This window comes from Conger conger, chromosome 5, assembly GCF_963514075.1.
Source record: "Conger conger chromosome 5, fConCon1.1, whole genome shotgun sequence".
Classification (NCBI taxonomy): Eukaryota; Metazoa; Chordata; class Actinopteri; order Anguilliformes; family Congridae; genus Conger; species Conger conger.
Window position 1 is genome coordinate 41720765 of NC_083764.1, and position 144179 is coordinate 41864943.

General features: G+C 40.1%; 2 protein-coding genes and 1 long non-coding RNA gene across 7 annotated transcripts in view; 1 reads left to right on the forward strand and 2 right to left on the reverse strand.

The window, feature by feature from the left end:
- Positions 1–32341: 32341 nt before the first annotated feature.
- On the forward strand, positions 32342–116712 carry LOC133128013 (nuclear factor 1 C-type-like). Of its 3 annotated transcripts, XM_061241211.1 has the most exons (12): positions 32342–32899; positions 45904–45963; positions 62367–62898; positions 87413–87484; positions 88532–88606; positions 91776–91899; positions 92200–92324; positions 94990–95100; positions 96534–96715; positions 99491–99650; positions 103463–103548; positions 108528–116712. In XM_061241211.1, exons 1-12 carry the CDS (start codon positions 32897–32899, stop codon positions 108546–108548), a joined length of 1551 nt encoding a protein of 516 aa, XP_061097195.1. In that variant the 5' UTR covers positions 32342–32896; the 3' UTR covers positions 108549–116712. The 3 variants fall into 3 exon arrangements, with proteins under 3 accessions (XP_061097195.1, XP_061097197.1, XP_061097196.1); XM_061241213.1 differs by lacking the exon at positions 45904–45963; XM_061241212.1 differs by lacking the exons at positions 32342–32899; positions 45904–45963 and adding an exon at positions 36974–37240.
- On the reverse strand, positions 56536–77684 carry LOC133128014 (uncharacterized). The gene is made up of 3 exons (XR_009708699.1): positions 77578–77684; positions 72237–72313; positions 56536–56866 (listed from the first exon to the last, which is right to left on the reverse strand). It is a non-coding gene; the product is annotated as an uncharacterized LOC133128014 (long non-coding RNA).
- Positions 116713–143312: 26600 nt separating the features above from the next.
- Positions 143313–144179, reverse strand: part of LOC133129635 (uncharacterized) — a 5707-nt gene continuing 4840 nt past the window's right edge. For all 3 annotated transcript variants that reach the window (XM_061243856.1, XM_061243858.1, XM_061243855.1), the window contains one exon: positions 143313–144067. In XM_061243856.1, the coding sequence (XP_061099840.1) occupies positions 143883–144067 (185 nt within the window). In that variant the 3' untranslated portion in view covers positions 143313–143882. The remainder of the gene's footprint in view (positions 144068–144179) is intronic.

Sequence of the window (144179 nt, forward strand, 5' to 3'; positions counted from 1 at the left end):
GAGTCTGAGTCGAGTCTGGAGTCTCCATCACTCTTGCAGAGAACCCTGCCTCACAAAGGTAAGTAGTAGGGAATGGTAGCAATGGCTTTCCAGCTTTGTTTTTATGTTTTTTAATGAATAATAAAAAAAAAGGTAAATTAATTATTAAAATTTTAAATAAAAGTAAAGTTTAAATAAATTACAAAGGAAATGTTTATTTTCTAGACTCGGCAAGTGATGTGTGAAGTGTAGTCTCCTCCCAATACTCTTCTCATTGTTTCCTTCATAACCACTGATCTGAAATGAATTACGTAGGTTAAGCCAACTACACTACCTGCTTTTTCTGATTTATAATTTTATTTTCTCTTTTTGTAATCAAATGATTCATATGTGGTCAAAGGGCAGAGCTTTTATTAAAGGGTTTTTTTTAATATAAATTTTGGTTTCACCATATAGCACTTTTTATATGTATTCCCCCATTTCAATGTTTGAGACAAATCAATATTACATTACATTACATTACATAATATAATGTCAAATAAAAGAGTCATGTTTTGTATTTGGTTGCATATCCTTTGCACACCATGACTTCCTGGTGTCCGTGACCCATCAACATCATTAGAGTCAGGATATCTTATTTTCAGGTTATCCAACAAGTGATATTAAAACTCTTTGCATTTCAATGGATCTCAAAGGGAATTGGCGGATGTGATTAGATTCAGCTGTAAATTATTACATTATTGGCATTTGGCATACGACGTGTTGTACGTCGCATTTATCCAGAGCGATGTACAACAAAGTGCATACCCATAACCAGGGATAAGTGTGCTGAAAGACCCTAGAGGGAAGTACAATTTCAATTGCTACCCGTACAACAAAGAGAGGGACCTATCTTTTTTTTTTTTTTTGCTGTATGCTGATACAGTGTGGAATACATTTGTTGGCTAAATGGCTTTATGTCATCAAGGGTCAAATGTATCAAATGAGCCTCAAACCATCATACTGCTAACAGATATGTAGTAGATACTGCAGGAATTGTTTTTCCCATTTAACTGAATGGAAAAAATATTCAAGAGAAACAATTCTTTTAGCATCTACTGCATGTCTGACAGCAGCAAAGTGGTTAAGTCTAAGTTTGCATAAACTGGTTTAGCACCATGCTTGGTGGATTAATGGAAAAATATTTATTTTTAAGAAATCCAGACGGGTGTTAATTTAGCTTACTTGTATTAAAAAATTAATGATGCAACTTTAAAGGAAATCCCTGTGGGTGAATTTAAAATATTCATGATTTTATCAATAAAAAGGGAACTACTTATGGCTCAACTTCTTTAAATGTTTCTATTTGGGCCATGGACTGTAAATTGATGCACTTTCTATAACACTTATTTAGACTATCCAAATGGTTATACAATATTTTCATGCTTACATTGACTCACTCAAATATCTATGTAGGCCTACTTAATGTCTATCAATATGTGTTCAGTAATTACAACTATACAATGTAGATGCTTATGTGTTGCTCGGTGTGCATATTAATGTACCCAGTTATCTTTATCAGGTGAAGGGTTTTTTAAGAGAGGAATTGATTTGCTTTGTTGCAAAGTCTGCAAATCAGTCTAATGGAATATAAGGTATCCTTGTTTTTCTCTCTTCAAATGATTTAGGACTGTTTTGTGGTTAAGAAAAAAAAATTGTGACAGTGTGAATATCTTATTCAAAACCATAATAAGTATGTAAATATGATTGCACAAATCCATCTTAAATTGCAGGGCTGTTGTACTATTGTCTGAGGAGCAACCTGGAAAATTCCAGAACATCACATAATATCCTTTAAACATCAATACTCCACCACAGAGACACAGAGGGGAAAAAGGGAAAGATGACAAAATAAAAGCCCTGTGAAGATCTCCTCTATGAACATTCAACCTTTATGTGGGCAAGAACTGGATAATTCAAGGCTGGAGGTGGGAGGGACGTTTTAATTTCCACTGACTTGACTGAAAAATAAACAGCCTTTTTAAGATTTTAAAAAGACCGATTAGGAGGATGTAATGTAATGACTCCATGTCTTCTTCATGAACAGGAAGTCCTGGCCATAGGCTTTCTTAACAGACTCCAGCTGCCGGGTGATATTGATGAACTCCTGGAGTTGTTGTTCTACCTGTGTGTTCCCGGAGCATTGGGGGGGGGTTGGTGCTGTGGGCGTAGTGCTGGTAGTGGCGGGAAGTGCACGGAGCGCGTGCGCCTGAAGTCAGGAGTCAGGAGTCCCCGACTCGATCCTGCCCAGTCTGTGAGGCCGCACACATGAAAGCCCTGACTGTCTCCTCCCGGGATGTTGCTCCCAGTGTTTAGTTCTGTCAAAATGGGGTTGAGAGTGTGGGTGGCTGGAAGTTCTCTTTTTTGTGCAGTGTGGTTTTTTTTCTGCGCAATATTCTATCCAAGCCAGAAAATATCCCTGACTTCAATGCGCATTCGGTTAATCCAGAAACCCTGCTTCCCCATTCAACATGTAATGTTAGAGCTAGATAAGCCAATACATGATCTGTGTGTGCTGTGTGCGGGCATCCATATGTGTGTGTGTGTGTGTGTGTGTGTGTGTTTGCGTGTGTGTCCATGTGTGTGCGCGCGTGTGTGTGCCTGCATGTGCACGTGTGTATAGGTGTGCGTGTGTGAACTGTATGTGTGCGTGTGAGTGAGATTATATGTATGTGATCTGCGCTTGTCTCACAGTCTGTGGCAGTGGAGCACACTGCTGGAGGAGCTGCCGTTGCTTCTAGTCCTCCCTGTGTGACCCTGTGCGTCTGCACTGCCCAATCCTGAGGTGAGGATGACACAGAGGGAGATGCCAGGCAGGGCAGGAGGAACTAGCAGGGCAGTAGCAGTGTGACTCCTGCATGTGGCTCTGCAGAGCAGTTCTCCGCTGCCGTTCCCCTCGCTCTCCCCGTTACACCTGGATCCCCATGGCGCACCCCAGCCTCACGCACATGGGCGGCAAGACGGCAGACAGCGCTGTCAAATGGCAGCTCTGCTACGACACGACCGCCAAGACCTGGTGGATGGTGAGTACAACTCGGGACATTTTTCGAAGGCTGCGTTTGTTTTAAGTTTGATAGTGCCATGTCGTGTGTGTGTGAAGCATTTCTTATGTTAAAACTTTGAGTGACTTTTGAGTGTCATCAGTAATGTACATCACAACATTACTTTTTTTTAAACTATCCTTATTCCTTAAGTACAGAATGAAAGAAAAATGTATGACCTGTGCATCACCTTGCATATTTTGTTACTCTAAATATAAGACAACCTTTTTAAAATGATTATTTTCTATTTTCTATATAGCTTATTTTTTGTTTGTTTGATCGTTCCAAAACCGAAGCGCATTTTAATAATGAAGGGAAGGATCTTAATGAGTGACAGCTACAGTTGATTTTTTATAATGTCACTTTGAAAATGTCTTCCTGTATGACCACTGTTGGCAAGTTTTCCCTCTCTGAGATATCCTACCCTGGATAAGGATGGGGTCTCACAAGGACACAGGCTTCTACTGTTTATCATATGCCCACCAGGGAAGCATTTGAGAAAGATATCGTTGATAGAGTATTTCTATATCTGGTTCAACAAAATTCACTTTAGACTCTTAAGTTCAACAGTTAAATTACTGTGTAACTTTCTCTTAATCCCCAATACTATGTAGGTGGCATACACATTCTGCAACATGCAAAAAACATAGAATACAGTTTAAGCTGATAAGGAGCTCTCTCTACCCTGTAAATCAGTTGTATTTGAATTAGTTAAATTCAGTGGTTTAAAGCAGCTTTTCAGTAAAACTAATTTGCTTTTTGCCTTTGTCCCGTAGTGCTTTCTAAGATATCATCACTCATCTGTTTTTCTTTTTCACTTTCTCCTGCCCCTTCATTTTGTCCTCATTGCATTTTTATGGCCACTGAAAAAAGATATGATGTATGAGAAAACCAATTGATTATATCAGTGTGTTTTTGTGTCTTGACTAGGTGAGATTTTCAAGGAGTTAACTAATGAACTAATTTAATTGCCAAGATTATTCAGTGTTGCTATTAGTAGTTGCATTATGTAGTTTTGTTCATTGTAAGTATTGCTCTCCTGCCCAGAAAATGAACACTTGCTTGAAGTAATACATACAGTGGGTTCCAGAATTATTGGCACTATAAACTAAAACAATAATACAGTTATTGATATAACTTTCTTTCTAGCATGTGTGAATTAGTGTGCATTACTATTGATTCAATGGAATCAACTATAGTCTTACATTTTTTAATCAAAATGTATTTCCCAAAATAACTGGTTACACAATTATTGGTGACCTGGTTTAATACTGGTTTAATACCACCCACAAAGATGACAGTCCTGAGCCTTTTCCTGTAATTTGTGATAAGTTTAGAGAACACATTAGAGAGGCATTTCTGACCATTCCTCCAGGCAGAACTTTTCAGAATCATTGATCTCCTTGGGTTTGCAATTATGGATCCACTTCAACCACAGGTTCAGCCACTGCAGAACATGGATGTTGTTTTCACTAATCATTTCTCTGCGGATTTTGATGTATGTTTGGAGTCATTGTCCTGCTGAACAATCTACCTATGCCCAAGTCTCAGCTTCCTAGCAGAGACAACTAGATTTTCTGCTGAAATTTTCCTGGTACTTTGTTGAATTAATTGTGCCTTTAATCTTTAATAGTGCCCCTAGACCACTGGCAGCAAAACTCCAGAATATCAATGACCCACAAGACATATGCTTCTCATTCCTCTTCTGCTGCCAAACAAAATAGTGTGTATGACCAAAACGTTCAGTTTTTGTCTCATTCTGGCAATAGTATTCTCTTCCAGTCATAATTCCAATGGGTTTGGCAAACTCCAGATTCTTGTTTATTGTGCTCAGTAAGGACTGTCTTTGTGCTACCCTTCCAAAGATTCTGTTGGTATGGAGGTTCCATTTCATGGTTCTTTTTGAGACGTTGTAACCCCAAGATACAACCAATTCTTAAATTGGGTTCTTCATCAGAATCAGAATCAGACTTTATTGTCTGACATGACAAATCATCTCCTCCCTCATGGCCTCCCTCACCGACCGTGTGGTCAATGTGCACTTGCATCCTCTTCTTTGCAAATTGCAACCATTCCATATGTTATAATTTTCTGTTTATAATTGCCCTTACAGTGCTAAGTGGTATGTTGTATGTATATTATATTTTTTACCCATTACAAGACATTGATTGTCAATTACCATCTGTATCTTCTGAATTGATGGGTCTTTTGCTTTTCCCATGCTGATGGGTGAAAAGGGGATTTTGCATCCTTGTTATCTAATTTTTATACTCCAGTCAAATGGGAAGTAATGGAATGACACATTATAGTTCCTTTAGACCGAGCTTAACTAAATGAAATTGTACTGGCAATTTCACTTTGTTTGGTTTTATTTACAATAATTGTTTGGGGTGCCAATAACTTTGACACCTATGGTTTGAATAATTAAATTTATTTATTTTAATTACTCAATATAATACATTGAAACATGAGAATAAAGGTATCGAAATAAAAGTATATTGTTTGCCTATATGTTTGATCATAACATAGATTATTATCCATGTTGTTTACTAAATACAGCCTTTTTCATCGTTTTTATCAAGAGTGCCAATATGAAGCCCACTGTGTATACATGATGCTGTATTTCACCACTTTATTAGGTATTTATTAGATTTTTAGGTCCATTCACTTCAAGGTCCAATTTTTTGGGTGTTCAGAGATGCTCTTCTGCATATCAATTTTGCAATGCAAAACTCTCTCCTTAACAAGGTGTTTCTGTCACAGTACTGCTGCTCAGTGGATGTTTTGTCAGTCTTGTGGTGATTTGTGGATTGTGCAACACTCTTTGCTCTTGATCTTTGAATGGTTCTTGCAAATCTTTGAAGCAACATTCATTTGTCAAAAATTCTTCTAAATCCTACAACTTTCTGTTTATTTCCAGGATTACATGAAAAAAAAAAAAAGATTTTCAATCTGGTCTCAGACGTTTAGTCCCAACTGTACGTAACTGTCAACATCCATTCTGTACTTATTGACGGCGAGTGAGTTTTTCACTAGGGAAGGGAACTTGCACTTGTTGACTATCGCCTGACCAAAAGACAGTTGGTCCAGAGCCGACCGTAAGCATAGGCAAACTAGTTTTTTTGCCAAGGGTGGCAAATGGCCGGTGAAGGCGCTGTGGCATGTGTAATAGTTGTTCTTTTTGTTTCGTTTTCTGTTGTCTGTATTGTACAGTACGCTGCGGATGTTTTTACTCATACTGTCTCTACTGCAGTGGAGGATGTACTGTCCACAGCTGTTGGAGTACTGTACATGTAACCATGTACTCCAGAGGCACTGCAAATAAATGAATTGCTCTTGTATATTTTAAGTGCCTGCTACAGTATTTTGGTGTGCAATACTGAGAGAATAAGTAATGTCTTCCACACGTTGCTAAGCGAGGTTCCCTGGCAGAAAGAGGGGAGTGATGTGGTCCTTTGACCGTAAACACGTGGCAAACACTACCGGAGGCTGGCAAGGAAGAAAAGGCCTGGCTGTTTATACTGAGCGGATGAATGAGGTTAAACAGGAGTCAAAGCTAATGCCTATCAATGCCTATTTATTTCTGTCTCAAAGCAGAGTGGTTTAAAAATGTACCATTCTGCGTTTATATGCATGAGACCAGCAACCTTTTAAGCTTTGCTTGGAAAGGAATAATAATGAGCAAAATAAATAACAATAATAAAATTTCAACTTGGTTTCAGCCAGGCATATTGTTCTGTGTCATTCTGTGACTGTCTTATTGGACAGTGAAAGGCTGCAGTTCTCTGTAAGAGAAGGACAGGTCTGCTGTGACTGAACAGGGTGGCTTATTCCCACTCAGTGTCACCCACACACCACAGTGCACACTCCAAGGGCCCCTCTCCTATGTGGGAGCAAAGTGCGTCATAGAATTAGACCTCCAATGCTCGATTATACAGTTGGATGTAATTGAGAAATCTGGTGAGGGAATGGCAGCGAGTGGGCGTTGTTTGGTTTAGTCTTGGTGGGAACAGTAGTTACTCTGTCTACTTGTGTACATCAAAATATGTCAAGCAAAGTATCTCCACTCCACAAAGTATCTCTCTCTCGATCTCCCTCTCTCTCTCTCTCTCTCTCTCTCTCCCTCTCTCTCTCTCTGTATACATGCTCACAGGCTTAATTGATTGCAGTCCCAGTTGTTTCCTAAATACACAGTAAGTAATTTGAAGAACTGAGAGAAAAGAGGACTGAATAATAAGAAAGAATGTACTAATGATTCCCTTCAGTCGTGCTACAGCAATGGCACCACACTGTGGCCAGGTTTCAGCATTTGCTGAAAGCCTCAAAAGATAGGTCATTAAATTGATCAGCCTGCTCACCACCAAAGTACCAGCACAGGTCTCTGACAAAATGTTACAGCCATATACAATATCTACTCTACGCCAAAATCATGAGCTCATCACTAGGCAGATTGTTTAAGATTCAAGTGTATTGGCAATTTTGCATATTAAGGTTAGAGGCAATATACTTATTTAGCACTTTTCTAAAGCATGATTTATTTCCAACATGTACAATGTGTCCTCTTTGGGACCACATATCTTGTATCACACTTTCAACATAGCTTCCCCACAAACTGTTGGTACATAGCACTACTTTTAAACAAGTGTAATTAATTGATAGATCCTATCAAGTGTATATTGTAGAGTAAATAGGTTATATTGCTATGATCTCATTCATGTAGGCCAACTGTATTATCCTTCTGGATAAAAGGGTAGCAGCAGATATATAGCCTACAGTATGTATATGGGCATAAACATAATTATTAACATTTGTCCAAAAGTAATTGACCAATTAAACAAAGTCATGGCTAACTACTGTGCATTCACAGTCACTCAATGAAAGTGTCACCCACAAATCACTTTGATTATCAATGTAGGAATAAATGTTATAATGTTGCATGTAATATATACAATTAATTTTGTATCTGTTGAATTCATCAAAATAATAATATACTGCCATGTTAATGCTGAGCGAATAATTGGGTATAAATGAGAAAGTCTTGTTCTACACAAGCTGAATATAAAATACAGGGCTGTAGCATGTTCTCAAAGATATGTTCTGATGCCTTGATGGAGAGCAGGCTGATGTAAGTGTAAGGGCTGATCAATTTAATTTCCTGTCATATGAGGCTTTCAGCAAAGGCAAAAATGTCACTTAAAATGTAGTCTTTTGTGATTCATTTCCTTTTTTTACAAGTTGGTTGAAGTTGATTGATCATTGCAAATATGCATAAAACCCTTGGCTATGAACTTACATTAAACAGTCTATAGAGTACAAAAGTACTGATGTCAAAGCCACGCCCATAAATACATTTTCCCATTCAAAATTTCAATTTACTTTTTTCAAAATCACTTAATATAAGAACTGCAACAAAAAAGAAAATGAGCCCAGGCATTTTACTCATATGGCTACTAAGAATAAACTGACCACACAAAGTATTAATTTATCCATAGAGGCCGAAAATACAAGCCCGCCTACAAATCGCCTACAATTTCCATGCTTTGAAATTAGCTAATGACTACATATCCCACTTCCTCTGAATTATATCTGTGACATCACTTTAAAAACTGGTTGTCATAACTATTTTGACATACAGTATATTTAAATTGTTGTCACTCATTCATCCATTCACACACCAACAGCGTCTGGCTGCCATGCAAGTCAACAGCCAGTCGGGGGCAATCAGGGGTCTCATTCGACTGCCAGATGACCGCTCTTACCTTCTGAGCTAATATTGTTACTATATTAAGATACCAATATGCCTATGTAGGTGGGTGGCAAACAGAAATACACCCCCCTCTTTGTTACACAAACAGGGGCATACAAATATTATTATCGTGTATATCAAAAAGATGTTATTGTAATGATGAATAAAACGGCCAATTCTGGGATGATGGCTATCCATTAAAGACATCAGACTGATATAATCTCTGATTACACATATATAGCATGTGAATTGTTGTTCAATGGAAAATACACAGTGTAGCCTAATAGAGAAGCGTTTGGAGTACTGAAAATGCACTTCAAATGTTTGGAACCTTACAGTATCGGGCTGAATATTCTATGTGGTGTGTTGTGTTGCCGAAAGCTATAGATATCTGACATAAATGAGGACACATTACAGGATGTTAGAAGGAGTGATGATGAACTACGTCCAGTTAATGATCCAAAATACAGCAGCACTGCCAGGAAGGAATAAGCTGAGAGAAGAGCTGCCTCACCTATAGCCTGGTAAGCACATGGAATGGCTTATTTGATTGAAGTCTAAAACTCTATTAACCCAATCACCTTTGCCCCCTTGTGGTTGAGTCGTTGACGTCTCAAATTATTGTTGACTTCATATTTATATAATACAAGAAACTGCAACACAATAAACCCACCAAATGGCAATGCCAAATTTTCATTAACGAGAACAGCAGTTTAGATGCTCATCAGCCTCTTGCATGAATAAACAAATAGCTTTTTTTCTTAGCTCACTTTTATTGAACATGCGGCCGACATGTGTCTGGTTTGGTAGAAATATACCTTTGTTTTGCTAATTACTCGAGACACACATATTTATGGAACCAAATATACCACCTGGTTATGAAGCTACGACTGTTTTCTGACTAACATTGAAGTTTATTTTATACCTAAGTGAATATCATCTTGAACTACTTCTTATTGTCACATAAATGCATCGCAAGGTCATTTTAGTACTGGGCCAATGTAAAACATGGTAAACGTCTTGTACGGGGTTATATATCCTTTTAAACAAGATATAATGTGTCATATTCAGGCAACGGATAGTTCAAGAATATTGTTGCGTTCACATAACAGAAGGAATATGCAAACATGCGTAATTGCGTAGTTTTTGCTTGCTATAGATAAACCTGTAATTGTACTAGCTAACAGGGCTAACGGGGATCTGGTTAACCTAATTTAGAAATAAAGCTCCATTTTAAATGTGATGCAGGTTGGTTAGAAAGCATTAGAATTAATCATCCTTTGTAGAGAGCTTTTTGGACACTTTGGGAATGCTTTATAAAAACATACTGTTTTATGAGTAAAATACACATGAAGGTCAATTACATTTTTTATTAAAATCTGTTTTAATAGGGAAATGGGCTTTTTGGGACACTTTTGTGAACTTATGTAGAATTTCAATGCCATTCGATATCTTTACCAGATTTTATACACAAGTAGTTCTGACTTGGTTCTTGATTAAAAATTGAGATATTCAGTACTAAACTATAAAAATATGAGGCTTTTTGTAATTTCTCAGTATTTTAGTGTATCTGTTGTCTACAATATATGTACATGCTCCAACATAAATTTGTTCTGTCTCAAATGTCTGAATGTTACAAGCCCCCTTCTTTATAAGCCTCAGCCGTGTGAGCACTAAATAGTTTTTGAGATATTGACACTATTATAGGACTAGTACAAAATAGGTGGAAATTGCCGTCTAGGGGGACAAAGTGGAAAGGGTTCATTAAGCCAATAAGTCCAGCCCACAATGCATCTTACTGTGCACTTTAACTACCTGCTGTGAAACTACTCTGGTCATGGCCAAAATACATTTGTGAATTGTGCTTCAGATCATGCGCTAAGACCATTAAAATGGAGCCGGATGCTTCAAGACAGCAACAACATTTAACTGGGAATTGTCAACATTTAAATACAGTATGTGCTTCAACAATGGTGAAACTTTTCATATTTTTAATTCAAGCCCAGGAGGATATTTATTTGAACTGGCAGGGCTGAATTCTCTGGTCATTTTGATGTGTGCAAAGGCTGACAGTGGGCTGAATGTTAAAGGAAGTGCCAGTGATGCAGTCATTTGAAGAAGTTCAAGTGAGTCCTGTGGTTCCCACCACTATAATATGAGGTAAATGAATCGTGTCAGGATCTCTTCTCAGATCATGGATAGAAAACAGGATGAAAGAAAAATAGTACCAAAAAACCAACATCCAAATGATTTTCTCTCTGTGTTTGTTTTAACAAAGTTTTCATGCAGTTAACTAAACATAAGGGCCAGAGTTTCTCAGGTTACCACAGAATTAAAACCTCCAGATGATGTTCTGGGCAACAACAGGCTTCCTACTGTCATCAGCAAGAGATACACCTTCCTTCAACAAGCAGAAGTACTGTAGCAGGATCGTGCGACATAGAGTGTAAATCTGATTGGAGGAGTGCACACATCCACTAGAATCTCCACTAGAACTTGACTGTCCCGAGTGATACCATACATTTCACTGCCATTCTTATAGCGTGTTGTGGATGATGCCCATCATTCCAGAAGCCATGAAATTCAGCCCATGCTCTCCTTCCTTAGTGTCTCCCTATGGTTCTGGTGCAGTGGGAGGTCCAAGCTCATAGTGCAGTACGGCGGTTTGGTGTAGCATGGTTTTTGCTCAGGGCCTGTGGTGGCTCCTTCACATCTGGAAACTGAGGTGAATCATTTCAGAAACCAGAAGGCTGCAAGTGGGATAAAATTAGGCCACGTGTATGTCCAGTTGTTATTATAAGTCTTTAGATGTTTATATGCAGCGTGTTAGAAGCCCCCTCTTATTTAGGTTGCTTGGACTTTGCCATTTTTTCACTTATTATGTAGACCACCTGCAGTGTATCTAGCACAGAGTGAACTTTGTGTATAAGGACTGTGGATGAAAGGGTGTAAAGGGATGATGATTTATTTACATTTAGATAAAAGTTTTGGTGATTGTAGGTCTTCTCTGTGTGTGATACAAGGAAAGGTGGGAGAAAATTCAAAGTCCAGAGTCGCTGCTGCCTAGAGAATTAGAACTCCTGACATTTTTATTTTATTCATTATGAGATACAAGGCTGGGTGTTTGTGAAAGAACTTTTGGATGATAACTCAACCTTAATGTAGTCTAGAGTGTTGCCAAAGGCTGGGTAAACGGAGTGAAACAAAGTGAAACAATGGGGTAAAGGTATTTGGAATGCACTGGGATCAAGATTTCAGTCATTGTCAGTTGTTACGACCAGATGTATGACAGCCCCTGTCAACAATGTTGGTAACACTCAATGATGTTGGTGACAAGAAGTGTTCCTTCAAAGACCAAAGCTACCTGTGATAACCCAATTTCTCATGACCACACCCCTTTATCCCAAATGACTCAATGAGGACCAATGGGATTATGACAATTGTGTTTCATTATTTGTTTGCTAAGACGGTTTGTCAAACTTTGGTTTGTTTGTCTCTTCAGATTCATCTACAGGGTCCAAGTTCTTTCTAACACTTGGAACTGTACTTCCCTCTAGGGTCTTTCAACGCACTTGTGGTTATGCACTTTGTTAGTATGTTTCTCTGGATAAGTTAAAATAAGTCTGCCAAATGCCTGTAATGTAAAGTAATGTTAAATAAGGACATAAGTTGGACTTCAACTGCCTCACTGCAACTTGGCTATGGAAGTAATAAACCCAAGGGAGTACAGGCATGGCTCTGAAAATGAGGCTAAATTTGTTGCTCATTTGAGCATTCACTCATTTAATTAAACTTATTTTTCTTCATCCTCTCAGGAATAAGCATCAGTATGAAGAGATTTTAGGCCAAACATTTAACAGTAAGCCATTTATTAACTGCAGAAAAAGGCCAGTGAATAAATGAATGAAAATTGAAGCGAGAAATCATCAACAATGAAGAATAATTACAATTTAATGCACAATATATTGTGCATCATTTATTGGTGATTTGTGATACAAAAAAACTATAGTTGTCTAAAACCTAGGACTAGAAGGTGATATTTTTTCATAATGCTCTCCTTTTGTGATGAATCTTAATTACATAAAATAGGCAGTCACAATCATGCCAGAAACATAGGTTTTGTTGAATAAATGCTTGGTAACATATGTTTATTAATTAAATAATGGGTGTGAGCTGTGGAAAAGCTTCAGTGTGGTGTCTTTGTAGATACTTTGTAGTACTCTGTTAACCCTTTCCACTTTGCCCCCCAAGGAGGCAATTTTAGGCTATTTTGTACTAGTCCTATAAAAGTGTTAATATTTCAAAAACTATTAACTGCACACACATGGTTCGAGACTTAAATAAAGAAGAGGCTTGTACCAATCATTAATTTGATATAGAACAAATGTATATCAGAGCATATACATGTAGTGTACACAAAATATACAGAAAAATATCAAAACCTTGCCTTTTTATATTTTAACACTGAATATCTGAAGTCAAGGACCAAACCAGAATTACTTTAAATTTGTCCACAATCTTGATCCCAATGTGTTTTCAAGATTTAGTAAAGATATCCACAGGTGTTCAAATTCCAGGAGTTTTCCCAAAACTGCTCCCAGATGTCCCAAGTGTCCCCAAATCTCTCCAAATACGAACATTTGCATATCTTTTTTCCAGACACATGAATGATCAGAAAAGCCTATTTTTCTCTTATACCTTATTGGAAAGGGTAGGAAACCCCCTACAAGAAGTGTGCCTTGTTCTCCATTAGTTTAGTACTGAAATAACCTAGCAATGCATTTACACAACAATAACAAGTAGTTCAAGATGGCATTTGCTTAGCTGTAGTCCCGGCAAAAACAGTTTTCTCAAAAATGGCTGAACTGATTACAAACAGTCTTCAAAACCAGGTGGTATATTAATTTCCATAAATATGTCTGCATTGAATAATTATCAAAACAAATTGTATTTTATTATGTTGCAGTTTTTTGTAAGGAAAAAATATGAACGCAACAATAATTTGAGCTGTTGATGTCTCAACAACAAGGGGACAGAGTGGATGGGGTTAGCCTGTCATTCAAGTTTGTTATACTTTTAGTGTGATGTTCATGGGAGTGATTTGGGGCAAGTATTACTCAAACAATCTCTAGTTTTGGAACAGTTCATCAATATTTAGCAGTCTAAAGCAAAGTGAAGAGGGATCAATCAGCATAATCTCATAATATACACTGTAAAAATATCTTAGGTTTTAGTATTGTTATGACACTTAAAATCTTGTGTTTTTCTCTCAAGCAGAAAATATTGGCTAGTTTTAAGTTATATTATCAATTTTATGAATGGTATCCCTTAGACAGAGTGTATATACAGTGGCTTCTGAAAGTGGTTAGACCCCTTCACTTTTTGCACACGTTATAGTATTGTAGATTTAATTTTAAATACAGAGAATTGCCTACACTGTTTTCAATATACACTGAATGACCCATAGTGACAAAGTGAAAACATGTTTTTAGAATTATTTTGCTAATTTATAAAAAATCTAAAACTGAAATCTCTAATTTACGTAAGTATTCAGATCCTGTTTGCTTTAATTATCCTTGGGATGTGTCTAGAACTTGATTGGAGTACATCTGTGTCAAATTGAATTGATTGGACAGTTCAGAAAGGCACACATCTCTGTATATACGGTCCCACAATTCCCACTGCACGTCAGGACAAAAATCAAGCCAAGACCTCAGTGCTAAAATTATGGGGAGATCAGGGCAAGGATAAAAAACCATTTCTAAAGCTTTGCGTGTTCCTAAGAACACAGTGGCCTCAATAATTGTGAAATGGAAGAAGTCTGGAACCCCCAGGATTCTTCCTAGAGTTGGTCGTCTGGCCAAACTTATTAAAAAGGGCCTTTGTCACATCAGCAGAGCTTTGGACGTCCTCTGCAGAGATGGGAGAACCTGCCAGAAGGATGACCATCTCACTAGCACTCCATCAATCAGACCTTTATGGTAGAGTGGCTGGACGGAAGCCACTCTTGAGTAAAAGACATATGACACCCCCGTTGGAGTTTACTGAACGGCATTTAAAGGACATGAGGAAAAGGTTTCTCTGGTCTGATGAGACAAAAATGTAACTCTTTGGGCAGAATATAAGTCAAACAATATATCTGGTAAACACCAGGCACTGCTCATCACCTAGCTAATACATCCCTATGGTGTAGCATGGTGGTGGCAGCCTCATAATACAGGGGTGCTTCTCAGTGCCAGTGACAGGGAGACTGGTCAGAATTGAGGGAAGGATGAATGCATCCAAATACAGAGAGGTCCCAGAGTGCACACAACCTCAGGCGACGGTTTGCCTTTCAGCATGACAATGACCCAAAGCATAGAGCCAAGACAATGCTGGAGTGGCTTCAGGACAAGCCCAGACTTAAACCCCATAGAACTGGAGAGACCTGAAGATTTACTGACGCGTCCAATCCAATCTGACGAAGCTTGAGAGGATCTACCAGAAAGAATGGGATAAACTGCCCATATCCAAACTGGGAAAAGCTTGTAGAGACTTACCTAAGAAGACTCAAAGCTAGAATTGCGGTGTTCAAAAAGTTAAGAGGTCTGAATACTTTCTGAAGCCACTGTATAATGAAACAAATACAGGGCCAAGATTAGAACTGTCATGAAAAAACAAGAAAATGTACCCTAGTTCAGAATAGCAATTTGTCTGATCAAATTCAAAACGCTTCCTGTAGTCAGCTAAGAGACTTTCAATCCTTGATTTTTCCCCATTCTTCCTGGCAGAACACCTCTAGCTCCAAAATATTATTCTGCCTCCTTGCATTTATGATATGTTTCAGATAGTGCCACACATTTTCAATAATATTCAAGTCTGGGGACCCTGGTGGCCATTCCAAAACATTCATCTGTCTTCCCAGGAGGTACTTCATGGTTGATTTCGAGATATGCTTTGGATCATTGTCTTGCTGGAATACCCAACCTCTCTTCAACTTCAATGTCTGGACTGACCTTTGAATATTAGCCTCTAGCATTTCTTGATACTTGGTGGAATCCATTCTTCCCTCCACTTGCACAATATTTCCTGTAACCCGAGCTGCCACAGAACCCCAAAGCATAATGGATCCACCTCCATGCTTCGCAATTGCCAAGATGTTCTTCTCTACAAAGGCTTCACCCTTTTTTCTCCAAACATACATTCTTTGGTGGTGGCCAAAAAGTTCAAAAAAAAAAAGTTGGTTTTGTCATTTTGCATACTTCAGACACTTAATTTTGTGTTGAGGTCATCTTTGTTGTTTAAATTATGTTGATTGTTGTCCTGTGAACAGCTAGACCTGTGTCTGCTACTCTTGCAGCTCTTCTGCAGTGATGTGTGGGTTCTTCAAAGCATTTCTCGCCATTCTTCTTGGTGGAAATGAACCATCTTCATTCTGAAATTCTTGGACAACTGTTTAGAGGAACCCATGGTTGCTAACACTAGACAGAACAGTCACTGCCGTTAGATACTTAAGAAGGCATGAAGTTACTTCAGAATAAAAAGTTCAGCCCTGGAATTATACTCAAGTGACTAATTGAAGCCCTAACAAGTAAATCACCTGGGTCTCGTCCTTAGTAATCATCAACAGAAGTAATCCAAAAGGGTTCCCAAACTTTTTCACAGGGCCCTTTTCCTTTTTTTGTATAATTTATAAACAGTAAAAAATGAAAATAAAAGCAATCCATGCTTAACTCAGTTAGTTCAGGTTTGCTTTCGATCACATACATTGTAAAAGACATTTAAACCAGGGGTGCCCAATTTTTTGCACCCACTGTATTTTTTTAAACCTAAAATAGCTTTATAAAATCAAAATAAGGTAAAAAAAAAGACCCCAAAAAAACAGTTTTCTGGAGGGAAAGGGCAACCCCTTTAGAAACTCAATGATATAAAAATGAACAAAAATACAAAAGATGTGAAAAGATCTGCTGCCTATTCATGTCAACGATATGCCTGATCACAGCTTGAACCATGAGCAATTGGCTTTGACAGATTTTAAGAAAGCTAAATCTTTATGCAATCACTGTACATAGAAATAGTTCATATCACCGTGTGAATTTCAGAGCGGTAAGATCAGAAAATCACTCTCTCTATTGTTATGAAGTACTGCTTTACTTCCACAAGGGGGAATAGTTACACCATTTTGCATATAATGCACACAAATAGTTTATTGACCATTTACGAGAGTATGAGAATCATGCCGACTTTGCACTGTCTATTGCCATTATGAGTAAGTCTCTTCTTGATGTATTCTCATCAAACGCATTTTACAAACATTATTTCAGGATTGGTTTGGGAGCAAGCTGCTTAATAGTAAGCATTTTCTTCAAATGTGGGCAAACAAGTAGGCTACCTGTACTATAGTTCAGAAATGAATATTGAATTTTTAACACCCTGAGTTTGATCAAAGTTTATGCCCTGAATTCGGTTCATATTAGTACAGTTGTTTTTTTTGGGGGGGGGGGGTGATATCCTAAGACTTGCATTATGTCATACAATTAAAATGTTTTTTCTGCCAGGTCTCAGGAGGAAATGTGGTAGTGTGATGAATAAGGAGCTCCATTTTGTATTTACTGTAGTGATATCCTAGATTGGGATGTTATATGGAAAACATTTATTTGCTTATACTGTAATGTACAATAATACATTCACTGGGTAATACATTTTTAATTTGTACAAATTATCTATCTGGGTCCAACTTATTCCCTTAAAATGAAAATCCCTGATCTGATTATATATTTTGTTGTAGATTTATTCTTGATGTGGTCAGCATCTCCCTGAACATGTTCACAAAGTTTTGTTGTGGAATTGCTGTCTCACTTCTTGTAGGTGGATATGCCCATTTAACCCAATATTACCAGGATTTGGTTAGCTATACAGAAGAAATGCTTTTGCTGTCTGGCTTTAAGAGTTGGAGGAACCTACAATACTATTACTTTTACATAACAGTAGTTTTATTTTTGGAGAGTGGTGCTGAGAGGTGCTGTGCTCCCAATGGTCTGGGTGTGTCACTGTCATCTGATGTTTTACATTTTTTAATGTGTGGCCTTGACCCTTTGTGGTTACTTGTGCTGTTTAAAATAAAATCAAAAATAAGAACACCCATACCAGTGCCTTAAGGAATAGTTTTACATTTTATTTCCAGCTGAACAACATCAGAATAAACAGATTAAGCACAGTCTAAATTCAAATTTGAGCTGAGATTTTCCATACAAAATCTTAGTCCAGGACTAAGCTTAATCTGTGTCCCTGAAACCAGCCCACAATGTCATGAATTCAAATTAAGCTGTTCTTCTCACATGTTGGCCAATTTAATTTAAAGTCATCTTAATTACAGAACATGTTGAATTATTTCATAATGGGTGATTCACACATGTTGTCAGGACAATAATATCTTTAAACTTAGTTTGAGTATTAGATATTGCTTAAATTATGTCAACCATTTGGTACCATTTTGTGGGTTTACAGATAATAGTGATAAAAGTTAGGTACGTTTAGGCCACCTTCATTGATAGCCATAAGAGTATTATGGTTTTTTGCTTCCCGGAATTTTGAAATCAGGATGAGGGTTGAGCCATATTGACTTGTAAAACTTCATGCCTTCACACCTTCCGAAAATTGTACAGGGAAATAATTATACAGATACCATCCATCCATCCATCCATTATCTGAACCCGCTTATCCTGAACAGGGTCGCAGGGGGGCTGGAGCCTATCCCAGCTTACATTGGGCGAAAGGCAGGAATACACCCTGGACAGGTCGCCAGTCCATCGCAGGGCACACACACCATTCACTCACACATTCATACCTATGGGCAATTTAGACTCTCCAATCAGCCTAACATGCATGTCTTTGGACTGTGGGAGGAAACCAGAGTACCCGGAGGAAACCCACGCAGACACGGGGAGAACATGCAAACTCCGCACAGAGAGGCCCCGGCCGACGGGGATTCAAACCCAGGACCTCCTTGCTGTGAGGCGGCAGTGCTACCCACTGCACCATCCGTGCCGCCTCAGATACCATCAAATCAAATAAAAATTTAAATAAAAAAATTAATTAAGTCTGTTGGGGGCTGTCTGGGCTCGCAAAGAGCCATTTTGACTCTGTACTGTAGCTAATACTTCATGAATCTGCACTGAAAGTTAAAGACCACTGGCTTTGGGAATAACAAAGCAGTTGTTATTGACAAATGAATCTTGAGCTCAGTAGCAATATTTTGCTCTGAGGATACAGTATGTCTATAGCAGCTTCACTATCTGGAGCAGCATAGCCTAAGGCTGAATTAATCAATGTTTTTAACCAGGAAAGCCATTCACTTTCTCAGTCTTTCTCAGGTTCTCAAGTCCAAGATAGGGTCCCTGATCTTCATCACTGCTTGAAAGACTCAATAAATCAGTAAAACATGATGATATAAACAAGCTACACGCTCACTTTTGTTAATTTAACACGCGTGACTTTGTTAATGTAATACAATAGGTTTTTTACAATTAAATAGGCATAGGTTAGTCTGGTCTGGTTATTAGCATAGCCTAAAAGTCTTTATTGATTTAATTAGCATTAGGTTAGCATGAGGTTACGCTCTGGGAGCCTGTGTTCACCTTCTTGAGTTCTCTCATTACAGCTCAGCTGTGAGATAATGCGTTGATGACAATGCGGCAGATTCCAAGGGCGCTCTCCGTTCGCCATTTCTTTTCCTGCCCTGGGTTTGTGACTCCCAGGTTGAGTTTGAGGTCAAAACGACTCAACCGCAGCCATTTCTGTGTCCTGAACAAAGCTGCAGTGTTGGCAGCACTGTCAGTTGTCATAGCAGACAGCTTATTTTCATATAAATATCAGTCTAGGGCCTCATGGAGTGCGTCCGCCATGTTCTCGGTGGTGTGGTTTTCTGGGAAACATCCTCATCTGTAAACACTTTGAATATAGCTTCCAGTCCTGTGCAATAAAATCCACTGGTAATGACATGTGTGGTGCTGTGTCGACGGCTGACCTCATGTCTGTAGTAAAGGAAAAGCTTTCTGCCTCAGACATGCTCTGCCCTGTTCTATGTCGCATGAATCCAGTATGGAGAAATATTTTCTCTTGGGCAGTTCATGCTGAAAATCAAGTGTTTGAATCACGCCTTTGATGTGGGAAGACTTTATTTCCTTAGCTATCTACCTCAGTACCACACACATTTTATATTTTAGACTGTCCCTGTTTCAAAAGGTGAACTTTCCACTTTCCCTGACCTGATTGGGCTCCGAGGAGATACAACCTTTGCATTTATTCATACTTTTAAACAGTAATTTTGTGTAAAACTTAACACCTATAAACAACATATATATGATGCTAACTCATTTTTGTCTGTATAATTGTATACAGCTGTATAATTCTAAGGTCTCATGCCATTGCTATTTGCACTAGCCATGTTTCTATAAGCCAAGGCATAAGATGTCATGTGCAACATCCCAAAAGTTAGGCCAACAGTATATGACTCCCCTCAGAATGTAAAATCTGTGAGCACACTTGCTTGCAGTGGTTCTAGTGCACATTTTGATTGGACAAACAGTCCTTACCATTTGGTTTTGTAAAGCAACAATGAAGTGGATGGTCTATGGTGGTATTGTAAAGTATACCTTTGGAATGAAGAATCCTGCATGATACCACATTACTGAGATACTGCCCAAATCTACAGGCTAAGTAGCTTGTTAATCTAGTTTTTTTGACAGACAGCTTCCCATAATGCAAAAAAAACAAAAAAACATCCAATCCCTTGTCAGCAATTGAACAACTGATTGATCCGCTGATGTGTATGTGAAAATATCACCTGCACAGAGCAACATTTTAAAGTTAATTTTGTAGTATTGGTCATGAGCCAATGATTCTATTCCAAAGAATTCATCCTACCATCATGAATTACATCATCAATAAAAATTAGTGAACCCATTCCAGAAGCAGCTACAGTCAGGTCCATAAATATTGGGACATCGACAACAATTCTCCTCTTTTTGGCTCTATACACCACCACAAATGAAACAAACAAGATATGCTTTAACTGCAGACTTTCAGCTTTAATTTGAGGGTATTTACATCCAAATCAGGTGAACGGTGTAGGAATTACAACAGTTTCTATATGTGCCTCCCACTTTTTAAGGGACCAAAAGTAATGGGACAATTGGATGCTCAGCTGTTCCATGGCCAGGTGTGTGTTATTCCCTCATTATCTCATTTACAAGGAGCAGATAAAAGGTCTAGAGTTCATTTCAAGTGTGCTATTTGCATTTGGAATCTGTTGCTGTCAACTCTCAATATGAGATCCAAAGAGCTGTCATTATCAGTGAAGCAAGCCATCATTAGGGTGAAAAATCAAAACAAACCCATCAGAGAGATAGCAAAAACATTAGGTGTGGCCAAATCAACTGTTTGGAACATTCTTAAAAAGAAAGAACGCACCGGTGAGCTCAGCAACACCAAAAGACCCGGAAGACCACGGAAAACAACTGTGGTGGATGACAGAAGAATTCTTTCCCTGGTGAATAAAAACCCCTTCACAACAGTTGGCCAGATCAAGAACACTCTCCAGGAGGTAGATGTATGTGTGTCAAAGTCAACAATCAAGAGAAGACTTCATCAGTGAATACAGAGGGTTCACCACAAGATGTAAACCATTGGTGAGCCTCAAAAACAGGAAGACCAGATTAGAGTTTGCCAAACAACATCTAAAAAAGCCTTTACAGTTCTGGAACAACATCCTATGGACAGATGAGACAAAGATCAACTTGTACCAGAATGATGGGAAGAGAAGAGTATGGAGAAGGAAAGGAACTGCTCATGATCCAAAACATACCACCTCATCAGGGAAGCATGGTGGTGGTAGTGTCATGGCGTGGGCATGTATGGCTGCCAATGGAACTGGTTCCCTTGTATTTATTGATGATATGACTGCTGACAAAAGCAGCAGGATGAATTCTGAAGTGTTTCGGGCAATATTATCTACTCATATTCAGCCAAATGCTTCAGAACTCATTGGACGGCGCTTCACAGTGCAGATGGACAATGACCCGAAGCATACTGTGAAAGCAACCAAAGAGTGGAATGTTATGCAATGGCCAAGTCAATCACCTGACCTGAATCCGATTGAACATGCATTTCACTTGCTGAAGACAAAACTGAAGGGAAAATGCCCCAAGAACAAGCAGGAACTGAAGACAGTTGCAGTAGAGGCCTGGCAGAGCATCACCAGGGATGAAACCCAGCGTCTGGTGATGTCTATGCGTTCCAGACTTCAGGCTGTAATTGACTGCAAAGGATTTGCAACCAAGTATTAAAAAGTGAAAGTTTGATTTATGATTGTTAGTTTGTCCCATTACTTTTGGTCCCTTAAAAAGTGGGAGGCACTACACAAACTGTTGTAATTCCTACACCGTTCACCTGATTTGGATGTAAATACCCTCAAATTAAAGCTGAAAGTCTGCAGTTAAAGCACATCTTGTCCGTTTCATTTCAAATCCATTGTGGTGGTGTATAGAGCCAAAAAGAGGAGAATTGTGTCGATGTCCCAATATTTATGGACCTGACTGTATATAAGCCCAAGCCATGACACTTCCTCCACTGTGCTTCACAGATGACCTTGTAGGTTTTGGATCATGTGCAGATCACTTCTTTCTCCACAATTTGGCCTTTCCATCACTCTTGGTCTCATCAGTCCATAAAACTGTTCCAGAACATTTGTGGCTCATCTCTGTACTTCTTTGCAAGCTGTAATTTCGCCTTCCAATTCTTACTACTGTTGAGTGGTTTCTTCTTGTGGTATAGCCTCTATATTGCTGCTCTTTAAGTCTTCTTCAAGCAGTTGATTGAGGTACCTTCACCCCTGCCCTGTGGCTGATGTTTTGTTTGTGACTGATGTTTTGGGGTTTTTCTTCACAGCTCTCATAATGTTTCTGTCATCAACTGTCATCAACTTTGGTCAACCTGTTTGATGTCTGTTGCTCAGTTCGCCAGTGGTTTCTTTCTTTTTCAGGACATTCCAAGTTGTTCTACAAGCTATTCCCAATGGATTTCTCTTTTCTCAGCTACAAACAACATGGCTTGCTTTTCTCCCAAAGACAGCTCTCTCGTCTTCATGTTGGTTTATATTTTCTAACACAAATGCAGTCTTCACAGACAAAACCCAAGGCTAAAACCAAGAGTAGACATTCAGAACTATTTATTGTTTAACCAATCAATCTAACAGGACACATCTGGGCAACAAGAGACACCTGTCAGTTACATGTTCCAATACTCACCCAGAAATTGATACAAAAGGTGATATGTTCTAAGTACTTTAACAAATCTAGATAAAAAATACCAGGAAATAAAAGCTGAAATTCGTATCTGTCATCTCGTGTACATATTTCGACCTCAAACTCAATTGTCTTCAGTGTTTAGCAAAAACAGTTGGTGTATCATGGTGTAGTCATGATAAGATCTGTACAGCTGTTGGGCCCGTGAGCAAGGCCCTTAACCCCACATTACTCCAGGGGGGATTGTCCCCTGCTTAGTCTAATCAACTGCTCCCGTGGATAAAAATGCCAGCTAAATAGCATGTAATGTAATGAATGCTTTTGGTTGGTACACATCTCAAAGACCATACTCAGACTAGTTTAATTGCTTTCTTTCAGCTTTTTCCTGAACAGGTTAACTTGGAAAAAATAAATAAAATGCTGTTTGGAAGAAAGTCCTTGATATAAGGCTATGTCTGCATTTCTAATGAGATTCTGCTCTACACAGAATGTACATTAAGGAAGCTGAATACTGCCTGGTAATCATTTAGCCATTCGTTCTATGGGGATATGACTTATGATGTATATGTCCCTATTTTATGCTGATCCCTTCCTACAATGCTTGAAGAAAAAGCTGACTAAGACGTTTCTTGGACATGCTGCACAGCATCTTGTAGAATTTTCTTTTACCTTGTCTCCCTCTGTGTATTTTCGTAAGCTTACTTCTGTTGAGTTTTTCCTTCACATTTGCTGAGCTACAAATAAATACTGTTGGTCTCCAAACTCACGCCTTGCACTTTTCTTAATTATTAATTATTAGTTATGTCCCTCGTGTGTGCGTGTGTGCACATACTAGGCATGCATGTTATTTTCTTGTGAAAAAATCTAAAACATAAAAAATGTTGTGATGTAATAAGTATATTAATCACAAAAAACTAAGTTTGAAGTGAATGTTAATGCCTCAAAAGACAGGAAATTAAATTGATCAGCCCTGGCACTAACATCAGCCTGCTCTCCACCAAGGTATCAGCACAGGTCTCTGACGACATGCTACAGCCACATTTAATGTCTACTGTACATCAAACAACATGTGATGCCCAGTGGGCAGACTGTTTCAGATTCAAACCGAATAATTCATAATCTTATACAAGGGCACTGTACTGGCAATTTTGCATGTTAAAGTTAGAGGCAATATACTTATTTAGCACTTTTTTAAAGCATGCTTTATTTCCAATGTGCCCAAAGTGTCCTATTTGGGACCACGTATCACTCTTTCAACATAGCTTGTCTACAAACCATGTGGCTACATAGGATAACATTTTTAAACTAGAGTGATTAATTGATTGATCCTGAATTAAAATGTATACCGTAGAGTAGAGTGTATTTGTCTATGATCTCATTCCTATAGGCCTACCATATGTCGTTCTGGATAAATGTGTATAAGCAGATATATTGGATATTGAATGTTCTCTCATGTCATGTGTAATGAGAAATATCCCATATCAGCCAGTCAACTAGCTAGCAAGGTAGATTGCTACTACTATTGCTACTACTATTAAAAGCCTAACTATAGGCTAGCTAGCTAAGTCGATAGCTGGCATTAATGAACACTGTCGCTGCGATTTTTCTATCTAGCTGAAGCTAGCTCTCTAGCCTAGTGAACTCACTTTGTTGGTGTTTATGACTAGCCTAATGAACTAACATAGCTGGCGATTTAGCTGTAAGTTTTCTGTTTATGTACGCGGACCTAGCTGGTCTTATTTTGGCCACCCTTGCTTTACTTTATCCAAAACGTTTTCACAACTTGAATTCTTGCTTGCCATATTGGACAGTCATTATGGAATGTCATCTGGCAACTAACGTTACCTGCATGCAATAACGTTGCTGAAAATAATGGTCCGTTTTCAGCTTCATATTAGCATTCACGTTAGCATTGTGTCTCGCCATGTTAAGTCTATGGACAATTCATCATCAAAATTTAGAATTTTGAGGTCTAATTCAAATTAAATTAAATGTACAATCATGAAATTAGTAATATAGAAGTATTTTTCTGACTTTCTGACACATTTAGCAATGTAGCAATACCAAAAGCAGCAGTTGTAGTAGACCTGTAAAATGGCATTGGGATTGAATTGAATGGAAGTGCCAACCAATACAAACATACAGTACTGTGCAAAAGTCTTAGGCACCTGTATAACATTCTGTGCAGATAAGATTCTTTCAAAAATAATTCAATGAAAGGTCCTAAATAAACGCACTATACATTTTACATTACATTTTAGTAATTTGGCAGAATAGTTCAAAACTGAATCAAATCAATATTTTTTGTGACCACCTTTCAGCATTAAAACTGCATCACTTCTCTGAGATAGCCAATGCTGTCCTGCAGTTATACAAGACAATTAGCAGGGAGGTTGTCTGCAGACTTTGTTTGGCTCCTTGCTTCTGATCTCACAGAGCCTTGATCAAGTTTTTATGTAAAAAGTAGTCAATTGCTTACAGTAATATGTTACTTTTTCTAAAATTAAATACAAAAATGTCTCTGTAAATCTTTTGGTATATATATATATATATATATATATATATATATATATATATATATATATATAAAGTGTAGGGTGCCTAAGACTTCTGCACAGTACTGTATAGTGAATGATTACTTTAAATTAATTTCAATTAATATGTAATATTGATATTGTTTTTAAAATATGTATGCAGGTCTACTGTACTACAAACTTTATTAAAAAAGGAATATTTAATGTGTGACTTGTAATACCAATGTTTTGCCACCAGGTGATTGAAGTATTTTGGACAATGGCAACTCAGAAGCTGGAAAGCTGTTCACATTTAGATTAATAATTGTCCTGGTTTGTTGGTGATCGCCAAATCTATTCAATCTTAAAAAGTATAAATGCTAAAGGCAGTTCATTGTATTCTGTTAATGTACTTTGATGAACTGCATCAGTATCTGTCTTTCAACCTAGTAATCTGAGTAGGCATGAGACTTGCGAGTTTGTTCTTTAAAAGGAAAAAAAGTTCAACCAAGAATAGTCAACTACCTTTACAAATAGGGAGCAATTTTGAAACAGTATCAAGAATGTTTATTATTTAACATTCTTGATATTTTGACCATAACATAATGGCTATGGGTTAACTATGTATACAGAAAGCATGCACGCACATACAAACACATTCTGCGTACAGGCACAAATGTGCCCCTACATACAGTACTTTCCACCTTCCCATTTATTGTTCATGCAGAAAGTACTTCCCCAGTATTGGGAAATGTTGCTTTTCTTTCATAGCTTTGAGGTTCCATGTTTTGTCACCAGAAAAAGGAAACTGTTGTAACAGCTCAGACTATTTGTAGGTTTAAGGCAAATCATATGGGAGCATAGGGTGTATATGTGTTTGTGTATGCACGTATGTATGTAAGTGCATATATGATTATATGATGTCAGATGGTGGTTATGTGATTTGTGTGTGTGTGTGGGGGGCGGGGGAGGGGGGGGGGGGTAATCATTGACCACTGACCCCCTTGTCATCATCATTCTGCCCAGCAATTAAAACTAATTTACTAGTAAATTATGTGGCCAGTGATGGTGAGGTCATGTTTGCTAATCCTGTGTTAAATGTTCCAGGCACAGCTATATAATATAGCTGTGCCTTCTGGATCTTACTACTGATGAGTGGTTTGCAGATTGTGGTATAGTCTCTACACTCAATGAGCACTTTATTAGGTGTTTATTACACTTATTTTTTAGACTTATTGGTCTTCTGCTGCTGTAGCCTATCCACTTTGACGCGTTCTGTGTTCAGAGATGCTCTTCTGCATACCACTGTTGTAATGTGTGGTTATTTGGGTTACAGTCACCTTCCTGTCAGCTTTGACCAGGCTGGCCCTTCTTCTCTGGCCATTAATAAGGCATTTCACTGGATGTTTTTGTTTTTTGCACAATTCTCTGAAAACTCAAGAGACTGTTGTGCATGAAAATCCCAGGAGATCAGCAGTTTCTCAAATACTCAAACCACCCTGTCTGGCCCCAGCAATCATTCCACGGTCACTTAGATCACATTTTTGTCCCCATTCTCACATGGTTGATGTGAACACTGAAGCTCCTGATCCATATCTGTATGATTTTATGCACTGCACTGCTGCCACACAATTGGCTGATTAGATCATCGCATTAATAAGTAGGTTTACAAGTGTTCCTAATAAAGTGCTCAGTGAGTGTATATTGCTGGTCTCCAAGTCTTCTTCGAATGGTTGATTAAGGTACCTTCATCCCTGTGGAGATTATTTGTGATGTCACTGACTGATGTTTTGGGATTTTTCTTCACGGTTCTCACAATGTTTCTGCCATCAACTGCTGTTGTTTTTCTTGGTCGACCTGTTCGATGTCTGTTGCTCAGTATGCCAGCGCTTTCTTTTTCAGGACATTCTGAGTTGTTGTATTGTTGTACAAGCTATCTCCAATGCTTGTGCAATGGATGGCTTGCTTTTTTCCCAAAGACAGCTCTCTGGTCTTCATCTTGGTCCAACATCAAAATCGTTGGTTTATCTTTTCTAACACAAATGCATTCTTCACAGGCAAGTAGACATTCAGAACTAATTATTGTTTCATCTCACAGGACACATCTGGGTAACAAGAAGCACTATACCTAAGCAAATGCCATCTTGAACTACTTTTTATTGTTGCGTATATGCATTGCTAGGTCATTTCAGTAGCATATTAATGTAAAACATGGCATGGTTCTTGTTCTTGTTTCCTACCCTTTCCAACAAGGTAAAGTATATCATATTCAGCCAACGGACAGTTTAGGAATACCGCTGCATTCGCATAGCAGACTGAATATACAGATATCCTGCTATAGATGTAAACCTGTAATTGTACTGGCTAATGGGCCTCTAGTTAATCTAATTTTGAAATAAAGTTCCATTTTCAATGTGTGCAGATTTGTTAGAAAGTGTTAGGTTGAGTAATCCTTTTTGGAGAGCTTTTTGAACACTTTGGAGAGATTTATAAAAACATACTCTCATATAAGTGAATAAAACACATTGAAGGTATAATTTTCTTTAGATTTTGTACCAAAAAAATCTGTTTTAATAGAAAAATAATCTTTTCTGATCATTCATATATTTGGACAAAAAGATATGCAGACGTTTTGTATTTGGAGAGAGTTGGAAACCCTTTAGAACACCTGGGTGTAGTTTTGGGAAAACGCATGTGGAATTTGAATATCGTTACTATATTTTGTACACAAGATGATGATGAAGTTTGTGCACAAATATAAAGTAGTTTTGGGTTGGTCGTTGACTTAGCAATTGAGATAGTCAGTGCTAAACTATTTTTTACTTGTTACTGTATGTACATGTTCTGGCATAATATTTTTATGTCTCATATTTCTCCATGGTACAAGCCTCTTCTTTCCTTTCAGTCTTCAACCATATGTGTGCAGTAAATAGTTTTTTGAGATATTTTTGTAGGACTCGTACAAAATAGATGGAAATTGCGCTCTAAGGGGGCAAAGTGGAAAGGGTTAACGGTATAATAGTGTCCCTGCTACCATGACTGCAGCAACATTTTTCAGAGCCATGGGGTTCTGTTCTTCTATATTCTATATATTAATTTCGATTTTATCTGAAAGGTTCTTAGTTGAATTTCCATTGGGTGATTGTGACAACAAGATCATTATCTAGTTCCCACCTCCCAAAACTGAGTAGCAAGTGCAGTTATAGTGTTGATCTTTGCCTGCAATTGTTTGGGGATATAGAAGTATTCAAGACATATTCACGTTGAAATATGTTATTGCAGTGTGCACTTCAAGTTGAAAAAGTAATAAACTATTAATTATTCGTGATTCTTGCTGTAGTTGCAGTGATACCGCAAAAACTGATGGCTACTGCCACCAATTTACGGTATTTAAAACACCTAGTTCAAGGCTGGCCCAGGTACACAACCACCTTTCACAGTAGATAGATAAATTGGAGTGAAGCTTTTAACACCGAATAAATTGTACCATCAGAACAGCATAAAATGCATTCTGATTTGCATTGCATATTCATGGTCAATGAATGGATATTAACAGTGATAGTGCGCCGTTTTTTTCGGAAAAAAACTATTTTCGCAAGACGCGAAATAACTGTTGAAATAAGAGTTGTTCATTATTTTGATAGCCTACAAATCACTGCAAATGGCTGATTTACAAAAATAAGACCAGTATCCATGTGCTGTAATATTAAGGTAGAGAGGAAACTGAGAAGAGGTGTATAGGCTAATTCTGAACTTTTTTCATTTTAATCCAAACCCACAGTCCTTTTACATAGAATCACTGAAATCCATTTACATTTATTTTATTGCAAAAGGTAAACCTTAAATCTGTTAACCAGAGTGGAAAGGGTTAAATCAAATAACCTAGCTGTTATCTGAATTAGAGAAATAGGCTAGGCTAAAATATATTCTGGTTAAAATTCAAATACGGAGAATATTTATGGAATAAATAGCTTATATTTTATCACACAATAGCTATTAATAGCTTTAAATATATATAGCTTATATATAAAAATATATAGCCTATATCTTCAGAATCATTTTTACTTCACATTTTAATTCTAAGCGACAATAGTTACTGTAGGTAGCCTAACTAAACGTGTCAGTGGTCAGTGATTGCACTAAAACACCTTAATTTACCCCCAGTAACCAACAGTAGGCTATTCAATGGAACCTGATTCAGTCGAGTTTCAGACAAAAGGTGCAATATTTACAAATTTCTTGTGAGATAGGCCTACTTGTTGCACATGCGTATCAACGAGATTCTTCTACACAGCACACTAAGCAGCGAGATTTGTTTCCTTTTTATTCAATGTAATGCAAGGAATTCGTTAAATGTTTTATTGGAGTTTGATGTTTTAATTAAGTAAAATATTTGTTTTGCTATATTATATACAAAATAAATGCATGAATAAAAAACATTTCGCGCTTTTGTCACTATATAAGTGTACGTTTTGATATTCCCAGGCCTATAGCCAAACAACGGTCACAAGCCTTGGATGCGTAATTCTTCCTCACTCTGTCGGTTTTGTTTTTGTTCATTTTGAGCATATTGTCTCTGTGAACTAGAAACTGCATTGCCTTTACCATACCTGGATACTTAACTGCTTCGTTGTACATCGTGAACTATAAATGCATTGGCCCGGTGGAGTGAAAATTCAGTAGTTATACTGAAATGCTAAGTAATTAATTTGGAATGCTTTTTCAGTGTGCTTTAATACGACAAACACTGACGTTTATCATTTTGAAAAACTAACCATTCGTTTATAATTTGATATAGGCTACGAAAGTTTATTCTGGCCATAAGATGATATGATAGCTTTTCGGAAAATGAACCTGAATATACTAAATGTTAGTTTCACCTTTGAGAAGCCTTCAGAACAATTTAATTTTCACTGTGTATTACAAAGCACGTCATTTACATCGATGTAGAAAACAACAAATGGGCGTAAAAAGTAAACTTGTACTGCAGTAAAATAAATAGCAAAAGAATCCGACCAGCCAATATTACTTCTAAATCAAGACTACCAATGAAAATAGTCCTTTAAATGTGCACGCTTTCCTGATCGGCAGCTTTAGGCCTCTGTTGAAAATGTTACAGTTACAGTTTACAGTTAAAGTTACAGTTTTCCATTTTAATTAAAATATTATTTTAAATGTAAATAATATTTACCAAATAAACTGAAATGGACTGCATCTGCTAATTTCGAGTTAGGCATATAGTTTCAACCGCCCACTTGTCCTCCTCCGTTCTTCTTTTTGTAGCAGCCCAATAAACACCTGTACATGAGATAGATATGAGGGAGTGCTTGGTTTCATAAGGAACAGTTGATTTATTTGTCACTGGTGGCCATAAAATTGGAGTCAACAATATGCAACTATAAACAGAATATTTAAAAAGAAAACAGGAATTAGTATAGGCCTACCAATGCCTTTTAATGTAGGCCTAAGCTACATTCAAGTTTTTGGTTTTGGTAAATTCTTTAAAAAAAGTTTTTTTATACAACTTTATATTCCTGAGACATGTGACCGTGTCATCACTGAATATGTTCTCTGTATGTACCCACACTAACTTGTTGTCAGCACATCTGCTATGAACCTTTTTGTGACTTCACCACTTCCTTAAATAAATTATGTATTTTCTGTACTAACTTACTTTAACGGTAAAACTATATTTTTAATTTAAGATTCTCAATGTGGTTTGGGGTTTGTCTGGAAAATCCCATTGATTTATTTATTTAACCTACGTTGACTAGGGCAAAACTATTAAAAACAGTTTAAACACGTTTTAATATTCGGATAAACCTGGTTTCGAATATTTGAAGAATATTTGTCGGAAATTAAGATGAACATAGCCTACAGGACTTCCAGTTTAAATGACAGTTACATCTTGCCACAAGTTATATGGAATCCATCTGCATCTGTTTCATTAGTGTGAAAAATGAATGTAATGTGCGTGTTTATTTTGAATTTTGTAAAAATAAAAAAATAAACCCTAGCCTAATAAAAAGGGTCGAAAGTGCATCCACCTTCGGTAAGCACATGTATAATAGCCGACATTGCCATATAAATGCATTACAAACCAATTGATACGTACTAAAATCAAAATGTATTTTATACAACAGGGATTAATGATACTTAAAAATGTGTTTCATATATCCAGGGCGAATTATTGTGGAAACGGCCTGCCCCTATGAGGCTCGCTGTTACGTTGAAAGGAATAGGCTACTACATTGACGGTAAAAAAAATAATATTTAACCGCACGGGCAATACCTGTGTAAAACATAAACGCAATGTGATGGATGAGGTAGGGGTAGAGGGAAAAGTGAAAGAATAGCATATAAGGTTGAAAAGGGGATAGTTCGCCTACAGACACCACCCAGCGCCTGACTTCGGAAAACCAGGAGAAAATAGCATTTCTTCCAAGTAATTAACTGAACCTACAGTCTTTCAAAATCGTTTTTCTTTATGGGTAGCCTAAATATTGATGAAGAAAAAAAGTTTAAAATAGATTTATTGTGTTAACTATTGTTGCTATTAACTATAGTCTAACTGTTGTCATGTTAAAATTATACATTCTAAATATCTTGACTTTTAATTGCAGCACCTCTTCTCCCTCCGCACTGGTAGACCGTTAATATATATTTCCCCTTTCCTCTCCCCCCGTTTTATAAACTACGCCATCAAGTGCAACACTAATACATTACCTCCCTCCAGCCTCTGTGTTTCATCTATTCCTTCTCCGAGACGACTGTAATTTCTCCAGGGAGCCTACCGCCCAGGCCGTCTCTGGACATTGTGAAGAAAAATACACATAACAGAGGAAGCGCTGATACTACACAACATACAGAGATATGCTCAATGTTGCAAAATCGGAGACAGAAAATGCTGCACTAATTTTAAACTCCAACCAACAAGAGAACAGCACAGCGAGACACCATCCTCAACCAAGATAGGCTACAGCTAGCAGGCTACGGTCCTGTCAGAAACTATGCAAGTTGTTATATTGTTATTTTAAGATCGCTATTTTTGTTCTTTTTTTCCTCATTGAATCGCGGGCTCGGTTTGGATTAAACCTCAGATTCGCTTCTGACGCTTCTGTTCTGATCTCTGAACGGGACAGTAGAGAAGATCTTGGATTATTGCTTTTACGAGGAAGAATGGATAATATCAAATAATAACATCATCGACGAGATGACCAAGCACTGAACTGCTGTGCTGGAAAAGCCTGTCTTTGCTCCAACTTTTTTGGGGGGGCTTGTCAGTTTCACTTGGCAATGGTACGTTAACAAATCAGTTTGTTCTTTGTCGTTAATCCAAGAAATTCACAGCGACAATGCTCGCCAGTTGTACCCTCTTTTAAAAGAATACGAATCTAGATAAGTATCCTCAATCTATTTATTTATACTGTCCCTTTATTTCTCGTCATAGACTCTTGTTTCTTTTTGGTTGTAAGCCAAGCGTATCGTTTGTGGAGGCGACTGGAACATAGAAAATATATTTACGTTACAGGGGCATGTAAGGACACAAAATGGGATATTTCCCCGCAATGGCAGTCATTAGTGTTTTAGACAGCTATTGTACGGCAGCGCACATGTGTATTCACCGCATGATCCTATAGGCCAAGTGAAAGTTCAAAGCCGACGAACGCTTCCTTCGGTGAAGAGTTCGTAAAGCAATACAGCAGAAAATGGCCGCAGTTGAAGCCGCTGGCGCGGCGGCTTGTATTTGAACCACAGGCCGACAGAGGCGCTCCGTCGCTGGGAGTTGTCATAGACGCGGCATCGTTGCAGTACAGCTATGCGGGCACTTTACACAAAAGCGTTCTGAATCTGAAAGTGCGTCGGGTACGGATATTACTATTTAGGTCTCGTGCAAAGTACGCTCACCAATTCTTCGAGGCAACATTTAAATGCTTAAACATTAGCTAATACATATTGTAGGCTTAGGTTACAGACTATTATTCAATCATAATGCACACCGACGCTTATTCTAAGGGTTTACCTTTAAACTGGACACATAACGCTGTAGGCTATGCTAATGCGACCACGGGACATTTGATAAAAGTGGTAACATGCTAGCTAGTCGTGAATAGTGGCACCTGTAGTATATACTAGCGAATATGTTGGCAGTGTAATTTGCTCACTAAACGGATGATTTTACGGCTTTGTTGTTCGTTAATTATATTATTTATTCTGTGCTAGTTTAAATTGACGGAATAAATCAGTAGCTGGTCTATGTGATATGATATAGGTATGTAATTAGGAAATACTTTTCATAATTAGGCTACCTACTGTTCAGTAGCCTCCTTATTTGATAGGCCTAATAGAGAAGTCTCCACATCAGCCCGGCCTGTACAGTTATCCATTGGGCACGAGCATATGTTTTTATCTGAATAATATAAAAAAGTTACTGTGAGCTGGCAATTAAATAACGTATTAGAACAAATTACAAGAATCCTTATAAACATATAAAGTAGATGTAGGCTTGTTTTAGAAATTAGCCTACCATGGCATTTTTTCGTGTCCCACAGTTGCAGGCCATGTTTATCCTTTCTTTCATAATGAATCAAGTTGGTTATTTGTTGACGCAGGTTATGGCGAAGCAAGCTATTCGCCTTAGTCATGAACGTGAAGTTCATGTGAGGACATTCAATGCTGTGTCACGAATTTACAGGGATATGACCCCCTTCATTAACTTGCCTTTCAAGTAACCAATTACTTTTTACATGTATTTATCAGTGACCATTTCTCAAACGTAGCATTGTGTATGCCTCAGTGAGTCCAATTTGTGTCCTATATTAGGCCTTTGGGTGATAATCGAATATGTAATATAGGCTAGTAGGCTATAAACAACTTTTTGGGTAACTTTTAAAGCCTCCGCCTACAGTTTCGAGTTAATGGCTTTATCTGGGGACAGGGCACATATGACGCACGATAGACGATGTAGCCTATCTAGTCGGCCTGTTTGTGTAAGACAGTCTACGTGATTACATTTTATTTAAAGCGTATGCTGATAACAAGAAAGCGCTTGCAACTGCAATTCCAATCCTAATACTTCACGTTCAAGAAAATGGCAACAACCAAATGGCAATATTCCATGGTGCAGATTAAATGTCAGCTGACGAGATGAAGCACATTTAATCAATATGTCTAGCTTGATATAGCTCACTGAAGTTAAGTAGGCTACTTAGCTTTACGGCGCAACAGCAGTTCACCACACGGAACTCAGCCTTGCTAGTATCACGCATCCTAACCTAACCACTGCATCACGTTGACGCTTTATTTGTAGGATTTGTGCATATGGTACAGATGCGTAAAATTAAAAATTTTACGGCCTTGTTTTTTTTTCACAGCAGAGCAAGGCCGGAGGTCGTGCCCATGTCCCAATCGCACGACAAAAATATCGGAATAGCCTAGCCATGGAACGTATTTTCCCCCTTCCTGAGTTCCTCCATTATTGCATATTTGTCAGACTGAATGGTTTCGGAATCCGATTAAATGCAACATTTTAAAAATATTATTTCATTTATTTCATGAAAAAAGTTATCTAACACCCATACTGAACTAGTAGCACCACCTTTAGCAGCAATAATTGCAACCAAACACATTGGTCTAGATTAATTTTAGCCTACTCATCTTTGAAGAACTGCTTTGATTCAAATAAATTAGTATACGTTTCTAGCATGAACTGCTCTTTACCGGGACTTTGACTAGGCCTCTCCAATTTTTTTATTTTGTTTCTTTTCAACCATTCAGATGTGGACTTGCTTCTATTTTTTTGGATCATTCTTTTCAGCCATTCAGTATTTAGTATTTTGTATTATTGTCTTGCAGCATTACCCAATTACACTTAAGATTCAGCTAACAGACAAATTACCGGACATTCTCCTCAGGAATTATCTGAAACAGATAAGAATTCATGGTTCCTTCAATAATGGCAAGTGGTATAAGTCCGAAGACAGCAAAGAATCCCCACATTATCACACTACCACCACCATATTTGACTGCTGGTATGATGTTCTTACTCTGAAATGCTAGACATAATGGGACCTGTGTCATCCAGAAAGTTCCACTTTTGACTAATCTGCCAATAGAGCATTATCCCAAAAAGTTTAGAGATCATCCAGGTGCTTTTTTGCAAATGTTACATGAGTTTTGATGTTTCTCTTTGTCAGCAGTGGTTTCGGCCTTGCTACTCTCCCAGGAATCCAATTTTCTCCCGTCTCTTTTTTATAGTGGAGTCATGAACACTGATATAGCTGAGGTTAGAGAGGCCTACAGTTCTCTGGATGTTCTTGTGGAATCATTTGTGACTTCCTAGATGTGTTGACTCTGAAACTTGGAGAGATTTTGGCAGGACAGCCTTTCCTGGGAAGTTGGAGATAATGGCTCTTACTGCGGTTCGATGGAGCTTAAGGAAGAAATGGCTTTGTAACCCTGTGCAGACTGATATGTTTCAAAAACATTTTCTCATCTATTCTGGAATTTACTTTGATTGTGGCATAGTGTGCTTGTAGAAATTTTGTGGTGACGACGGCAATCTGATGGTATTGTTGTACCATCTCAATATGAGTGAGGGTTAGACACATCAGGGCTGGCTACAAGACTGCCTGTGTTCAATCAGCTGAATCAAATTATTAATTTGATTATTAATTCAATTAGCTTGATTGAGTAACTAAGGGGGCAATGACTTTGCATGGGTTATATTGGTGTTTGATAATAATAATTGTAAAAATGCGTTTTTCCATTTGCGTTTTGCACCTTTCCATTTTAAACTCAGTTTCCCTTTGTCTAATATTAGCAAAATTGTGTCTAAAGATCGGAAACCATTCAGTTTGACAAATATGCAATAATGGTGAGTAGAATGATAAGCATACTTCGAACACTGTATGGGAGTATAAAGTTCACCCAACGATGCCTGCATGTCCCTGGTCGTCCATGCGTCGTTTAGCTAATTACATTTTATAGTCATAATTAAGCTGCTAATATACTAAATATTTCAATAATGAAAGAATCGAATTTGAGTCGTACCATTCTTGTGTCTGACTCGTATAGTTGCTGCTGCCATTCAGTGTGGAAAGGGGGACTCGATAGAGGGGGAGTTTGCGCTCGTTTATGGATGGAAACTATTTTCTTTTTTAAAGCGAACCTTTCATGTCGGACATTGCACCTGATGGAGACCTCACAGTATGTGTTATTTATAGCCTATTTATGTGACTGTATTGACCCTGTTTGACAGCGAAATTGGGCATACTGCATCTTTAAGTTGGGATGGGCTATTTTCATAACGTCATTTTATTCCTCCCTCTTTCTCATTTTCACATTCTTTGATTCTTTCTCGCTCCCATTTCCTAATGGAGCAGAATTTTCAAACATCTACCACCGTTAATTTGAAAGTTTTGGTAATTGGAAGTTGTTTCCCCTTTTATATTCAATACGTTTTTCTATCGTTGTTCTGATTTCTACGGAGCTACACTGCAAGTCAGATGTGACGATGAGGATGACGATGGGGATTGTGATCTTGAAACGTGAAAAAAGATTTAGAAACTTTTTATAGTCTTTACAACTGTCCGTATCAGCTGCACCAACATGATGTATTCTCCTCTGTGTCTTACCCAGGTAAAAGCGCGGCTTTCTTTCCCGTTTCATTCGCTCTGTCCGCGCGTGTGCGCGCCGCCGCTGAAGAACCTTTTTAGAACGTCGATTTTAGTTCGGTTGAGAAAAGGGCGGGATGCGCGTCCTGTAAGGAGAGTTTGGCAACTGCTTCTCTAAACTTCATGCCGGTGATTTTGCATTGAACTGTATTCGGTCTTTGTATGGGGAAACCAATTTAGGATGCTGTCATTAGCAAACAAATCACCATCCGCAATTGAAAGTTGATTGAAGTGATTGATGATTTTAAATATGACTATATAGCATATTTCCACGAACAACAGCAATAATAATGTTTTCACATACTGGTGCAAGGTCCGTGCAATGAAGCACTGGGCAAACATCCCGCATATTTCATATTTTACTGCACATAGCGCGATTATGCCAACTTTGTTGAGAAGCCTATTTCACAACTCTTAGAAAATAATATTGTCCTTTTTTGTTATACGTTGTTGATGGCTCCATTTAAAAAATGATTTTGCTGCAAGAATGCGATTGCAAGAGTAGTCATAAAACTACCACAGCATATACGAGTTTTGCGGTGTGTTATGCGATGTAACTTCTGATCAACATTGCACGCGGTAAAGTAAGTTCAAGGATATCTGACTTGGTTAGGAGGTGCCCAGTCGCATGATGGAAATGTCAGAGTATAGCCTAATCCATGCTCAGAGCCAAAGAACGTTACTTTCCCATTTAACAGCTTTTATTTTTATCTGTTGTGCTTCATGAAAGCTAAATCCCAGCTTCCATAAATAAAGTTGTCATTGCTCTAATCGGACCACTGTATTCCAGAATTATAATTTTATTTATCATTGCAGTTGAGATTAGTTTTTGACAAAACAAAATCAAACACGTTTTATTGGATCACTGCTATTCATTTGAAGAACAAAAAGTGTCATTGACACTTTATTTTATATATATATTTAAAAAATGTCTCAGTGTAAATAAGATCTGGAATATAATAATAATAACAACAATAATGATAAAATACAAAACAGGCAAAAGAACCTTCTGGAAAAGTTTGCATAGAAATCCTGCATCTAATTTGTGTAGTGTGTGCAGCACTGTGCTCATGTAATCCAGAGTCTGTGTGCAGTGCATATTTTCCAATCTCATATTTGCCTTGGTTGTGCTCAAAGACAGAAATGAATGTTATTTGGCCTCTTCTCAAGGTTTTTAAAACTTAAAGTTGTCTCTGTTACTTGGTATATCATTATTAATGTCATGGAATTAGATACCTGTATTGCGTGAAAGTCTCATTTAATATCAAGTGTCCCAATTTATTTTGTTTTTTCCAACAAATAGAAAATCAGCACTGAATAAAACTATCTGTGGTCAGCACCACTAATTGTCATAGAATGTTGCCGCTGCATCTGTACATTTACATTTTCCATAATCTTGTGCAGGGTTTGTGGAAAGTACTTGCGCCCTCAGTGTTACTAGACTTAGATTTGTACTATCTTTTCTACATAAATTAAGACATTAAAAATGACTGAGGTAGAAGAGGTGGAAGCTGAATTAATATGTTCAGTTCGTTTTTAACGAATTTTTAAAACTTCCTGAAAAGTTGAGTCATTGAAAGACAGTCAATGCAAGAGAATACATTTTGAGCTTTGTTCAGGAATTCAGGTCCACTCCAGTGGCTCCAATAACCATAAAAAAGAAAACCGAGAACATAAGACAGAATTGACAGTTCTTAGACTTAAACTGGAAAATTAGTTTTTTATCATTCATGGATCCTTCTTCAGTCTTATAAGGCCAGTGTGTTTACAAATTGAAAAGATTGACTTATTATTGACCTTCCTTTGTCAATAATCATGTCATTTATTTCTTGTAATTTCTTCTTCGGATTACGACAGAAATAATTTGTATATTATTTCCGGGATCTGTAGTTGATTTGCCAGAGACTGTGATCCGGGGCAAGGCAGAGTGATACTCTCTCACTCTCTCTCAGTTGACATTTGAAGCTTATTGGTTGACAGGGTGTCAGGCATGTACCTGGGCGTGTACCTGGAGGGGCTCTGTGCTGTTCTTACCTTCTGCCAATCCTCCCATTATATGTTTCTACTTCCTGCTTCTCTGTATTTCACAAGAAACAGCAGGAGGAGGAGTCAAATGGCTGTAGCTTTGGGGCTTGCAGTGTTCCTCAAAACACATAACTTCATTGAAATGTGCAGACACCACTGTCATTTTCAATATTTGGTTGGGAATTTCATGACAGTCACGAGTAACTCCTTTCAAAAGCCAGGCAGCCTAAAGTTTCTTCGTAGGCGCACCCAGTAGTTATGGTTTTGGAAGTTACATAGGTATTATTTTTTTGTTCTTTAGTAGTTGTCATGTTTTGCTCTTTAGTAGGGGGTAATGGAAGGACACTTAGGTCCTCTATAAGTCTATCCCACTGGAGTCCACTGAAGTTGCGCTAATTCATTACAGCCAGCTGAGTTGAAATTGCATTTCAAGGCAAAACTTGCACATAGTGGAGTCCACTAAATTTTATGGAATGGACAGGAAATGTCCTAGTGTTACATTGTGAGCCAACACTATTCCAATAACCCAGATTTATGCTAGTAAATGAAGTGTTACTGTACACTCTAGTGTGGCTGGGGATGCAGCAGTAGTTTGCGATCATGGAAAGCCATTTCCCTGTATTTTCTGTTTCATTATGTTTGCCAAGAACATTTAGTAATACTTGGAAATCTATTTAATTACAGCATTGTCGTTGTGAGGATTTTGAATGTGGTTTATAAGTCTGCCAGTGCCAGTAAGAAATACTTTCTAATTTGGAACTCTGGTCAGCCAGAGTAACACATATTTGGTGGGGCAGTGCATTGATTTGCAACGACAATAAAGATATATTATTATGATTATTATTATTTTTTTTTTTTTGCAAAGTAAAATGTAGGCATGACTTTCTTTACTGTCATTTGGAAGAATGCTTTTTTTGCACCCTAGAGTGATGGCAAAGCATGTGCTACTTGTCTGTGATTTCATACATGCACACTTTTGTTCAAAGCACTGTCACATAAGTTATGTCATATGTCAGTGTGGTGTTTTGATAAAGCACAGTAACTGGAGTCAGATATTATGATATTATGGTTTTAACTGAAAGGACAGGTCTAAACTTGCGCAAGAGGTGGGCTGGATATTAAGGGAAGTGGCTGCGATTCCCTGCCATTTCTAGATGGCCTTATTGAAATTGTTGGGGACTGACCATAGCATTACATTACAGTTATTGCTGTACACTTCATTGTCCCTGCTGTTAAGCATATTGTATCATAATGTACATATTTTTTATAAGCCAGATGATCGATGAGCAATTTCCATCTATTAGGTCCACATTATTAGAATAATGCCATTTTGATTTTAATAGCATTTACATGGAAATATCATCTCCCCAGAAAAACTGATCATTGTATTCACAGATAGCTTTCATATTTGTTCTTTTGTCTCTTCAAAAGAAACTTGGCTGCAGTAAGCCAACTATTTAGCAGTATTTGTCTATAATATGCAAGCTTGGACAAATTGTAATTACCATTGGGAGTAAAAGCTTTGTACATGTAAAGCACTGCACACTCAGCACTACCCATGCTCTAAGAATCATGATGATACTTTAAGAAAACTATAAATGATTTTCAGTTATAGCTTGGTCATCTGTTCCTTGGCACTCATTAATTCTGGTTGCTGATGTCAAATATACTATTCATTGGGGTAGGATTAATTAACTTTCAGACATGGAGGTCCAGCATTAAATTCCAACAATCACACAATCTTTTGAACTGTGATATAAACCATTAAACTTTCACATAACTACAGTCGTAAACATAAGTGACTTGTGTGAACTTTGAAATATTATCTCTATCTTTGACAAAGTAGTTATACCAGTCATGATCACTAGTCATCAAATGCAAGTCCGAGTCAAGTCTCAAGTCTCTGAGCTAGAGTCCATGTCAAGTCTCAAGTCTCTGAGCTAGAGTCCGAGTCAAGCCTCAAGTCTCCAGAATGGTGCAGCCTAAACAACAGTATGACTATAGAAATTAATCACAATTGCTATGCTAGTTGAAGATATAGAAACCAGAAGTGTAGATTGCATTTTCTATTTTGTGTGTGACAACTGAGCTTTGCGAAAACCTCAGGTCATAACGTAAACATTACCATGGGCCTCTAATGTAAGATGAGGGTTATCAACAAACTTGGGACCTGTTACATGGACACAGATTAATCTTAATTCTGGTCTTAATGCAATTTTGTATGGAGGATATTCAATTGAATTTAGCCTAGGACTAGGCTTAATCTGCATCTGCGACTTAATAATAATAATAATTATAACTTTATTTGTAAACGGAATTACAGCATTGAAACCAATAGTTTTGGTTTATTAATATACTCTTACTTTTTAATAGTAAGAAATCAGGAACTAGTGATATTATAAATCATTTCAAAACCACCTGCAACTAGAGTCCATGCCAAACTTGGGTTTTACTGCTTTTAATGCCACGTCTATTACAAACAAGCTAAAGTACATACAGTTCATGTTTGTATGACACTGGAATAACAATCAATGTCCACGCAACTGCTACATAACGTCACCTAACAGGACATTCAAATTGACTCGCTGTCCTGCTTGCATATCGAGCTTAAAATGCAACCCTTTGCTCATGCTCCAGATCAAAATAAATACCATTTGAAATGCAAGCCAATGTCGCTACAACTTGACAGTCAACAAAATAAGGAAATTTGCGCTTCCGTCATGCTGATTAAACAGTGACACAACACATCTGAAGCACGTCATTTGGCCAACACAACAGTTTAGCTAACTGACGTTAGGCAACAGTGAAAAGCGGTGGCATCAGCTCCTGTACTAGTGAAAAGCGGTGGCATCAGCTCCTGTACTAGTAAACTGACTGACCTCCCCGGAGTTTTCAAATGTCTGATGAAAATTTAAGTGGTTGCTCCTGCATCTTTTATTTTAATGCTGTAAATTTTGGAAGTTGCAATCGTTTTGTTTGGCTCAATGAGGCTGAAATCTTTAAACCCAAAGGTCATACCATGCAAAACTGTAACGTTAGCTATGCTGCAAGAAATACAGTGTAGGGTGTTGCTATGGTTGCAACTAAAAAACAACCATGGGCGACATGGCTCAGGCAGTAAGAGCAGTCGTCTGGCAGTCGGAGGGTTGCCGGTTCGATCCCCCACCCAGGCTGTGTCGAAGTGTCCCTGAGCAAGACACCTAACCCCCAAATGCTCCTGACGAGTTGGTCAGGGCCTTGCATGGCAGCCAATCACCATCAGTGTGTGAGTGTGTGTATGAATGGGTGAATGGAGAAGCATCAATTGTACAGCGCTTTGGATAAAGACGCTATATAAATGCCTGCAATTTACCATTTAAAAAACGCACGGTGTGGCGCGTAAAACGACGTTGGGTGTGTTTTAACCAAGGATTAATCATTGAAAAATAATGATTGATTGTGACCTTGTTCACGATGGCATTATTGCCAAGTCCGAGTCGAGTCTCAAGTCATTTCTGGACGAGTATGGAGTATGGAGTCTGTGTATGTGCGACTCAAGTGCGACTCGAGTCCGACTCAAGTCTGAGTTGGTGAGTGTGACTGTGCCATCCTCCTATTTGGATGTTAACTCGAATTTATTTGCGGTTATTCCTAAAATTATATTATAGTTTATTTTCATTCTTCTTTACTGTTCATTCCTCCTTTTTACTCAGGTGCCTCAGTGAAGATTTTCAGTCCTTAGATCCTGGTTTTGAGTTTAGAAAGAATTGCAAAGTGCCTCAACTCTTTACCACAGTGAATTAAACCATTATATATCTTTTTGATGTCCCTTTGTGTCCGGGCAAGCGGGACCGGCAAATAACCTTTCGTTAGATCCAAAGGCATGACTCACTTGATCACCTTGTCCACATGGGCAATGGGGTAGATGTCAAACTCTGAGACTTGAAGTCATTCCTGAGCTGCATGGAGCATGGAACTATGTTATCTGCTCCATCTCCTGCACGGGATATATGCTGCACCTCAGGAGCCACCACACTTACCACAACTCCAGGAGGGGTGCGGATGCAATGCTGTTGCATGGAGGTCCATGGCTTGTCTCTTCATCTGGTGATGAACAGTGCAACCTTGGAGTCGAGAGTGCTCAAGGGCACAACAGCTGCACTGATCCTATTGTGGCCACACTGGGGCTTGAACCACAAACCTTCCAGGTCCCAGTCAAGCTCCTTAGCCAATTGGCTATAGGCTGCCCAGGCTATGTCTGCGGCAGTTTCTGTTGTCCAGGATGGTTCATGTGATAGTTCACTGGCTAAGTAATTTTAGTGAGTGAGCCTGGGTGGCATCTTATAGGTGCACTGCTGTACTTCTTCCACTCCCTCAATACCACACCACCATCTCCATTGTGGACACTGCTATTCCTCTAATAAGGTTCAGCAGGCTGTGGGGTGGGGAGCTATACATGGATTCAAATGCAGTGAAACATGTGGAACCCTGGACCCTGAAAAAAAAAAAAAAAAAGGCCCTCGTTCTTATCTTTGTTGTACAGGTAGCAGTTGAAATTGTACTTCCCTCTAGGGTCTTTCAGCGAACTTATCCCTGGTTATGGGTATGCACTTTGTTGTACGTCGCTCTGGATAAGAGCGTCTGCCAAATGCCAATAATGTAATGTAATGCATATACTAGACCATGAAGAAGATGTCGTGGAGGAGGTGATGCCAGTCCCAGCCGTCTGCAGCGATTACCTTCCACTTGAGTGTCTGGTGAAATAACTTCAACCAAGTCATCTGCATGTGGGTAGTAGAATGAAGTGTGAAACTCTCTAATCTGTAGCAGGTGGCATATGTCGGTCCAGACCATTTAAATAAAATCGGTGCCTTCTTCTGGCATCTTTGTGAGGTGCTCATGTGCAGGGGATGGGAGAGATGTCTTGGAAGTCCTGTCAAGGGTGGCCTGTAGCGTAGTGGTTAAGACTGGGGCCCACAAGGTTGGCGGTTCGATCTGCAGTGTAGCCAGAATTAGGTCTGCACAGCTGTTGGGCCCTTGAGCAAGGCCCTTAATCCTGCATTGCTCCAGGGGAGGATTGTCTCCTGCTTAGTCTAATCAACTGTACGTCACTCTGGATAAGAGCGTCTGCCAAATGCCAGTAATGTACTGTAAAAATCTGGCTATGGAAAGCACCAGTCAGGCAACTGACCTGACACAATGTTGGCTCCACTACAGCTCACAGAAGCTCCTCCTTTGGGCTCCTTCTTTTCTCCTGAAACACAAAAGCTAAAGGTAAAAAAAAAGTGGTTAGTCCAGGCTCCTTATCCAAATACTGGTCTATGCTAGTGCCTGCCCACATTTTCCACCAGTGCGATGCAGCCATCGATGTTATACCAAAGAGGTGGCAATAGAAAATACAAAATAAGATTGGCTACTCTGGTGTATTCCTTAATAGATAAAAATTAAAGAATCATTTGTCCACTGTCATTTGTCATTTGCTCAGTGGGGCAGGTGTTTGGCTGTGACTGGAAACAAGTGGGAAAAGGACGTTCAGGGGCTATTGTTCCTGGGCATCATCTCTGAAAAGGGAGATACAGCAGTTAGTGTATGTGAAGTGTGGAGTCGAAAGTAAGTCTCAATTGCTTGCGAGGTCTCCTGGGTGACTGGCGATGTCCTGATTGCCTGCAGCTTGCGGTGGATTTCAGTAACATCTGGCTCCCAATGAACGGTCATGCCAATCAGTGTGGGGCTGTCTGGATTGAGATGCTCTAGGCCATGGCTGCTGTCCGTGGTGCTGATGTATTGTGGTAGTATATGTGGTAGAGGTGACAGGAGAGGGAGGAAAAATCTGGGGTTGGGCAGGCGCTCCCTATGTCACACAATACAATAAGTCATAAATATATATTTGTCCATAAATGTCTTTGATAATGTTCCTGTTCGCATATTGGGGCCTTGTACTGGGCCCCATTAATTATTATTATTATTAGTATTATTATTATTAACAACAACAAACATAAGAGTAAATAACAGTACAGGATTGTATGTTGTGTGTATTTACCTAATGTATATCTGGTGTGTAGGCCTCTGCAGGCTTGGCATCAATTAATGCCACACAAGTTAATGCCAGCACTTGCAATATGGTGTTTGAAGTGCAGCCATGATCCTCAGAGACCCCCTGCTGGGCTGTTTCTCATCCTATTCCTGCCCAATGGCTCTTGGGGTGTGTGTGCAGGGAATGGGGGAAGGAAGGGGGGTCAGGCATGCTCCACTTTCCACTCAAAGTTCTGAATGTCAAAACTGTTCGCTGTCCTGGATTGCTAGTGTGGACCAATGTGTCTAATAATATCAGTTCCCAAACGCTAATCAGAATATTCATTAGCATGTTTATTAGGAGTCTGTGTATGATATGCTTTAAAATTCAGTTTAGTGGTAATTTGGTGTCAGTTGGAGGTAGTGTAGTAAAAACTGGGCCGAGTGGCCTAACTGGGGCAGTTGCTTTGATGTGTCCCTCAGTGGGACAGAACGGGTGACTGATGTGTGGGAGTGATGGTCTGGCTAAGGGACGATCACAGATATATAAATCCCAGACTTTTGGCACAGTGAGTCTTCACAGACCCTGATGTTGTGGACCCACCTCCACAGATGTTCGGGGAAGGCTGGCTGTGTTACATACCGCACCAGGGCTCTCTGGGAGGAACCATGGTGAGATATTCCAAATATTTACATTCAGGGTGTGGCTAACATCCACCCACAGTTCAGATTATTTAACATTTTTAGCATTTTTACAATTATTTATTGGAATCAATTCTGTGGCAGTAGTCATATAGTTTATGTTTTCTTTTTAGTTTATGTTACAGTTTAACATTTGTATTTAATATTTATATTTCATTTGGAGATTCAGAAAGACATCTGTAAATTTTTTCATCAATGTAAGTCATTAAAAATAAACCCCTCTATAATAGAACCCTAGATGTGTTGAGCATTGATGGCTACAAAGCCTGACATGCCTTGTAATGGTTGTGCCTGAGCTCAGTGCTGGATAGAGATGTTTCATGACAGCATTAAGCTGCAGGATCACACAGTAACTGATGCTGGAACTGAGGAACTTCTCCTATCACAAGCGGAAGAGTGGTATGCTCCTTTTTAAGAGTGAGAAACGTTTTTCAATGTTCTTACTTCATTCAGTTAGGAGTTTCTGTTGTTCAGAATACTTGCAAAGCAAAATTACTGAACGATAGAAAATTGTGTGTACAATATGCTTATTGTTGTGGCTTTGGGAGTGATGGGCATGTGTTTTTAGTTTTAGGGTTGTATCACCCACAGAGAAGCCTGCACTCCTGGCACCTCATACATATCTTGGAGAGTTTTCATAAATTGTCTTACTGGAAGGAATTCAGGACTATACTGCTGTCGTGGCAAAGTCCAATGCTTATCTTTTTTTATATCTTGGTTTACTGCAGCTGCCTGTGGTTGCATTCTAAAATATGCCCTATCAGCATATTTCTTAATGCTGGTATAATTATGTATATCATGAAGAAAACATTTTCTCAAGAAAAACTTATACTTCCTAAAACTCTGTATTAGTCAAGCTGTGAAATTAATACACATTTGTTTCCTCTACAATAGGAGACTGAAAACAGTTGTAAGTGAATGAAAATCTTGGTGAATATATTATATTTTTTAGTCTTCATTAATTTTCTCATTCCATTGAGCATTCAGTTATTCAGTTGTTCCGTTTGTCTCTTTGAGTATAAATGTGGTATGTGATGTCTGTGTCACTTATTCTGTATGGCTCACATTTTTGCTTTTAATGCCGTGCATGAACCACAGCAGGTGCGTGGGAAATCAGTTGTTTGTTTGTGGCAATGGGGACAAATGATCTCATTCAGGAGAAAGTGAAAAATGTTGGTCTTTCCACATTGACTAATCAAACAGAAATGCCTGTGGAAGAGACATATTTCATTCATCATGGACCAGAAATGTATACCTATGATTGGCAAATAGAGGCATGCGTATGTGATGTGCTAATTGCTATGGATAAGCATCGCTTCTTAGTATGGACATCATGTAAAAATATAAAAAAATGTAATTATAATTGAACCAAAACTATATTAAAACCTGACCGTTGGGCCTCCTGAAACCCACTGCAGATCTCAGAGGTCTTATTGCTCTGTAAAATAAATTTTGTTTTTAATTGGCTTTATCTCACAACAACTGGTTCATAGATGCAATAGGCACTCTTGAGTCACCCATCTCTAACTTTTCTGTATGCGACCATCCTCTCTCTTTGCTTCCAAGGCATCTACAGCATGATACTTCATATTTATTATCCTTTCTCACGAACATCCCCTAACTCTCTGCTGTCTCCGTCCTGTTCCTTCTTTGCAACTAAGGTGCATAGGACAGAGGTCAGTTCCACAGTAGAAATAAGATATACAGTTTTGCTAGATTAAGTATTTTGTACTGTGTGCTGCCTTCAATAGGACACTGGTGTATCATATGTCCCAATCAAGATGAGCTTGTATTGTGGTAATTCACAGTGACCTTTTTGAAGCATGGCCACCCAGGAGTTATTGGGGAAATATTTGATTGCCCAAAAGCTAAAAAATCTTCCTTGGTACTACTGTGACCTGTCTGACAAATTTGGTGTATTTATCATAAAATGCAAAACGACAGTAAAAATGTACCCTTTCTGCAAAGGTACTGTGGTAGCTAACATAAACAGATCAAACCAGATAAAAGGAAGAAGACCCATGAGCATTCATAGACACCACAGTACATACAGTACCTGATTGAAATGTTTTTAATTATTAGTTGGCTATTAATAAAAATAGCTGGTTAGACTAATATCTGATGCTGACATAATATAGTAAATACTTTCACATTTTTTATAAAAAATTTGTTTTAATGTATTTTTCTATGAATTATTAGAATTTTATTGCATGGAAAAACTATTTTTTAAAGGTTTTTCCACTATTGCAGAAGATGTTAGCCAATGTCATTTGTGCTCTGAAATAAGCAATGACCATTATCTCTTTTGTAGTAAAAAGCCATGGCTTTCATACCAAGTTGATTCCCCACTGTAATGTGAATGGGCACTTGTTTTTGTGAATCACTGGCTCTTGAGAGCGGGCATGACTGTCTCAGTGATGCAAGCCAGAATGGGTGTCAGGTATCTAGAAAATCAGCAAGTTAAAAATGTTGAAAATGCTTTACTGAATTATCAGTGGACTTTGCTTTCATTTTCTGTATGTGTTTTGAAATTTGCCGTCTGCTTCCATGAATGTTTGTGCTTTCGTTTTTGAAGCATGATCGTCCTTTTCGGCCACCATAAATTTACCATAAAGAAGTATATAATTAAAGGCATAACTTGAGCTTTCAAACGTAAAATTTGTCAAGCTACTGTTGTATGTCACCATTATGGCTCTGAACAGCTGTTGAGAACAAGGTATTTTTCCAGGCCATATAAAAAGGCTGAATCATTGGTAGTTGGAGTTATAGCTATAACTATAGTTATAGAAGTTCAGCGAAATTGCTGCTCTGTACAGTGGAAGGCTCATTAAGATCCATCTTTATGGTTTGATGTATGTCTTTTATTGAATTGAGTCCTCTTGCATCCGTAATTTAATGCTCTGCATCGGCCTCCCCACACCATCTTAGTAATTCAGAACAGAGGTCTGCCTATTTCGCCTTATTGCTTTAGCGCAAAGCCTTAATTTACATGTGCTGCAGGAATTTGTGTTTTAATAATGAGATGTTCCAGAGTGCACGCAGTACATATTCCCTACCATGCATTCAAAGAAAAGTGTGAATGGGCTTCAAGGATATGAAAAGCCTCAGATGTCCGAAAGAGTATATTACAGGCTCAGACAGAGACCTCGGTGGATCAGGAAGTGGGCCTGTCTGTGAGGCAGACGCGTCACCGCTGAGGCAAGGTTCTGACCTCATTTGACCACCGAAGGCTAAGCTACTGCACTCTGTTCTGCTGTTTCTAGAGTCTGCATGTCCAGGGAAGCTGTGCTGTGTCTTTTGTTAATTTCTTTGTCAGTTGGGTTTCTCCAAAGTGTTTATTGCCCCCCCCCCCCCCCCCATGAACCAGTGCTTCTGTTTCTGTACAGTGGCTGTCTCACCTCTCTGAGCGAATATTACAGAATGTGTTTGAGGTAATATGTCAGAATATGGAGCAGGACCACGGCTGGAGGTTAGCAATAGAATCATGTCATTGTTGTAGCAAGAATTTAATTTCTAGATTCTCAATATTAATTATGCAATTTAAACTGATATTTTTTGGGATTCAAATACTTTTGTGTCCTCGACTGATCTTGCCTGGTGCAGTTGAGCCAACCAAGAGGACCAGACGATGGGGTTTGTACTTTTTGTGAGTATTTCATCAGTTCCAGTACACCAGACAAGTGCAGTAAAGCATAGAAAAGTATTTGAATCCGGAACGATTACGTATTTGATCCAGGTCTGGTACAGTCTATTCAGAAGTAGGCCATCATTTACTACAGCGATAATAATTAATAGAAAGTGTCATCTGAGGATATAAATGCACAGAGCAAAACCTGTTCAAGCATTTATGAGGAGGTACCATCCTAGCGCAGTCACCTCGGCCTCGTAAGCTATAAATAAAAACCTGATGATGGTTTCTCTTCTTTAAAAAAACATTCCAAAGGGTGTGTTTGAGGACTACACGGGCTCTGAGCCGTCCAGCGTTATGTCACAAAAGGGATTAAAAAGCTTAGTGCACCACACATATTATGTCATTGAAATAAATTCTGCTGGAAGAGATTACAATTCCTGTTTGGACAGTACTGGTGCTTACATTGTTGTTTGTCATGTTTGCCTGTATACATGACATGAGAGTCAGCGATTGACACTACCTGTATGCTCTGGAGAAATTTTTGTTATGACGCTGTTTCTGTCTGAGACAGTCATAAATCAATTACACTTGAATGCCACTCAGGAGACTGAGTGTTTGCTTCACTACTGCAGAATAATTCAGAGAGAAAGCCTCAAAATCTTTCACACTGCTGTGTTCATTCTCTGGAGCTATAACTGTTGTATAATGGTAGTTTTAGAGATACCCTTATGATTCAGCGTAAATTCCACTACCTCTCGCAAGAGACTGAATGAACAGTTCTCTTTCCTCAATTTTTAACTGAGTGGGCGCTTCAGGAAGTAATATATCACATACACAATATTAACATCCTTTAACAATGTTAACATTGTTCTCTGTTTTTGTTCATTATGTTTCATCCTATGAAGATCACACAAATTCTGGGGTAAACACAAGGTTATTGTAAAAACCGCTACATTATTGTAATAACACTGACTTCTAGTACTGTAGGCTTTATTCCTATTTATAAACCTGATCTTGAAAACCCCCCAAAACTGTACATTTTGGAAATAAAAGGAAACAAATTCAATATAAAGAAATTGTAAAAAATAAATTATCAATTGTAGAAATGTGCTAGATTGTATAGGCACATGATAAAAATAATTCCTGTTGAACAACATCCAGCTACTTTACTGTAAGCTTTTCAATGTAATTACCTTCCTCCTATTAATTTTGCCTCTGGAGTGCTAGGTGGGTAGACCAAATGGTATGTTACATTTTTATCCTCTGGCCTCAGGTATATCAGGTACTCATGGTATATAAAAGGCTATGGCATTTCTATTTATCGCTTTTGCAAGCTTTGGTTGAGCATCCAGTTATGGGGGACACTACTTTACTGTGTTCGTATGTAGTACAATATGTTGGCTTGCTTTCTCAGTCGTTACTTAAATATTGCATTTGCAATGTATCATTACACAAGTGAGCTGGTAGCAGAAACATTCTGTATTTGTGTCTAATTGGTGGTACATCCAATCATTCCAGTCCCACTGAAATGGATAAAATTAAGTTTCTCTCCTCTGTGTGCTTCATAAAACAAAATGCTCAAGGTCAGGTTTCTGGCCGTTTCGAGAACATAGGAAAGTTACCTTTGTCTTGCAAAATTTGTGGTGAGTTTGTGACACAGAGCAAAGTGAGAGGTACATGTACATAATCGGAATGTGACCATAACAATAATAAAGATCTTCAATCAGAATATAGTGTAGAGGTAAGCCTGATCAATAACTAGAATGTGAAATGCTGATGCTTTTGCTCCATATCTTATATGCAGCTGCCATCTGGGGCTTTTTCCCTGGTGTGCTGTATAGCTGTAAGAGAATGGACAACATCATTTAATTTACAAGCTGGAAGCTCTAAGTGTGCTTTGTCACTAGATAAATTTCTATCTTTCAGTGTCCCTCCCTCTAATGTTTCTCAATCCCCAATAGACTTGATGGTGCAGTACAATGCAGTCACATTGCTGCAGGCCTTACTTTAAAAGGTACCTTGCAGAAACTTTTCAAACAAAAACAATTACAGTGCTACCTGCAGTGGCACCAATAAAATCAGGTCACTTTTAAACTTGACCTTAACTAAAATATAGAATTATCATATGGCCGAGGTAACTATTTGGTGTGTTATTAGAAATGTGCCAATCACTGTATTTCTGTGGAAAGTGGAAAAACCTCTGGTGCCCTCGAAAGAATGCTGCTGCCTTTTTTCATAGAGCAAAGACAAAGCGCGGATCTGCTGACCGCTGATAGCTACTGCAGGAAACTGCCCGGTTTTTACATTCAGTTTTGACTTTGAATTATCAAAAACATGCCTAGAATCATCTCTTTTGTCTCATAAATGATTCATGCTGTACGAGCGGATTTTGTTTAATTTGGGCTTTTCACACCACTCCCCCCCCCTGTGGATGAGTGAGCAGAAGACCTAGTTAATTTTCCCCTGGATTTTCCAGGATTAGAACGCTATTATCTGGGAGAGCCAGACCCAAGTCAGTTTCAGCATTGATCCCGTAATTTGATTAAACGAGCACGGGGATGGGCTGGAGACGGGCAGGAGTGTGTCCCTCGACTGGTCCAAGGGAGCCGTCATGTGGCATTCGAGGCCAGCACAGGGGCAGTGTGGGTAATTAAGGGCTGATCTAGAACTGGCGATGGTGCCAGTATGGGGAGTGTGGAGTCCGCATGAGGTCAGTGTTAACCCCATATGGGATCATCAGAGCTCCTTCTGACACGTTATCAGCCCTTAATTAAAGGTGATGTCAAAGGACCTGCTCTATATCTTAAGCATAAGCTATCTTCTGGAAACTATTGCATTTTCAGTGTTTTGGCCTACTAGCTTGAGGACTTTTCCAGACTATGGGCTGGCTCCACCCATCGAGAGAGGCTAGGAAAAGACGAAAGAAAAGATGGGGATATCGAGAAAATGTGAATTAGGCAAATGGAATCTCCTTGCTCCTTCAAACGTCTGTTCGAAGCCATGTCAGTTATGGACGTGGCAGATGGGGAGAGGAGGACCCACAATCATTTGTAAAAAATAGTTCCGAAAAGGATGCACTCGTGTTTCCTCACGTGAAAGGAAAGTTCTGGAGTTCTTAACTTCCACTTGTAGAAGTTAAACATTTAACGGGTCGGAATGTCCTTAAAGATGGTGGGCCTCAATCGATTCCAGGTTAGGAGCAATAAAAATACGAAAGAGGAGAAAAATAAACGATTGGAACGAGCCCACTCTTTATAACAGTGTCACCATGGATTCAGGATACTGTAGAAGCTCTGGAGATTGTTTGTTCAGACTACCTTCTGTTGAAGTTTGAATAGTATATTTTTTAAGTGTTAGCTTATGGTGGTTTAGCTGTCATCTCTCTGAAGGCTGTTGTTACTGCTTTATACATTAATTTATATCCTGCATACTCTTTGCTGATATCCTAAGGGACAGTATGCAGTGGTGACCTGGTTGTATATGAACTAAGGTTCATTAAACCTTAGTTCATCTACAAACAGATGACAGTAATTTTGCAAATATGTTTTAAATGGAAATTTGCTGTTTGATAGTAATTGTGAAAACAGTCCTCTGTACTTCACCACTTTCAGCGGAATTACCCCCACATCCTCTTTCGCATGTTGTCCTTTGTCCATATTGTAGTATGCATGTAATGCAAGAGTAAATAAATATGTTGTTGTAGATATTAGAATTATACATATCTGTATCTAACTACATTTACAACTTAACAGTACTACATGCTACCATTGTTTGTGATCTTTCCCTGCAACAAGGCAAAAAACACACATTGCAGTTTTGGAAGATTACACAATGTGAAAAAGAACATAATGGGTTCTGTAAAAGCTGAACAACATATTGATGGTTTCATTGCTATGTAAAACACTTAGTGCACCCTGCACTGCTCCCATTCAATTCCTCATTTCTTTGCTGGCTTGAAGTGAGGTGATAACATCCTTAAATTTGTCTTTTTTTCCACATAGCTTAGATTGATGTTAGAATAATAGAATTTAAGTATACCACTTAAATGCCAGATTCCCAGTGCTTGACTGAGACAACAGAGAATACAGAAATTACAGTACGCTCTGTAATTACATTACATTCATTACTGGTATTTGGCAGACTCGCTTACAGTATCCAGAGTAACATATAGCAGTAACCCATTAGGTGGAAGGTAAATGCCCAGAGACCACAAATGCGGAAGTCTAGGATTGTAGGGTAATCTAGGATACTGTAATGTGTTAATCATAATGTAAACAGAAGAACACAAGTCAATTATTTGAACAAGTACTTACTGTATAGCACATAATTGAATGGCACTACGCTGTATATGGGATGGACAAAACAGGGAAATGTCATTTGTTGATAAGAAAGCAAGAAAAATATGTTGCACCTCAAGCAAAGGTGCCCTCTCGAATTCGCTGCTTGTGTCAGCAGCAAGTATGCATGAGTCTGAACAATGTCACACACAGTAAAACACAAACAGTAACATGCAATATACACAGTGGGGTGAAACCTGATCTCTAAATGGTACAGAGTTAAACATGAGACCAGGTGGCTACACAACTCTCTAAATGTTTCAAACTACCTATTTCCACTGTCAGAAACATCTTATTAGAAGATGGAAGTTAGATGGTACAGTTGAAATTAAGGCAAGGTCTGGAAGACCAAGAAAGATTTCAGATAGAATGGCCTGAGACCTGGTGCGAAATTCTCAGAAGAACCCACACATCACTGCAAAAGAGCTACGAAAAAGAGTGGCAAACACAGGACTAGCTGTTCACAGGATGACATTACAACATACTTTAAACAGCAAAGACCTACATGGCAGAGTGGCCAGAATGAACAACCTGAACACAGAATTAAGTGTCTGAAACTTTTAGGCCACCACCAAAGAAGGTATGTTTAGAGAAGGGTGAAACCTTTGTAGAGAAGAACACCTTGCCAAATGTGAAGACTGGAGGTGGATCCATTATGCTTTGGGGTTGTGTGGCAGCTGGGGGCACAGAAAATAGTGTGCAAGTGGAAGGAAGAATGGATTCCACCAAATATTAAGACATTCTAGAGGCTAATATTCAAAGGTCAGTCCAGACATTGAAGTTGAAGAGAGGTTGGGTATTCCAGCAAGACAATGTTGCAAAGCATATTTCAAAAGCAACCATGAATTGCCTCCAGGAAAGACGGATGAAGGTTATGGAATGGCCACCACAGTTGCCAGACTTGAATATTGTTGAAAATCTGGAGATATCAAACATCCCGTACATGCAAGGAGCTGAAGAATATTCCTGAGCTAGAGATGTTCTGCTAGGAAGAATGGGAAAAAATTCCAAAAGCGAGAATTGAAGGTCTCAGGAAGCGTTTACAAGCTGTTAGTTTGTAAACGCTGATAGTTGCCAGAGGAGGAGATACAATGTACTAACTGGGGGGTTCCAAAATTTTTGCACAGGGCCTTTTTCCTTTTTTATTATTTTGAAGCAAAAAAAAGTAATCTTGCTTTAAAATTAGAAGAAATATGTCATGTTTAACGTTGTACCATTTAGACATCATGTTCACTTCTGTTCACTTAAATCTTAATTGTAAAAGGCGTTTTGACCAGGGCCAAATGTTTGCACACTATTATATGAGCTAATAGCTGGGCAGCTATGTCTGCTTTCAAATTAATTTCATGACAGGCCCATTAGCATAATTTGTGCCTCTTCCTTAGTGGAAATAAACATTGCACACATAAAAAGTCTGTCAGCTTCACTAAGACAGTAGTAGACCTAAGTATTTTTAGTGCTCAAAAGAACAGGGAAATGCAAATGGACAAAATGTATATGCAAATTATAATCAATACCAAACAATTGATATGCAAATTATAATTTTTCATCTTTTTTATCTTTTGTTTTGCTGTAGCTGCATGATACCAATTTCACAATTGAAAAGCAATTTAAAAACACCTGTTCTGGTGGGTAATGGTTTTATGCAGCAGTCTAATGGCAACATAGCTATTCGTTAAAAAACGGTATTTTGGATGCAAAAAGATGGCCATTAAAACCAGGACAGATCAGTAAAACAGGGGAAGCCTTAAGATGAGAAATGAAACACCTTTTTATAAGCTATTCTTCTTCAAGAACTCCCACATTTTTGTCATATTAACATTTGAGTTATATTCAAATGAGTATGGTTTTCATCTCAAACTGTGTGTATAAGAAAAAGTAAGTAATAAACATGCACTAAAAACAGAATGTGAGTTAATCATTGCTGTGATATAGTATTAAGATGTATAGCATGGAAGTCTTCTGCACATTTGTTTATCTATAACTGTGGTTGTGTGAGCATGTGTGTGTAGGGTGGTCATGCCAAGTATCAAAAAATATCTTTTTTAGTATTCCTGGTCACACATACACACACACACACACAGTGTAAGCGGGGCTTTCCTGGTCGCTGGTGGTTCCTGTCCCTACAGTCCCCCATTGTGACTGCCTGGCAGAGGGCTGAGTCAGTGGCAAAGCAGTGTGACTCAGCACCAGGTGCCCTTTGACCCACATTTGCATTCTGCTCTCGCCCCTCTGTGTCATGCTGGGGATGTCCCTGCAGGACTCTGCTTGGAGCACACCATGTCCCTGGGCACAGCCGCCTGGCACCTTGGCCAATTTGTGATTTGTGCGTCATGTTATAATAATATTCAAATCCAAATTTGCAATCCGTATTTTTTAAGTACAGACATACATATACTGTTTATTTTATTATATTTATTTTGATAAGCTCCACATTATGCTGTTATTTACAGCTACAACCCCTCCAGTAGTCTGGACAGTAGCAGATGAGACACCTTCTTGAAGATGAGGCAGTTTTGCTGATCACAAAGGGAAATTAGCTTGACGTTCTTTAATATGGTATAGACAATATGACCAGGGATAAGAAGGGGTAATGAATTCTTTATGAAAGAAAAGTATTTCCATTACGTCTCATCAGCGCTTCCAAAAATGCTTAATTTGTAGAGTGCCTTGGCTTGACTTGGAATGACCCTGGGTGTGATTTTCACCTAGTTCCTGCCCCCTCCCTGCCTCCGGTTGGAGAGCAGAGTGCAGAGCTGGCTCATGACACGGCGCATGGTTACAGCCCCGTCAGCTTGGCATTATTGACATTCCCGTGGATCAGCTGTTTCAGTATTATGCAGCCATTTGCCAGACGCAGACAGGGTGGTGGCCTTTAGCCCAGGCCTTTGGTGGAGATTAAAGCCTGAAAAAAAAGAGCAATTACAGTCAATTACAATATAGTTACAATATACTTACAGCAATTACAATGAGCAGTTTGAGCTGGGTCAAACGTAATTGTTTTGGATTCAAATACCCTTTTATGCTCAATTGATCTTGTCTGGTGCAATGGAGCCAACCAAGAGGACCAGAAAACAGGGGATTGCTCTTTCTGAGAGTATTTCATAGGTTCCCATACACCAGACTCAGTAAGCCATAGAAATCCAAAACAATTACATATTACGTATTTGACCCAGGTCTGGTTACAATACATTTCATAAAAACGTTGGGCTTAAAATGCAATTGTCTTTGGAAATGTAGACTCTGCGTACATTGTCTTTCACTCGGCCTTGAGTTTTTTGAAAGCTTGCTATGAATTTCTTTCTGAGTCATTGAAATGACGCGTGTGTCCTTTCTGACTAGTAAAATGTTGACCATTTTGAAAGTGAAACCAATGACATGTGATGCCATTCTATTTTAGTGAAATTGCTTCTCGCTCTTTGCCAGGCAGTAACACATTGTAAAATGGAAAACATTTTTATGGCCACTGCAATGCTGGGCACAGAATGTGCATTGGCATTCTGTCTGCCTCTCTTTCACCTGGCACCCTCCCCAACCACTCCGTCATTCACCTGTCTCCCATATGGAAAAAGACTTGGAAATAAGTCACCTTTCGTGCTCCATCTCCATCGTATCTCAGAGATGAAGAAATATAAATCTCTTGATTCTACAAAAACAAATGACTGAGTTACTGTGAAAACACAGCTGTGAGCCTGTCTCTCTGCAGAGCAGACTGTATAGGCCTGAGGCCCACCTGGACATTTTTGCTTTCAGGAAAAATGCAATGTTAATGTTGTTTTTATCTCAGTAGAGCTCAAAATTGACAACAAAATCTTTATGATTTCATCATTTCTTGCTGAAGTCATTAATTGTCATTAAACCATTTCATTATTGGCGGAATTGAGTGCTAGCTGAAGCTGAGTCGGAGTTTGCCATTTGTGGCCCTAGTTCGGTCTTGCTGGACTTTTATGTTTTAAGCTCTATAAATCTCCCCAGGTTGGATGCAGAAATTGTGGATTATGACATATATGACTCTAATGAGTGCTTTCCCCGTCAAGCATTTGTATGGCCAGAGAGGTGGTCTCTCTTGGCATGGCTTTGCATTGGTGTTTTGTTGGTCATTTTGGATCAGGGCTACTCCACAACTGTGAAATCTGGATCTGAATGCAGCAGCTACAACCAAGTTCACCACCCTTAAATTTAGCAACTCAAACTGAGCTGACCACCTGCAATTACCGCATCATGTGTAAGGCCGCTTCCGCTTTGGGCCTCACTGCCACACGCGGAGGGAGAGCTGTGGAAAGCTTGGTCCTGCAGACCAGTTTCTGGGCTCATTCCAATCGCTTTTATTTCTCTTCTTTTTTCTTTTCCTTGGTCCTGACCTAGAAATCAGTTGAGGTCCACCATCTTTAAGGACATTCCAACTCGTTAAATGTTCCTTCTAGGGGCTAGAATTCTTCACTTCTTTTAACCTTTTCTTCTAGCCTCTTCTGATGGGTGGAGTTAGGAGTAGAAAAAGTAACAAGGAAAAGAAAAAAAGCCCACTGTGAGGCAATGAGAGGAAAGGAGAGGCCTGCGGCTCATCCCTTATTTTATCGTTGCTTGTCTCCTTATTCATTGCCTGACCTAACAATCGATCGGGGATCTTTAAGGACATTCCAAACAGTTAAATGTTCCTTGAAGGAGCTAGGAGCCAGGAGCAAGGAAACACAAGTGCATCCTTTGCGGAAGTATTATTTCAGAAACCGTGATGTATAAATGATCAACCTGTGGGTCCACCTCTCCCCATCTGCCACATATCTCTGACTGACATGTCTTCAAACTGATGTTTGAAGGAGCAAGAACATTCCATGTTCCTAATTTATATTATTCCTTCCTTGCCTCCCCAATGGGTGGAGCTAGGAGCAAGGAAAGGAAGGAGGTGGTGAAAAATTTGCGATTGGAATGAGCCCCTGGTCGAAGGCCCCTCAGTTTAACCCAGCAGCAGGAGTGCATATTTCTGCAGTTTTTCTCCACTGCCAAACTCAGACCCTAATTAATGTTTACTTATCCTTAGCAGTGGCTGGGAGCTATGCTGGCAGCACAAAGAGTGATAAAAGCAGCTATAGCTATAGTGCAGGGGTTTCTGGGTTGAGTTGTTTTTTAGGGGTCAGCAGGTTTGTGCACAGCTGCTGCATTTCCAAAACATTTCAGTGAAACCAAGAAGGAAGTCTCATAGCAGACTTTGAATATATTGAATTTCCCCTTAGGCCTTGAAGACAAAACAATCTGTTGCATCATAGTTTGACTTCCCTCCTGAGGGCCTGTGGCGTTATCAGTTTTCTTAAACATACACCCTTGAATGAGGTGTACATTTCCATTTACTCCCCCACTCTGTCCACTATTTAGTGTGGTCCCCTTATCATAGTCTATGATTGCATGGGAGTGCTTCAGGACTGCATTCATAAAACCCTCATCATATGGTCTGTCTTTTGTCTAGGCCGGATTTCTGGTTTGTCTCAGCAAAATTTCTTAGCTCTTTGTGCAAGCTTGGAAATCTACACAGTCTACTACCATCCCCCTACTACCCTACTTCCGCTCCTGATTACAGAAGTGTCTGTGTGTGGTGTGTTTGTGTGTATGAGTGGCAGAGAGAGTGTGTGTGCAAGCTGTACTGTAGCGTGGCAGAGAGAGTGTGTGTGCAAGCTGTACTGTAGCGTGGCAGAGAGAGTGTGTGTGCAAGCTGTACTGTAGCGTGGCAGAGAGAGTGTGTGTGCAAGCTGTACTGTAGCGTGGCAGAGAGAGTGTGTGTGCAAGCTGTACTGTAGCGTGGCAGAGAGAGTGTGTGTGCAAGCTGTACTGTAGCGTGGCAGAGAGAGTGTGTGTGCAAGCTGTACTGTAGCGTGGCAGAGAGAGTGTGTGTGCAAGCTGTACTGTAGCGTGGCAGAGAGAGTGTGTGTGCAAGCTGTACTGTAGCGTGGCAGAGAGAGTGTGTGTGCAAGCTGTACTGTAGCGTGGCATGGCCCCTAGATTTTCTTTTTCACCTTCAGTGAAAATAGTGTAAAATCAAATTTCCCTTTCTTACGTGTAGGGGCGGGTCGCCAAATAATGTAGGGATTGTGCACTCTACATAGGGATGGGAATTTTCAGTATTTTCATGGTTCAATTAACTGACGATTTTTTTAACCATTGAAAAAAATTTCCTAACTCCCGTAATAGGCTGTACAAGCATGATCCAATAGGCTGAAACAGCCAAAACAATATAATTCAGTATAAGCACATTAATTAGATATGGTACTGCACAACAAAGGCATAATTGTATGAAAAACTTGGGCAGAAAATTACTTGCTTAATGAATGTATAGCTGTACAAAAGACAACATATGTCTATAGCAGTGTATCACTAATAATATTAATAGCAGGGATGGGCATTTTCAGTATTTGTATGGTTCGGTTAACTTGTGACATTTAATCGATTAATGATTGAAAGCAAATTAATTAGATATGTTATTGCACAGCAGGGGCATAATTTCAGGGAAACATTTTTTGCCTAAAAATTCTTCAATTAATTTATGGTTGCACAAAAGACAACATGCAGTGTATCACTGGTAATATTTCTAAACTCCAACAGATTTGGCTGCTAACATGCAAAAAATTGCAGCTGGGTTGCTTGTTTGCATAAAATCCTACCCCCCCCCCCCCCAGAGGGCAATTTCCACCTATTTTGTACTACTCCTGTTAAACTGTCAATATCTCAAAAACTAATTTCTGCACAACCATGATTGAAGACAGAACAAATTTATGTCCGAGCATGTGCATACAGTGTACACAAAAGTTACACTAAAATACAAAAAAATGCAAAACGCCTTATGCATTGAATATCTCAATGTCCAACTCAAGGACCAACCCAGAACTACTTTATATTTGCACTCAAACTTGATGTCAATGAGATATGGTATCAACAGGCATTCAAATTCCCAAAAGTTGCCCAAAACTGCAGATGTCCTCAAGTGTCCCCAAAACTCTCCAAATACAAAACATCTGCATATCTTTTTGTCCAGAAACAGATTAAAACAGATTTTTCGATACAAAGTTTAAACAAAATGTTTTCTTTATTCACATATATGAGAGTATGTTTTGCATACCCAAAGTCCACAAAACTCTCCACAAAGGATTACTGAACCTAATGCTTTCCAATAAATCTGTGTCACATTTAAAATGGAACTTACTACTTAAAGATTAGGTTAACCAAAGTCTGTTACACACATCTGTATATTAATTCTGCTATGTGCACGCAGCGATATTCCTAAACTGTCCATCGTTTGAATATGACACATTATACCTTGTTGGAAAGGGTAGGAAACCTTGTACAAGAAGAGTGCCATGTTTTACATTAGTTTGGTGCTGAAACGAGCAAGCAATGCATTTGCGCTACAATAACAAGTAGTTCAAGACAACATTTGCTTAGGTAAAGACCCTGCAAAAACATAGTTTTCTAAAAGATGGCTGAACAGAGTACAAAATAAACTTCAACATTATTCAGAAAACAGTCATAGCTTCATAACCAGGTGGGATATTTGGTTCCATAAATATGTCTGTATCAAATTATTTGGAAAACAAACTTTGTCAGCCAGACCTGGAATATAAATTAGCTAAGAAAAAAAAACAATCCAATCTTATATTGGAACATGATTTTTTTAATGCATGGTATCAAGGATTGGTAGAATATGCCTTTTATTGTCTGAGTCTGTGACTAGGTCAGAGTTGTAAACCATAAGCATGGCATGGGGAAGCCTGCTGTTTTATTGCCCTGCATTGCAAGTAAGAGGCTGAAAAGATCTACTGCTGAGAGTCTTTTCAATTACTTTTTAATGGTTTTATTACGTAACAGTTTTTGTATGATATAAATAGGAACGCACCAATAATTTTAGACATCGACGACTCAACAACAAGGGGCCAGATTGGAAGGGGTTAACAAAATTAAGAGGCAATATGTCCAATATGTCCTCGTTTATACAAGTTATTGTATAAAATTATACAACTTTTCTGGTTGAAGCGCACTTAGCTTGCGTTTAGAGGATTGCTATCATTTTCCTTCATCTAGAGATTTGTCGTAGTGCTTTTGACAAACAGTATATCACATAGTTGTTGAACCAAAGACTGATGCTACATATTTTACTCTGAAGGTTTTGCAGATTATCCTCTTCAAAATGTTAGGTAGATAATGAGATAACAATGTTATAGTTACATGCTAGATGATAAGTAATGACATAGCTGCATTGGTAATTAGGTAATGGCGTTATGATCACATGCTAGGTGTTAAATCGTAACATAGCTGGGGTAACAGATGAATGCTAGGTGGTACATGTTGATAACCACGTAGCTGCATCGTAGCCATGCAGAGGGTAGCGGGTAGCTCGCTGAAGCCTCTCTCTCCTCCCCTTCCAGGATGAGTTTCATCCATTCATCGAGGCCCTCCTGCCACACGTGCGCGCCTTCTCCTACACCTGGTTCAACCTGCAGGCCCGCAAGCGCAAGTACTTCAAAAAGCACGAAAAGAGGATGACGAAGGACGAGGAGCGCGCGGTGAAGGACGAGCTGCTGGGGGAGAAGCCCGAGGTCAAGCAGAAGTGGGCCTCGCGCCTCCTGGCCAAACTGCGCAAGGACATCCGGCCCGAATGCCGCGAGGACTTTGTGCTCTCCATCACGGGCAAGAAGCCGCCCTGCTGCGTGCTCTCCAACCCCGACCAGAAGGGCAAGATGCGGAGGATCGACTGCCTGCGGCAGGCGGACAAGGTGTGGCGCCTGGACCTGGTGATGGTCATCCTCTTCAAGGGCATCCCGTTGGAGAGCACGGACGGGGAGAGGCTGGTCAAGGCGGGGCAGTGCGCCAACCCCATCCTCTGCGTCCAGCCCCACCACATCAGCGTCTCGGTCAAAGAGCTCGATCTTTACCTAGCCTACTTTGTCCAGGAGAGGGGTGAGTCCGGAGCTCTGTGGTGTGTGTGTGTGTGTGTGTGCATGTGTGTTTCCTCAGGACTGTGACAACATTGTGACAGTTGCCAAGGTGACATCACTCCGTGAGGTAGTTGAAGGGACAGAGCATAACAAACGAGTGAATGTATTATAACTCAACTGCCAATAGAGATGGTTCAAAGTCACATTTATTAGCAATTATGTTGGGTTGATAAATGGATATAAGACAGTTTTTGCTCTGCATAGGAATGCAATGTTTTGATACATAAGACTTTTTAGTAGTTAGGAGATAGGGGAACGTACACCTTTCGTAAGTGCTTGATGAATAAAAATATGATTAAAAAGAAGTTAGTGTGAGTGATATTCACAAATGAAGTATGCAGTAATACCACTGCATGTGATGTTCAGACAGGAAAGGTGATGGTACAGTAGTGTCAGTGTGTGACAGACAGTAAGTAAATTAAGCGAGTGTTTTGGGCATATATGTGGTGCTTAATGAGGGGAAAGGGAGGAGGAAATAAGTGGAAAAGGCAGGAAAATCACAGGTGTTTCCAGCAGAGATAATTTTTTTATTTCACCATGGAATGATTGTTGGTGCCAGACAGAGTGGTTTGAGTATATTAGAAACAGCTGATCTCCTAAGATTTTCATGCACTCTTGAGAGTTTGCAGGGAATGGTGTGAAAAACAAGAAAACATCCAGCAAGCAGCAGTTCTGTGGGCCGAAACGCCTTGTTAATGAGAGAGGTCCGAGGAGAAGGGCTAGACTGACAGGAAGCTGACAGGAAGGTGACAGTAACACAAGTAACCATGCATGGTATGCAGAAGAGCATTTCTGAACAACACGTCAACCCTCTAAGTGGATAGGATACAGCTGCAGAAGATTGAATAAGTCTTAAATAAATACCCAATAAATACCTAATAAAGTGCTCACTCAGTGCACATGTAGCTAGTCTTCATCCTTTGACAGACACTGTCTCTCTGACTGTGAAAATCACACACTCTGTAATTCATAATCATTTTCCTCTTCAAGATCACAGAGTTTGATTTAGTTGGGGTAGCCCCATAGAAAAATGCAAATGCTGTGGGTGTGTTTGATTTTTATTTATTTATTTATTTATTTATTTATTTATTTATTTATTTTTTGGTCTGATACATTTCAAAAGGCACAATTATGCCTCCAAAAAGTTTTACCAAACAGAAAATACTATTTCTGGCACAATAGCACAGGATGTTGTTATTCATGTTCTCTTCTGCTTGGTCTGTTAGCCTGACCTTCTTATGAACTCCAGACAGACTCCCTCCCCCAACTCTGCTTCACTGTACTGTTTGTGTGGGTGAAGGGCTATACATTTGTGTGTGTGTGTGTGTGTGTGTGTGTGTCATTGTTAGTACAGTAACCTTCCCTGGCTGAAAGAATACTCACAGCAGTATGGACACACATGTGTGCAGGCACACACACAACCCACATGAGAGAGGGAGAGAGAGGAGGTGGTCATTTCAGGTAAAGTTCCACCAAATTACTGTATACCCCAAAGGGGGAGGAGAGTTTTTCATTTATTCTCTTCAAACAGCTGAGGACTTTTCACAGGTGGTAGGTGGAGTCATCAGACTGTACTCTGTGTTAATAGCACAATATAAAATAAAAATAATTCTCTCAATTGGTAATGAGGTCAATGAGTGTCAGAATTTTTGTTGTTATTGTCAGAGTAAACCAAAGCTTAAATTGAGGCAAGCCAAATCATTCAGCCCTTGGGATAAATTTTGAGGTTCCAGTGAAGTTCCCCCACTTCCCTCGGGGGTCCCACTCTGAATGGCTCCATGCAGAAGCTTGTCTGCACCACCACCGCCACCCCTCCCTACTCCCCATCCGCATTTCTGAGAAATCAAGGGGCCGCTTGCTTCCTCTTGGCTGCTGGTGTCAGAACCTGCTGAATGCTCTGCTAAAGGGGGCAAAACCTCTGTACCCAGCCCCTTCTCTCTCTCTCTCTCTCTCTCTCTCTGTCTCATGCACACACACACTCACACAGACACAAACACTATCTCTATCCCTATCGCTCTCCTCTCTCTCTCTCTCCTGAGCATACCATTGTGCAGCCTCTATCAGTGAGATTGAATAGCACAGAAGGAGGTGAGGGAAATCATGGAGTCGTGTTAATTTGTTGTATAATTAATTGCACATGGTTGATATGAGCCCGTTTACTATTGCAGCTGCTGAACGGAACAGATGGTAAAAAGGCAAAGTGGTTCATCATTGTATCAGTTTTGTGATACTGCACAGAAAACAACCCAGGCAGTATAATTCTTAATGTTTTTTTCCACTGGCCACAAGAACTGATGATATGATGATATGATATGAACTGTTAATGTATTTATACACTCACAGTAATTATAAAAAAGCCTAGTTAGATCATCATCCAAATCACGTTTGTGTCTGTTGTTTGACAAGTGTGTTCTTTAGTATGGCTGCGAGAGAGCAATTCGTATTTTATTGTTGTCATAGTTTTCTTCCTACTGAGAAAAGGTCATTATATTATTTTTTCTCATTGTGCTGTGCGTTTTAGTTCAAAAATATTTATCCGATTTGTCTGCATTTGTGTGTTTTAACTGTCTGTTAGCTGAGTGCTGAGTGAGTTCAGTTGCTTTTACTACTTGGGCTGTCATTGAAAATGCCAATCTGTGAGTATGCCAATCTGAACAGTACATATAAACCTTTTTACACTTTCCAGGCATAGAATGCTGTTGTCTAGTGATTGGCATCGAATATCAGATTAGAGTCTGAACGGCCTCCCTAATGGCTCCTGTCCTGTCTGTGAGCGCAAAGATCAAAGCAGTACTAAACAAATACTGTACTAAAACTGGTGAGTAGCCAAAGCCACAAAATACCCCATCTTTTTCATGTCCTGTACATGTACAGTAAACCGAACAGTCATTTTGAGACTGAAACTTCAGCAAGATGCTTTTCTTGGCTGCTTGACTCAAATCAAGAAGTTGTTGACGTTCATGCAGTCATACTGTCCTTTCAGGTCAGTGGTGATATTAGCAATGGAATGCATCTGTCTTGCAACTCATCTAAACCGTGTTCACAAAATAACTGTTGTTCTCACATGCTTGGAGGTCTTCTGATGAAACCTGCCAGAAGTCTAGTACAATATGTAGATTTAAATTGAGTTTGGTATGTAGTATGTTGGGTGTATACTGTATAATATAATAGCTTCAATGTAAGTGCAAGTACTTTTAAAGACAAAATACTGATTTAATATGTGGAGTGCTAAATAGATGCAGAATTTTCTTTGTCACTAGTATACAACATACTGTACTAGCACTGAACGTTTTAAATTGTAGTGGCACTATTTCTAGTTATATAATATAGCAATAGATGCACTCTACTAATTTTGTACAATTTAGCACAAAGAAGTTGCAGCAATCTACTAGTATAGTACAAGACTATTGGCAATAACAATACCAGTACACTGCCATAGTTCAGAGAGAATGACTATATTTAAATGGCTTTGAAATAACATACCTGGAAACGTTTTAAGTGGTTGATCTTGGTTCAGTCCTTGATCATCTTAATTGCATAATTTAGAAAAAATCCTGGGAGTCACCATCCTGCCGCTAGCGATCATTGCCCCCTTATCTCCCTAGATAAAACCCTCTTTTGGCCTCAAAGGAAGCAATTAATACCCTTCCATTAATCCTTGCATTTAAAAAGGAGGTTGTAGACATGAACCATAAGTGGTTGCTTAGTAAAGGGACTGCTGGGTTAAATAACTGGGGTTGAGAGCTGGTGTGTTCTCACAAGCTGTATGGATGCTGCTGATTTTATCAGAAAGTGACCCGGATATAGATATATTCTGTAGAACTGTTATGTATCCTATTGAGGAAATTAGGTATATGTGCAAGGAGCAAAGTGGAAGTTGGGAAGTTTGTGAGTTAATGAGATATTTCGATTTAAATTCAATAAAGGAAATCAAAAGAACTCCAGTGCTGTGTAAAACCACAGAAACATGACTGAGCAGGATGGAACTCTCATTCGCATGAACTGAGGCGCAAGCGAGACAGAGACACAGAATCATCTCAGCAACAAAAATCACACTATTTCAACTCCAAGAAATCATCAAATATTAAATACTAATTGTGATTGTAGCCAAGTAATTTCAACTTTACATCATGCATGTTGGGTTAATTCAAACGACACTTGCTGCCACAGCTGGGGTATGTACACATTTTGTTCTGTGCTGGACATGCTTTTACAGCACATGCAGTGAAGATATTCAATGCATTAAACACGATTGTGTAGGCTTTATGTCTTTGGACAGTTTAAGTTTATTTAATATCTAAATATGTATGATGCAATCATGTAGCAAAGTTTAAATGCACTGGACAGTCATGTAATAGTAAATGCACAAGACAAAACCCAATATTATATTTCTTGCTCCTAGTTGCTTTTTCCAGTGACTGTGGGACAGACAACACATACAGCATGCTGTCTAAAGAGTCAGAAGAGTCTAATTTGCATGGATTAAGTATTGAATATGGTTGAATGATGTGCATTTTCTGACACATGACACTGACTATTTTTTAAATATGAATCATTAAACTAAAATGTTTTTTACATTTTTGCTGTGGAGCGATGTTGGTATGTTGCCATACAAGTCAGCAGTAATGTAAGTAATTAACAAGAGCAATCCATTTATTGGAGATAAGCTTGCCCGTAATACAGATTTGACTCAATATTTCTCAACCTTTTCTCACTGTAAATGTGAAAATAAATGCAGTCACATATATTATAAGCAATATCTGTCTTGGCCATTTCATTGGTGATTATTCCTTCATTTGAATATATTGTGATAATATGAACAATCTGTCCTTCATATGGTTATAATGTACATACAGGGGGCTAATACATTGCCTGCTGAAATCTTTGACAGATGTACTGTAAGGCTTCCAAATGGGCTAAAGAGATGGAGAAAATTGAATGCTAGCATTTGTAAATGAAGCGGTGACCCCCAGACTGGTTTTTGTAACGGTCTCTAAATAGGCAGTGACAAATGCGTGTCTGGAAGGCTCTAGAGGTTTGGCTGGGTGACACAGCTGGAAACGATCGTGTTCTTCCCCCTTCTTCTTTTTCCTTCCCTTCAAGCCTCTGTGTGATCTCATCATCAGCAATTTGGAGCTCAGGGGTTGGCTGTGTGGTGGCACGAGTGGGATCTAACCAAACCCGTTGCTGTTATAAATAACCTTCCATCGACCATGTGGTGTGGCCTGTCCTGTCCCATTATTGTCAGCAGCAATAAAAGCACATTAAAAGAAGGGTTAGCAGCTTTTGGTGCAGCTTGATGATGGAAAAGAATTATATTCTGCAGCATTTGGTAGTCGTGATTCTGTAACTCATAGATATGTTTGCTTTGTGTGATTTATTCAGAACTGACAAAGAGGCGGAAAAACAAATTTGCAGTGAGCTCTGTGGCTTTATGTTATGACAATGTATTAGCTGCCCGGTATAATCTATAATTGTGGTTTCTGATGAAAGAGACAAAATTGTTAATAGTTGAAAAGAGCGTCATGGTGCGGGAGCTTTCCCTTGTGTCAGTTCAACTTTTGCGTTCAGCCTTGGGTCAGATGGATACTGCAGTAATGAGATGTGCTGGCAGTGTTGGACGCTTGAAAGGAAAATGTGTACAGTATTCCTAGCTTTTGAATCTCAGTTTAAGTAATTTGCCACCATTAATGTCATAAAATGTTTCAAATATAATTCAATAGATTGTTTAGTTTTTTTAGTGAGAAATGTGCTGTGGCTCCTGGTTGGCACTTGCATCTCACTTCAGTAATATGCATTTTCTCTGCCATGGGCCCCCTGCTCACGAAATGATCCGTATTGTCATTGGCCTAACAAATGTTAACCTGTAATTTTTATTCCCCGTTATTCCTGCACATGACTGGAGACAAAAAGAGCCTTGTGGGAACGATATCAGTAAACGCAGCCATAATACCCAGACCCACAACTGACAAAATGTGTTTGAAATTCTGTCAGCGGCTTGAGGTGTGCCCTGGCATGAGGTTGCCCACGTGTCGTTCCGAGGAGAAAAACATTAATTGCCAGCGATTCAGATGTCATCTGGCCCCTCGGCTGTTCGTTGGCCGCAGTCATAACAGCGAGATCAGACAGAGGGGAGGAGGGATGACATTTATTTCTTCTGGCAGAACTTCTTCTTTCTTCTTTTGTGGTTCACGTGATTCGCTGTGACCAATGAAACATGTTGCAGGGGTGTTGTTCCTCAGATGTGCCTCAGTCTAGATCTGACCTGCCTCCCCTGTGGATTGTCCCCACAGCCAGTGAAGCTCACAAGGGCAGAGCTTGAATTTGAGATACTGTATGTATTCTGCCTCATAGGTATATTTTTGTATCCCCTCTAAATTGTATTCCCCAGTTTGGAAATCCAAAATTATCTGCTGTAATGGTTGTCCCAATAGTAAACCTGTCCAAAATACTTGCAGGTTACTGCCAGTCCAGAGGTGAAAAATCCAGGTACAGAATGTAGAAGTTCTCCCCTATATTTTTGTTACAAACACCTGGATTTGCTCATTTTGCTAAACGTTCTGACCTCTGGAGGACTATAGGACTATCCACCTCTGACTACCACAGCTTTCACTCTGCATTTCTCCAGTGCAGTTACCATGCAGAAGAGCACTAGGTGCCCATTTTCAAGTGTGACTGGAGGGGTGTGAAAATTAGTTACCTGTTTCTGGCAGGATTTTTGTAACCTCAATGCTGTGATTGGATTATCTTGATCAAGTCAATCACAGACATATTTTCAATAAATCATAAATTGTATCTTTCAGCTTAAAAGGGTTATCATAAGCAGTATGTATATATGTACAGTGCATCCGGAAAGTATTCACAGCGCTTCACTTTTCCCACATTTTGTTATGTTACAACCTTATTCCAAAATGGAATAAATGCATTTTTTTCCTCAAAATTCTACACACAACACCCCATAATGACAACATGAAAGAAGTTTTTTTGAAATTTTTGCAAATGTATTAAAAATAAAAAAAACTAAGAAATCACTGATTTAGTAGTTGGTGCTTTTCTGTGCTCCATTAATCTTGCCTGATGCCATTGAGCCAACCAAGTAGACCAGAAGGTGGGGTTCGAACTTTCTGAGAGTATATCATAGATTCCAATACACTAGACAAGCTCAGTAAAGCATAGAAAATATTTTAATCCAAAACAATTACGTATTTGACCCAGGTGGCCATGACACATTACGACAGATTATTTTCGATTCTCTGGTCCATTAGGCTGTTCTTTTCTGGTCTGTGGTGCATTAGACTGTTCTTTTCTAGTCTGTGTTCCATTAGACTGCACTCGTCTTTGTCTCATGCATTAGACTGTTCTTTTCCCTATTCCTGTCTCTGGTGCACTGCACTGCTCTTTGTCTCATGCATTAGAGTGTTGTGTTCTGGTCTCTGGTGCACTATACTTCTTTTCTGGTGTCTGGCGCATTAGACTGTGTTCTGGTCTCTGCTGTGTTAGCCTGTGCTGTTCTGGTCCATGGTGTATCAGACTGCACTGTTCTTCTTACTTGTAATTATTTGTTCTCTGTGAATATCTGTATTAACAGATATTTACATTTAAATGTATATTGTGTGTTGTGTCACCTCATTAGCATGTGCAGGAACTGCAGAGTGGGCTGGTTTAGCATGGGGGAAATGTGTATATGAGCTGCACACATGAATACTAATGATGCCTGCGCTTTAGATGCCTGAACTGCCAAAACAGCAATGATACCGTTTAAACAAGGGATCAGCAACTCATGGTCCTCAGGAGCTGAGAACTGCTTGTTTCCACTCCTCTCTACCTGGGAGTCAGTTGTGAAGACAGTCTGACCAGTAGCACTAATTACCCAGCCAGGGCTTGGTTTGTATTTGAGGGCAAGGTGATGATCCCTGTTTTAAACCATATGGTTCATAGAATTAAACTAAAATTTACCAGGAATAAACAACATATCACCATGACAGAAATATGGAATCTGGGGAATTTGTGATCCCAGGGAAGCCAGTTTGAATGGAATCGAATTGAATCTAGAAGCTGGCACTAATGGCACCGATACACTAGGATACTCATCATCATCATCAAATATTAATTTATATTAATATAAATGACCATAAATGCAATTGTATTTTGCATTTATTGCCAACTTTATGTGTAATAAAACGCAATTTGTGGTTTACAGCACTGCCAACAGAATGGGCAGTCTTTTTGGGTGTGTGGAACTTATATAACCGTCCATAGGTCAGCCCTACCACAACTGTGAGTCACTGGATCACAATTCCGTCCAGCTACTGAAGTGTCTTGTCCAGCCAGCCGGTTCAGGACATTTACTAGCACATATGACCAGTTCAGACAAGAGAAGGCCAGCCTTAATCAGCTAGCCAGCTATTCTCTAATCACTTGCTACTGTATCAACATGCTTGAAGGTCAGTGTTACTACCCACTGGGCTTGGAAAGAGGAAGAAGCATGCTGTGTACTGTTGTTATTATTATTCAAAGTTCCTTGAAATGCAACTACTGTTTATGAGCCACAAAGTTTGAAAGTGGTACAGAGCCTTATATTAGCTCATGTATGTATATGTGCACTAGTACATAAATGATTTTAAGAGTTCTGTCAGCATTGGCCTTGCATTGATTTAGAACCTGCAGTTGATGTACCTGTACACACACACACACACAATAATGTCGTGCTTGTTGGTAAACTGCATGAGGCAGCGAATCAAGCAGTATCTCCATGCTGGCATGAGCAAGCATGAGAGGAAAATGTTCATAGTATTGAGTTTACCTCTGTGCTTGAGGAGGATCAGCACAGCTCACTTACCCTAACCCCAATCTGAGGGGTTATGCTGTGTTTTTAGTTTGCTTTCACAAAGTACCTTTGCTGTCTTATCATTTGCTCCTCATCCACAGATTGCACAAATTCATTCTGTTAGGGTTGGCCTTACTTTTGGCTTATATTTGGGATTGATTGTGGGAGTGATTATGTATAAAAAGCAATTCAATTAAAATGCTGTAATTCCTATACAGTTTACCGAATATGAATGTAAAAATGAAAAATGAAAGTAAAGCTGAAAGGCTGCACTTTAATCACATACTGATTGTTTTGTTGCAACTGTTTGTTTGCTGGTGTACAGAGCAAAGAAAATGTGTCACTGTCATGACACTGCACTGTATTCTTTTGTCTCTGGGTGTTAAATCTTAAATCTATTTGGCAGAATGCCTTCTTTCCTTGCATGAAGAGTGTAGTCAAGGTCTTGTTGTACAGGGCATCAGGATACTGACCTGGGTCTGGGTTGAATGTTACTCTTCATTCGCTCTCTGTCTTCAACCAGGCTTTGTTTTTCTCCTCCATACTATCCCTTATTGAAATTATAGAGCACAGGAAAAATATTCTTAAGCCAATTTAAACCAACAACCAAAAATTTAATATTTTATACATTTGTTTGTTTGTCATTTAAAGCATGCTGTATTACTGGAGTTGTGGGGGATTTGAGTTACACAGCTGCACTAAGTTGTCACTCTTCACCCCCCCCCCCTTCTCACCATCAGACACCAGCCTGAGAAACAAGTTTGGATGGTGGAGGTTGAGGTTTGGGGGATAGACTGCTCTGTCTGTGTTTACGGTCCACTGGACTATGCCCTAACAACAAAAGCTTGGAGAAATGGTTACGGTTAGGTTATATGCTAAGAATATGAGGGTCTGGAGGTCTGTTTATGATGCAGTATGTATAAATTGCTTAAAGTTGATTACTGGATAAAGACAGGCAGACAAGATATGGAAAAATGTTATTCTTTAATATGAATGCAATTTCTCAAAGAAATTGGTTTATTTTGTTTAGCAAGTAATAGTCTCAGTCTCAGACTTACACTTGATTTGAAATCTGTGATTTCATTTGAAGAGGGCAGTCCACAAGTGCAGACCAAAAAATATGAAGTATCATGAAAGATTCTGAATGGATGAATGGTGAAAGGTCCTCCAACCTTCCACAGAAGATTACTATATAACATTATTGCTGTGAAGGGAAGGTGTGAAAAAGTCTTATTTAAACCATATGCAACTATGAAATATAATTTCAGAAAACGTATTTAAGTCGGTCGATTACATTTAATCATAATTCATGAAGGATATCTTCTAGTTTGAGAATTCAAATGTAGGTGAGTATCTGTATTATTTATGTTCATCTTAATCAAAGGTGGTTATACCGTCATTTATGGTAAATATTGAATAGCTAGTGTGCACCCGAGCTGGGTTTGATGTCTTTGTTCACAGAAACTGAGCTAAAGCAAGGGTCACTGTACCATTTTGATGCGTTTTCTAACATTTTCCTAATTTCTACACAATATAATCACAACTATATTCAAGCCAAACATTCATAAGGTTTTCTCTGCAATTTTTCCCAAATTAAAATGAGTCCTTTCAGTTCAGCATTATGAAAACTTGCTGGCTGCTAATAAGGCTGGCTTGAGTCCCTGAGGGTTGTTCTAGGTTGACAGGGCAGCATTCAAGATGCACAGCTATGCATGAGTGTTTTGCAGAGGAGTACAGAAAGTTCCTACCGTAAATCCTCAAATTGTGTCCGGGGTCTTTTATTTACTTAGGCTGCACAAAGCACAGGCCTTTATTTAGGGCAGGCTTGTATTCGAGGCAGGCCTTTATTTCTTATTAGGCTTCTGTTGTAGAATTTTATTCTTAGAAATAAAGTAAAAGGCTACACTTAAAGTGGGCCAACACTGTTAAACACTTCCTGTAACTGTTCAGAAATCAATTAGTGTAGGCTAATCAGGAAACACCGTTTGGTAAATCACAGTGTCAGTCTTAACAGACTTAGTTTATTGCAAATATTCTCAAATACAGTAAATCACATGCAAGTCCAGAATCCATAAAATAACAACTTGCCAGACACGCCTTCATGAACAATAACAAATTAGCGTAGATAACAGCAAGTTAAGGATCTTTTTTTCCTAAAGTGCGTTTTATTGTGAGACATGCGTTTCGTTTGGAGCAGCATACCGGTAGGCTATCAAAAGATTTTCGCTTTGGTTTGGGATTTAATTTACTTTTGGACTGTTTGATTCTATTGCTAAATGTTGGGACTGATGGGCACTGAAATATGGGGGGTATTTGATGGTTCACTGTTAAGTTTTATGTCGTTGAAAGAGTGTCAGGATTTCCACCCGTCTGTTTATTGCGAGCCAAGGCAGCCGCTTTCATTCATTCATTGAACGTGCGCTGTGCTGTAAATACATGGAAACCTTATTGCGTAGCCAAGCCTAAATTGAGTTAATTTTTAATTTTGCCTGATTTACTTTTTTATTAAATTTATAGGCTGGAATGCCTCGCGGCAACAATTGTGTTTAAATGTATACTGCTTCAGCCTTTGGCAAGCGACTCAGAAGGGGGCGGCAAGCGACTGGTAGCTTGAGAGCAACGTGTTGGAGACCCATGGTGTGTAGGACAACGACTTTTCATTGGCAACAGTATGAAACCAACCAATAATATAAAATATTAAGAAGAGCTCTTTTATTTCATTGAGTTAAATGTCTTCTAGTGCTCATGGACTGATAGCCCTACTGGTAGGCAATATTACCCCGGCTTGTATTTGGGGGCCGGCCTTTATTTGTCCGAATCGACCACGCCCCCGGCTATTATCCGAGGCCCAGCTTCCAATAGAATCCCGGACACAATTTGAGGATTTACTGTACTTAAAGGTACAATAGGTAAGATTTTTGTGTTAAAACATTGTTACAAGACTATTGTAAATCCCTTCCGATCATTGAATAACTGTACTTTTGTTTTTTTATTGTATTTGTTTTTGCTTTTGATCAACAAAACCATATCTGCACATATTATATATATAAGCAACAAAAACAAACACACTGTATGAATGAACCATATTTATTTAGGCAATTAAATCGACGAAAAAGTTTTCAAACAAATATTCTTTGGCTAGGTAAGCAGTGTTTGGATAGTTAACTTTGGTCACTTTTGCTCTGTTGTTTGTTTGTTTCTTTGTCCTTATCTTTGTTGTACAGGTAGCAGTTGAAATTGTACTTCCCTCTAGGGTCTTTCAGCGAACGTATCCCTGGTTATGGGTATGCACTTTGTTGTACGTCGCTCTGGATTAGAGCGTCTGCCAAATGCCAATAATGTAATGTAATGTAAAAATATTCTGGCCATAAAGGTTAAAACTGCAGTCTGTTTCAGTGAATGCAACAAGTTGAAATGAACACTGGCAAGATGTTGGCTTAACTGGGATAACTACTTGGACTATAATTTACTGCTATAGGCATCAATTATGGGTCTCTCATTATGAACAAAAGTACCCATCTATGATAACTTCATATTAAAGGAATACACCAACATTTTGGGAAAGAAACTTTTTTTCCCGACTTATCCAGGCTTAGACTAGATGTTTTGATTTAATTTTCATTTACATGCATTCACTGGCTCGGTTTTTATGTTAGCATAACCTGTTAGCATAGCATAAAGTCTTGAAGCCTATAGTCAGTAGCCAGTGTTTGATATTTCACCAAATGTAGTGTGTCATCTGGGTAGATTTAGCACACTCTTTTATACAGCAATGGTTTGGACATACTAATACTATTTTGGCATCCTACATAGTAAGATAGGATGCAGACTTAGCCCACGTTTCTTTTTTGATGCTCATTTCCTGGTCATGCTGAGGGATTGTAAGAGATGGTGCACACTAGCGCCACTGCGGTTGGCTCCAATATACACTCACTATGCACTTTATTTGGAGCATTATACTAATACTGGGTAGGGCCTCTCTTTGCTCTCAAAATAGCCTCAATTCTTCATGCTATGGATTCCACAAGATGTTGAAAACATTCCTTTGAGATTCTGTTCCATGTTGACATGATTGCATCATGCAATTTCTGCAGATTTGTCAGCTGCACATTCATGCTGTGAATTTCCCATTCTGCCACATCCAAAAGGTGTTCTATTGGATTCAGATCTGGTGACTGGGAAGGCCACTGAAGAACATTGAACTCCTTGTCATGCTCATGAAACCAGTTTCAGATAACTTTTGCTTTGTGACATGGTGCATTATCATGCTGGAAGTAGCCATTAGAAGATGGATACATTGTGGCCAGGAAGGGATGCACATGGTCAGCAACAATACTCAAATAGGCTATGGCATTCAAGCAATGATTATTTGGCATTAACAAGCCCAAAGTGGGCTAAGAAAACATGTTTTCAACATAAGAAAACATGGTAAACACCATTACACCATCTCCACCAGCCTGGACTGTTGACACAAGGTAGGTTGGGTCCATGGATTCATGCTGTTGGTGCCAAATTCTGACCCTACCATCAGTATTCCTCAACAGAAAGTGAGCAGGCCAGTCTTCAACTGTCCAGTTGAATGCACAACACATCAAACTGCCTCAAAGTTTGATGTGTTGTGTATTCTGAGATGCTTTTCTGCTCACCACAATTGTACAGAGTGGTTATCTGAGTTACCGTAGCCTTTCTGTCAGTTCGAACCAATCTGGCCATTCTCCATTAACCTCTCTCATCAACAAGGCATTTCCATCCACAGAACTGCCGCTCACTGGATGTTTTTTGTTTTTGCACCATTCGGAGTAAACTCAAGAGATTGTTCTGCGTGAAAATTTCAGGAGATCAGCAGTTACAGAAATATTCAAAGACCGTCTGGCACCAACAATCATGCCATGGTCTAAATCACTGAGATCACATTTTTTCCCAATTCTGATGGTTGAGGTGAACATTAACTGAAGCTCCTGACCCATATCTGCCAGATTTTATGCATTTTACTGCTGCCACACAATTGGCTGATAAGATAATTGCATGAAAAAATAGGTGTGCAGGTGTTCCTAATAAAGTGCTGAGTTAGTGTAGGTCATTCAATGTAAAGTCAGTGGTACAATTCCAGTAAAAATATGAAAGAAAATGTAGTCGCAATCTCTGTTTTTCTTTCATCTAATGCCTCCATGTGCCGATTTTCTGTAAGCAACACTTTGTGGATGAATCGGGGACAGATTACGCCACACTCTCTCACATGCTTAGTGGAGGATCCGCACTCGGTTTCCCTACTGCGCAGACTCTGACTCCAAATGTACAAAATGGCGACGCCAGTAAACTTGACTTCCTGGGCTTCAAAACACTTTTCACGAGCCCATGGATAGTCAGTGGGTGACATAACAGGCATATGGTCCATATTTTTCTACACTCTATGACTGGAACCTGACGAGACGCTGCAGGTCTGATCCAGATTGGCAGGTATCGTCTGTTTAAATTTAAGATGTACTCCCTGGCAGCCATGGCACTTAACACATGCCCCCGATCCCTGCCTTGCCAACAGCTTGAAGCGCTGCTCTGGGCTGAACTCAACTGAACAGGCAGTTTACTGCCGCGTGAATGAGGGCGTGGTCCCAGTTTAGCTTTCTCTGCGAGCGACTTCCCTCCATGCATGGCACAGGCCAGGGGACTTCAGCAGGGCACACACGCATGCACATAACATGTTTCACATAGAGACGCTGACTGAGTTTTATTTGTGCAGCTCTTTTTACAGACCTGCTGTAACAAAGAAACAGGAAATAAGAGAAATAGGCAGGTTGTATGGATTGCACAGCTTACTCTTGCCTTATTCCTGAGCAGTGCTGTTCTGCGCTGGGCTCTGCTCTTTCCCTCTCCCCCCTCTTCTGTTTCACCTGGAAATGAGTGGCTAACGTGTACCTCAGGAGACCGGGCAGGGTCGAGCAGGAGCGGCAATTAGCATGCCCACAGTCAAAGTCATCGGGTGGGTCGTGCCCAGAGGCAAAACCCACTTGCGCCCTCAGGCTTCTTCCTGTGGTCAAGCTCTGGCTATTTATTTATCTTGGTTTTTTTTAATCCCCATCTGTTGGATGGCTTGCTTGGAAAAGCCCCAGGAAACCGCTCTTCCAAGTCAATACGGATATGCAAGACAGAGGGGAGTGAGCAAAGTGTAAGAAAAGCAACAAGGAGACCGCGTGGCTCAGTGTGGAATTTTAATGTAATAATACTAATAATAGGGGAAAAGAGTGAAAGAGAGTGAATGAGAGAGAGAGGAAGAGAGAGGGAGGGAGGGAGAGAGGTGGGGGAAGGGCAGCATAGGCACGTATTGAAGAAAGGGCATTTCAGGACAAGTGCCTACGTCAGGCTCTCTCACTTGAGCTGCCTCTCGAGCGCCCCCCCCTCTCTCACACACACACACTGGATACAGAAACTTGCCCTGGACAGTTTGTTGTTGATTAAATATTTAAACCGAGGCTTTGTATATTTTCCTTCTTCCAGTCGCTAATGTTTTCTTATTTAGTGTGAGTGAGTTCAGAGCAGGACGTTAAAGGTACAGTAACAGCATACAGCACTGAGTGGTAGATCAGTGTTTTCCCTTCCCGAGCACGCGGCCTCAGTACCGCTGACTGTTGCCGTATATACTGTAATCAAAATAGTCACTGGAATTGATTTTCTGACTCTAAACACTTATGTTAGTGTAGAGAGATTAAGGCTAGTTCATATCTTTGTTTTTGTTTTTGTTGTTTATTGATTCTTTCCCCTCAGACTTTATCCAGTCCACCAGTGGAGCTTAGGAAGCCATTAAGGATTTCTCTGTTTAGAATAGTGCTGAGATGCATGGAACGGAGACCTAATTCCTTAGCCTTGGTGTAATGTATGCTGTTTTACAGTAGCTTTAATGTAATTGCGGTCATATATATTTCCAGTAGCTATACAGGTGTTTGCGAGCAATACAATTTGACTGACAGAACTTGAGCAAACATTCAGACATAAACAGGAGTATTAAAGGAATAGTATGTAAAGCATTGGCTGTCTAAACTGCTCTGTGCGTCAAATAAAAATAAGCACTTTGCTGAGGATTGTGGTCCTCTACACTGCCCCCTGCAGGTAAAAGAGTCTTATACAGTCTGAATGACTGCTGGGTGATCCTGATGGACAACATTCAGTTCTTGATTAACCTGGCTTTCACTTTTAAAAATAAGGTGAGGATACAGTAGATGATTTGTATGTAAAATTTCACTGTTGAAGTAATTCACGTGCTGTCTGTGCTTAAACTTTTTTAATTCAGTGTGTGAAAATGTTGTCACATAGTGTATTATGTGCTTTGGGAATAACACTTTCTCCCCACAATAGGACAGCAAAGAGTGGGAATAACACCTTCTCCTAATAATAATAATGCAATGGCAACAATAGTTCTGTTGTAGAATTATACTGCAGCATAAATGCAGGCACATAAAAACTCACAGTCTAGTCACCAGTTCTTCACCTTACTATGTCAGCATGGCAAAGAATACTCCTGATGCATGACAGAATGCAGGGTTTTCTGAAAAACTCAAGTGTGAGTATACACCCTCTCTCATGGGCCCCGGCCAATCACATGCTGGCTGAAATGGAAAAACTGTCCAGGAGAAATCTTAATTGGCAGTCGAGCAGGGAACGGTGGGTGGCTTAAGCCATTTTCTATAAATATATATTTTAATACGTCTATGAAATCCGTCCCAAAATAACCGTAAAAAGAACATGCCGTTCACGTCTGGTCTTTGTCTTGCGGTTTTCATAAAATCTGAAAAACAGTTTTGATTATTCCTTATGCACAATGCAAGTGAGGTTCTCTGTGCAAGGCTGCAAAACCTTGGAGCCAGTGCTCCTTTTGTTTAATAGCTTTATTTTATGTGCTCGAATAAAAATCCCCTTCTCCACTGCTAGCGCAGCTCAGGCTGAGAAGGTTGCAGTCTCTGGGGCTGGAGCCTTTTGTTTCTAATGAAATATTGCTTCTTTCTACACATATCTGTCCATCACTGTTTGTTTAGGTCAGTTATTAGATACTCGCCCAGAGAAAATACTTAAATAGTTCTCACCTCACCTCTCCTGTAGCAGTGTTTGGCTTGTGCTGCTGATTGTCTGTTGTATATTGGACTGCTGAAAAAAAACTGCTTATGCTAGGTTTTTAAACAGCTGGTTGCTGGTTGACACAGCTCAGCTGTGGAGGGGATTATTGAGACAGTTAACCCCTACTTTTTCTGATAAGTACCATTAGAACGTAATTGACCGTGCGAATCAAGACCACGGTTTAACGTCTAATCCAAAATAAAGGGTCTCCATTGGGCCACCAATACAATGTTTGGGCACAGCATAGTTTTCTCAGGTCAGCTTGGCATCTGTGTGTGTGCGTGCTCTTGTGTGTGTAAGCGTATGCCTGTGTGTGTGTGTGTGTGTGTGTGTGTATGCCTGTGTGTGTGTGTCCTCCAGCTGTAGCTCAGTGTATTACTGCTGTCAGACATGGGCCTGGTTTGTTCAATTCCCTCCTAAAGAAAGTCACATCAGACCCTACAGTTGTATTATATTATTCTTTCAAACCCAGTTATCTCTTCCACTCGACCCTCTTCTTCTGCCGCCTCAGTCACAGAATTGATTAATATTCATTTAGCCTGCGCTGCTGTACATTCTTCATGCGTGTGTTCTTTATTGGTGTGACCCTGCTACTCCGTGCTCTCGCATCCGTGTTTCAGAGGCAGGAGAGCAATGCAGAGTACGTGACAGTCATTATTTATAGGCAGCCTGTGCATCTCCTCAGCACGTTCAATGCTGCTGTAATACATAGAGAAAAGAGCGTACAGTATATCACCTTTACTGCTGCAGCTCTGTCCAGTCTTCCTGTATTCAGCAGAATTTTTTATTTTACAGTGTATCAAAAAAGGCCTTCGGGCTGGTTGGGAAAGCTCAAACTGCCTCAACATCGCACACTGTAAAATGCATCTCATTACTGCTGCATGTCTTTATTCCCTAGAGCAGGGGCTCCTCCTGAATACTGGGTAATTTGACATACCGCAACTAGAAAAGATTAGCGAAATGGTTGTTTGTGAAATAAGGTGTTGGGAACCCACCATTGCATTGAGGCTTTTCTTCTGAACAAATGAGTTATGTGTCAGTATTGAAATCCAGTCTTCTCTAATTGGTTGAGTTTGTCTTTAGAGCCTCAGACTAGTCAAAAGTATTATTCTAGGCTTTCCTATGTATAATGTTTCTGAATGGTGATCAGCAGTGGTAGATGGATGGAGTGATGGTTATGATGGTTGGTTAAATGTATACCGCTCGGTTGAGCAATTCATTAAAATGTTAATATATAATAAGCCACAGTGGAATGACCTTCAGATTCATTTGACAAAATGTTTTATTTACTCCTGTTTTCCTTCTATTCAAGTAAAATATTGTGAAAATAATGTTTTATTCTTTGTTTGCTTTTGAATTACTATCACACGTCACACCACTGTTTTCACACCATTATTTTCCTTGCCATGGATTCTTACCCAGGGGGAAGTATTATTCATTTCAAACATGGACACACTCTGACGCTATCCAGAGGAAGAACATTGCCCAAAGATAGAAACAGTAGCACCCAATCTGGCATTTGAACCTGCAAACGTCTAGTTAAAGGCATACTAATTTTAGGCCTTGAGGTGGCCCTGTTTACATACAAAAAACTTCTGTGCCCCCATTCTCGACCCCACCAGCCGACACCCCCAAGATGATTCTGGCCGTTGCAGACCACGGTGTAATAGCAATGAGCTAAGAAATCTGCGGCCTAATATGGTTCGTAAAATTGCTGACAGGAAGGTGATAGTAACGCAAATAAGCATGCATTACAACAGTGGCATGTAGAAGAGCATCCCTGTGTGAATGCATCAAACCCCTTAAGTGGATAGGCTGCAGCTGAAAACCAATAAGTAAAAAAAGTCTAATAAATACCTAATAAAGTGCTCACTGAGTGTATATTATATATTTTTGAGGTGAAAATCTGACATAGTATGCCTTTAAGGATCTAGTTTTTTAACCACAGAGAGTGACATTCTGCTCTGAGAAAAAGTGCATTGTGCTCCATACCTGCTCTGTCTGTGCTCCATACCTGCTCTGTCTGTGCACCTTACCTGCTCTGTCTGTGCTCCTTACCTGCTCTGTCTGTGCTCCTTACCTGCTCTGTCTGTGCACCTTACCTGCTCTGTCTGTGCTCCTTACCTGCTCTGTCTGTGCTCCTTACCTGCTCTGTCTGTGCTCCATACCTGCTCTGTCTGTGCACCTTACCTGCTCTGTCTGTGCTCCTTACCTGCTCTGTCTGTGCTCCTTACCTGCTCTGTCTGTGCTCCTTACCTGCTCTGCCTGCCTGCGCTTTCTGCTTTTTCGCTGTACCTGCGTGTGTGTGCTCTGTACCTGCTCCATCTGCCTGTGTTCTTTGCCTGTATTCTATAAATGCTCGGCATGTGCTCTATAAATGCTCCATCTGCCTGCTTTCTCTGCCTGTATTTCCTTTTGGCACATTGTCTTGCAGTGCTCCTTTAAATACTTTCTGCGTTGTTATTTTGCCATTAGTCACCAAGTTAGTTCACTGGAATGCCAGTCCTGTTAGGTCATTTTCACCAAACTCATACACAAGGAAACACACACATACCGTACTATCTCTCTTAATTTTTCTCTTTGCCAACAGTAGGCTGGCACTCTTCTGTGCTTCTTTTATCTTTCATCTGAAGGGGGTGACTTGGCACAGGAGCGTGCTGGCACTCTTACAAGGTTACTCATATTTTGTGCATTCTTGCTGTGGGAGAGGAGAGAGAGATGTGGAGAGAAAAAACAGAGAGAGAGAGAGAGAGAGAGAGAGAGGGAGGAAGATATCTAAAATGGCTGCCAGCTGCAGGCTCCTCCACACATGAAATGTCTGCCAAAAAGAAATGCTGCGATAATCTCAAACTCCAGCAGATAAATCCAGTAGTTGTAAGTAGTTACAACTAAACAGGAATCAATAGAATAGCATATATTACTGTACTTTAGCTCACATTAAGAAGCAGATAGAGAGTGGGTGGGATAGACAGTCAGAAAGTTTCATGAAAAAAAAGTTTCAAAAAGGGCTTTATTGGTATGACAAATTGAGTGAAATATTAGGCTTATTTTTTCATATTTTGAGCATGAAGACAGGAATCGCACCTCCATCTTTGTTGCAGCTCGCAGTGTTTGTTTTCTAGTCATCAATGGATTTTTTGATCTGCCATTTCAGCTTCAATACCATTGTTTCTTGCGTCTAGCTTCAGAGAGAATTGTAGCCAATTAAGTATCCCTGACAATATAATAGATCTTGCATGCTTTTTAAACCTGTCTGATGAATGGCCAGACCCAATTCGGTCTAAAGCCATCATGTGTCCGTAACTGTGGTCAGAAACAGGCTAACTGTCCTATATCTTTTGTGGTTTTGATGAACATGATTTGTTTAATAAGTTTAGGACATACATGTTAAATAAATTGGATTTGAATCATAATATTGCGTTCAAATAAAGAATGTCAATATTTGGACATCTGTACAGTGGCCGAGACGTGTCAAACGAACTGCATATCCAAAAAGCTTTGCAAATTCTTTTAAAAAAAAGCGCATTAAAGGAAAACATAAACAGGAAAATCACAACACCAATACAAAAGCCACAACATAAGGGAAGTGAGCAACAAGGGATGTTTACAATGAAGGGGGCGGACCATTATTGCAAGTGTACTGTTATTGGCAACACATGTGGAAGAGGAAAGTTCTTGCCCGTTTGAGAAGGAAGTGAAACTTTGTTCACCAGTGAACTATGATTAACGTTACTATGAGAAATGTTGTTGAATGTCTTTCCATTCATGCGCTTGTGTTTTTGGTTTTGGATTGTACATTTGTAATGTAGGTGAAGAGGGCATGGTTACAGAGAAGCAGGGAAGCAAGTGACATTCAGCTCGAGGTTTAAGGCTTAATCCTGTCCTTTTGTAGCTTTGGCCTGCTGCATGTCAGTGAGAAATGTTTTTGGGCCTGCAAGCATTACTGATCTTAAGGTCTTTAGGGCAAAAATTCAGTCAATTTTATTAAAAGCATCTGTTGTTACTATATTTATGCTGATTGTGGGAGCATTGTGCTGAAAAAAAACAAACTGACTTTTCAATATTTTGTATTTTAAAAATTTTATACTTGTGTGTCTCTGTCTTAGTTAGTCTCTCCCTCTTTACCTCCCAGACTGAGCATCGTCAGTATAGCCAGCTCTTAAAACCAGTGAGTGAGAAAGAGAAAGAGAATGAGACAACCCTTATCATTGCACTAGCTTCTCTTATTTTTAGCCAGTTCATTTTCACTCCTTTCAGCGGTCCACAAATTGCACAGTAATGGAGCAAGAGTATGAAACATCTGTCACATTTTAAACCTTTTTTACCAGAGCTCTACTGGACGTTAAAGCTGTTCTCGGCAGTAACGCTGAACATTGTCGGCAATAAATTCACCCTTTTCTGCAGTGCCTTCAAATGATGCAGGTTTTCTGAAATGGGGCAGTTAAGGTGGCCCTAGCCAACTACAGAGAACAGTGTGCTTGTGAGTAAGGGGAGCTAGCGAGTAGGGTATACCCTGCTGAAAAAAACAGCGTGAGCTAGGTTTTGAAATGCTTAGACCAGTTCAGACAAGCTCACAGCTTAACATGGTTTGACCACCTCAAGCTATGTTTTGAGACAGTTGGTAGCTGGTTGACTGGCTAGACCAGCTTTATGACCAGCTTGGACAAGCTGGTTGACCAGCTTATACCCAGCTAGACCAGCTTCATGACCAGCTTGGCCAGCTCAATTTTCAAGCTGGTCAAGCTGCCATAGCTGGATTTTAAGGCAGGGATACTCAAAGTAGTGCTGCTGGTTTTCATTCTTTCTATATCAGGACCTGATATCCCAAGTGAGTGTGCTCTCTGGCCAATCGGTGACATAGATAAATCAATTTAAAATAAGCTAGAACAGAAAAGCAGCAGTACTACTGTCCTTGAGGCCCAGATTTAAATAGTTAGGGCAGTGGTCCTCACTCCTGGTCCTGGAGAGTCGCAGGGTGTGCTGGTTTTTGTTTTCGCCTCAATATTAGCAATCAATTCAGACCCAAGAAACCAGGAGAGGTGAGGTAACTGCGTAGTTAACTGCTTTAATTGATCTATTTAATGCTGAGTAACAACTAAAGCCAGCACACCCTGTGGCTCAACAGGACCAGGAGTGAGGACCACTGATTTAGTGGTTGGACCTCGATGTAGCCCTGCTCATTCGCCATGAACAAAGCAGATTCATTCATCAAACTGTTTCTCTCTGGCTGTGAAACAGCATGTTGTTTATTAACAGGAGTCAGAATTGTGATGTTAAATGAAGTGGAATGAGGGCAAAGATTTAAAACACATGAGATGCCGAAACAGACGCAATGGGCCCCAGATGTTATAGCTGCTAGAACCTGGCTAGCACCTATGATGATGCGATCACAGAACTCCTTCACAGCTAGCAACAGGAGGAGAGGGTCAGTCTTGAAGAACAAGTGTACAATGAGCCATCCAGTGCTTCAGTTTGAGAGTTACAGCGTGGTGGAATTTCTGTGGTCTCACCACATTAGTGGAGTCCAGCCTATCAGATAGAAGAGTTTTTCCTGCATGAAGCAGTGGTACTTATTTATTTAAGTGGTTCACTTTAACTGAAGCCAGCGTCTTTGTAATGATCCAGCTTTGTTTTCAGAAATGGCTATTTTTTGAGAAATACCAGGTGCAGCCAAAAATCTGTAAACAAAAATAAAAGATGTATTCCTCTCTTAGTGAGAGGATGCATTCATGCATTCATTCCTCTCTTACTAAAATATGAAAGATGTATCTATCTGAGTTCCACTCATATTTTATAGTAAGTGTAACTCAGTTTTAGGAACACAACTCTATTTCTGTTTTTTTTTTTTTTTGCTTGTGCTGTAATCCTGCACAGGGTGAGGTTGTTGTTTTTTGCATGATTAAGATTACAGTATGAAGTAATGTAATACAGATTGCAAAAGCATTGAAATGAAACCAAACATATATTTGTAAAGATGTAATTAATGGAGAGCATTGGCAGTATGATTTTATATTAGTAAATCCAGACCCCAGGAGGATAGAAGAGCCGGGCACAGGGAGATTCCGGATGTTTATTCAGTCAATGGGGAAAGTTAAGGAAGAGAGAGAGAGCCAACGAATGGTAAAAATAAAGAAAAGCACTTCAGTTTTCACCCTCACGGGATCTGGACTGAAAATAATAAACTAAAATAACAAATGCAAAGGAAATAATCTGACCAGCGTGCAGCTTTTTCAGCTGGCTGGCTTCTCTGTTATCTGGCGTCTCATCTCGGCTCGGCTCTCTGCTCTCCTGCGGTTTCTCGGTCTCAGCCACCTACTGCAGAAAGAGCACACATTTTAAAAGCCTGGACTGATTGTGCCAGGTGTGTGCCTACCTAACCAATAGGCGCAGTCCTTGGATTGTCCTGCTTCCTTCCCACAAAATCCCACGTAAATATTCTTATTCGTCATTGTTATATATTCAAATCTCTTTTTCTGGATATAGAACAGAGCGTGGGGATGTTTTTATGCAAAACATGCATGACTCCAGCATTTCAGAAGCCCATTAATACCATTTGCTCCAAGAACAATTGTAATAATTAATAATAATAATTGGTTGCCACGGTTTGGTTAATGTGACTGAAGCAAGGAACATGCAAGCATAAACCACATTATCCAAAAACCTAAACAACAGACAGAACAGTTGATGTAATGACTGGACAGCACACAGACACGAATACAGAACAAGTGCCAATAGGATACTCCAAGGATCCACTAAAAAAACTGCTGAGCACAGTTTGTGATGTTTCTTGTGCAAGACAATGCTATCTGTGCCATATTAACGACTTGATTCACTGAAACATTCATGCAAATCAATTACCCAATTCTTTAATATATACCACACCCAAATAGAGAGCGTGTTGACTGGTAATGCAAAAGCACAAAACCAAGACACACGGAAACAAGTGAAAACTGTCAAAGAGGAAGAGTAATGTCAGGTGTTCTGAACAGCAGCTGGAGATCTCTGTGATGTAGGTCAGCACTAAATTTGGGAAATGTAATTACAGCTGAAAGGTCTCAGGATGTCAGTTCTGTAGCTCTTGCTTGAGGCGATGGAGCAGATATAAAGGAAAGATTGAGTGAATCTTTAAATGAGGACCAAAGAGAAATGACCTTCAATTCAACTCAGGCATTGGAAATGGGTTGGGCCCTCAAATTGCAGGTTCAATTACAATGTAATTTAATCTTATGATCAGGATAAAATTGTCCAAAATGGTATACAATCACGAAGTTGGAGTGAATGCTATTGGCACTGGTGAGTTGCACAGTGAAGGTTGGCTAATTAAATTACACTATACTGAAAAAGGGATCTTGGAGTTGAGTCTCCCAATGCACATTAATGTGAAAGGCTGGTTTTTGAGTAACGTTCACGGTGTTACTTGCTTATACAGTACGCATGTACAGTATAATACATTACATCCATCTGCATAAAGATTAATTTCATTGTCAAGTAAAATCTCTCTCTCTCTCTCTCTCTCTCTCTCTCTGTCTCTCTCTCATGTTCTCAGAAGCAGAGCAGAGCAGCAGCCCTCAGACTGGTATTGGCTCAGACCAGGAGGACAGCAGAGCTGCTACCATGGGTAAAATATCACAGCACCTTCATACACACACACTGGGCTAAAATACTGTATCTATAATGTGGTGCCATAGACTGCCTAATAGACTCTTGCTCAGTATGCAGGGCAGTCCTTCACCATATTAATGCAGGAAGCTAGCTGTGTTTGTGAATGTTATCATCCACAGGACAGCTCCTTCTTGCTAATGTCTTCTTTCCTGAAGGAAGCACAGGGAAGCACATCAAATGAACACCCATGAATACTTATGCTCCCAATATCCAGCAAAGTTCTAAAGTGTGGTGAATAATAAGGTCTGCATCATCTGCTCGTCCTTGTTTCTCTGCCCAGACACTTGCAAACTTTTTGCAAGATGCACTCTTGAAAAATATTAAATGGATGTCACAAGATGTTCTAATGTACTTAAAGGCAATGAAACTCCTGCCAAATCTCTCTTTTTTTGGAAATGTATCCAACTGCAAGAAACTAAAAATGGAAGAATTATTTTTTAGTGTTTCTCCATGAATTTGGCACAGATCTGCAAACTACGGTCCCTGCTCTCAATAACAGAGCTGTCTGATGTCTTATTTTTGCAAAACGAACAGTACATTTTCATTGGAGATACAGCAGCAGATACATGCCAGAGATGAATCCAGCACTCACACCAATTTTCCCCTCTGTCATGGCTACAGAGAACCTAGACTATGTTCATACACTTTGCATATAATTATGTAAAATGAAAACATAAAATGTACCATATTCAATAAAAAGGGACTGCTGATCATTCTGATAGACATTACAGTAAGAATTTACCTAGAGTAAACTTTACCTTAGAGTATTCCTGTGTACATAATGCTGAATATATGATCTACAGTACAGTTAAAAAAATATGAGGTGCCAGATTGATTGAGTGAAATAGTGCCAACTTGAGCTCTGTTCTAGTGTATATACAGTACGATATGCGTTGTCAGAATACATTCTTATAAGGGATGCAATGTTGCAAACCACCAGTCATATCAATGGCCGAATGTCATTTTTGATGCCACAACAATGAACTGTTTTTGTCATTCACAGATGGCCCTGATTTTCAGGAGAGCTTCATCACATCAGGAGTTTTTAATGTAACAGAGTTAGTGCAAGTCTCCAGAAGTAAGTACACCCTTTTTGCTTTGCTTGGTTTTCATAACTATTTCTATGGTTTATGTGAACCAATTAATAGTCAATCAGCTGTGAGGTGTATGAATGCTTCAATGTCAGTCTGTCAACTGATGATATTCACAAAGGAGAAAAATGTATATATATATAATTCTTAAATATATTGTATACTGTGTGTATTTCTATTTATGTGCATATTTGTTTCTTTGTATGTTTGCTATTTGTTTGTGTGTATACTATGGTTTGTGATACCAAAAGCTGCCATTTTATTTTTGTTTTAGCACATTTGCCCCTCAAAGGCATTGTTTCTCAGTGATGAGTTTTCCAAAGCTGGGCTTGTTTACATGCAAATTGGAGTCATTAGCATTACGAGCACCAGGAGTAAAATGGGGAATGAACTGTACTCTCTGGTCTTTAGTCAGTCACTGAAAAATGCTAAACTACATGATTCTACACGATGACTGCTTGCTGAATCTCAGAGCATACCTGCTGATTTGCATAGGATCAGACAGAAACTGGTACAGCTAACATCTTACTGGATATTTCAAACACTGGGAGAGGCCACTTAAGGCATTCATTGCAGAGCTTCTACAGTAAATATTGCTTATCAAACAATCAGTGACAGTCTTCCAACCCAGAAAACAGAGCTGCTAATTGTTTTATTATTGTTTTATTTTTCCTTCTTATTCCTTGTTTTCTATGCCTATAGTAGTGGTGGTCTGGTGCTGTTATTAAAGCGCATTATGTCCTTAGCATGTATTGCCCTAGGCATGTTTTGATGTTTCTTTCTTTTATTTTGTTGATTTTGGGATGTTTGCAAATGTTGCACAAAGTTATTTGTTTTGTTTAATTTGGTCATTTTGCCGTTTGATGGCTATCTAGCTGTAGATTTGTCAGAGAGGTTGCCTCTGTCCTCTCTCCCATGAGGGCTGACATTTCAACTGGGAAGACACCAGTGTGGCAGCCTTTGCCAAGTTACAGAATGCCCTGACCCAGGCACTTGCTCCGGCATACCTGACCCTCTGCAGTGGTTCAGGAAATCTGTTAATTACTGGAACTTGTGCCTTAGACCAGGGTTGAGCAGGTAGGTGGCAAAAAATGCAGACCTGTCTGACCGGAACATTGCAAGAAGCTACACCAAATTGGCAATGAGCTGCTCACTCTTCACTGACACACCCCAAGCAGTGGCTCTCCTCCAACTTCGGTGTGTCGTGAGTCCCATAATTTCTGGATGCATCTGGATCATCCGGAAAAAAGGCAAAATCAACTGCACGCCAGCACGGCAGGTGCTGGCTGGAATATATGGCTCTAAATGACAGGTTCTCCCAGAGAAGCCCAAAGAGAGGGAGAGGCTGTCTATTAATAAATTTGCTTTCTATTAATGGGTTTACTTTTGTGCATCTGCACCAATTTATGCTTTTAGTTAGTATCTTAACAAAATTCTGAACATTTCTATTGCTATTGAGCCAAATCTGTTGGGATTTGTCTGATCTTGCTAATTAATATGATGAACAAATTAGGTGGTACCCGCAGCTGTTTTATCACTCCTGGTTTCAATCAAAACAGAAAGTATGGTAATTGTCACGTCTCCTTACAGGAATGCAGACTGGTAAACAAGAGTTTCCTGATAGCTTTAATGGAGCTTAGCTTCCCACGAGCTGAGCAGAATAGGCTGTCTGAGAATGATCCGCTGACTTTGTTAACGTCTCAGAGCAAGAAGGAGAGAGATATACCAGGCCTCTGCCCTGACATTCCCTCTGTAGTAACAACTATACCTGTGGAAACACATTGAGCCTCATATCTCAATATTTTCATGAATCCGTGTGCACATTTATGTGTGAATTTATTTATGACGCGAGAAGAATGATTCTACAGGAAGGTTTTGAAAACCAGTCCTGGCTAAAACCAGTTAATGATTTTTGAAACGTTTTCGATCATACCTTCGAGGGGTTAAAACAACTAAGATGTGTTGCGGAACCCCTGCCAGAGAGGATGTTGTTTCCCAGTTTTCTACACTGGATGAACACACTGGCCAAATTATAGTACAGACGTCGCTGTCTGGAATTACCCCGGAGGGCAACAGCGCTTTCGCTGTCTTGTACCAGTCCCCAGGAAGCTGAGGGCAGATTGGTCTTCATTGTGTTCATTGCTGCAGCGTGTTGCACAGTCACAGAAGTGTCAGGGCAGTCCAAACTGACTCTTGAGTCTCACCTAACAAATTGCATGGTCATGCGCCAAATCTTCTAATAAAGCAATAAATGTACATTTCATGTAAAGAGAGGTCAGCCATAGCAAGGAAGCCTAAGCTATGACTTCTATGCCATATTTATTGCGAACATCGTTTACTTTTTTTATGGAATTTATATTGAACTCCAGTTAAGGATGAATTAATCAGGATTACCCGAACGAAGAATCACCCATTTTAATGTTTAATTAAACATATATAAGTTTTTTATATGATATGTGAACAATTATAATTTATATAATTATAAATTGAATTGCCTTACTAAAATGATTCTGCCACTCTAAATCAAAATAAAATATGAATGAATAGAATAACAGAAACACAAAACAAACTTTACCATGTTCTTTAATTTCCACACACAATACAAACAGCTGAGAGCACTCATGGATCCTACAGAAAAACATCCAAAACTAAATCCCTATTTCCTATTTACCACAATAAGACTATAAGACTATTAGTTAGTCACTTTCCTGTCACCGTCTTCCATTGACCTTAATTAGACCACCACGCCCAATTGATATCAAACAACTCCATGACATTAAAGAGCCACCAGCATATTTCACCATAGGTGCAATGTCTAAGGAGTTCCACAAGCTTCAGCTTAAAAGGCCGACACCACTGGTTGACCAGTTACTTTAACACATCATTTTGAAGGTTTGCTGGTTTAATGCTAATAAAACAGAACAATTTGTCTCCCCACTGCCAACACCCATAGCTGGCTACTTCTACATTCAGAGTACCCTCTGAATGTAGTTTTCAACACAAGCATCCTTCCGATGCCAAATTCCATGCTTGTGTATGTGCCCAAAAAGCTACATTTTGGTCTCTTCCACCTGGTTTCTTTACTAAATGGTTTTTTTGTTGGCGCATTGTTTCAGGACAATGTGTTTTCATTTGCACCATATTTTCTCTGTACAGCTCCAGTGGTGACAGGCACAGGCCCTAACTTCTCTCTGGGGGAGCTACAGGGACACCTGGCCTACGAACTGAACCCCCCAGGAGCAGGCATGAGGAGAACCCTGCCCAGCACTTCCTCGAGCGGGTCAGCCCCATACCACCACCATGTCAGACATACTCATTTCTCAAACATACAGATGCACCGACGTGCACACACTCCTACACACACGCAGAAACGCACATACGCACACACACTCCTACACACACACACACAAACGCACATATGCACACACACTCCTACACACACGCACAAACACACATATGCGCACACACTCCTACACACAGTCATACTATGCACACACAGTGCATACAGAAACACACACATCCACTCTCTCACACACACAGCTCTTTCTCCTTCCCTCACCTTCCCCTCGCTCTCATACAGGAGCAAGAGGCACAAGTCAGGATCGATGGAGGAGGATGTAGACACCAGCCCAGGAGGCGAGTACTACCCCTCACCCAGTTCGCCTGGCAGCAGTTCCCGAAACTGGCAGGAGGACATGGAAGGAGGTGAGCTCCTTTCAGACCTGCATGTCACACCTGCCTGAGGGTGATGAGCAGTGCTTAACGCTCTTAAACCTTTTCCACCATAGAACCATTCACACCTGTGCTTAATATCCTAGCACCATTTACACCTGTGCTTAATATCCTAGCACCATTCACACCTGTGCTTAATATCCTAGCGCAATTCACACCTGTGCTTAATATCCTAGCACCATTCACACCTGTGCTTAATATCCTAGCGCAATTCACACCTGTGCTTAATATTCTAGCACCAATCACACCTGTGCTTAATAGCATGACACCTTCCACACCATCCACATAATGATTATCATGTGGATATAATGCAACAAGTGCACTCTTTTATGCTGTCATGCATTGTATTAAAAAACTAATAATAATAATAATAATAATAATAATGGTGATCATCATACTTGTTTCATACAATGCATGAAACCATAAAAGGGTGCACTTTTCTGCATTAGAATGCCTTCCCTGATGCAAGACTGTCTTCTTGGGTCCTAGTCTTCTTAAGAAAGGTTATTATTTAACCCTTTCCACTTTGCCCTCTAGACAGCAATTTCCACGGATTTTGCACTAGTCCTATAAAATATTTACTGCACACACATGGTTGAAGACTTAAATTAAAGAGGCTTGTACCATTCATACATTTCAGTCAGAACAAATGTATACCAGAGCATGTACATACAGTGTACACAAGTACACTAAACTAAAATAAAAAATAACTATACACTAACTATACGCTGTCTGGCACCAACAATCATTCCATGGTCAAAGTCACTTAGATCACATTTGGTCTGAAAAACAGCTGAACCTCCTGACCATGTCTGCCTGCTTTTATGCATTTAGTTGCTGCCACATGATTGGCTGATTAGATATTTACATTAATAAGTTGGTGTACAGGTCTACCTAATAAAGTGATCGCTGAGTGTAGTTCAGCGTGTTATCGCAGGAAGTGTTGTTTTCTGGGTTATGGGTTTCCTGTGAATTCCAGAGGGAGCAGTTGTTGCATTAAACAGGCGATTCACTTGTTGGCGATACGGTCAAGGGACAGCAAGCACAGCTTCTCAGGGTTTACTGTGACCTGACTTATGAGTCATATGGGTGTGATTTTCCTGAAAGTTACAACATGGCCTTGTGTTGGCACACTCGCTCACCACATTTAGGGTTGTTGCAACAGGTTGGGGTGAGGGAGATGATGTATGGGTGTAGAATGGACAGAGAAGGTCCCCTCGACTTGTGGCCCTTTTCTGCACAAACCGGTGGTAGGAGGAGTCCTATGGGAGTGGTCAGAGGAGCCAGCCCGGTCCTGTCTGGACTCCAGACAACGTTAATGAGGTCTTTCACTGATTGCTGGGATCAGGGGAGGGAGCAAGAGGGCAGTGCTGCCAGGCTTGGCCTGTGGAGGTCTGCTGCGATGCAGTGGGGAGGCTGACACAGCTGTGTGTTACTTCAGCATGCTGAAGAGAGGCCATACTTTTACTTTGAGAATTTTAGAAAAAGAGAATGTAAGGCTATACCTTGTCATCTTTTGTAGAAACCCTTATAAACACGTTTACTCTTGACATTAAGACCTACAAACCATGAGTAAATCTGATGAAACCGAATAGCTACATTAATTTATAACCACAAACGCAGCTGACAAGCTAGCTAACCTCCAAACAATGCACAACTTTGTGCTACTTTAACTTTAAAAGCTTAAAAACTATATTCTTACTCTGAAATTGGCATGAAGATTATAAAAAGATTATAAAAAGCCAAGATGCTGTTCTACAAAATATATCTGAATGCGTGAAGCCCAAAATGAACATTTTTACATAAACAATGATTTATGTGAAATTCTTACAACTTACAACTGATTATGATAGAACAGGTCACATATAAGTAAAAAATGTTTTATCTTAGTTTAGTTAAACACAGTGATACTCAAAAAGTCCACTCTGCAAAAAGCATAGCTTGTGGATAATGATTACATCAGACCTACTACATGCCATTTTGTATCTAAACTTAGTTATTGTGGTCTACGATGGATACATTAGTTTTGATAATGTTAGCCCGAAAAAAAAGTGTAACTATTCAATTCATCCTGACATGCTCGTCTGCACTTCCTGTTCTGCTCTACACAATGCTGTAGCAATGCTGACATTGTCTTCCCTGGCCCCCTGCTGGCTACAAGTCTTTATTGCAATTGCATTCACGGGTGGAAATGGATCTAATTTATCCAGAATTACATTTTCTTGAGCACATGTATATATTTTTTTAATGTACAATTAAAAAAACGATTATATGTTGTCATTTATGGTGTAGATATTAATACATATTTTAATGTTGCGATAGAAAATCATATAAAAATGCATAGATTTTATTATCATATACGTACATATATTTATTTTTGTACACATTTCAGTTGTGCAATTTTGTTGTATTTTTGCAGTGTACCAACTTCAGTTTTTATACCGCATACAGAAAAATTTTAAGAAGCAAATATTCATAAAAAGAGGAGCTATATATGCAGCATGCCAAGTCTCATGAAAGCAGCAGAATGTTTATGATCGTCATAAAAGCAGCTGAGGTTTATTCATGTAAGTTTGAAGTGGTGCAGCTGTGGTTCTGTGTGGGTAACTCCCCTGTCCCCCAATGCCCTCTCTTGCAGGGATCTCCCCTACAGTGAAAAAGACTGAGATGGACAGCCCCTCCCCCCAGGACAGCTCTCCCCGCCTAAATTTCACACAGCACCACCGGCCGGTCATCGCAGTCCACAGCGGTGAGCCCTGTTATCTATGTACATTGAGGTCTGAAAGTTTAGTGCATTCATAAGCACTACATAAGCATTCATAAGAGCTTATGTCAATAACTGCAAAAACGCACAAATGCTCAAATAGGCATATGGTGTGTTATGTCAACATTCATGCAGCTAATGACAATACCATGACATACCAAGTGAAATGACACAATGTATGTCATCAAAGTTGACATAACACACCATATGCCTATTTGAGGTTATTGACATAAGCACTTATGAACGTTTATGTAGGGCTTGTGAATGTGCTATGTAGTGCTTATTAAGGAGGTATAAAGCTCTTATGTAGGACCCATCAAAGAAAGTGTTACCCTGTATGCACACTGTGTACATACTATAAACAATGTTTTTTGTACTTAAAATCTCTCAATCATTGTGATCGCTCTCTCTCTCTCTCTCTCACACACACACATGCACACACACACACATACTATACAATACACACACTGTTCTCAGTACATTGACACTGTTGAGTACACATGGTGTTTGACACTGTATAATAATCAACTGTTAACAGGAGACATGCAATGTTCAATATGCATGCTGTATGATTAACATAGTGTTCACTGTATATTCAATTCAATTCAATTTATTTTGTATAGTGCTTATCACAGAAGACTGTCGCTTTACAGAGTGCATGAAACATATAGGCCCTAAGCCCCCAATAGCAATAGGGGACTCCCTTAGGGGAGAAAAACCCTCAATTCACATATTCACACTCTTCAGTACTTTATACTGTTCAATACGCAAGCAGTTCATGGTCAATCCAAAGTGTTGTGTACCAACAGTATGCTACTGTATATTTCGCCGACCTTTGTATGCAAGCATTTTTATTCAGTGTTCAGCATTCAAGAGATACTGCTTCTCTTTCTTGTTGTGTTCTCTTTTATGTTCCATCCAAGAAATGTTGCTCTTATGTGAGTCTGCTTAGCTTTTACAGGGCTATGCCTAAAAGGTAGCCACAGTACATTTTTTGAGAACCAAGAATAATGTACACACACAAGGGAGCCTCTACACACTCAGTAAAGCAGCCATGAGTGACTTAAAAAGGCTGTGCTTTGGCATGCGTCAGCTGGATTAGGACATTAATAGAGACAGATTGTAGCAAATAGCAGCACATGAGTCATTTGCAAGCAAAGGTAAAGAAGCAGTAGATTTAAATAATTAATTTCACAGATGTTCAAGGAGCGCACATCTTAACTACACTTAAGCATTCCATGAAGACAGTAGTATACCTGCTCTGTTAAACTCTAGTCATACTGCTTATGACCTGTAGTTCCCTGCAGTCCAGTCTTACTTGATGATGGTATCAATGCTTGCAGGTTGTACAATGTTCTGAATGTTTGGAGTGCAGAGAATCAGTGTGTAATGGTGTCCCTCCTTCCCATCCAATGCAGGAATCTCCAGGACTCCACACTCGTCATCTTTGCACTTCCCCACCACCTCCATCCTGCCCCAGTCGGCCGCCTCTTACTTCCCCCACACCGCCATCCGCTACCCCCCGCACCTCAGCTCCCAGGACCCGCTGAAGGACTTGGTCTCCCTGGCCTGCGACCCCTCCAGCCAGCAGCCCGGCCCGGTGAGTATAGCCACTGGCTCCCCCTGGTCATATGCCATGGTACTGCACTGTTAAACCCTGGCTGACTGTCACTAGTGCTTCCAAGCCAGGGAACCATACTACGTACTGTAAGTCTTTTAGTGATTGTACCACAAACAGAGCACAATTTGAGCCAACCGTAATCCTGTGACCCAACAGGTGGTGTCTTTTGTGTTTATTCCTGCCATAACCTTCACACTGCTGAGCGATTTGAAAATTTTGGGGGAAATGAACAAGTTCTGCCATCCCCTTTCCATATCATATCCTCCTGATGTACAGCGGAAAAAAAGGAAATTTAAATTTGTTTTACAAAATGCAATTGTCTTGGACGATAAAGCATTTTCTAAAATATTATCCATTTTGTTTTTATTGAATGTCCTTTGGAGTGTATGTTTCATCATAGTATAATATATGGCTCTGGAGCTTAAGAGCAGAGACTCACATCTCCTACAGGGGAGAAAAATGAATTGCTGAGTCTTATGAGGATATGATGTTGGTGTGATTTATGTGTTAATTACTAATTAATGACAACTGGGGCAGGGGATCCTTTAATGTCTTTAATGAGTTTCCTGATGCACAAGCACAGTAAGTAGATGAAACAACAACAAATGTCTGCACTGTGATTATAGATGAAGACATGAGCTGATTCTCTTTTTAGAGCTGGTGGGTGGGCCCCACTAGAGAACATTACTGCAGATGCGTAATAATGAAATAGGAAGCATGGAGAAATGTGGCTTTCTCAAATTGTTGCTGTGCATTTGTAATAGCCAGATACCCCTCTAGGGGAAATGCTATGCTTTGATTTCACGGAAAGAGGGTAAGCTTTCTCATGGTCATTGCCGGTGTCAATGCCGCCTGGCAACGACTTGTTGCTATGACCTGTTGACCTGCAAGGCTTTGCATGTGCACCTCTGTGCGGGGGTGCATGTTCCCAGATTAGCGTTGACGCTTGTGTCCGAGATTTGTATGTCTACATATTCCTTTTGTGTGTGCGTGCGAGTGTGTGAGAGTCCTCCTGGAAAAAAACTACTCAGATCAGCTCCCAACTCAACATGGTCTGACCAGCTCAAGCTATGTTTTGAAACAGACAAGCTACCAGAACAAGCTGGTTGACCAGCTCATACCCAGCTAGACCTGCTTTTTGACCAGCTTGGCCATGCTGGTTGACAAGCTCATACCCAGCTAGACCAGCTCATGACCAGCTTGACCATCTCAATTTTTAAGCTGGTCAAACTGGCAGAGCTGGATTTCACACCGGGGAGAGCGTGTGTGTGTGTGTGTGTGTGGATGAGCATTACTGCGATGGCAATCTCTTCCAAGCATGAGCTTGATCTCATTAAGCTATAAGATCACTGGCAAAGTCCACTTACAGGAAAAATGCATTGTGTGTACTACACTGTATCTAATTTCTTCCACAGAAACATCAGCAGCTAAAAAAGTGATATATCTGTTCATTCAATATGGCTGCGTTAGATACAACTGTGTTCCTTCCTTCCTTCCTTGTTACTGTGGAAACTGTGCTGCTGAGGCTTATGGGAGTGAAGCCCTGCACTCAATTTACTCAGGAATATTCTCAATAGAGCGTAGGGAAAAAAATTGGTCTGTGAGTTTTATAACTTGTCTAAAGTCTAAGACTGGCCCTGAAACTGACCACACAGAGGAACAAGTTCAGTAGTGCTTATTGCAGAAGTTGGGGCAGCACGGGAAGATCGTTCCAGACCCTATTTGGACTGCGATTTTCAAAACATACTTGACTCTGCAAAACACCAAAGATTTACACAGCACATTGCACCATACCTCTCCATAATTTCATTTATGCTGCTGGCGTGAACTTGCACCATTCCTTTGAGGCTCTGAAGGCTTGTTTTCATTTCTCTCTATAGCAATGGGCAGGTTTGTCTAGCTGTCAGTGAGGAATGACTCCCCCATTCCCCAGTCTCCTGTCATTGGCCTGCAATGACAACACTTGGACAAATGCCAAAACTCTCACGACAAGAGCACTCAGACGAAAGCCACCCTGCTGAATAAACAGCTCTAGCTACATTTTGAAATAGCTGGTAGCTGGTTGGCCAGTGGTTGACTCTACATGGTTTAGTTGGTTGACCAGTTCAGACCAGCTCACAGCTTGACATGTTTTGACCAGCTCAAGCTATAACCAGCTACTAGCTCAGACAAGCTACCAACACTAGCTGGTTGACCAGCTCAGTTTTCCCACAGTATTTCCACCAGTGTGCTACCATAGCCAGCCTAACAGGATGTACTCAGGGCTGGAGCTGGCTGATTTATTTGTTTGTATCAGGCAGCAGAAATTTTTTTGCTGCTAAGGCGCATGAAAAAAGATAATAAAAAAAATAAAGAATTGGATATGAAATTTTCAGTCTGTCTAGATGAGAAATTGAAGTGTAAAAGGACTGAGTTTTAAATAAATTGAAAAGCCAAGGCGCTGTAAACATTTGTAAGGGGAAAGTCAACCACCTTGCCATCTCTGGTTGAGCTCTATTTATGCTTTCAGCTGACTGGCAATGGTCAAGGTTGATCAGGAGAAGGCTGGCAGCAGCCATGTAAGGGATGGCAGCAGTCAGGTGAAGGTTGCAGTGGTCAGGTCAGTGTTCAATAGCAGTCAGCTGAAGGTCGCAGTGGTCAGGTCTGTGTTCAGTAGCAGTCAGGAGAAGATCGGCACCAGTCAGGTCAGTCTTCATTACCGGTCAGGTGAAAGTTGGCAGCGGTCAGGTGAAGGTCCTCTCTTTTGGTTTTCAGCTGAATGGCAGCGGTCAGGTGAAGTTACCCAGCCACTACATCTCCTCCCAGATGCTGGTGCCCCCGCCACACCCCAGCTTGCCCCGTTTGACACTGGCGCCCGACTCCAAATCTACTACCACCACCTCAGAAGGAGGGGCCAATTCTCCTACATCACCCAGTAAGTGAGCCCCCTCCACCCGGGCCATATGTCCTACAAAGGCCCCCGAACACGTCATATTCCTGAACCTCACCATTGGAATGTATATCATGGGTGTAAGAAAGGGTTTCATAAATATACAGGAGATCATAGCTTATATATAGTGGTTTGCTAAAATTTGGGGACCCCTGGTCAAAAAGCCTTTTACAGTTAATATATAAGAGAACAGAAGTGAACCTGACCTCTAAATAACCTCTAAAAAGTGAAACATGACACATTTTTTCAAATATTAAAGCAAGATTACCTTTTATTTTTATTTTTTTATAGTTGCAAAAGTTTGGGAGTCCTGTCAGTTAGTACTTTGTAACTCTTTGTAACTCTTTGTAACTCCTCAGGCAACTATAACAGCTTGCATCATCATCAAAGGGTCTTTCAATTCTCGCTTTTCCTGGCAAAAGACCTCTATTCTTTGGCCTCCAATGTCTAAGGTAATATTCAAGTCTGGGGACTGTAGTGGCCATTCTAAAACCTTCATCCATCTTTCCTGGAGGCAAGGTGTTTTTCTCTGCAAAGACTTTACCCTTTTACCTCCAATCTTACCTTCTTTGGTGGTGGCCAAAAAGTTTCATTTTGGATTCATCAGTCCAAAGCACATTGTTTTCCGAAAGGCTTCAGGCTTCCCAATGTTTTCTTTTGCAAATTTCAGGGGCTTAATTTTGTATTGAGGTCGTAGGAAAAGCTTCTTTCTGACAACTCTGCCATATTGTTTAAAGTATGTTGCATTGTTGTCCTGTGAATAGCTAGATCTGTGTCTGCTACTACTACTTTCAAGCTCTATTGCAGTGATGTGTGGGCTCTTCTGAGCATTTCTCACCAGGTCTCAAGCCATTCTATCTGAAAATTTTCTTGTTCTTCCCAATCTTGCCTTGACTTCAACTGTTCCATTTATCTTCCATTTTCTAATAATGTTTCTGCCATTGGAAATAAGTTTTGAAACATTGAAAGTTTTTGTAGCCTTCTCCTTCTTGGTGAAAATGAACCATCTTCATTCTGACATCCTTGGAAAACTGTTTAGAGGAACCCGTGGTTGTTAACACCAGACAAAACAACATTGGCTACTTTAGAAGGCATGGAGTTACTTCAGAATAAAAAGTTCAGGCCTGGAATTATACTCACCTGACTCATTGAAGACCTAATGAGTAAATCACCAGGGTCTGGGCCTTCGTAATCATCATTTTAAAAAGTAACAAAGAAAGGGTTCCCAAACTTTTGCCCAGGGCCCTTTTCATTTTTTTATCATTTCTAAACAGTGAAATTGTTATTTACTGTATATAGGATGAAATTGATGAGCTAGGGTGGGTATTTATATTTGTTATGAGTTGTCATGAAGTGACCAGAGTGTGAAAGGGTGGAAGGCAATGATAGGCAGAAGTCATGGTATCACGGCTGGCTCAAAACATATGTGCTCTGGTTGGGAACCATTAATTGCCTCACTGCCTTGTGCATAAATGCTTAAAGGAATATGTCTATTTGGATATATGTGTTGTGAGTGTGTGTGTGTAGGTAGCATGTTTTGGTGGGTGTGGGTGTGTGCATATGTGTATGGGTGTGTTCATGTGTGTAATTTCAAGCAATGTGTCTTGACATGGGTGTGGGTGTGTGTAGCTGTGTTTATGTTTGTAGCTGTGTTGGTATTTGTGTGTATGTGTGTTTGTTGTAGTTGTTTGTTTGTGTCTGAGGGTGTGAGTAGTCAGACTGCAGGTCTTTACGGTGCAGTCTAAATATTTGGACAGTGACACATTTTATGTTGTTTTGTCTCTGTACTCCACATTCAATTCGACTATGAAGTTGAAGTGCTGACCTTTAACTTTCATTTGAGAGTTTTTCCATCCATATTGGGAGAACAGTGTAGGAATTGTAGCCATTTTTCTGCATAGTCCCCCCAATTTTAAGGGACCAAAAGTAATTGTACAACTGGCTGCTCAAATGTTTCCACCCAGTTTCATCATTAGTTCATGCATAAAAGAGCTAGAAAAATTTGTTCATAGGACTACCATCTGCAATTGGAGTCTGTTGCTGTTGTATTTCAACATGAGGACCAAAGAAGTGTCAAAATTGCAAGTAAAGCAGGCCGTCATTCGGCTGAAGAATCTGAATAAATCAATCAGAGACAAAAATTAGGTGTGTCAAAATCAACTGTTTGGTACATTAAGAAGCAAGAATGCACTGGTGAGCTCAGCAGTGGCAAACAATCTGGTAGACCACAGAAGACCAGTGTTGTCTCAGATCCAAGCAAATGCATCAAAACGACGCTTCATCATTCAGCAGGACAATGATCCAAAATATACAGCCAAAGCAACCACAGAGATTTTCAAGCCAAAAAGTGGAATGTTCTTGACTGTTCTTTCACTGCTGACCCCAAAACAAGCAGAGAGCTCCAGTACAGGCCTGGCAAAGCATTACCAGGGAAGATACCTGGCATCTAGTGATGTCTATGGGTTGCATACTTCAGGCAGTGATTTATTGCAAAGGATTTGCAATGAAATATGGAATATGATGACTTTCAGTTTGTGTTAATTTGTCCAATTACTTTGGTCCCTTAAAATTAAACTATGTATAAAAAGGGATTTAATTCCAATACAGTTCACCCAAAAAACCCTCCTAATAAAGCTGAAAGTCTGCACTTTAACCACATTGTGATAGTTTTATTTCAACTGTTTGTTTGCTGAAGTATAGAGCGAATACAACAAGAAAATGTGTCACTGTCCAAGTACTTACTGAGTCCACAAGTGTTCTCATGTTGTACTTTCCAATGCAGGATAAGCACCGTGAGTGGGACCAGTAGAAAGAGAGTGGTTAAAGAGAAATATATTAATGATGTAGGGGAGATTTTATGGGGAGACACCATCTTCCACATTTCTCACGACTAGCATTCAGACATGAAGCTTTGCTCTGCCGCTTTTAACTCCTGAACTTTAATTTGTGCAGTTAAAACATATATGCAGCAGCTGTAGCAAGAATGAGGAGAGGTGAAGATTTAGCTTATGCCTGAAATTCAAGCAGCTGATTCCATCTGCCTTCTCTGTCCTGCTAATTCAATTTTCAAATGTGGAGGACAGCACAACAGGCTCCCAGAGTGCTGTATGGATTCAGTCAGAATATGCTGGGTTAAAATGTGTGTGGTGAGATTAGCACCACACACATAGTAAATTCAGTGTGTAGTGGGTTTGGATTGTAGTGAGATTGTCTGTGGTAAATTCATATTGTGGTGGGTTTAGATTGTAGTGAGATTGTCTGTGGTAAATTCAGTGTGTAGTGGGTTTAGATTGTAGTGAGATTGTCTGTGGTAAATTCATATTGTGGTGGGTTTAGATTGTAGTGAGATTAGCTGTGGTAAATTCAGATTGTGGTGGGTTTAGATTGTAGTGAGATTAGCTATGGTAAATTCAGATTGTGGTGGGTTTAGATTGTAGTGAGATTAGCTGTGGTAAATTCATATTGTGGTGGGTTTAGATTGTAGTGAGATTAGCTGTGGTAAATTCATATTGTGGTGGGTTTAGATTGTAGTGAGATTAGCTGTGGTAACTTCATATTGTGGTGGGTTTAGATTGTAGTGAGATTAGCTGTGGTAAATTCAGATTGTGGTGGGTTTAGATTGTAGTGAGATTAACTGTGGTAAATTCATATTGTGGTGGGTTTAGATTGTGGTGAGATTAGCTGTGGGCTGAGCCTACATATAGTGGGGTTAGATTTATGAGTATCTGTGGTTTTAGATGTGAGGAGTATTTGTGGTGAGTGGGGATTATATAAGACATTCTCCATTTGTCCACCAGCGTACTCAGCCCCCGGGACACCCCCTGCCAGCCGGCCCTTTGTAGGCATCGGACCGAGGGATCCTGGAGGACTCTATCAGGCACAGGTAAAAATCAATATCTCCCTTTCTGTTTCTGTCTTTCTGTTTCTATCATAGGCACACACACAAACACATACACACAGATGCAGTTGCTCACACAGACATACACACACTCACACAGGCACGGACACATGTACAAACTGACATACACACATATGCATGCACACATAGACACATAATACATTAGAGTTACATGACAGTTAAGGTTAGGGCTAGGGTTAGGGAATTTTTATCCAAGAACTGCAGTTTTTTGTCTGTTGGTGTTTCACATGTCAATTGTCCATGTGAACACGCTCATGTGGAAATCACATTTGAACACCCAACATGTAGAGAAGACACATGTGAACTGAAAACACGAATTAAACACTAAAATTTTGCATGACTTCATGCGACCTATTTTCTGGAAATTTGTATTTACAGATGAAAAAAGCCAAACATATGTGAAAATGTGGATGAAATATAAAATTCACTTGTGAAATTGTGATTTTCACATGTGAAAAGCCCAATTTCACATTATATTTTTTCATGAGGGTGCTCATGTTTTTTTTCTTTTTGGACAGGAGGAGTTTAAGCATTATTTACCAAATACATAAACTGTTTGCAGCCTGCAGGCCCAAAACAGCCTGGGATAGTTAGTGTGAAGGTATTGGAACTCATAGTTTACTGGATTTGCGATTCATGATATGGGCTGTGGCCTTTTCCTGTCTGCACTCCGGAGTTGTGCATCCTATCGGCCATATTTGGAGCCAAACCTGAGAGAGAGGAGCAAAGGAGAATGAAAGGGAATCTGGGGAGAGAGGTGGGGTGGGTATTGGTTTGTGTTAGGTATTGAGTTGAGATAATCACGTCTAAGACTGTCTGGTTGCCAGGGGAAACCAGACATGATGTAACCATTGGATAAACTTTGGTTTCAGGAACTGGAAAGGGTAAGAGGGTGAAAAGAAAAGCAAAAAGACCACTCATACCCTTCTTCAAGTAAACGTAGCCAATCAGAAACACTTGTGTACAGAATAAATGGGCTTGTCAGGCATGTTCTTGTCACCTGTGTGTGTCTTTCTGTGTGGCTATTTGTGTGATTATAGGTAATGTAGTAGTGAGAGGGGTAATACACTTCAGTTACCCATCTTTTCAATGGTAAAAATGGTGTGTTTAGATGGTAAAAATGTGTGTTTTTTGGGCCCAGATAGAAAATAACAAAATTGTCCACTACAAATGTAAGTCACTACAAATTGTAAAATTCACTTCAAAATTAAGACCCTCAGCTGCAATACAAAAAAATGAAAAAGGGTGGCTTAATTGCATTTTTGTTTGGTAACAAGTGTGTCACTCGCCGTGACACACCCCTGAGAGGATAGATGAGCTAGACACAGGGTGATATGGAAATTGCATTTTATTTCTATAACAAGGTGTCACGGAACAGAATGTCTGAATCCACAGGCAGGCTCAGAACTGTGAGAAAGGGATCTTTATTAAACAGGACGGACAGTCCAGGTACAGAAGCCAGCAAATAGGAACAGCACAGAATAAGCAGAACGTTGTTACTGGACAGGCGAGGGTCAGAACCAGGAGATCAGTCTAAGGGAAAAGGCAGGAATGAAGATGGGGCTCAGAGGAGGAGAACGGTGAAGGACTATGGGCTGGGTTGAGGAACAGGATCAGCTGAAGGAGCAGGCAGGTAACAGGAACAGGAGCAGGCAGGTTAGAGGATCAGGAGTGGGCAGGTAACAGGAACAGGACTGGGGAATAAATGTGAGAGAGCAAGACACGAGCACAAGACAATCGAACACAGAAAACAGGCAGCTATAATTATATGACTAACAAGGAGAACATGAGGATCAGGTGAGACTAATGAAACATGGGGGGGGACATATCAGGTGTGGGGGGGCGTGGTAATGAATAGGGCAAACTCAGAACATGAAATGCAACATAGAACTCATAGAAAGGGGGAAATCAGGAAATAACTAGGACAAAGAAGCAAACTAAGACATGGGGCACAGGACGTGACACCGGGGAGGAGAATGAAAGAGTGAGAGAGCACTTGTAAACAAACAAAAAGTCTTCTCTCTTCACCCTCATGGGATCGGGGTAAAGATAACAAACTATTATTATTACTTTGCCTTTAACTATACAAAATAATAAAGGCAAAGTAACCCAAACGCTAGCTTTTCGGCTTCGCTTGCAGCCACCTACTGCGGAAAGAGGACTAAAAGCCTTGACTAATTTGCAATGTAGTCCAGGTGTGTTCCTACTTAACCAGTCTGGTCCTCAGATTGCCCTGCTTCCTTCCCACAAACCGCACCCTTGCCACAAAGTGCTTTGCAATTAATGCCTCTCATTCACCCATTCACACACTAATGGAGAAAGACACTTTGACACACCCAGGGCCAGGGGGCCATACAGTAGCCTGGAATTTATGCTCCACATTTATCTGTGGCTTGATTTTAATTCTCTAATTATCTCCCCTTTAAATGATACATTTTTATTATTTTGTATTTCTTGCTTGGAAGAAAAAAGTAAATCTGCATGAAAATGATGGTCTGGCATCCAACAATTTTTACTTGGAAGCATTTAGAAGCCTTTGCACTGGAGTATACTGTAAATAATTTTATTAGCCCCTTATTTTTATATTGAAACAAACAAGACACATACCAGATTAACTCTAGCAAAGCTTTGGAGGAGTGAATACTGGTTCCCTTTAGGGATTTACCGGTATTTGGCTGTCAACCTTGTCCTTGATGAGAACATCCCTGGCAATCCTGCTGAAAAGCAACCCCTTAACCTGATGCTGCAACCACCATGCCACCATGCATGATAGGGATGGTGCTATGTCGATGATGGGCAGCACTTTGTTTTCAGGCCAAAGAGCTCACCCTTCGTCTCCTCAGACCACAAAATCTTCTTTCAGTGTCTGTCAGGTGTCTTAATGTTGGCCTTTGTCAGAAGTAACTTCCATCTTGCCACTCTCCCAAAGAAGGCAAATCTGTGAAGTACTGAACAGTTTCTCCCATGAGTTCTCAGTGTTGTAACAGACCTTCTCTCTTCATTTCTGACATTTCCCCTTCTTGTCCTGTTGCTCAGTTTGGTAGGTGTTGGTCTGATCTTGGTCGAGTTTGGGTTGTGCCATATTTTTCAACATCCTAGGATGGTTCAAAGTTTTGCCAATCTTGTTATAGCCATTTATAGCCCTCTCCAGTATAGATGAACTTCATTAATGTAATTAATATGATCTCACAGGAAAATGGAAACACCTGGCCCAATTAGGTAAATACAAAGGGGTGAATACTTATAAATTTAGTGACTTTTTATTTTTAATAGTATTCTAAGTCATCTAAATTATTTCGCTTTCACATATAGAGTTACTTAAATAGGAGGAGTTAAACAGTCTCTTTCAAATATATTTTAATTTGACATGATACAATACTTTTCCTGGCTCAATTGACCTTGGCTGGTGCAATTGAGCCAACGAAGAGGACCAGAATATGGGGTTTGCGTTATTTCATAGGTTCCAATACACAAGACAAGCTCAGTGAAGCGTAGAAAAGTATTTGAGTCCAAAACAATTACATATTTGACCCAGGTCTGGGGTGCATATATGTGCATGCCTGCGCATTTTCTTTTGTGTGCTTTAGTGTGTCATGTGGTATGGGTCTGACAGGAAGCAGCCTGTTGAGGATTTTCCATTTCAAAGTGCCCCCACTGCCCACCTGTCCTTCTCTTTCACATCTGGCAACATATCTGTGAAAACACTTTTGTGTGCTTTGATGTTGCTGATGCTTTAGTTTCCAACATTTGAATTTGCAGAACTACTGCAAAGATGGGGCTCAAATATCACAGCATGACACATGGCTGTGTTTGTGTGAATGTGCTTGTGTGTCTATGAATTTTTAGAAATGCAATTAACAAAACAAAATCCTGTAAATACAGTGTAGCATAAAGGAGGAGAATAAAGCTAAATTCACATGGTTTTCTACTCCCTGCATTAACAAGAAATAGGCAGGCAAGGTTTTATTGCTTTTTAATAAGTCAGTGTAAATCAGTGTACTTAGGGACGGGGGCTGGGGAACTGCTAAAAAGCTCTAAACCTTGCTGGGAAAAAAAAACATTGAGATGGAGAGAGGGGGTTAGGAGTTATTTTTTTAGTTCCCTTCAGAGAGATAAAAAAAAAAAGAAAACTTTTGATCTGGTATTAAAAGTCAAAATCTTATTTGGACTTAATTTTAATAAGTCCTGTTGGGGTCTCTCACTGTCTCAGAACTTTATTAGCACTGTTATTTTGACGGGCCTCCTTGGTCTTGACTGAAGCTAAATGCTTGGCACTGAGACTGCAGATCTGTTAAGAGCCCCACAGTGGGAGTGGCATCCAGGCCTCATTTTGGCATCAACACTCAGTGGTGCTGAATTATTCATCACTGGTGTACTGATGCCGTATTTCTTACAGCACAAACTTTGCTACTTTTATGAGTTTATTTATTTCCAGGATGGCAGTACTACTGGGAAGATGCGTCTTTACTGAACATTGCATCTGGGTCAGAGCGTATTTGCTGCCTGAGGAGGAACTGAGACATACATGCATAAACGCATGCATTCCAAATGCATACAACCCAGCATGTATATACCACTGCTTGCATATAATATTCAAACACACATACACACATGCAATAACATGTATACTGTGCAGACAAATGTATGCACTCTCATGCACACACATTGCAGGTGGAGCACATTGTGCAGTATACTAATCACATGCCCACATTCTCTCTCTCTCTCTTCCACACACACACACACACACACACAAACGCACACATAAACACACATACAGTACATAAAAATGCACACACCTGTACACATGCAGACACACATAAAAACTTTAGTGCCCTATGTTTAAACTGACTTTGATAGAACTGTTTCCTAAGAGAACGTGACAAAAGCATACAATATACTAATCACAGTTTTTTCTTATTTTCTTCTTGTTTGTCTTGTTTCAGTCTTGGTATCTGGGGAACTGAAGAAGGATTGCAAGTAATCCTTTGGGGCATGGACACATGGATTTGAGAAAGAAATTGTGACTTGTTGTGGAATTATGAATGAATTATACGATGCAAGAGGGAAAGCAAAATATATACTAAAAGCATATGTAGATTTAAAAGAAGTTTTAGTTGGGCGTCTTGAAGAAAGAGAGAGAATGTGAGGATAGTTGAAAGAGAGAAGTGGATTTTTGGGGTTGTGGTTATGCAGACACCCCCTCCCCATATGCTGAATGTGGGCTCTCCCTCCTTATTCAAGGTGCTTCTTCCTCATATATGCAAAATAAGTATCCTTTATTTTCTTACCCACCAAGAACGAGAGAACCAAAAGAACTGTTCCAGAAACTACACTTTCTTCCCAAGACTGCCAGCTGACAGCGATTCCTGTTTTTGAAAGTAGACAAGGACGAATGCACAGTGGAAAGCTGTCCCAAGATTCCCGGGAGCCCTTTTACTTTAAATTCTGACTGAACAGATGAAAATCTCGCAATTTCTTAGACAATCATCTGCCCCGCATATTTATTTCTTTGGCAACGAGAGGGAGAAATGTTCAGAATGAGCAAAAATGCACGTTCCTTCAGTGCTGCCCGGTGTGTGGTCACTTACTTAACGCTTTTATTTTTGGGGGAGTTTTTTGTACTCGCTTATGGGTGTTAATATCTCCTTGGTGAGCAGTGTGGGAGAAGAAGGACACCTGGATGGGACGCTGCACAGGAAGTGATGTGAGGACAAGAAACAGGTCTTGAGTCAGAGAACTTTCCCCCTGGATGGAACGTTCTGGATGTGACCTCTCCTGCTTTTAAGGTCTGATGCCAAACACTGGGCGTGGACACGGGCCTGCTTCTTGTTCTTCCCTGTGCTTTGCTGTGAGGTTCAACACGGTCAGCTGCCTCCTTTATTTCTCTTAGCAGAATGTTTGTATTTTAGGCCACAAAGTGACCAAACATCCTGACCTCCGCAGTGGAGGAAGTTTATAATAAACAAAAAAGTAAGTGTACGTAATCTTTAAAAATGCACTTCCCTGCACCAAGTCATGTTCTTCTTGCTGTCTTGCGAGCAGTTTTAGTCAGGCTAGATGCAATGGCTTTATTTTTGCATGGTGGCTCTGGGAATACTTGCAAAAAAGACTTATGTCTCTTGTGCTGCAGAAGTGAGTCTAAGAGAAACACTTTTTTTAATATGTTAATTTCAATTTCATTGGAAATGAAAGGCATTGCACTACTATAAAGTTAATTTTCTTCTTTAGCAGCTATTTTTTTATCATGTTTGGCATAATCATATGAGATGCTGCAACACAAGTTTTTTTTATAGTAGAGTGTAGTATAGTAGTTATTTTGGTAGTGGGGTACCTGAATTACAATCATTGGCTTTATCATTATGTCGATAATGATTAGAATTGTTCATCCAATACTACTATGTTTCAAATTTTATATACTGATCTTGAAAATTTCCTTTGTGTGCATGTGCAAATGAAACAGGAGAATCCAGTGGCATTTCTTGTGGCATAACCCTACCATTGTGACCTGTTCAACCATATTTGTGTGTACAATCTTAACATTTGACTTAACATTTGACTTTTGGGTGGCATATTTTAAAGCAGCTTTGGCCAGCCTTATTCCTGGAAATCTGCTGTCCTGTTGGTTTTCATTTCAAGCATAATTTGGTCATAATTTAATTTTATTATATAGCAGCTCAACATAATCTTTAGCTGTTGAATGAAGTGTGCTTTGTGACAGTAGATCTTCAGGAACAGGGTTGGGCAGCCCTGTTTTAAAGCATACAGGATGAGTGAATTCATTTGTGAATGCATCAATGAGCTGGTGCAAGGATGCCAAGGGCTGAAAACCCCCTGTTGTAGGTCTCTGCTACTTGGTTGGCAATTCATCGGCAACTATATCATGGCTTTTTACGTGCACATGTTATTCTGGTGCTTTCTAAACTTGAGGAACGGACTGCCAGGCTCTTTCCTCAGTCCACCTTCTGTGCAAGTCAGATACTGGTCCTGTTTAGTATTTGAAATCTATTTGAAAATCATAATAAATGAGAACAGTGCTCAGTGGAATTGGCATAAACTCCCACCAAATATTAAAAAAAGGTTGTGATGCTTTTCTTAAAAAAAACACCAAAAGATTAAAGCCAGGAAAAGTGCCTAATGTTTTCTCAAGCGTTTTTTGAGCTTTTGGTTGGTAGAACTGGAGGCTCTGATGGTCTGAGGTTAGGCAGCAGTTTGGAAGGGAAACGGATGTAGGTGGGTTAGCACCACGTAGAAACTGCCTTGCAGTCTAGTGATATTACACAGCTCTGGATCGAGAGACAAAAAATAACAAGACGCATAACATTTATGACCCATTCATGACCATTTGTTTCTGCTATAAACACAATCAAACTGACAAATATCAAAGATATTTATGTGGCCAAAGATATTTGTACAGTAAGGGAATAATAATAATATCCGTACATGTTGGTTCTGCTCTGATTTCTTAAACTGGGAATGACTGCTGTAGAAATGTCCATATGTATGTAGTAATAGAGGTGCCATTTAAGGTGCAATAATAATATACATTCACATATTTATTTATGTAGATATTAAAATAACGCTATCTGACCACCATAATGACAGGATGACATGCCCTGTCCCCCTAATGAACAATATGGATGGGTTCTGTTCCTCTGCGCTGTCAATTTTAGTGCAGTTAGTATTAAAGGATTCTGTTCCTCGACCTACTGGACCTTAGCACAGTCAGTTTCTATTCCTCTGTCCCGACGATCTTAATGCACTCAGTACTGATGTGTTCTCTTCCCTTCCCCAGTAGATCTTAATGCACTCACTACTGATGTGTTCTGTTCCTCTGCTCTAATGTTGATTTCATTTTAACTCCCTCAATCATGAATCCTCTACATTGCACGATATTTTATATATCACATTATGTGCCTTGCCTTTGGGTAAAGATAATTATAATCAATGAACTATTAAAGCGCATCAAGAATATTAATTTATCTTTTTGAGCATAATCAGCATTTCTGAACGAAAATAAAATGCTGCATGAGTGAATGCTTATCTTTATCCAAATAAAATAATCACTAGATTAAGTTTACCATTTTTATAAAAACAGAAAACTTTTTAAAAAACATGCTTGAAGAAATGAGATGTACAGTAGTAATTTGAATAATATCTTCAATCCCCACAATATTGTAGTGACATTTATCAAGCCTGGGTTTGTTCTTTCTCTATAGTTCTCTTTACTTTGGAGGGATTGTTTTGTTCATTTCCCTTTGGAGTAGTGGGAACTTTGTTCTATTGTGAATATTCTCAATAGATTTCTTGTTTTCATTGATTATTATCTTTCCCATTACCTTGTCTATAAACTTGTATTTATTTTAAAAACATTATGAAAATATGCAATGTCAGTTTTGTCTATACAAACAGTCATGTCTATACTGAAAACATCTTTTACTTCCTCTTTATACTATATGAAAAAGGCTGAGTAATGCACAGTACAAGTTGCTGTAGCTGTTTTTCATTGACGTTGGCCAAAGTTAGTTCAGTATGCATGTGAATAATGAGGAACTTGTCCAAAGATAAATACATTTGAATGAATAGGGACAAAAAGTGTTTCTCCACTTTTTGAGGTCTGGGGACCGAGGCAAAGGCATGGGGGTAGCTCATTCCGAGGTTATAGCATCAACTCACTTACTTGCACATAAAACAACTGAGAACTGCTGAGTAGGACAGAACAATAAGAGAGATGTGCCATGTATCCATGTCCCTAAATATTCATAATTTGCTGTAGATATTAATAAGACCTAAGGCAAGCTTCTGTTCTGAGTGCCAATCTGATTCCAGTGTATTGTAACAACAAATTGGTAGGCGGCATTTTAATTGCAGTATCTCTCTATAGTCTCTGAATTACTATAGATATTTAAAAAACTAAGAACTTGAACGAGTTATTAATTGAAAGTAGTCTTACTGTTAAGGTACACTTGTTGTCACTTTTTGTCATGCGTATCATTTGGATGCCTAAGTTTATAAACTGTGGACCTGTTCCGCTGTGTGCTTACAGTCTCCTGATCATAACATATTGTACCCCAGAAATGTATGATGAATTATTCTTTAAGAATTATTGAGTAGTGTTTACTACTGTATGATTTACCAAATGTGTGCAGTATAATTAGTCAATATTAAAGACACATTGAAAATAAGGCTACCTCCTCTGCATGTCTAACAGTTGTATGTGGGTAATGCACATGCATGGGCAGAGTTAGTGGTGGAAGGGTTTATTGAAAGATATAAAACGCCAACATAGCAGGGCAGCAGAGATGGAGAATGCTAACATGGAGAGGGGAATGGCCTGGAAGGGATTTTTCAGGAACTGGAATCAGAAAATTATGCTGGTAACTGATACCTTTGAATGGTGTCTGAGGGCGACCATTTAGGGTGCAGCGAGATACCTGGCACAAGCCCCAGCCCAATTCTGTTCTAGATATTTTGTTTGTCTGCCCACTTGCCCACTCACTAAGCTCACTCCAGAGCATCCCCTGTAAAACCCAGACATGTTAAAGCTCCTATTTCAAGGGAAGGTTATTCTCTTTGTCAAAAGTGGAAATCACTTCCCCTCGATTTCATGGTCTCCAATGAAATCTGCTCAACATCCATAACCTTTTCATGCTGCAGCAAATATATACAAATAATTAAAAAATAATTCAAAATGACAAAATATATACATACACACACACATGCACACATACATACATTTAGTATGTTGGGGAGAACAAGTAGTCCCTACTTAAATGGAATTTACTCCAAACCTGTGTGAAGTAAGCCTTTGTCCTGGGATGGGGTGGGGTTTGGGTGGCAGGTGGCTGTAAGATTTTTCAAGTACCTTGCTGTATCCTATTTGTAAAAATGATCTTAAATTGCAAAAAAAGTTTTAAAAAAATGTTCCATTACACTGGTTCCAATATAATGTTTAGCTTTTTTTCATGATTAAAACTCTCCTATCTCTTTTTAAATTTATAAATTCATAAGAAAAAAGTTGCTCTGGCATATTTCTGTACTTAAGGAGTATGGGCTCCTGGTGTCAGAATAAATATACATAGATAAAAAAAGTAATTGTTGTTACTATTGTTTTTTTATTATTATTATTCTTTTGGTAAGGAATAATGAATATTTGTTTAACTGATTTGTGTAATTGGAGAGATTATTATTAAGAATAAGAAAGGATTTTATGTCAAGTTTTTAAAGCAGGGTCATTAAAGGTCATGTACAGTGTATAGTGTAGTGGACATGGCAACGCTGATAGCTCGAAAGATAAATATATAAATGAAATGGCAGAGCAATAAGTGTTGTTTACACACCTTCATCAAGACTTGGTCTTGGTATTATTGGTCCTAGCACCCCTGGTGGAAATGTACAGTCGTGCCAGTCAGATGGCACTTTATCTTGTCCATCAGATACAAATATCAACAGAGACAGAATATTACCAGAGCTCCAAGCAACTTTCCTATTTCCTACTTTTCCTAACAGGACATGTGATGACGCAAGAGTCAGTGGCAGAGATTGGGCGTTGCACTGAAAGTGTCTCTTTAAATTATCTTCTTCAGCTTTTCCATTATCATAGCAAAGGTCATAAAAATAGTGACACCAGAGGAAACTTGTACAGCCATCTTTGTCGAAGAGGCAAACAAATTCTGGCAACTAACTCTCCAGTATCACTATCAAATTCAGCTCCACTCAAATCTGCTTCATATGCACCGTATAGCCAAGGGGACATTTCAGAAACTGATATGTACGTTACTCCACTTATTTTCACTTTTTAAGTGTACACAAAGATCTTTTTACTGATTTCAAAGTTGTCGGTCAAACAAAGAAAGAAAGATGGGTTTGCCCTGTTGCCAACCAGCTACCAGCTGTTTTAAAATATAGCTTGAGCTGGTCAAACCATGTCAACTGATTTGCACACTCATCTCTCTATGGTTCAGGCAGGGTATGGTACGGGCACTTTTCGGGCAGCACCAGTCCAATACTTCTGCAGCAGTATAGCCAGCAGTCTGTGACATGCATCTTTTTCTACTTAATGGAGCTGACATTAGAAGTTGCTTAATATGTATCTAAATCCATGCATGTAAAAAACGTGATTACATTTTATTATACAGCCATAATACTTCTTCAAAGAAATTGGATGTCCTGGTAGTGATGCTTTATACCATGTAAGAATCACTTAAAGATGTGTGTTTCAGGAAGTCATAAAAGTTAATCCTGAAACAGATTGAGGGAATGGTGAGATAAGACAGTGAGAGTGATTATGAGAATTACAGTGTTAACAAGAACACCAGTGAGTGAAAGCAGTCACGTTAATTTGGTATTTTTACCTTTTCTGATATCTTCTGTATTTTGTGCTATTGGATTTTTCATATGTCACAAGTGTAGCCAACAGGAGTTTGCCTCTTCTTTTAATTTGTGTTTCACTGATTGTACAAAGGACTTGATGGTTTCAACTGGTTGGCAGTTTATTTTGGATTCAGGGGTACTTGAGTTAGTTGTGGCCAGTGGACTGGATATGAAATCAGTTGAACATAAAACTGACTACCATGAACTAAAGGAGGTTGCTTGATTGGTTTTCTGAATTAATAGCTATATCCCCTTTTTGGGCATAGATTTGCATATGACATTGAAGCTGTATGATAAAAACAGCCTGCTTCCTGGCTTGGCATAGACATTGGATCCTTACCATGTCTCAGGTTTGGGAAAGGTTATATTAGAGGCCTACTGCCCTCAAATCCAAAACCTCTTCAAATAATTCAGAGACGAATGGCAACCCTTATTATTTGACTTTATTTTATTAGAAATTAGATATGTATGCAAACAGAATATACTTCCTGAGCAATCCAAACTTACCCTGCCTAATTGTGGACAAATCATGCAGGCAAAGAACTGAGAGCATTTTGCTTGCCTCTGGTCTTAAATATCAGCATCATTGTGTATATATGATACCACATCACCTCTACTAATTTCAAAAATTAGCCCTAAGGTACATGGCTAACTTAATACTGGAATCCAATGTGGCCAGGTTTTCCCTCCCTAAAGAACACTACATGTTACATAACCTTACAACATGCCTTTTGAATACTTTGTGTGTTTATATTAACTTGGATCATGGATAAATTCAAATCAAGACCTGTCAGAGTAGCATGGCAACAGACAGAAGAGTTACTGAAATATATTAACTAGAATGATCATTTGTTGATGATTCCAGATACAGCGGCATATTTCTAAACCATCGAGGGTATCTGAACTGTTTTTGTCTCAGGTCCAGTAGAATGCGGAATACAGGATGTGGTTTGTGTATAACTTTAATCAACAGTTTAAGGATGTGCCCATTCCTATAGCTTGTCTTGTAAAAATAATCAATGGGCCTTTTTTTTGCAATGCAATGTCATCAGATTCTCCGATGAGAGCAATCCAAGTCCACGGTCCTATTGTTCTAATCTGTTCCCATTGCCCGGACACCTTCAAAAAGTTTTGTTCATTTTGATATTTTACATGTATTTATTTCTTTGATGTGAAATGTATAGAGCTGTCAGAGGGTTTTGATGACAATGACGAACAGGCCACAAAAGATAATTTCTCACCAACAAGTTAGTATGTTTCGTTTTTCGTTCATTTTGGCAGTCCAATCACGGGTGTGTGATTTCGGTATTGTTCGTTCCTCTGGACTCAGATAGTCCTGATGTCATCCCCTCCTCTACAGAATAACCAGAGAGAGAGAAACAGACAAAAAGAGAGAAAGAGAGCAGCCACACCTCACAGCTGGGCATCAGAACGTTGCTGTTTACACAGTGTTGTGTTACATGCAGTATTCACTGTCCAATGTGTAGATGTCAAATGAAAAAGAGCAACGTGAACAGTAAATACCAAAAATTCAAAATCTTCAACAAGCAGTGCCTGTCATTTTAATGCGCGTTTTATTTCTTTGATTCAGTAAGCGTTGGTCATTCCTTAGCTCTGTGCTACATCAGTGTTTTTGCCCTTAGGCAGAGGGAGCCATGTTGTTTCCACCCGTGGCCCCTGCACTCTGCTGTCCTCCATGCCCCTGGACTCTCCCCAAGGGGGCTCTCCTGTGGTCTGTGAAGCTGGGGGGGGGGGGGGGGGGGGGGTTCTTTTAATGTCACCATATTCAAGATTCAGCCATCTTCAAAATCCAGTTAGAATTGTGGGGTACTGAAAATATTTTAAAGTGGGCCACTGCTATTGGATGAAAAAAATATAACCTTGCCATGACAACACGTGTCCCCCTCCATGACAATACGTGTCTCAACTGTCTTTGTTACCTTTTTTCTTTGTTTGTTAGTTTTGATTTTGTTTGTTTGTTTTTTAAGCATGCTGTTTGACTTCCTCCCCTTGCTTCAGTAGGGAGGAAATTATGAAAGGTTGAGGTGTTCCTCAGAGAACACTCTCGCACAGTGTTAAATCTTAAAGGTTTTTATTTTGCCATTATACTCTACCAATATTACTGTTAGTAGTTTGTCATTAATTGCTTGCTTGCTGCACAGCTGTTCCCTCCACACCAGAAAAGAGAAGGTGGAAATGTAGTTTCACGCACAGTTCAGAATTGGACAGAGGAAAAAGTATACTGGATAAAATATATGGTACTGGCCCATTTAGAATGCTTCAGAAGTTCTGTTTTTACCTCTTTTGATTGTCAGGGTAATGACGCATCAGCAGATGCTTAATCAATGATCAGTCTTCAGTTGGCAGACAGTTGGAATTACCACATTTTTTAAACTGGTGTGTGGGGGAAAAAAACCTTTTACATCTTTGACAATATTTGATTATAACATTGTATTCAGCCATCGCTGTTAGCATACGTCATTACTACATTACTGGAAGTGAGTATGTTTCCCTATGCAAAAAAGTATAAAACAATAAATAAGCTATGCTAAAATTCTGAAGTTCAGTGTCATTGTTCCTTCCTTTTGTACACACAGTAATGCTGTAATCTATCCCTTGGGTAAATGAGGGCAAAGAAGAACATTATTTTCATTCCTGTATGTTTCTGATTTTACTGCAGATGAGTAAACCACCCTTAGTTTAAAAAAATAAGTCTTGCAGAGAATATCTTCTTTCATTTTCATTTGTGTCTTTTCATTGCATTGAGTCTTATACCTTTTGATGGATCTCTGCATATTCCACATACCCTCATTGTCAGCACTGTTGACAAAAATTCTTTATGCAATGTAACACAATATATATATTTTTGACTTATGAGTAGTGTTGTGAGATTGACCTAAAAAAGGCAGAGCTACCATTTGCTATCAGCGACTCAAACTCCATCCATCCATCCATTATCTGAACCCGCTTATCCTGAACAGGGTCGCAGGGGGGCTGGAGCCTATCCCAGCATACATTGGGCAAAAGGCAGGAATACACCCTGGACGGGTCGCCAGTCCATCACAGGGCACACACACCATTCACTCACACACTCATACCTACGGGCAATTTAGACTCTCCAATCAGCCTAACATGCATGTCTTTGGACTGTGGGAGGAAACCGGAGTACCCGGAGGAAACCCACGCAGACACAGGGAGAACATGCAAACTCCGCACAGAGAGGCCCCGGCCGACGGGGATTCGAACCCAGGACCTCCTTGCTGTGAGGTGGCAGTGCTACCCACTGCACCATCCGTGCCGCCAGCGACTCAAACTCACTCAGTTCAAACCTATCTTCATGTTTTGTTCACGTTACTTCATCCATTCACTTTGCAGCCAGCCAAGCAAGACAATTAGCCATTGCAGTGCAGTGTAAACCTACAATTCTCTTGTAGCTGGCACCGACTTCAGATGCCAAATTCACCAAGGGAATTGTTGAAGAAAGGGTTACCCTGACTGACTGAATCCTAAGTAACATTATGGCCAACTATGCACCAATCCATGGGACCCAACAGATGGTAAAGTATGGCAATGGGAAAGGTTTGATTCCTGATGCTGGAGCACTTAGGACTAGTTGCAGTGGATTTTTATGTTTTTTTCAGGCACATAGCTTAATATAACTCACATCCCTGTTGGAGCTACAGAGTCTACAGAGCAGATAGTGACAAAAAATGCTTACACTGGGCCAGGACTAATATCTTCCCTGATCTGGTGATGTGTCTTCCAGATCCTATTATTCTGAAGAAGATCAGTCAGCATACAGCATTTAGAGGAGTTGATCGACTGCTTTGGTGGGAAGTAAGTCTATGCAAGACTAATACACCTCCAGGAGAAATACACCTCCCATCTGTCCAATTCCATTGCCCTTGTTTCCCCTCCATCACCACACTCTTTTCTGTGTCTCCCTGCCTCTAGTGGATTCAATTGTGCAGGGAAAGAAAAATCAATTATTTATACATGTCCACCTTTAAAAAACACATTACTTAACACTGTTTAGTTAACAGTATATCTTCAGCTTTATACAGCTAATGTGATTACCTGTCACTGTCCACAATTGTGCCGACCTAAATAAATAAAATAAACAAAATTACCAATAAATCATTTGTCACTAAGTGTTGTTTCCAATCATTACAAGCTAGGAAGCTCCTGGTTGTGAGATTTCAGTACCACTGAACTTAAGTAATAATACTGAACTTAAGTAAGTCATAATGTCCAGTATTCTAAAATAGGATGACACAAAATGCAATAACTAGTTTGTTTGTTAACTACTTAATTTGTATTTTTCATGCTGAGGCCTTGAATTTTAGTGTATTTACTGGCTTTAAAATATACATAGCTGAATAGCTGATAGAAGTTGATAACATTGGTATTATTATATTATATTATATATTATATTATTATACATTGGAGCATATTGTCTTCTCTCATATCATTACTTCCCAGACAGCACACTGAGAAAAGTAACATAGGCATCTATATACCTGCCTCTAATACTTCTCCAAGCCATTAATCTTGACATGCTTTGGATATCAAGCCTATTTTATTTCATTTCTATTTCATTTCTATTTTAAGGTAATGAATTAAATATGTAACAAGAATCACTGCACTCCCCTGCGTTCGTTTTTTTTGCATCAAAACTAATAAAATATGCTCAAATTAATAAAATGAATGGTTTGCACTGGAAAATTAATTGAATTTTCCAGGCTTTTACAGTAGAATTCTACTTTTTTATTTTACAAATGCAGAATAGACCACAGGTGTTTCGGCTATGCCTTCTACAGGTGCAAGGTAATGAATCAATAAAAGGCAGTGAGCAATTTGTTACAGAAAACAAGGTAATGATAATGGATAGTTATCGTAGTTATGGTTGTTCATTCTTGCAATAACGTATGAATGAATCACTTCTCCATTCCTAATACACAAAGCAGACATTGTCATTTTTTCTTTACTTTTGCTGCCAGATTCCACGGCTGCAAAGAAAACAGGGCCAATAGGCCTGCTGCACATGGAGCAGGGGGAGAGAATTTATCCCATTTTATGAAAGCTATATAAACCTCCAAAGGAACATTTAAATTATGGACTCCGTCCTGCAAGAAGGGAAGAAGGCAAGAGCCAAACATACGGCAATTACTTACACAGCAGTCAAATGCATTGCCATGGTATTTTTTCTTGGACTGCTAACCATTAATGCTTCAGTTTGCCTCCCTTTGCATAACATGGACCAAAGGTAAATACTTGTTTTTGGTTTATTATTGTACAAAGTCCCTTGATTGGCCTCACAAAGAAACACATTACTTGTGTTGGACTCTCTGATCCATAAAATTATACTGTTTGGATTCCTTCTATATGCTAACTCTTCTTGTCCCTTCTGCTGCTGGTTCATTTTCATGGGTGTATTTCAGTACTCGTAGATGACACATTACAACTGCTGCATGTAGGAGACCACAAGTAAAATATCAATGGTCTGGCTTAATACTTCATTTCTCCATATTTTTAGAAGTAAAGTTAAGTAAGCCAAGCAAAACTTATGCATAACTGCTAAGTATACATGTGGACTTTTATTACAACTACTACATTTAAAATGATATAATGATTAGAAATACACCCAGGTTATGAAGGAAGTTTGTAGTAAGATACCCGAGGGTGGTGTAGGAGTGAGGGAGACAGAGCCCAAAATTTCAAGAGCAACCCACAGCGTTTATTTTCCTTTTTCTTTTTTCCAATAGTCCATGTATTCACAGTGGCCTATTCGCCAAAGAACAATAAAATGAACAAACAAGCAAAGAAACAAGAATTTACAGAAGAACTACAACTACAAGTATACAACATAGGTCACAAGGCAGGCTTTATCATTCATGACCTTCTGTGTGTGTGATACTCTCCTGAGTCTACAACCTAACTCCCAAAAGATCCTGCAGCATGACCTTAAAAAGGCCAAGCCCCTCCCCCTTGACACTACCAAGAAATAACAGAATAAAATAATTCCACAATCAACATACACATTAAAATCACCATTGTATACCGTAGTTGGAAGATTATAATGTTCTCAGGTGAGATCGAAATTGTGCATCCTGATTCCTGTGTTTCCCCCTTCCCACAGTCAATGGCAGCATGGCTACACCGTGACAAGATGGTAGAGCACATTTCAGGCACTGCTGGGGGTGTGAAGTCTGTAATGTTTGGGTCAAATGGTTTTTCAGTTGTTTCTGATTAGTCAGGTGTGTCCAATTATTTCCTTAGTGCAGGTATAAGATTGCTGTCCGTATCTAGTCTTGATGACATTGAGTCACATAATTTTTGTTCACTGTTTGATCCTGATCTCGGGTGGGTAACAGACAAAGAATTTTGTTTATTTATAGTTTGTGTTGGCTCTTTCTCTTTTCCCTGCTCCCCAGAGACTGAATAAAATGCCACTGAAAACCGACATTCACTCTACCTCCCTGTGTCAATCTCTTTTGATCACCCAGGGGTGTGTCACGGCACATGACAATTTGGTGCCGAAACCCGGGACAGAAAAGTCTCCAAGGATGGAACCTTCTTTGCTAGTGCAGATGATGAAACAGCTGGCCCAGATGCAGGAGTCCCAGCATCAAGCCCTACGCAGTCTGCAGGACAATCAACTCCAGACAATGCAGGCTATTGCGGCATTGTGGGCTGCAGATCAGACGGTACTAAGGGCGTCGCTGAGGGAAAGTACAGCAGGACCCACCCTGACAACACCCCTGGCCCACATCAGGCTACAAAAGTTGGGGCCAGAAGATGGAGGAGGAGTGTGCATTGTGCCTCCTACCATTGTTGGCAGGGGAGGCGCAACTGGCGGCCTGGAACACATCGGCTGGGGTCTGACTACGCCACCCTCCGGGCAACCATCGGGCAATGGCTCGAGAGCCACAATCCCGAGGACATCATGGAGCAGGTGGTGCTGGAGCAGTTTGTGATTGGGCTCCCGAAAGGGACCTCTGACTGGCTCCAGTGCCACCAGGCAAGCTCCCAGGGGGGCGACCTTTGAACTAGTGGAGAATCACCTCTCCCTTCAGAGGTGTTTTTTTAAAACACTCATCAGTAAACAATATCATTGTGCACGTGGGTACCAATGGCATCCCCAAACAGCAATCTGAGCTATTAAAACAGGACTTTAGTCACTTATTTAACTATTTAAAGCCAAATCCACATATCATGCCCAATATCCACTCTTGGCCATGGAACTAGTAGTAGTAGTTTCAGCAGACTACTGGCCCTAGCTGTCATTAGCATGTTCCATTCAAAGTTAATTTCATTGGCAACTTCAACCTTTTTTTGCTGATGCAGACACTTCTTCAGAGCTAATGGTATTCACCCAAACAAGGATGGGACAAGAATGCTCACTAGGAACCTAAATTTCAGCATTCAGCTTTCATACACTCCCCCCTCTTCAGTTTCTTTCTCCAGCTCCCCTCCTAGCCAATCTAGTCTACTCTGCCCCCTCCTGCCCCTTGGAAACATGTTCAATGCGGTTGAGGTTGAGGATTGTCCACCTCTCTTTGCTCTTCTTTGAGTAGTTCTTGCAAAGCTTTGAAGTAACTTAATTCATTCATTCATTATCCTAACCCGCTTATCCTGAACAGGGTCACAGGGGGGCTGGAGCCTATCCCAGCATTCATTGGGCGAAAGGCAGGAATACACCCTGGACAGGTTGCCAGTCCATCGCAGGGCACACTCACCATTCAGTCACACACTCATACCCACGGGCAATTTAGACTCTCCAATCAGCCTAACCTGCATGTCTTTGGACTGTGGGAGGAAACTGGAGTACCCGGAGGAAACCCACGCAGACATGGGGAGAACATGCACACTCCATACAGAGAGGCCACGGCCGACGGGGATTCGAACCCAGGACCTCCTTGCTGTGAGGCGGCAGTGCTAACCACTGCACCATCCGTGCTTCCAAATTTAATTGTATTGATTTTAATTATGCCAACATTGGCCCACTATTGCATCCACTTCCTGGCAAATTTTAAACTGTTTCTGACATTGATGATTGTCCTGGATGAGCTCCTGCCCCCCAAAATGTCTGTGCACGACCCTGGACGGAAGGCATGGATGTGATTGTGGATGCAAATGTGACAGGAGAGGGAGAGATGTGATTTTGGATGCAGATGTGACAGGGAAGAGATTCATGTGATTGTGAATGCAGGTATGAAAGAGGAAAGTGAAATGCCATCCAGCACCCAGGCACCCCGATCACAAAGCCTGCATCTCAGAAGACTGCAAATGTTCTCAGAGTTCCAGACAAAACATAAAAATGGCTGCTATTAATCTGAGCATAGTACCACATGGGATATTATACTCCTTGTCCTCGGGGAACCCCTTAGGTCACCTTCCTGCTTGGTCCCCTGTCGGTTTCAAGAATGACACAATGAGAAAACCCTGCTAGTGAGTCTTTATCTGATTCCAAATGTGTGATATTGCGACAATGTGAAACAGCCCTTCTGGCCCCAGATGAAACAACATTTGCAGGAGCACCAGGCACAGTCAGGAAATGTTCAAGTTATGGCGCAGTTAAACGATTCAACTTGACACGCAGCATTAAAAAGGAAGTTTCCATGCATTAGAAAAACAAAGGGGACCCCAGTCCCTTCAGCAGGCCTAGTGCTGTCCTCTCCGCTGCACTTTATGGATCATTTCTCCTCCAAATGAGGAAAGACACCAATTACAACCGAGAAACTAATTCTAATTTGAGAGCCAAAGAATTTAGTTGTAAATATCTCTGCCTGATCCTCCAGATAATCACTGAAGTCTTCAGAGTTTACAGATACAAAGTGGTGAACAAAAGGCAAACACAACAGTTGTTGCAACAGTGAAACAATTGTCAGGTATTTGGAGGCAAAACACAGCAAAGCAACATAATATTATCGTCAAAAGATTTGTTGTTCCTGCTACCTCTTTTTAAGGAGACCACAAATCAAATATTTGGGAGGTAATTCAGCTTAGCTATTGAAAACCTCCACCCAGTCCACCCAGTATTTTCAGGCAAAAAATAGAACTACTGTAATAAAGAGACTCAGAGGATCCAAGTGGAGAGTAACAGAGTGTATTAAAAATGATAGCAAGGTACAAGTCACTTTAAGCAGTACTGGAGTAGAAAGTGTCCAATTTCCTGATTGAGGCTTTCTGTTTGTGTCATGGTGGGAGGTAGTACCCGGTGGGTCCACCAGAGGGCCGAGAATCATTAGTTCCACCTGTTCCTCATTAACTCCTGGGGAATTGCCTTCCCCAAGAGTATTTAAAGCCAGTGCTGACTCCCTTCAGTGCTTTTGTGTTCAACGTTTGCACTTGCACAAAGTCGGTAACACACCGGGTAGACTATTCTGGTAGAGTCAGGTACGGTGTTGGTTCATTCATTAGTACTCTCTGAGACTGCCAAAAAATTGGTAAGGAAGGCGCTCGGTTGTGGTGTTTGTTCACCGACGCCTTCCTGAAGGGTTTTCACTTATTCCTTTTTGTTTGGGGCTCGTGTGAGCTGGTGGTAGAGGGACGTTGTCCCCGGTATTGTATTTTATTTTGTGTTTTTCTTCCTGAGCTGTGCCTCATGGGTTTTTGTTTTGTGCCTAGCGGTTTTTGCTAGGTTGTACTTTTATTTGGGGAATTCACTATTATTACTCACAGTGCTCACTTCCCAGCACTATATCTGATTTGTGTATTCGCCCTGTTTTCTGAGGGTTGTTTTTATTTTCTACAGCCGTTTTTTGGGCTTAATTTCTGTTCTTTCCAATTACCGCCTACGGGTTAGTTTCTGTTCCTCCCTGTGTCCCGGGAGAAGGTCTTATTGTTGTATCCCACTTTCTTTATTGTGAGTTCGCCTTCAAGGGTCGAACCTCAGTCGCTACTGGCCCTCCACCCTGCCCCTACCCTACAGAACACAAAAGCCATCTCGGAGGGGCCAGCGACTAGTCAGTAATGGAAGCAGGAGATTCCTCACTGGAAGCGGTGATAGCCGCCCAGCAGGCTGCTCTAAATAGGCAGGAACAGCAGCTGCAGGCATTGCAGGCTCAGCAGGCTGCCACCACCGAGCAGCAGACTTTAGTGTACCAGCGGCAGGATGAAATCTTGGCTAGGTTAGGTGGGCAGCAGGATGTGCTGCTGGGGCTCGCCGAGAGTTTTCGGCAGTTAGCGAGCGAATTTCGTGCAGCACAAACACCTATGCCACCCCCTGACAACCCTCAACCACCCACCCCTCCCCAATTTGCTATGCCCACTTACCAGCCTATTCCCCCAGTGGTCAGGGAGCCAAAATTACAGCTGTCGTTGCGGTACGAGGGAGAAACAGGGAAATGTAGGGGGTTTCTCTCCCAGTGTTTGATTTTTTTTAAAGCGCAGCCCTCGCGGTTTTCGACTGAGGAATCCCGTGTGGCGTTTATCCTGTCGTTGTTAACCGGGACTGCGCTCGCCTGGGCAGAACCTCTGATCAGGACCCAGTCTCCTTTTATGAATGATTCCAAGCTCCTAATACAAGAGATGACTAGGGTCTTTGATCACAATGTCACGGGAAAAGAGGCTGCGGCCCGCTTGACTTGGATGAGGCAGGGGACCCGGAGTGTCGCTGAATTCTCCGTGGCATTCCAGGCTCTGGCAGGGGAGACAGGATGGGCTGACGAACCCCTAATGACACTGTTTACGGGAGCTTTGTCCGACCCTGTCAGAGACACGCTGGCGGTGGATAATTTTATTGACCGTCAGTGGGCTGCACAACACCAACTGCCCGTCCGATCTATGCCGCGGCCCCAACCTATTACGGCGCTCGACGGTCGTCCCTTGGGGTCTGGAGTGGTCCGCCACAAGACCGAGCGGGTTATTATGTGCATCCCGTTTGTTGGCCACCGGGAGCGTATATATTTTTATCTAGTGGAATCTCCAGCGTATCCTATAGTTTTAGGCCGCGTCTGGCTGGTAAAACATCAGCCGCAAATAAACTGGGGTAACCGGAGCCAGCCGGTGTCTCGGTGGGGTCCGCAATGCGCTGCTCACTCGTATCAGGGTTACACTTCCTCGACGCCTCCCATTGACACTGATATAGGGTCCGAAATGGACGAGGAGGAGGCTAGGGAGCCCCTTGGTCCTAATGTCAGGGTGTCGGAACAGGAGGAGCATGAGGGGAGTTTGGAGTGGGACTCTGATTTTGATTGGAATTGTCCTATTGATGAGAGTGAGGGCAGTGATGACATTGAAGGGGACACCGGGCTCCTGGGTCAAACCGCAGGCGGTGGAGGCGATGATCAGATGGTTGGGGCTATCGAGTTTTCGCTGCCAACCAACATCCCGAGGGTTTATTGCGAGCTAGCTGAGGTGTTCAGCAAGCAACGAGCTACCTCGTTACCTCCGCACCGGTCGTACGATTGTGCAATAGACTTGCATCCGGGTACTGTTCCGCCTCGGGGTTCCCTCTATTCACTATCTGTGCCTGAGAGTAAGGCCATGAAGGAGTACATTCGTGACGCCCTAGCTAGCGGGTTCATCAGACCCTCTTCATCACCGGCAGGAGCAGGGTTCTTTTTTGTCAAAAAGAAAGATGGTAGCTTAAGGCCATGTATTGACTACAGAGGGCTGAATGCTAGAACTATAAAGAATAGATATCCCCTGCCCTTGATGAACTCTGCGTTTGAGCGTCTGCAAACGGCATCGGTTTTCACTAAGTTGGACCTCCGGAATGCGTACAATCTTGTACGCATCCGGGAGGGGGACGAGTGGAAAACCGCTTTTAATACACACTCGGGCCATTATGAGTACTTGGTTATGCCGTTCGGCCTCACTAATGCTCCTGCAGTATTTCAGGCGCTCGTCAACGATGTGCTCAGAGAGATGTTGGAGAGGTTCGTATTCGTTTATCTTGATGATATTCTGATCTTCTCTGCCACCATTTCTGAGCACGTTCGCCATGTCAAGCTAGTGTTGACGCGTCTTCTAGAAGCACGCCTTTTTGTGAAGGCGGAGAAATGCGTGTTTCATGCAAATTCCGTCTCCTTTCTCGGGTTCATTGTATTGGCGGGCAAGACCGAGATGGATCCAGCAAAAATGAAGGCCGTTCAGAACTGGCCCACGTTTTTGTGTGATCCCCTCGGGCGGAGGCAGCATTCGGGGAGCTAAAAAAGAGGTTCTGCTCTGAACCCATTCTCATAACTCCGAACCCGGGCCTGCCGTTTATTGTGGAGGTGGATGCCTCTGAGGTAGGGGTAGGAGCCATTCTCTCCCAACGATCTCCCAAGGACCACAAAGTACATCCCTGTGCGTTTTTCTCACGGTCGCTGTCACAGGCCGAGAGCAACTATGACGTAGGGGATAGGGAGCTACTTGCGGTGAAATTGGCCTTGGAGGAGTGGCGTCATTGGTTGGAGGGGCAGAACATCCATTCACAGTATGGACCGACCATAAAAACCTGGAGTACATACATCCCACTGTCTCTTTGTGCCCGCTAGGGTCCGGTCCCAGGTGCTACAGTGGGGACACGCCTCACGGCTGACAGGGCATCCCGGGGCTCACCGCACGAAATACTTTTTGTCCCGACGATTCTGGTGGCCCGGAATGGAGAGGGACGTTCGGGAGTTTGTGGCTGCCTGTCCGATATGCGCTTGCGGCAAGGGATCCCATCAGTCTCCCACAGGGCTATTACGCCCGTTACCCATCCCGAGACGCCCTTGGAGCCATATCGCGCTCGATTTCATCACGGGGCTGCCGCCATCCGAGGGCAAAACGGTTATTCTGGTTGTGGTAGATCGCTTTTCTAAGGCGGCTCACTTTGTGGCAGTGCCAAAATTACCATCTGCAGTAGAAACCGCGCGCCTGGTGATCGACCACGTGTTCAAGATACATGGTCTACCACAGGATGTAGTGTCAGATCATGGACCCCAGTTCGCCTCTCGGTTCTGGCGGGCGTTCTGTTCTCTGTTAGGGGCGTCAGTTAGCCTCTCGTCTGGGTTTCACCCAGAGACCAACGGACAAACAGAACGCACCAACCAGACCCTGGAGAATACTCTCCGGTGCCTGGCGGCGGCCAACCCCACCTCGTGGAGTCGGCAGCTCACGTGGGCGGAGTATGCTCACAACACGCTACAAAATGCGTCCACAGGCCTCTCGCCCTTCGAGGCACAGTTCGGGTACCCGCCACCACCATTTCCCGAACCGGAGAGAGGGGGCGAAGTACCTTCTGCCGAGACCTTTGTTCGGCGATGTCGGTCTGTGTGGAAGAAGGTGCGAGTTGCGCTCATGAAGGCTACAGCCAATCAAAAAAGGCTGGCCCTTACGGGTGGAATCACGGAAGCTCACTCCTTGATTCGTGGGTCCGTTTAAAATCATCAGGAGGATTAATCCAGTCACGGTGCGCCTCCAGTTGTCCCGATCTATGAGAATCCACCCCACGTTCCACGTCTCCCATCTCAAGCCGGTGCTGACAAGCGCACTAGCCCCTGCGGAGGTTCCTCCACCACCTCCAAGGCTAGTTGACGGGGGTCCGGTCTACACCGTGCGCCGCATCCTGGCCGAGCGCCGCGTGGGCAGGGGTAGACAATATCTCATAGATTGGGAGGGTTTCGGCCCGGAGGAGCGCTGTTGGGTCCCCTCAAGGGATATTTTGGACCCGGAGCTGATCCGTGAATTCCACAGGCAGGGGGCTGAAAGGCTGCTCCTTAGTAGGGGGGTCCTGTCATGGTGGGAGGTAGTACCCGGTGGGTCCACCAGAGGGCCGAGGATCATTAGTTCCTCATTAACTCCTGGGGAATTACCTTCCCCAAGAGTATTTAAAGCCAGTGCTGACTCCCTTCAGTGCTTTTGTGTTCAACATTTGCACTTGCACAAAGCCGGTAACACACCAGGTAGACTCTGTTCTGGTGGAGTCAGGTACGGTGTTGGTTCATTCATTAGTACTCTCTGAGACTGCCAAAAAATAGGTAAGGAAGGCGCTCGGTTGTAGTGTTTGTTCACCGACGCCTTCCTGAAGGGTTTTCATTTATTCCTTTTTGTTTGGGGCTCGTGTGAGCCGGTGGTAGAGGGACGTTGTCCCCGGTATTTTATTTTGTCTTTTTCTTCCTGAGCTGCGCCTCATGGGTTTTTGTTTTGTGCCTAGCGGTTTTTGCTAGGTTGTACTTTTATTTGGGAAATTCACTATTATTACTGAATATACCAAATACCTCCTGTATTGTGAGTTCGCCTTCAAGGGTCTAACCTCAGTCGTCCACCCTGCCCCTACCCTACAGTTTGGCCATTGGATTGAGGATGATAACCCGACAATGGGCTAATGGTGACACCCAGGCAATCACAGAAGGCCTTCCAGACATGAGAAACTGAGGCCCTCGATCTAAACAATGTCCTCAGGGATACCATAAAACCTAAAAACATGTTTGAAGACACACTCAGGTAACTCCATAGTAGAGTGGGTAGACTGGGCAGTGGGTAGACTGGGCAGAGGAATTACGCAACACATTTTGAAAAACGGTCTGTCATAACTAGGACAGTGGTGTTACCTCCTGAGTCAAGTGGGACCAAGGTATGTTTGGCACCAGCAGAGGCTGTAGCATCCCTGAAGGTAGAGTATGTGGACAATTGTCATTCAACAATTGGGCCAAAGCGATTGAGAAACATTGTAACTCTAGTTGACATTGGCAAGTGGGCCAAATTAATTCTTTAATGTAAGGCAAGTTCTCAACCAAGGATTTTATTTTTGTAATGATCTATCAAGTATTCATTGAACCCCCAGTGTAAAGAGAAGGAAATTAATCACAAAAAACATGTTTTAAGTGAAATGATTGCATTTGCTAAAAGCCTCAAAAGAGGAAATTATATTGATCAGCCCTAACACTAACATCAGCCTGCTCTCCATCAGTACAGATCTTTGACAACATGCTACAGCTCTGTAGTTTATATTCAATTTGTGCAGAACAATACATTCTAATTTATACACAATTATTCACATAACATCAACATCAACAGATAGAAAATTAATTGTATATCTTACATACAACATTATTACAATTATTCCTATACTGAGAATAAAAATGATTTGTGGGTGGCACTATCATTGAGTGACTGTGAATACATAGTAGTTAGCCATGACTTATATTAATAATTATGTTAGGCCCATATATATATACATTCTGTATGCTCTATATCTGCTTCTACGCTTTTATCTATGTACCAACACAGTTTGTGGGCAAGCTATGTTGAAAGAGTGATACAAGATATGTGGTACCAAATGGGACTATTAGTTATTGATAGTTGATATACAAAGTTAGCTAGTTTGTGAAAATTACATTTAAATGACTGAATAATAAAAACATTTGTACATTTGTTTTGTTGTTGTCTAAAGACAACTGGTAAGTGTTACATTCAACCACCATGTTACTCCTTTAAACAATCTGCCCAATTGTGAGCGCATGTTGTTTGACATACAGCAGGCATTATACATAGATGTAGCATGTTGTCAGAGATCTGTGCTGATACCTTGATGGAGAGCAGGCTGATGTTAGCGTTAGGGTTGATCAATATAATTTCCTGTCTTTTGAGGATTCCAGCAAATGCAAAGATTTAACTTAAAACATAGTTTTCTGTGATGTATATGCCACATTATATAAGTTAGGGACCCTGCTGTAAAATCCAGCTATGCCAGCTTGACCATCTTGAAAATTGATTTTTATGGATATTCAGAAATTATGCCTGAATCAGCATTTCTCATTTCCATTAACTGAGGCATGTATGAAAGCAATTCTAGATATGAGTGCTAGGATCAGTTTTTCACTTGTCCACATCCCACCCGTGTCCATTTTAAGCCAAAGGGTTAAACTGATCCCAGATTGTATTAGATATTGTATTGTTGCACTCTGGGTATTCTCGCTGCCAACCGTGGTATGCTATTTCGTAAGTTGATGTATTCTTCAAGGGTTCCAATTGTATCTGTATGGTCACGCTAGGACTGTCTTCTTCACACTTGTTCCTGTGTTTGACCTGCACTTCGATGTACGTCGCTCTGGATAAGGGCATCTGCTAAACGCTTTGTAATGTGATGTAATGTAATGGAGCAATCAGCAATCCTACTCTCAGGCTCTTAGTGAATATAGGCATCAGACTCAATACCATGTCAAATACTTGCCATAGTGACCGCACACGCTGCCCCAATACCCTGTTAAGTGTTCACATTGGTGTTTTGCATGAATATTATGATTGAAACAATTCAACTATTATTTAGGCCAGCCAGATTTATTTTTTGAAAATCACTGCTCAGTGTAATAATGGTGAGTTACGTGAAATACTGCAGCAGTGGTAATACAGAGGCAAAGCCAATGCATGCAATAATTCAGTGCTGTCTTTGAAAACTGAACAGGAGACGAGACAAAATACAGTTTTCAAGGGTGCAGCAGGAGACTTAATGGCTGTTTAACTGCATTTGTCCCGTCCCATATTCTGTATGACCGACGATTTCATATGTAGAGATTGGTTTTCTTTAGCCACACATTCATTGCCTCCGGTCTGTGCCAAGAATTTAATAATGCAATTTACAGTGCAAAGATGTGAACGCCTTATGAAAACACTGTGCCAATGGGTTCCAGATGTCCACACAAAGGCCCCTATTCCACAAAGACTCTCGCCTCTGCAATATGAGAGCAATTAGGTTGCAAAAGTATAAGGGGGAAAAGTATATGGCAAATTGTATGTTTATACATTAAAAACTAAAGTGTTCTAACAGGACCCAAACTGTAAGTACATGGAGCAGAGAAACACCCTTTGAGAGATACAACATTGTCTTTTCAAAACACCTGCACCTCTGCCGTTACAGCTCATTTAGATTTGCATGTTGCTATTTCAACAAAATATACAGTATATTCAAAAACATTGAGTTAAACTCTCAGCTGCGAAAATGTAAATGAAAAGCATTTCTTTAGCACAAAACACATTGCTTTTTGAAAATGAAACACTGTGCTGTTATTGCAGGTTTATTCAGTTTATTCATCTCTGTGTGCACAGCAATATTCCTGGTAATTTAGTCGTGCTGGCTATATGACTTAAGAGTTACCTGCCTCAGGGGTTCCTAGAGAGATTCCTTTAACCACGATGAACCAGTTAATTAATTAAATGACATTAAAGATGAAGAACTATTGAGAGAAAGCTGTTGCAATTTCAGGCTCATTGATTGATTGCTGAAGACAATTTTGAGGATCTAGCCGTTTATTCTGGGGTTATGTCTTTTCACTGGTGTGTAATGGCTGTATTAAGCCATTTGGTTTAGATCTACTTCTTCTTGTGCATCTCTCGAACAAATAATTGCTTGTTTTTTTTTTTCCAGAGAAGCCAATAACTTGACTTTGGGCTTACTCAGAATCTTCCACCAAAGTATGGGAGCTTTGCCATGTTGCAAAGGCAATTCCCAGCCTACTGGACAATATCACTTATAATGTGAATCTCTATAGCCAGCCTTTGAATCTTGAACTGCTGAGAGAAGAAAAGGAAACACTAAAACAACAGGCTAAACAACAGGCTAAACAACAGGCCTTTGCTTCATTGCCTGCAAAAGAAAAACAGTGTCTCCAAACAATATAATCTACAGCCTATGCTGTTATACACCTGATCAATCATGTTGATTTGGTCAGGATGAACAGGAAGTTCCACATTCAAAGTTTCTGGTCATCTCTGACGCAGAATACTAGTGTGCTAGTGGTGGAGCGCTGTTGATGTTATATCACAGTAAACTGTATCTAAAAAAGCTGTCAACTCATACAATTTCATCACATCTCAGCAAAACTACCTGGATGATAGATAATACTCTGGGTAAGTGACCACCTGGAAAGAGCTGAAAAAGCTACAGTTGGTTTGCCTTTCTTATTTAGCTTTTATTCTTTTTACCCGGAACCCGTGAGGGGGAAGGGGGAAGACTTTGTGTTTGTTTTGCTTAAGCAAACTCTCCGCTCTCTCTCCCCGGTCTGCAAACCAAACAAATAAAACAGTAGTGCAATCCAGAATTTCCATATCTCCCTGTGTCCAGCTCTTCTGTCCTCTCAGGGGTGTGTTGTGGTGTGTGAAATGTTCAAATATCCCTCAGTTGGATGCAAATTCCAATCAAGCAGTACATCAACTGTAAATCAATTGTGTGTCTTCTTCTTTGTCCGTGTGGGCCTCCTTATGTAAGCTTCACTAAGCATGGCTTCAAAACATGCATTTCCGAAAAACAAAACTGCCATTAGAACCGGTAACACAAATTACACAATGGCCAAACATTATTTAAAGGCAAATCATGCCTCCCCCTTGACTCTCTGCTTTGTGGGAATTGAATGCATCATTCCCTCACATAGAGGCGGAAACATCTCGTACTTCAGAAACCGGCACCGAAGGAAATTTACTGGGTCCACACATTACAATCAATGGGCCTTAATGGTGATTTCAGTTTAAAATGTTTCCTATAAATGAATTACTGCTGTTACTAGCAATGGTAATTGAACATCTGTGATTGAGTGTAAATTAGTACAGGTGTCTCACCTGTATTACAATCATGTATATGTGCTTCACCTGTGCTGTGATTATGTATGTTATATCAGCAGATCTTACATACTAGTATGAATATATGCTCTGATATGCTATTTTACATACTAGTATGAATATATGCTCAGATATGCTGTCTTAGCCAAAACGCATTAGTGTTCAGTTACTTTTAATGTGTGCCAAGATAAGTGGAAATATATGTATCCGTATTTTTGTTCTACTTACCGGATATGCTACCTGACTCGCGTGGAATGTGGAAATTATTTGGGCTCAGCACTTCTCCCTAATTATTTTGAGTCTTCACCTTTTCTTCAAAAGCAATATAGTAGGTCAATCAGCCTTAATTGTTTCTATATGTGAATCTTCAGCTCTTCACAATGCAGTTAGAGGCTAAAGGCCTCATGAAAGGGTTTTTATTCATTAATTTATTCATCTAAATATTAGCTAATTTCATCTATAGATATATACAATTTCATGTCCATTGCCACAGTGCTTTCCAAAAATGCAACGCAAATCATGATTATAATTAAAACCTTTTCTCTGGTTTAGGATTACAGCTGTCTTTTTATTGTGTTAATGTTTTAAAAACAATTATACAAACAATGTCCAATTACTCGTGCTTGTAATGTGTAATTATGTCTCAGCCAGAAAGTGGGCTGTTATCAAAATTACAGTTGGCTCGCACAGTTTTTGCTCTTGAATACTAGTTATTGTAGTGAAGTCTAAATAAGTGAAACTGAACACTTGAAGTGGGTAGGCTGAACAATGGTAGGTCTGTAGCCACATAGAAAACGTTATCAGGCCATTCTTGAACTTTTAGCTATTTTAGCAAGGTCCAAATCAGAAAATGTAAGAATTAGTTGCAACACTGTTCCAACAGAAAATGCTTTTCAGCATTGTGAGCAGTGCCATATTTTTTTCTTCACCCGCATGGCTGCCCATTACATTTGTATGATCCTTTTCCATGCTCAGCATAATTAACATTAACTTATAGCATGAGTGGGAGGCCAGTGCAAGTGTAGCATTGTGTCTCCTGTTCCTGGTTCGGATAACTGGCAGGTTAGACAGAAGTTACATGCCTTTTTGTGAGACGCCACACCCATTGCCAGGCCCCCATTGGCCAATTGGTGTGAAAATGTAATTACTTCTTCCTTGCTCCCTGATCAATCCTTCCACAAAGTTTTAGACAGGCAAAGGGACGGACAGGTGGAATGGGGCAAACATATAACCCTGTTAGCTCTGTTGACGTAATATTAATAATAAAAATAATTGATAGGTTCCCAGTTTTACTATTTATTATATATATATATATATATATATATATATATATATATATATATATATATATATATATATATATCTCCATCCATTATCTTAACCCGCTTATCCTGAACAGGGTTGCAGGGGGGCTGGAGCCTATCCTAGCATTCATTGGGCGAAAGGCAGGAATACATCCTGGACAGGTCGCCAATCCATCGCAGGGCACACTCACCATTCACTCACACACTATGGGCAATTTAGACTCTCCAATCAGCCTAACCTGCATGTCTTTTGACTGTGGGAGGAAACCAGAGTACCCAGAGGAAACGATAGCAGACATGATCATCATGGAGGTTAAGTAGGTCAACAGCACATGTAGTGATTTATCTGCAATGTGTACATACCTGGATAGAATTATTGGGCTCCTCGGTAGCGTGGTAGATTTCGCTCCCTTGATGGTTTTCGTGTGGGGCATTGATGTATATCTCTCAACAGGAGTAGACAGATATCAGTTATAATTGATTATAAACAGATCCTCCCTGTGCTGTTTAGATCCAGATTTACATTCTTGTTTCTTGCTGATGCGATTATTATACCAAGAAGCATAGACAAATTTGTTCAACAGGGTGTTTAGTGCTTGCTAGCATTGGTAGGTAATTGGGTTACCAGAGATGATTCAGTGTCTGCACACCTATAGATTAAATGGATTTGGTTTCTGGGTGGGCCAGCACTATAAAACCACAAGTGTTACACAGCTGTGGTAACCGAAGGACAAAGTCCTGTCATTTCCTGCCCAAATAAACTTGCAATCAACAAACATAGATCGTCTATAAAATATATATATATTTTAAGAACAGAAAAGAAACATTAAATGGGGATTTGAAAAATTTGGCTACACAGCATATTTTGTCTTTGTGATGAAGAATTTTAAAAAATCTATCTTTGTGTGGTCTTCTTCACTGACCTTAAATGTTGTGCTTTCACTTTGAAATGTTTGTGAAATGGACTTTTTTTAAATATTTTTTTTCTTTCTGTGGGGCAGGTCAGATACTTGCATGATTCATACAACCCCCTCCAAAGGTATTAGAACAGCAAGGTCAATTCAATATACTGAAGACAATTGAGTTTGAGGTCAAAATATACAGTCACTTTATTAGGAAAAAATAACTTTGTTACACCTATGTGTTCATGCAAATATCTAATCTGCCAATTTTGTGGCATCAGTGCAATGCATACAAACATATAGATACGGGTCAGGAGCTTCAGTGAATGTTCACATCAATCATCAGAATGGGGAAAAAATTTGATCTAAGTGACTGACTGTGGAATGATTGTTGGTGGCAGACAGAGTGGTTTGAGTATCTCAGTAACTGCTGATCTCCTGGGATTTTCACGCACACTAGTCTGTAGAGTTTGCAAAGAATAGTGTAAAAAACAAAACAAAATCCAGCAAGCAGCAGTTCTGCAGACAGAAACGCCTTGTTAATGAGAGATATCAGGGGAGAATGGTCAGACTGGTCAGAGTTGACAGGAAGGTGACAGTAATGCAAATAACCACACATTCCAACAGTAGTATCTCTGAACATACAATGCATCATAACTAAGTGTATAGGCTACAGCAGAAGTAGTCTAAAAACTGAATCTAATAAATACCTAATGACGTGCTGGGTGAGTGTATACGTGAAATGACAAATTTCTGCTTTTATTCCCTGGTATTTTTTTATCTAGGTTTGCTAAACAACTTAAAACATAACACCTTTTGTATCAGACCACCCAATTTTAGTTGAGTGTGGTAGGAACGTGTGACTGACAGGTGTTTCTTTTTGCCCAGATGTGTCCTATTAGATTGATTGGTTAAACAATAAATAGTTATAGTATTGGTTTTAGCCTTGGGTTTTGCCTGTGAAGACTACATTTGCTGTTAGAAAACATGAACCAACATGAAGACCAGATAGCTGTCTTTGGGAGAAAATCATTATGTAGCAATCATCATGACCCAGAACACACTGGCAACACAACAAAGGAAGTGAAAGGGTTTAGACTGGCCAAGTCAATCACCAGACCTTAACCCAACTGAGCATGCATTTCACCTCCTGAAGAGGAGAAAAAAAAAGCCAAAAACAAAAACTGAAACAGTAAAGGCCTGTAAAAGCATCACAAAAGAAGATTGCAACAGTTTGGTGATGTCAATAGGTTGCAGGCTTGATGCAGTTATTGCAAGCAAGGGATATGCTTCAAAATATTAAGTGTTATTTACTTTCATCTACTTAAATACTCTCTATTCCAATACTTTTGCTCACCTCAAAATTGGCTGGTCTGATACCATTGGTGTTATGTTCGAAGCAGTTTAACTTGGTGTAAATACTAGAAAAGAAACACACGACATGCCTTCTCCAAGCCTCAATTGTTCCAGCCCATGACCATGATTCTGACACGATCAGGTGCAGCGTTATATACGGCAATCCTACTAACCCTGCCCTTGGAGTGGCGGGCCAAGTATGCCGCTCCCACGCCAGCCAAGTACCGGGACGCAAACCCCAGTCCTCGGTGTGCAACTGCATCGGACTGATAACTGCATGAAGGTCCAATAACCGGACTATTTGAATGAATTATAAATGCATTGCATAGTAGAGTATGTTTTGCACATAAATATAGTTGGATATTTTAGCTGTGCAAAAATTCTACAGCAAAAATTCTCATTAGCAAGGTTATACGAAAATGAATCACCACCCACGTGACACGTCTCGGCCAATCAGAATGCATATTTGCCCTAAGTGGTCAGTTATTTTTCAGTGCCGTGGTATAAAAGTACTGTATTTAACTAATACAATCATTCAGCGTGTGTGACAGAAGACAGAAACCAGAATCAGAGCTAGTTCAGCTTTGTTATGCAATATAAAAAATTGCATTCATAAGGAGGTCATTAATCATTTAAAACAGAGAGTGTTGCTTGGGAGCTTCTTTGAGAAAGAAAAAGAAAAAAGGCTTCATGCCTTTCATACCCAGCAATTCATTTTTGTCCACGTCAGTCTCTGCTCTTTACCTCAAGAATTATAGAGTATATTCAGCTATGCTGAAACCAACACTACAATGGACAATAAAACATTATATACAGTTTATCCAATACAGATTACACTATAGTGTTTTTCTAATAAAGCAAACCAGTCCTTTAGGCATGTAAATGGGGGTGGGGTTTACCATAAATCTACTTTGACGGACAGAATTGTAAAGCCAAATGGAGAGTTCCATTGAAAAATCCATTCTTGTAGCTTTCTGTAGACACTTTAAGTCAGAGCTGGATATACCCAATGTGGGTAGTCCAGCTGCAAATAGTGTCCCAGACCCACATTGCCTGTGTCAAGAATATGCATAGGGAAAAGCTCAAGCTTATACCGGGCTGTAATGGAACCATTTATGTTGTCATAGATGCCAGTCGAGATGAATAATAGACCTCATACTGTAGTCTACATATGCATACACATGCAGAATTCATTTGAGAGGAGATCTGAGATATGGAGGAATGTATACTGCGGGACAAGAGTAAAATGCCAATGGTAAAAGAACATCCCCAGGTTAGCACTCAACATATAGTAAACATGGTGCATAGACTGTAGAAAAGTGTGTACCAGGAGTCTGTGACTTCACCAATTAATGCTCCATGGGCTTGGGAAAAGTGTTTTCCTGTTTTGGGCACCGCCATGTTGTACAAATTGGAATCAGGGACCCAGTAGAGAAAAGTGGGGCCCTTATATGAGCATGGATCCATTGAACATGCTTGACACTTTTCTATTGTACAAAATGGTTTAGGAACCATCCACTATCAGTTCCTGAACCAGTTCCTGTTTCTTTGCCCATCAAAGTCCAAACAGAAATCCATGGAGGCTGCCAGGTTTGACTAGGGGGTTGTTTGGCACCAGAGCATACAAACTGGGGCTGTTTTTGGCACCAGAGAATGCGCATTGGGTACATAAATGGGAAGGAATTAATAGGATTTTTTTTAATCTTCTTTGCGACTCAGAAAAAAGGTCCCCGGAGAGTTCAGTTAATTAGTTCAGTCTGAAGAAATTTTAGAATTTAAAAGTACTATCCAAAATAGCATAAATTTGAAGTAAAGTTGTAGTAGGGTAAAGTTGTAGTTTACTTCAATGCAGAAATTTGCTTTGTGGCACTAGAAGTTTAATAACCTGCAATACCTCCAGTAACCACTGGAGTTTGCCAGCTTCTGCAAGACATCAATCCCTAGTCCCCTCGGGTGGTGTGATGTGCATTCAAAGAAGAATCTACTGCCCTCAAGCTGAGGGATGACTGAAATGGCAGGAAAGAAAACCTCTTTGGACAAGGTTTGACAATACAATACTTTTCAAGAGAAGCATCTGCATCTGGGTCCCTCTGGTGATCAGTATTAGTAAAGACACTACTTGTATTATTTACACCACACAAAGACTGCCAGGAGAAGGGTAAACATAATCAGGATATTTCAACTGAAAATGAGACATAGAGTAAATGACAAAATTTATTTGATAAGTTCTTATAAAGGGGTGCATTAGTCCTGAGTGTCATTTTTGGACACATTTCAGAGCCTTTTGGCCATTTTTATTCTTTTTAGTTTAAATTCCAAAGGACATAATGTGGCATTCAGCAAGTTTAGCGCTAAAGTGCTAGGTAAGGTGATGTAATGTTTTTTTTAACAGCCTTAATGTATTCAGCAGAGTGGTGACATTCAAATATGACATTTGACCAAATGGGAGTGACTGAGCTGAATCTGGATTTAAGGTTGAAACACTAATTGATTGACACTCATTTTCCTGTATGCCAGAGTACATGGTTGCCCAAGGTGACAAAAGACTGTCCGATGTTTCAAATTTAGATGTGGAGAACATTTATATCTCTGCAGAGATATGTATAGCTGTAATTAACTTTCATGAAATATTGGTGTCTCATAAGCATGACATCATGACATGAAAATCAATCAATCAAGCATGTGTCCATGGATATAAATGGTGCAATAATAACAGGTCCTGAAAGAAAGAAATATGAAACTTCAGTAGCTAACTTACAGTCAACCCACTCCCTATCTGCCCCATTCTAAATATACAAATTCAGAAAATGAAGCTGGGAAAGTTTAATTAATTACTTAATAAATGTTTTTATTTATTTGACAATTCAAACAAGCTTCCATAGGACTGCGTCATGATAGCAGATAGTAATCCAAAATTGTTGAGGATAAGAACACAAGAAAGTCAACTGGCTTATTTCCATTGTGGTCCTCTAACACCCAAACACAGACATGATGAACAATGATAAAGACACCCAAGACAATACAATTAATTTGAAATAGATTGATATATCAGGACACTAGACTAGTTAGGGAGAGAATTCTGTGTTAAATTTGGACCATGCAGGACCATGCAGACTACATTAATGAGATTAATTATTACTTCAAGGGAAATAGAATTCTCAATATCTGCTCATGGTCAGCGAAGAGATATTACAATTTTGAAAGAAAAATGCAATTGCGTTCACATCTGATTCTGAGATAACAGAAGACATTTTTGAATTCTTGATTAATATAACCCTGGTCTAACAGACCAATAATTTCATAAATTCTGCAGCTTGGGACATACATCAATGATGAGCCAGCAAATCCATAATAGAATTAATATATTTGTCCTGTCTACTCTTATAGATGCTGTTATGTAGTAAGGAGTTTTAATTATTTTCAGAATGGCACCCCCTGGTGGGAATATTTGGTGCACATCATTGTGAGCTGCAGGCCACAGAATGTGCCAGAAAAGAGAAGCTACATGTATCCCTGAGTGCTCAGTGGTGTGTAGGTTCCGAAGGACACCCTTCTCTCTGAGCGGGCTGCACACGCCTCACGGCCATCGCTGATGACCCAGATGGCTGGCATGGTGTTGGTTCCCTCCATCACCACCTTGATCTGCTCTGCCCGGGCCAGCTCTTCCAGCTCTGGACTGGTCTCCGGACACCAGTCCGCACTGAACTTGTCTTTGGATTGCAACAGATCAACCTGTTCCTCCTCTGGCTGCATCCCAAAGATCCAGTCTACAGTGAGAGAGAGTAAGAGAGAGAAAGAGAGAGGGAAAGAGAGTGAGAGGGAGTGATTTACCATTTTACCATTATTGTGACTGCATGTTGCCATGTTCTTCTGTTTTGTTTATTTTGTTTGTTGCTTGTTTGTAAGCTTTGGCAATACAACTGTAACATCTACTAATTGGTCAAACCAATTGATCATTTTATTACATTTGCATTGATTTCAGAACCATGATTTCTACTGATATATTTGTAATTCCTGGCATTAAATTTATGTAAATTGCATTCTGTATGTATTATTCATGTTTGCCACATTGCTTACCATTCAGATTTTTGAAGAATAAACCATTAAAACTCACCATATGATTAAACCTGAACATACCATACCATGTCTCTCTCTCTCCCTCTCTCTCTCTCTCTCTCTCTCTCTGTCTCTGTCTCACACTTTCTCACACTTTCTCACACACACACACACACACACACACATACAAGGATACCGTGCTTAAATACACATTCCTAATCATCTCCCACAAAGAGGACACCTCACACTCACTCAGCACTAGCTAGGGTGTCGGACCCCCAAGCAGCCTACCTGCCAGGTCATGAAGTAGGTCTTTGATGAGGTGGCCGATGATGGCGTACAGTACTCCCAGCACAATGAAGGTGGCCATGAGCAGGTACAGGGAATGCTTGGGTAGGTGGATGGAATCCCGGGAGGGGGGTCTGTAATCCTTGAAAAATACTTCATCCTCCATTGTGTCTGCACAGCCTCCTCTCCTGTTCCTTACGGTGAATGTGAAAGTATTCCACCCATGCCTCTTGTGTGCTCACACAAGGGTTCTCCTGAAGTGAAGCTGTGCAGGCGTACGACAGGAGAGACCAGCTTAAGCATGGCAGTAGCACAGATTGGCTAGGTCATTGTCCTGAGCTGGATTTATTGCTTAGGAACTATCGCCCACAGGCTCCAGGCGGTATGACTTTTTGCAGATCATTTTTATCACTATTTTTAATGGGCAAACATGTTGTCAAAATTATCTTTCTTGTTCATTGTGATTTTGCTGATCTCAAGACTCCTTAGTCCTTGGAAAGGTGCAAGATGTTCTGGATTTTTATGTTAATTAGCACTAATCTCTCAATAATTATTACTTAATTAATTCATCATTCATCTGATTTCTCAAATAGGTAGAAGTGCCAAGGAAGATTTGTATCAATAGGGCTTAATTAGTGATAGGCCAAGGCAATCTGTGGACAAAGATATTGGCAGCAAAAGGGTGAAAAATTTGGTTGATAATGACATACTACACTTTTTGAAGAAATACAATAGGCAGATTACTTCTAGGCAAAAGGGGTGTTGGCCAAACACACGTGAAAGTGTGATTGGGGTAGTTGTTGTTTGGTTCAAGTGGAAAATATTAGCTTGTTTTATGTTTTAAATGTATGTTTGCTTGACAAGTAAAATGTTCTTATTGTTGGGGAGACATTGTCTCAGGTGGTAAGAGCAGTTGTCGAGCAGTTCAATCCTGCCCTGGGTGTGTCGAAGTGTCTCTGAGCAAGACACCTAACCCCTGAATTCTCCTGATGAGCTGGTTGGTGCCTTGCATGGCAGCCAATCACTGTTGGTGTGTGAGCGTTTGTATGAATGGGTGAATGAGAAGCATCATGTTACTACCTACCACTATCCCACATCTACCATATGTACATTATATAGCCACATGTAGGCTAGCATTGACATACAGTACTGTTTTAGGCAGGTGTGAAGAAATGCTGTAAAATAAGAATTCTTTCAAAAATAGAAATGTTAATTGTTTATTTTTTATCAATTAACAAAATGCATGAACAGAAGAAGTCAATGAACAGAAGAAAAATCTAAATCAAATCAATATCAATCACTTCCCCCCACCTGTTACTGTCCCCCTATCTCTCTGTCCCCACCTCCCTTTTCTTGCACTCTACTCAAAATAAAATATTTTGAGAATGTATTTATATGCTCAGCCTATAGTCAAATGTGTCTTCCTCAGAAATATTGACTCAAATGAGAGATTCCATGGAAGTCTTCCAAAGGAAGTGTAGGCATCATAAAATATTTTTATGATGAGTTTGCATGTTTTCAGAATTAGAAACTATTATGCATTTGATTTACTGTACCTTTACCGTGAAAAGGACACTGACATTACTGTATTTCCTGTAGTATGTGGATTTATTAAGTGCAGAGAAGGCGAGGTTCCCCCCCAGGCTTGTTTTGCCGGGGAGATTTAAGGGGTTAAAGTACATTTTTGAGTCCACGGTAGGTTAACTCCACAGATCGATCTAGCTGAAGTCATGTACTGTTATTACATTAGATAAATACTCAAACAATGTGGTGTGACAACTGCCTTATATAATTTATATTATTGTCCTTCATTCTGCCAGATGTCATCACAGATCCTTTTGTCCATGACCAGTGCCTCCAGATTAACTCAGGTGTTAATCATGGGTTGGAATAAAATGGATTAGTAAGATTCAGTGCAGGCAGATAGGTTAAATAATATGTTTATTCAGGAGACACTATTTGTTTTACAAGCACTCACATATATTTTTGAAATACATTTTACAACAAGACTAATATCCGGTAGTTTAATACATAGCTTTGTTGACTGCCACTGTAGAATTATATGAGCCTGGTACGGGTAACACACATGCTTACATAAAATGATTTTTATTTCAACTTGGAATTTCAGCCACAGTATGAGCTGTCATGAAACAGGTAAGAGCTGTCAGGGAACAGGTGTTTCATAAAAAAGCTCTGAAGCTGTATTAACTGAGGTCTAGCCATATTTACACATGGCCCTGTAAAAAATAAGAAACAATACAATAATTTATTTAGCAAGTTCTTTAAAAATGTTATCAGATTTAAAAAAATCCACATACTATCAAATTGAAAATCTTGTGAACCCAGTTGACTATTCCCTTTGGCTGTGTAATGCACATATTAATGTATTTTTAACAATTTGGTGTTGTAGAGAGATTTAGGTGGTGCATAATGCTGATGAGTTTAAGTTTAAGTGTTTGTTCTTCAGGTCCATTCTCGTCCCTGTGTGACTGTGCTATGGAGATACTTGGCCAGGAAGCAGGAGTATAGAGCTACCCTGCTGGGCACCTGGACTCTCTTCTTCCATTTTAATTTCCTCTCCAGATTTGTCTGTCATCCCCTCTTCCCATTTTCTTTCTTCCTCTCCACAGGGGCCACATTCATCATCCTCTTCATCATCTTGGGGCCCAAGAACCCAGTCTGTATGTATGGACAGGCAAACAGAGACGAAAGAGAGAAGAATAGAGGGAGAGACAAAAAGTGATTTGGACTGTAGTAGTGTATTCCCACTTGCTTACTCTTTCATAATCCA

What these genes read in the sequence shown, in the direction of transcription:
- LOC133128013 (XM_061241211.1), top strand. An exon ending in CAATTCTCCTACATCACCCA is followed by an intron (nt 99,651 to 103,462) that starts GTAAGTGAGCCC and finishes TTTGTCCACCAG; the next exon opens with CGTACTCAGCCCCCGGGACA. An exon ending in GAGGACTCTATCAGGCACAG is followed by an intron (nt 103,549 to 108,527) that starts GTAAAAATCAAT and finishes GTCTTGTTTCAG; the next exon opens with TCTTGGTATCTGGGGAACTG.